The sequence below is a fragment of the Artemia franciscana genome, chromosome 2 (genome assembly GCF_032884065.1).
Source record: "Artemia franciscana chromosome 2, ASM3288406v1, whole genome shotgun sequence".
NCBI classification, from domain to species: Eukaryota; Metazoa; Arthropoda; class Branchiopoda; order Anostraca; family Artemiidae; genus Artemia; species Artemia franciscana.
In genome coordinates this window covers 2,668,681-2,812,859 of record NC_088864.1, presented here as the reverse complement: position 1 = coordinate 2,812,859, position 144,179 = coordinate 2,668,681, and the positions used below count along the sequence as shown (strand labels likewise).

Sequence of the window (144,179 nt, the reverse complement as noted above, 5' to 3'; positions counted from 1 at the left end):
GCAGTGGCGGTAGCGGTTCTGCCAAAGGATGGATGACATCTGATATCTTCCTGCTTGTCCTCGAACACGTTGTGAAACATGCCCGCTGTACAAAAGAGAGACCCATATTGCTGATAGAAGACAACCACTCTTCTCGTGTGTCGATCCAGGCCATTCAGTACTACAAAGATAACGAGATAGCGGTTCTGACTTTGCCACCCCACACCAGCGGAAAGCTACAGCCACTGGACAGAAGAGTCTACATATCATTCAAAAACTACTACAACATCGCCTGCAATGACTGGATGGTCAGCAACCCCGGACAGACGATTGGCATCTCTATCATCGCTCAACTTGTTGGAAAGGCCTCCCAACTCTCCTTCACACAGAAAAACATAGTCAGTGGCTTTGCTGCTACTGGTATTTTCCCCTTCAACTGCCTACTTTTCACAGACGACGATTTTTTCGCATCAGCTGTGACCGACAGACCAGACCCTAATCCCAGCGCAGCTCCAGAGGCCGAAGAAGTCAAGCAAGAATTGAATAGTCATAACAAAGCGGGTCCAAGCTCTGCCTCCCCAAGCGCTGCCTCCCCTACCGCCGTTACACCCGAAGCTGTATGGCCCTACCCAAGAGCGCCCCCCAGGAACCTGCCAGAGGGACCTCGGAAGAGGAAGAAAACCATCATTGCCACGGATACCCCAGTGAAAGATGCTTTAGAGAAAGAATTCATGGAAAGGGAGGCAAAGAAAAAGGCCAAGACTTCTAAGATTAACCCCAAGACAAAGAAAGCCGTTGTCCAAAAGCCAGTGCCAAAAAAAACAGGATGTCCAACCTAAGAAAAAGGGCAGTGCTGTTGGATACTTTGCTAAATTTGACCGCAATTTCAAGAGAAACAGTCATGTAAAGACCCTGTTTTCTGATTCTTTGTCTGATGATGACTTTGGTGACTCTGCCACAAAAGGCAATAATAGCTGTGATAGTGATGAAAGCCTCCACTGTGGCCTTGAAGACCAAAACGATTTTTTGTGTGACGATGAAGTCCGTTTTGGAGATTATGTTCTTGTTTGCGAGGGGGAGATCAAAAAGAACAAAATTTACTCCGTGGGCGAAGTCCTCTCTGAGTCCAGCTTTGACATTGAGCTCATGTATATTAAGAGAATGGTTCCTTTCTACAAGTTCATCAGGACCAGTGAAAATTACATTTGGCGGAGCAACTGGTCTTCCCCATTGACCTGACTGCTTAAAATATTAACTAGTGTGCCTTCTTCTTTTATTTTCAGTTCATTATTGTGTTGCGAGAGCAACACTTTGGTTTTGTCGTGTTTTTTTTTGTTTTTTTTGTTCCTAGCACCCCGATTTCAGCTTATTGCTAGAAAGTGGTAAGGGTCTAACCTCTGCGGTTTTTACGGAAAGTGTGGACCTTAGGCCGGATTGATGAATATGACTTTACATTTTGGAAAGCTTCGTAGAACTCTTGCCTGGGGCCAAAAAGGATGGTTTTTGCTTGTCCTTGAGCCAGAGCCTATAGTGTGTGAAGTGAAGAGGAGTTGTATAGCATATGTCAGAGAGGACTATCTGAAGTTATGCAGCCAAGCTTTCGTTTCATCAAACCATGCTTCTGCTTTCGAGTGGAAAGCTCCGTTCTAGCAGGCAAGCAGGCAGGCACCAGTTTCAAATTGAAGATGGACTAAAATCTATAATTGTTAAATATATGCGACAGTTACCCTGCCCCACAGCCAATATATCTTCTTTGAGTGATAAATAGAAAAATTTAGAGAAGCAAAAAAGCGACATTTTCCCACGGGTCCGAAAGTGCTGCCGTGATTTTGGCTGAGTTTATCATTCGGTTTTTCGCACTTGGGATTGCGGTAGAGAAATGGTATCAGATGTGCCTCTTAAACTTTAAAAGTTCTCTCATTGCTAAAGAAATTAGAGTTTATCCTTTGCTCCTTTTTAAGTGATGACGTTAGAAAGTTGGCCTACGGCAAAAAAGTCAACTTTTGAACTAAGACAGATGGATTTTTTTCTGACGGCAGTCGATAGCTTTTGATGAGCTGATCAAAGTATATGTCATCCATTTTTTTGTACAAAAATTCCTTCATGAAATATACCAGTTTGAAAGTTTAAAGGGGTTGACAACTTCAGTAGTAAGGTACACACTGAAACCAAAAATAGGCCGATACCAATTGTGAGACATATAGGGGAGTTGTAAGCAACAGTCGGCTGTTAGCTCATAATCATCCTCGGCAATGAGGGGTTCGCAACTCTTACTAGTTGGTGTACCTATTTTTTGTTTCCGTTGTATTTGATGGTAAGACCAATTTGGTTCCAGTGGTAAGACATGTAGGGGACTTGTAAGTAATAATCGGCTGTAAGGCTACAATCATCTTTAGCAATGAGGAGTTTGCAACTTTTGCGAGTTGGTGTACCTAGTATGTATTTTAGCATCCTTACAGATTAACAACTTCAGCGTTTAGTCGCAGCGAGGAAACAAAACCAAAGTGTTGCTCTCGCAACACTTTACTCGGCGAAGCCGAGCAAAGGTTGCCACAACACCTCACGTTGCCCATGAAACGTAGATCTAGTTTTTTATTTCCTTACTAATTATACGAAGTATTCATCTTTTAGGTATTTTCAGTTCATTATTTTGTACTTCCTTACTCATTCAACGAAGTATTCATCTTAGCAGTTTGATTGCGCCACTGTTCCAGATGGGGTGCGCCATAGTTCCCGCCTAGTCGGCAACAATGGCGCAAAAAGTGGCTGTCAGAAAACATGACTCCATCAAAAAACCGGTTCAAAGAAGAAATGTGAAATAAATCACCAGTGTAGAATAATAAACTGCCTGCACAACAGTTTAAAAATCGTCCAAAAATGTTAATATTTGCCAAAGTTACGATGCTTTGACCTGAAAGTGCGCCACTGTTCCCACCTCTCCCCTAACAGTGCAAAATAGGGATAAAACCTTTGAATCGACAGTGAACAAATATAAAATTTTTAACTGGGTATTTCGAACACATATAGAGTGTTCATCATCATAAGCTTTCTGCCGGCAGGACACTTAACACTAAAACTGCAGCAAAATGGTCTGTTTGCTTTAGAGAGCACACTTCAGTGCAGCTATGCAGGATTCATCTTTATTGTTCGCATGATTGCTCCTGCAACGGGAACAGCGATTAGTGCTTCTACAGTCTTTAGCAACGTGACCGTACTCTTGGCACTGAAAACACCCCATCGGCAAATACTGACACATGTCTATTCGGAAGCGCTTATAGCCCAAAGTTATAGTGTTGTTCATTACTACTTGTAAGTTGTCCTGACTTTCAAAGACAAGCTTGTATGAGCCAAATTAATCGAATTCTCTCACCTTTCATGTAATTCCTAATCATTGAACATAGATCGTTCGGCAAGATCTCATTGGGAATGTCTTGTAATACCACAATGAGTGAGAGTCTTCAGCCGAGTATCAGTGACTGTAGCACTGTTTAGCGCTCCAGTAAGAGACTTTGCTGCGTCTTTGTCATCAAGTATCACGCACCATTCTTTACTAAGAGGCCTCAGGTTCACTATATGGGTGCAGCAATTACTAGCATGGCCCTCAAGATACTCTTTGTGACTGTCAGGCCCTTTGAGTCCTTTTGGAGGTTATTTGAGAATCACAGAGCAAGAAGGTTTTGCTGTATCCGGAGGGTTTGTTGCTTTTGCACCGAAAGTCACACTAGCCCTATTTTGTGCTGATCTAAAGAAGCTTAGGTATCCAATAAGATCGTCCATAGTAGAATGAAGCTCATTGACCTGACGAGTCAGTGTGGCTGTAGCCTCCTACAGCCACAGAGTATGGTAACTCGTCAGGCTCTTGGATTACAAACTTGGGGAGGACTCTTCTCGTCATAAATCCGGATTGCTCTTATTAGATCAGCAACTATGTCCTGGGGCTTAACGCGACATGTAGAATTAGTAGACATAGCGGTTACCTGCCATAATTCATCCTTTGCCTTCGTCAGCATATCAGTTTTAAAATACTTCAATACCTTCGCCACTATTTCATCATACTTGTTACCCACTTGGATTGCTCAGAAGACAAAGTTCAAAACGAGGCTATAAGCCAAGTCTGGCTTCACGCTGCTCATTTCCCTTTCGGAATGAAATTGCCTCTAACGCAGTAAGCAAAATGAGTAGGCGGTCCGATTCAGATGGAAAGTCACAGAGTGTAGTCCAATGAGTGTGGCGGGGGATGGAGCAAATAGTCATCAGAGAATACTGAAATCACCCAGGAGCCAGGGAAGTGTAAGGACCCCCTGACCTATTCCCTGCAATTTGCGGGTAACTGAATGTCGTCGGGTACAGTATGGCGCTTCTGGGGGGGGGGTCCATTCCCCTCTTTTGCTTATTCCGAGTAAAAGTTTAGTAATATAGATGGCGTGCTATACTTGAAAAAAAAGATTGTGCTAGTGAAAATACCGGAATGCGAAGCTGCCGGGAACCTGGCAACTTCGCCTCTGGCCACGGTCCTCGGCAGCCTTCTATATAGATATATATATATATATATATATATATATATATATATATATATATATATATATATATATATATATATATATATATATATATATATATATATATATATATATATATATATATATATATATATATATATATATATATATTCATTGTCACTTTTCTTCTAATCACAGACCCTAGCCTTTTCTTGACGTCTTGACGTCACCACAGGTTCGTTACAACCACCCTGGGAAAAATACAAATTCTTCCTTAAGGTCCTGACCTATATAGATTGTTTTCGTTGCCAGTCATTTATCATATTTTTCCGAAATACATTTCCTTATTGGGGTGATGTAAGTATTCTGACTGTATATTTCATTTTCCGAATTTTTTTTATCATTACCTTAGACTTTTTCTCAATACCCTTTGCCTTAGCTAACCGGATTGGTCAGAACGGATTCGTATTTTCACGTTTGATGGTCTATTTTCTGGATTTGTCCTCTAGGTATTATGATTACTCTCTTTATTTGTTCTACTTATTCGTTGATGGTCTAGGTTATTGATTTATCCTCTAAGTATTATAATTACTCTCTTTATTTGGTCTACTTATTCTTTGCATCATGAAGTTACTTAAAACACCTTTTATAAACAGACTAATTACACTTAGCTATGTTCCTTTTTTAATGTCGTATGTGTCATAAATATGACGTCATTTACGTAAATTTTTCCAAAATTAAGGCTCTTAACAAGTTTTCTCAAACTTTAGAGCTGCCTAAACCGTTTCTATAGGCCAGAAAATCTCGAGATACAAATTTTCCAGAAAAAATATTGAGCCGTTTTCGAGAAAAATAAATAAATATACAATATTCGGTTATTGCTCATTTACAAAGACAGAATAAGTACACGGCGTCATTTGCAAAAAACAAAATATATGCTCTTAACGAAATCTATTGAACTCCTGACCAATATAGATCGTTTTTTTAGGCGAGAATATCCCAGGAAACCAAATTTCCTGAAAATACATGGAGCTGTTTTCGAGAAGCCAGGTGCCAGGATTCTTTGGTAGTTGGCAGCTTCCTCATATTACTTAAATTTTATGTTCTCATATGAGGAAAAATTAATCTTTTAATTTTTTTAATAAAATAAAAGTTATTTTTTAATCTATCATTAACATATGGCCTCCGGAGTTGTAAGCTTTGTTACACAAAGCTAACAGCTTAAAAAGACGTAGAGATTGTAACAAAAACAGACGAGACAAATGATACCAAGAAATCAACCAAAACCTAACCAAAAAGGTTTGGTTTCAAACTAACCAAAAATTAACTAAAAGGTTAACTAATATTTATTAATTAACAAAAATTAACTATAAGGTAATTAACTAAAAGGTTGGGCTGAAATTAACCAAAACAAAAAAGGATTAAGAATAAAAACTGAAAATTACAAGAGCCAGACTTATGATTTACATGAAAGACATTGATGTATTCAGATCAAGACCATATCCAGAATTATTGACGACAGGGCGAACCACCTCATATACGAAATAAAAATATACAAATATGAAAGTTCGTTACGTAAATTAATTCGTAAGTTGCATATATTTATTACTAATAAAAACATTCGTAAAAAAATTAAAAGTTCTAGCTACATTTTTAAGTAACCAAAAATTGGACGGAAACTATGCCTTCTCCCCCACTTCTTTCTTATCAAAATCGTCTGATAAAACTCCTAGAAACCCACTTTGCCGAAAAAAAGTTAATATGCAAATTTTGTTTTATTTATCCATGTGCGGTAGCCAAAATGAAACATACATTAACTCAAAAACTTTCAGAAATGAAATAAAAAAACCAGTTTTTGTAACTGCAAGTAAGGAGCAACATTAAAATTTAAAACGAACAGAAGTTATTCCACATATGAGAGGGGTTATCCCTTCCTCAACGCCTCGCTCTTCACGCTAAAGTTTTATTGTTTTAAAAAGTGGAATTGTGACAACGAGTTAAACTTTAGTGTAAAAAGTGGGGTGTCGAGGAGGGGACAACCGCTTCCATATACGGAAAAGTTTCTGTTCGTCTTAAGTTTTAATGTCACTCCTCACTTGCAGTTAAAGAACTAGCTTTTTTTTATTTAATCACTCTACTGGCCACAGTCTCTTTGTTGTCTTTTCATTGAGTATTATTTCTTTTTATTGCTGTTTGTCTTAAAAAATTTTATCCGCTGGGTTTGGGGGAAAAGGGATTGTGGGGAGGGGAACTGGTACCGATTTCTTTTGACTCTCAAAAGGAGAACTGCAACTTTTAATTTCCAACCAACTAGGCCCTCTCTGAAGTTTAAATGAGCGTTCCTTCTATAAGCACCTTATTTGCCCCCAGGGCAAAAATTACCACACCTGTCCCCAACCATTGGGGTAGGTGTCGATCCCAGAGTTTTGTTATATGATCTTTGAACTATTTTTAAGTCGAATACATTTGAGGAAAAAAAGGTCGTAGGGGCTATTCTCCCTCTGATCAGCTTTGTCTCTTTAAAAGGACACTAGAACTCCAGATTTCAAATCGAATGGGTTCCCTTTGAAGTTTATACGACGACCCATTCCATATGAAATGCCTCTGGGAAAAAGATAAATAATGAAACATTGGAGCCGTATGACCTTTACTATGGGCAATGCCATAGAGTTGCCCTTGATACGATTTACAGTAAAAGATCCATCTTAGACGATGTGCAGAAATTTAATATCAGTAATTTGTAAAAAAAACAATAATAATAAAAAAATAAACACGACAGTTTGAAAATAAAGCTACATGAAAGACAATATTTTTCGGGATAAGAGAATTATTAAAAAAAATTAAAAAAATCCAAGTTGGAAAATTATTGCGGTGTCCCAAAAGAAACACGTGGTCCCCTCGTATAAAATTTATTTACTATTTATATATTTAAATAGTATACTATTTATATATATTTACATATCCTAAGGGAAATACATACCCATTTTGCATGCTACTTTCATTATCATTTCTTATTTCTTTTGCAAGTATGAATAGTTTACTATGCATGAGAATAAATATTCTGATACACAGCTGTTTTGTAAAAGCTTTGTTTTCATATATCCCTAGAAGCCCTGATTTCCCTTCCATGGAATAATTCTTCCTTCTATTGTATGAGAAAGCAACCTTCTGGTTCCTTTTGAAGAAAATTTAGAAATGTCAACTTTCATCTTGGAGACGGGAATTTTCCTTTTTACTAGGAAAAACATCATAAGTGAATTTCGTATTTCCTGCGTTGAAAATTTTATTATGCTAACAAAAATTTTCATCTTCTTATGTATACACTAATATTTCTCTTTATGGAAGGATTTACGGAAAATTGAGAAACCTTTGAAGGAATTCTTGGTGAAATTTTAGTCTGTTGCGTAAAATGGGATAATCCAAAAGGGTTATTTAGTATTTTGTTTGTCATTTGCGTCTGTATTATTTCTTTTTCTCTGGTCTGTTATACTAGCTGATTTTTTATTGAAAACAAAATCTCATCTTTATTATTAGACACAGGGAAGATGAAGCTGTTGGGCGGTACTTCCTTCTTTTTGAATACTGAGTAGGCTATAAGTTTTAGCAAACTTTCTATCATTGTAAATTTTATTGTTACCAGTTTTTAGGTTAAAAACCAAAAAAAATTGTATTTATTATCAGATATAGAGAATATTATACTTAGGCTGTTGGGCTCATACCTTGAATTCTATTTTTAGCACATATTAAAACTTCAATTTTTAGCTCATTCCATTTTTTGATAACAAGTTTCTTTTCAGTTTCTCTTTTTGGTTTTTACCTTTTTTCAGCTTTATTAGTTTTTTTCTTTTTTCTTTTTAGTTTTTTTTGTAGTATTTACCTTTTTTTAGTTTTTTTTAGTTTTATTTATATTTTTTTAGTTTTCTTTTTCTCCTTTATTTTTCTCCTTTATTTTTCAGTTTTTTCCTTTTTTTAGTTTTTTTTCTTTTTAGTTTTTAGTTTTTTTTAGTTTTTTACCTTTTTATATTTTTTTTCAGTTTTTTAGTTTTTTAAGTTTTTTTATTAGTTTTTAGTTTTTTTGTAGTTTTTACATTCTTTAAGCCAAGGTTTGAACCTGGAACCTGGAACCAAGGTTCGAACCTGGTAATAACCATTACTATATGTAAGCACTGGTCAAAGTTTGTAACTTGTAGCTGCTCCCACGGAGACTGTGGGGGAGTAAGTCGTCCCCAAAGACATAGTTATAAGGTTTTTCGACTACGGTGGATAAAAAGGCTCTCTCATAATTTTTATCCGTTGACTTTGGGAAAATAATTAGCGTGGGAGGGGGCCTAGGTGCCCCCCAATTTTTTCGGTCACTGAAAAAGGGCACTAGAACTTTTAATTTCCGTTAGAATGGCGCTCCAGGTTCGCTCTTGCGATTTAATTCTGGGTCGCCCTTGCGACATTTTAGGACTACTGAATCGACACGATCACCCCTGGGAAAAAAAAAAAAAAAAAAAACAAATAAACACGCATCTGTGATTTGTCTTCTGGCAAAAAATGCTAAATTCCACATTTTTGTATATAGGAGCTTGAAACTTCTACAAGGTTCTCTGATCCGCTGAATCTGATGGTGTGATTCTTGTTAAGATTGTACGACTTTTAGGGGATGTTTCCCCCTATTTTCTAAAATGAGGCCAATTTTCTCAGGCTCATAACTTTTGATGGGTAAAACTAATCTTGATGAAACTTATATATTGAAAATCAGCATTAAAACTAGATTCTTTTGATGTACCTATTGGTATCACAATTCCATCTTTTAGTGTTTTGGTTACTATTGAGCCGGGTCGCTCCTTACTACAGTTCGTTACAACTAACTGTTTCATTAACTTAAAAAAAAAACTTTTTCCACAAAACAAGTTTTTCAACGAAAAGCAAAGAGCTCTACTAAGCCAAAAATTATCAGAAATAAAGTCAAATAACCATCCAAGCGTAAAATTACCGCGAATCAATACCAATGAATAAATGAAACTCAAACCGAACAAAAATTACTATAAATAACCAAGTCAAACTCAAAACGAGAGAAAGTTAACATGACTAGGACTAAAAACCTCCGTGCCTTCTCAAGACCAAAACATAATTTGCGCTTTGAACGAGTGTGTTTAGGTTAATGATGGACTTGGGAGGGGGCTGGCTGCCCTCCAATCACTTTCGGCTATTAAAAAGGACACTAGCCCTTTCAATTTCCAGTCGAATGAGCCCCTTTCCAAGTTTTTCCTTCTATACAACTCCTTTTATGCAAAGTGCCAAGGTCTAAAAAAAAGATTGTGCTCATATCGCTCTTTACTTAGACAGCGCAATTGTGCTGCTTATGATTTAGCCAGCCCATTCAGCAAAATGTTATAAAAGAGAAGAAAACAGACAGGAAGAAAGCTCATTCAAACGAATATTTCTATTTTCAATGGTGTTATTCAAGAAACAAATTTATTATATTTCAATTTCAATTCAATTTATTCAAAAAGAAACAAAAAAACATAACACCAATAATAATAAAGATCCTGGAAGCGAACTTGTTGAGGACCATAACAAAAAAAAATTGAAAATGAAGAAGAGAAAAAAAAGAAAAGAGAAATCATTTAAAAGAGAAAAACATATTTGTTACAATACATTATATTTTTTACAAATATATTATATAATATATTTATTATATTAATTTATATATTATAGAAACAAAATTATATTTTATTAAAATCTTGTTTCCTCCCATTTGGTAGAGTTGTGTGCTGGTAAAGGCTCAAACTTGGTGAAAGTTTCATAAGTGCAAATATGTTTATGTTGGAATCAAGTCCACGGTATCAAAACCCTTTATGATAATCAGAATGCTTTCTAAGGGCATACTCCCACGCGGTGGTGTGTTTTGTTCTAAAGCACACTATTGTACAGGCTATAATTCACTTACTATCCCTAGCTTTCACCTTGAATTCCCATCTACCTCCAGAGGTAGGCTACCCATGACATAATGAAGAGACGCCAGTTGTCCATAAAGTGAACTGATTGCCATAATATCTTCCAAGCGGTGTCGTATGGTTTATGGTGTCTGTAGTTTAGTAGAGTTCGCTGGTATGTCCGCGAAATGAATTCTGTTAATTCCCCTTTGTCTTGTTGACTGTTTGTGGAGGATGGTAACTAAAATTTAGCAAAAATTGTCTTAGACAAAGAGGAAAACAATTTAATTTAGCAAATTCAATTTAGCAAATTCAGCAAATTGATTTTAGCAAAAATGATTTTGCTATTGATTTTGCTAATGATTTAGCAATTGATTTTGCTTGAATTTAGCAAATTCAAGCTTTATTACTCTCATTTATCACATTTGCCTGTTTTTGGCAAATAGTCTATACTTCAGAGAAAGATCAGTTAATTAGAAACTCGAATTTCTAATTGTTTACTCAATTAGTAAAAAGGGGAACCTAAAGCAGAAATAGTCCCCAAGACGTATCTCGCATTATTGCCGTTGTCCCGCCTAAAGGTCATTGGCGGTTCTTGCCTCTCTTGCGTCCAGGACATAATCTTGATTAGTGCCCCCTCCTGTCCCCCCAAAATTTTCAGGTCCGATATTTCAAATATTTTCATATATTAACAAAATCATTTTCAATTTATTAATTGACTAATAATTTATTTTGTAAATGTTCAATTATTATTACTATTTAATGATATTTCATTTTTAAATTATATCATTTATTAATTAATTATTAATTTACTTTTTAATTATTACTATCTTAATCTGATTATTATTATTTAATTTTTTTTTAACAACCGTCTAGGGCTAAACAAAAAGCAGGTCATCCTCGCTTGGAGAGGGAGGATATCGTAAACAAAGATTTAAGGGATATGGTAACTTTCTGTGAGGGTGTAAAGAGGGAGGTTTTGAATAGATTGGGATGGAGGAGAAGCGTGTGTAGCTGTCTTGGCATCCGGTGGCTTGGTGCTGCGGTGGGTTGTAAGTAGTAGTCTATATATATAAAAATAAGTTGTCTGTCTGTCTGTCTGTCTGTCTATCTGTCGAGTGACGTCATGTTATCATGTCGTCATGACGTCATGAAGTTAGTTGTCGTCATGTTTGTTATGACCATGACGTCGTTAAAAGTATTTAAGAAAATCGTTCAAAGACAAATTTTTAATTGTAAGAAGATCGTGGACGGAAAAATGTTTAATTGTAAAATGACTGAAGAAACTACAATGACAACAGCCGAGGAAGCTGCTCAAAGAGTCTATGCCAAAAAACTTGCGGCTGATAGAGAAAGTAAGAAAAGAAATCGTGTCGAGGAATCACAAGAACAGCAAGAAAACAGGCTTGCGGCTGATAGAGAAAGTAAGAAAAGAAAGCGTGCCGAGGAATCACAAGAACAGCAAGAAAACAGGCTTGCGGCTAAAGAACGCAAAACCGCGCAGTTAGATGAAAATCCACCTGGACAGCGAGAGTCAAAACTTATCAAAACTGAAAATGATAGCGATGACGATTGGGTTTGGGATTTTGACTTGGATAAGGTCATCAATTCCTACCAGATTTTAGTTAAAAAAACAAAGGTTCGGCGATATGTATTTCATAGTGACACTGAAAAATTAAGAAGAAAAAGAAAACTGGAAAAAGAAAAAAGGTAAAAAACTAAAAAAAAAATAAAAAGAAAAAACACTCAAAGAGAAATTACAGACCTGGACACAAATGATACCGGGACAGAGGGAATATAAATGAAAACCTGACAGTCTGTTTATATGGACAGACAATGTGACAGCAAAGAATGTTGTATATTCGCAAGTTTTACGTGGTTAAAAATCTATATCTATCTATCTATCTATATATATAAAAATAAGTTGTCTGTCTGTCTGTCGAGTCGACATTTCATGGAAATAACAGAAACTTGTTTATTAGTGATGATGTGCCAGCCGAAATTCGTAAAATACGTAAGCTGATTTTAAAAAAAAACGGGATAAATTGTGGAAGATTCCTAGATATGGGACATGGATATCAAAGGGGATTCAGACAAACTTGTTTGTGAATAGACCTGACGGCTCAATTACAAAATATTCATTTAGTGATAGCATACCAGAGGCTGGTGACTTTCCGAACGCCCGAGGACATGTACATTATAATTTTCCAAGTGATGTTTCAGTGAAATAAAATCATAACGTCTAATAGTAAAGCGCCCTGTTAATATGTTTTAAAATATACAAGTAGGAAGTGTTTAATCATGTTTTGTCTCGTATTTTTTTGTTTTTTATTTATCTTCTCACTAGTTTTTGTTGCTCCATATATTTATAAATAAAAAAGCAAGTTTTTTTTAACAGGAAGTAAGGAGCGACATTAAAACTTAAAACTAACAGAAATTACTTCGTATATGAAAGAGCTGCTTCCTCATCAACACCCAGCTCTTTACGCTAAAGTTTGACTCTTTCTCTTAATTCTACTTTTTAAAACAGTAAAAAACTTTAGCGTAAAGAGCGGGGCGTTGATGAGGAGGCAGCCCTTTTATATATGAAGTAATTTCTGTTCGTTTTAAGTTTTAATGTCGCTCCTTACTTCCTGTTAAAAAAAACTTGTCTTTTTTTTTAATTTCTGAACGTTTTTGAATCAATGCATGTTTTGACTTTGGCTCTCCGCAGAGGAATAATTAAAACGAAATTTGTATATATATATTTTTTTTTTCGCTGAATGGCTTTCTCATAACTTTCATCGAATGATTTTGAGAAAAAAAAGAGCGGTGGAGGAAGCCTAGTTGCCCTCCGATTTTTGGGTTACTTAAAAAGGCAACTAGAACTTTTAATTTTTTACGAATGTTTTTATTAGTAAAAGATAGACGTAACTTATAAATTAGCTTACGTAACGAACTTTTGTAATCTCATGTTTTTATTACATATATGAGGTTTTCACCCCCTCGTCAGTACCTCGCTCTTTATAATAAAAATTAAATTTTGACCCAATTCATCATTTTGTTAAATGATGATTTTTTAAACAAAATTAACAATTTTGTTAAACAAATTTTGTTAAAACTAAACGGCCCTTGCGTTTCAGAAGTCGTTCTTAAAAAATTAAGACAAGCAGTCAACATTAGCTTAAAGAGCAATGTATTGAAGAGGGGGAGGGCATCCCCTTCATATACGGAATAAGTTCTGTTCGTTTTGTGTTTTAGTGTTACTCCTTACTTTCACTTAAAAAAACTCGTTTTTTTATTTGATTTCTGATCGTTTTTCAAATAATGCTGTGTAATGTGACTCACCCTCCATGAAAAGTTCTCTCCCTTCTCGGAAAACTGCTCTGTGGAAAGCTCCTCCCACGTAAAAGATACTCTTCCTTTGTAAAATTTTTTTCGGTCAATTCTATCCATTGGAATTCGAGCCAAATTTGAGGCAAAATGTCCTATGAAAGTAGTTTTTACTCAAACAGTAAAAGTGTATAATTTAACAGAAAGGCCCAAAATTTGCGATCTTTGTTCAGCGATTAAATAAATAAAAAACAAGTTTTTTCAACTTATAACAAGAAGCAACATCAAAACTCAAAACGAACTGAAATTATTCCGTATATGAAGGGGTTTCTCCCCTCCTCATTACCTTAATCTTTACGCTAAAGTCTTTAGAACTTTTTTAAGGCATCCTATTGTAATTAAACGGCCCTTGTGTTTCAGGAGTCAGTCTTAAGAAATTGGGACAAGCAGTCAACATTAGCTTAAAGAGGCAGGTATTGAGAAGGAGGAGGGTAACCCCTTCATATACGGAATAATGTCTGTCAGTTCTGCGTTTTACTGTCTTCTTACTTTCACTTAGAAAAGCTTGTTTTTTATTCAATTTAATTTATTTTAATTAAATTAATAATTACTAATTATTAATAATTATTAATAATAATTATTAATAATTTATTTAATTTTATATTAAAATGTTTTTCAAATAAATGCCGGTAAATCTAGCTTACCCTCCATGAAAAATTCCCTCCCTTCTTGGAAAACTGCTGCGTGAAAAGCTTCTCCCACGTAAAAGAAACTCCGCCTCCTTAAAATTCCTTTCAGACAATGCAATCCTCGTTGAAAATCTCCCCTCCGAAACGTTTCTTGCAAAAGATTCAGCCTGAAAAATTTCCTTAGCAAACTTTCATTTGAAAAAGACCAAGCCAAATTACTTTTCTGATTACTCCGGAAATACTCCTTCCTTGAAAATTATTTCTCAGACATTCAAACACGCTGAAAACTTTCTCTGGACGATTCCCCTGGAGCATCTTCGCATGCAAAAAGAATTCCGAATAGGAGTTCTTTCAAATCCCCCCCCCTCCTGTGTAAAATTTCCCCTATAAAGTCTGCCCACGGAAATTTCCCTCATACGTGAGATTATTCCCAAGGAAACTCATCCAAAGCAAAGAATCATCCCCCCTCCGGGAATTGCTTGTATGCTTCCCAATATCAAATACTATACGGAAACAACTGGCAAACTTTATAACTTAAATATCTATCCTGTTGTACTGGGGGAGGGGGTTATGTTATCTCACAAGACATAATTTTGTGATTTTTCAACTATGATGAAGAAAATGGCAATCTCAAAATTCTGATTAGAAGATTTCGGAGGAAAAGGGGGGCGTGGGAGGAGGCTAGTTGCCCTCCAATATTTTTGGTTCCTTAAAAGGGGTACTAGAACTTTTAAATTCCGTTAAAATGAGCTCTTTTTCGATATTCTAGGAGTATTGGTTCGATGCGATCATCCCTGGGGAAAACAAACAAAAAAAAAACAAAATTTAACATGCATCCGTGATCTTTCTTCTGGCAGAAAAAAATATAAAGTTCCACATTTTTACATATGAGAGCATGAAACTTCTACTATAAAGTTTTTCGATACACTAAATCTGAAGGTGTAATTTTCATTATGATTTCTTGAAGTTTAGGGGGTGTTTCCTCCCTTTCTTGAAAATCACGCAAATTTTTTCAGGTTCGTAGCTTTTGATGGGTAACAATAAATTTAATAAATTTCATATATTTGGAATCAGCATAACAAGTCAATTCTTTTGATATGTCTATTACAAACAAATACAAAGTAGAAACAATAGGGAAAATCTTTTCAAGACAGTGGAAATCAGTTCTGTGAATATTTCGGCCCTATGTCCAAGGGCCGTCTTCAGCATAATACGAGAAAAAGAGAGAAAATATGTATATATAAATAAACTTACATTAAGTTGTGAGAGTTAAAACTAAATAATGCTTTTTTAAACTTTTTTAAAAACAGTCCTAGCATCCTTACTTCAATGAAGTTAAACCAGGACTGACAAAAAGAATGAAGTGAGAATATAAGCTCATTCAACCTAAAGAGAACAAAGTGATTAAATGCAATTTCTCAGAGCCAACCTTGCTTTTTTAGCAGCCTGTCTCAAAGGCCTTTTCGTAGCTGGTTTAATACTATTATAAATCGGTTTAGTAAAATATTCTGTTAGATCATTTTTAATTAAATTTGAGTATCTATATGTCTATATTATATATGTCTATATATGTCTATTGGAATCAAAACTCCGTTTTTCGAATTTCGGTTACTATTGAGCCGCGTCGCTCCTTACCTACTATTAAACTAAATAAAAAAGGTAACAATACTATTAAAAAAAAATCCAACCATCAAAAGCTACGAGTCTGAAAAAATTTGCCTGATTTTCAAAAAAGCATAATTTAATAATATAAAATAAAATTTATTTTATATTAAAATAAATTTTATTAAAATAAAGTTTTAAAATAAAATAAATTTAATAGTAATGTTAATAAAGGTAACAATAAATTTAATAAATTTCATACATTTGGAATCAGCATAATAAGTCAATTCTTTTGATATGTCTACTGGAATCAAAATTCCGTTTTTGGAGTTTCGGTTACTATTGAGCCGCGTCGCTCCTTACTTACATCGTCACTAAGAACTGTTTGATAAAATCACTGAAGCTTAATTTTGTTTGAATCGGAGAGTTTTCATTATTTATTTTTAGTATTACGATTTAACATGTCCACTATACAGTTCATTGGTTTTCTAAAATCTCTGACACACACCACCCCTACTATAACACCCTCTTTGGCCACCTTCACTCTGAAGCCCATGAAATTGAAGCCCCAATGTGAAATTGTTAGACTACGCTCAGCAAAGAAATACGAGAATTAGAAACTGCCAAAAAAGTGTTTATTTTACCCTCTTTACCATTTTTGGAGTTAGCACTTTTTAATTAATTCACAAAACTAAAAAAAAAATTTGAAAATTTTCAAGCAACAAAAAAGGACAGCCATATACAGCTAGACGTTATACGGTTTTTAATCGACATTAAACAAAAAAAAACAAGTTTTTTTTTTAAATGAAAGTAAGGAGCGACATTAAAACTTAAAACGAACAGAAATTACTCCGTATATGAAAGGGGCTTTTCCTCCTCAACGCCCAGCTCTTTACGCTAAAGTTTGACTCTTTCTCTTAACTCCACATTTTAAAACAGTAAAATATTTTAGCGTAAAGAGCGGGGTGTTGAGGAGGAAAAGCCCCTTTTCATATACGGAGTAATTTCTGTTCGTTTTGAGGTTTAATGTCGCTCCTTACTTTCATTTAAAAAAAAACTTTTTTTTTTGTTTAATTTCTGGGCATTTTTGAATTAATGCATGTTTTGATCTTGGCTCTCCGCATATAAATAATTAAAACGAAATTTGCATATTAATTTTTTTGGGGGCTTATTCATAGTTTTAATCGGAAGATTTTGAGAAAAAAGGAGCGAGGGAGTAGGCCTAGTTGCCCTCCAATTTTTTGATTACTTAAAAAGGCAACTATAACTTATAATTTTTTACGAACATTTTCATAAGTAAAAAATATACGTAACTTATGAATTAAATTACGTGGCGAACTTCTATATTCGCATGTTTTTATTGCGTATATGAGGGGGCTCACCCCTCGTCGATACCTCGCTCTTTACATTAAAGCTTAAATTTTGTCCTAATTCCTTAAGAATGACCCCTGAATCACAAAGGCCGTAGAATAAATAGTTGAAATTACTAAAAATACTTTAGCGTAAAGAGCGAGGTGAACCCCTCATATGCGTAATAATTTCTGTTCGTTTTAAGATTTAATGTTCCTTCTCACTTTCAGTAAAAAAAACTTTTCATATTTATTTTTTCATTGTTTTTTTAAATAATGCTAGAAAATCCTGCGCCCCTCCATTGAAAATCTCTTCCCCCATTAGAAGTTCCTCCATGGAAAGATCCTACCACGTAACTCCCCCTCAACTGCCCCCCCAAACCAAAAAAGTCCCCCTGAAAACGTCTGTACACTTCCCAGTAACCATTATTATATGTAAACACAGGTCAAAGTTTGTAACTTGCATCCCCTCCCACAGGACTGCAGGGGAGTAAGACGTCCCCAAAGACATCGTTATTAGGTTTTTCTACTGTGGTGAATAAAATGGCTATCTCAGAATTTTGATCCGATGACTTTGGGGAAAAAATGAGCGTGGGAGGGGGCCTAGATGCCCTCCAATTTTTTTTGGTCACTTAAATAGGGAACTAGAACTTTTAATTTCCGTTAGAATGAGCCCTTTTGCGACATTCTAGGACCACTGAGTCGATACAATCACCCCTGGGAAAAAAAAACAAAAAAACAAATAAACACGCATTCCGTGGTCTTCTGGCAAAAAATGTGAAATTCCACATTTTTGTAGATAGGGACTTGAAACTTCTACAACAAGGTTCTCTGATACGCTGAATCTGAAGATGTGATTTTTGTTAAGATCGTAAGACTTTTAGGGGCTGTTTCTCCTATTTTCTAAAATGAGGTAAATTGTCTCAGGCTCGTAACTTCTGATGGGTAAAACCAATTTTGATGAAACTTATATATTTAAAATCAGTATTAAAATGCGATTCTTTTGATGTAACTATTGGTATCAAAATTCTATTTTTCAGAGTTTCGGTTACTATTGAGCCGGGTCGCTTCTTACTACAGTTCGTTACCACGAACTGTTTGATGATGGACTACTATTTATCAAAATATATACATAATACTTTTACACTTTTTTTATTTGCTTTAAAGGTTGGGAATAAATTACTTTCCTATCTTTGACGTATCTGCAACATACTTATTTTATTACATCTAGCAACTCATTATATTCTAGCGCCTAATTAAGCTTGCGTTTAATTAGCTTTCAATAGAAATATGATGAACAGTTGAAATCGTTTGGTTTAAATTGTCAATTAGTTTAAGCTGCCCTATTTCAATGAGACTTCCAGCTTTGAAAGCTCACATTTAGGAATTATTGATTTATATGGTTTTATCTTTCGAATTCTTTTCATTGGAGTGCCTATTATCCAACAAATACGGAAAAATTTTTGTTTTGGATTGTCACCTTTTTTACGCTCAGTTTCATATTGATTTTAATCAAGCAGTTGTTAAAATTTTTTTTTTAGCTTGATATTGTAAATTTAAACACACTATACTCTCATCACGTTTATTTGTAGGCCGAAATCTTTCATTTTTTTTTTCTTTTTTTTAACCTGCTCATTTAAACACAGAAGATCTAATGGGATAGAACATTTCACTTGATAACATTTTACATTTTTATGACTGGGACAATTCTCTTGACTGTTTATATTTTTATTTTAAATATATTTTTGTGATTTAAATTTGATGGTATATAAACGTGATTTATTATCTATTTGATACAAACAATAGAATTTAAATTTCAATATTTTTCAATCAAGCAAAAATTTCAGCACAAAAGCATTAATAATAACCTGGTATCAACAAATGAACCAAAATTACCTTAATAAGACTACCTTTGATTGAGCAGGTATTGATGCTAAAGAGCAATATATAAACGAAGTAAATGCCTGAAAACCCCAAAAGGAAGTAATTCCTGCGAATATCCCTTTGATTCTATTTCTTCGAATTAGGAATTTTAACTTTAACGATTGAGGCCATCATGTACGACACAAAGAAAATGAATTACAGCCCTAGGTCTAACACCTAGCATCTAATGTAAAATAAAAAAACTTCCTAACACCTCCAATATATTTGCTATGTTAGTATGGATAAAGAAAGACTCATTTACTAGAAAATCCTTTTATCTCCCTTCGTCCAGTATCCATCCACACAGCTGACCCTTTCCCACAAAAAAAAGCAATCTCGCTCAATCATCTGATTGCCCCGGGCAAAAATGGCTTGTTCTGGCCCTATTATTACATTTTCCTATCTCTAAGTCCTAAGGCTGTTACCTCTCTACTGGCGAATGATTTGATCCCTGCTCTTAGAATAATTTCATTCCTTCTGCAAGAATGAGATCAATCAAATAGACATGTGATTCCGGATGTGAAAAGCCTTGGGGGAGGAAATAAATACTTGGTTGGTTGAGATAGAAACAAAGATCGATGTCATCTTTGACTCTTTACATTCATAGAGCCCCCAGAAAACATTCTTATTCTCTTAGAAACAAATTATTCCTTAAAAGGCTACGGAACAGGAGAAAGATTGTTGTTAAAAACTGACACTTTTGAGTTATCAACCTGTCCGTGGTGACAAACTGTAAGAGAAGAATAATTTGTGCCAAATATTAATCAAAACTCTAAAAAAGTAATTTTTAAAATGATATTCATATTAAAAGCAATAGACAAAGTTTAGCATGAAAAGCAAGAAATTGAACTGGATATGGTCCCCTCAAAGATACTTTTTTTTACAGTCACCTTATTTTCATTTAAAATTTAAATATTTCAATTTATTTAGGGACAGCTGTATCATCATGTGGCAGAATGGCATCTGAAGCTGAGCGACAATGTATATAACTTTTGCGTAGTTTCAAGTGTATTGACTAATTCAAAATTTTATATCCATAGCATTTTGGCTCCATCCAAGCCCAAAATCTTTATCTTTTGACGTAGAAAGCTAAAAATTTGAACTTTTCTATAGGCTAACTAAATTTCCTTTCTTGCTTAAAAATGACCCTAGAATTTCAATACGTCTTCGAATAATCAATATTTTTCACGTAGGAGCTTATAACCACTTGCGTGTTTACCGTTTGAAATTATGTAAATTTTCTTGCTCGTATAATAAATTTATGCAAATGTTGTACAATTTCTTGCACGTTAATGTCTTTTGACGGGTAACTTTACCGAATTTTGAAAGTTTAAATTACTACAAAATCACGTTCTGTTGAAGTTTACATTTTTAACAGAATATCGCTCTTAGAATTGATGTTGCAATTCTCTGCAAATGTGCAAAGGTGCAATTTTCTGAGGGGTCGTCAACTTTCTTACACCTGCAGTGATCCACCACGTGTATTACAGTCCCTTCACCACTTGGCACAGTTCTGCAACGCTTAACACTGTACGCTCGACTTGGGTTTTACTTACACTTTCTCACCACTGACATTTTAGTAGTGAAACATTCCATCAGTAATCTTCCATATGTACCAAGAGATTATTTTTGTTCTCTTTTAGAACAACCATCTTATCTACCTTCCTATTGTAAATTTTGTGCGCAATTTTTGTCCTCTCTGGGATAGATCTCTTCAAACTTTACCTCCAACTTTAGGACCGCGTTTGCCTCCAGTGTCACCCAGGGTGTAGCCCCACAATCTCACTTCAGGTTTCCTGCTGCCATGATATTTTCCAGTCTGGTCGAAGGGATTTTGCGCAGGAAGCATAAATCTCTCTGGAGAAGGTCAGTGCGTCATATTTCTTGGTCTTCTTCGGCTGCGAGTTCCTAATGGCTGCAATGGTTAAATTATTTTTGGAAGTCTATGATCGTTCAAAGTAATCTTAAGAATTCCAAGATATTTCAACTCAAACTAATTCATATGGTCGTTAGATAATTTTAGATTCATCATTAAAGACTAGTTTTAAAACAATAGCGCCAAAAACGTAAGGCAAAACGTCATCTTGGAAACCTTTCGATTGGTATTAAACAGAGGCTTGAAAAAAAATATTCGGAAAATGTTTCAGAGAAGAAACTCTGTCAATATTCAAACAAGAAGCTAGAAAAACTAGGGTTCTTTTTATTGGTAAAATAGTTAAGTGCTCTGTTCCTGTAAAGTAAATGAACTTTCATTTGTCAATATTTAACAATGGCTTTTCTTGCCCATGTGACCTTTCAAAATTCATCACTTGCTTTTCTTTCAAGCGAAAAGCTGTCAAAAAATGTCATTGGCAGAATAAAAAATACATTTCTTGCATAACCAAATCGCAAATTCTTATATATTGATTAAATAATAAAAAAGTTTATTCAAGTAAAACAGTTCGTAGTAACGAACTGTAGTAAGGAGCGACCCAGCTTAATAGTAACCGAAACTCTAAAAAACTGAATTTTGTTGCCAATAGTGACATCAAAGGAATCTCATTTTAATGCTGATTTCAAATATATAAGTTTCATCAAGTTTAGCTTTACCCATCAAAAGCTACGAGCCTGAGAAAATATGCCTTATTTTATAAAATAGGGGAAAACATCCCCTTAAAAGTCATAGAATTACTACAAAAATCACACCATAAGATTCAGAGTATCAGAAAACTCTACAGTAGAAGTTTCAAACTCCTATCTACAAAAATGTGGAATTTTGTATGTTTTGCCACGAGACAGATCACGGATGCGTGTTAATTTGTTTTTTGTTTTTTTCCAGGGGTGATCATATTGACCTAGTGGTCCTAGAACGTCACAAGAGGGCTCATTCTAACGGAAATTAAAAGTTCTAGTGCCCTTTTTAAGTGACCCAAAATATTGGAGGGCACCTAGACCCCCTCCCACGCTCATTTTTTTCCAAAGTCGCCGGATCAAAATTTTAAGATGTGAACATTTTATTCATCGTAGTAAAAAACCTAAAAACTATGTCTTTGGGGACGACTGACTCCCCCACAGTCCCCGTGGGAGAGGCTGCAGGTTACAAACTCTGACCAGTGTTTACACATAGTAATAGTTATTGGGAAGTGTACAGACGCTTTCAGGGGGATGTTTTTGGTTGAGGGGAGGGGGCTATATGAGGGAACTTTCCATGGAGGAATTTGTCATGGGAGAAGAGAATTTTCATGAGCTTTCAATACCACTGCTCCTTTTGCTTAATGCTATTGCTACTAGACTAATCGAACTACAACTTCAATTGCAATAACTTGTATGGCTTGTGGATGGCTCAGACGGCATTCGTAAAGTTCGTAAAGTCGCTCGCAAAGTGCGTTTCCGTAAAGTTTTCACGCTCATATGAGCCTTGTACTTTACGTGTGTTTTGAGCAGCAAACCATTCAAATTTCTGAAGCATTTCATATTTCGGAGAAAAAGTCTTGAAGAAATAAGAAGCTTAGGGTGTGAGTATAGTTTAATGAGGCATAAGGGCTTGTTACAGATTCTGTTTTCAGGATCAAGTATATCAAGATTCCCTGGTTTTTCCTATTTTCTTGTGAAGTTGACAGTGGTGCCAAAAATCCTGGCAAGAATTCAGTCCCATAGCACCCTAGATATTTAGTGCAAAATGTTGAAACTAAATTCCAAACTACTGATGTCTACTAAACTTGAAATCAGCATACCTTCAGTTTTCTGATTTCACATTTCCAAATCTGTTTAAAAGTTTTGCTCTTGAACTCTTTCCCTATTGGTCATCTTTATGAACTTTACGAAAAAAGTTAACTGAAGTTTAACTTTAATGCTTGCTCGCGTAAAGGTTTACGGAAGGTTAACGAAGCAACTTTACGAACTTTGCGAGCGACTTATGAACTTTACAAACGGCGTCTGAGCCATCTGTTGGAATATTAAGATGAAAAGGGCGTCAAAAGGGGGTCAAAAACGCACATCAGCAATACTTTTAGAACGGCTTACCCTGTCAAGGTGAAACTTTCGGGGCATCCTGAAATGGATGCTCAACTGACCAAAAGGCAAGATGTACATGCTATTAACGCTATTAATACCGCTGCTACTACTCTTACTACGACTACTAATACAATAATAGCACTGCGCCTACTTTTCCTACTACAACTTAAGCTACTGTGATACTAGTACTATTAAGACTAAGATTATGAAGATAAAATTTGAGAGAATATTGATCTGGCACGTACACAAAAGTAGGACATTTATGAAGAATCTAGATACAGGTGTGAAGCCTTTTTTTGGGATTTTACAGCACGCAATTATCCGGTCAAGTCACTCCCCAAATATTAACCCATTTTCTGTCTAACTTTTTACCCTCTTTGAAGTAATTAGAGATTGTTCTGTTATTTTTTTTTTTTATTTTTTTTTTTTTTTTTGTAAAGAGAGTTTGCTTTCCACAGTGAAATAGAATTATCCTTGATATTAGGGCGCTTATCCCCCCTTTTCAGAATAAAGTACAGCTTTTAATGGATCAATTTTGGAAACTATCATTTGTCATTAAAATTGACGTTTTTGCAATAGAAGAACTACCCCCACAGCACCCATATTGCACTATTAACCCTAAAATTTCCTTTCAGTGGGATATAATAGATTAATCACTGAATATAAATCGCTATGAACATAACCTGAGACTAAAACGTACTTTTGAGGCTTCAGTCTCCTTCCCCCCATCCGCTACAATACTACGGATTAAAGTTAATCTGTATTTTCTGAAAAGCGTGCTTTTTGCATTTATTTAGTTACTAAATAAAAAAAGTGCTACTTTATATCTGCTGTTTCAAAGGTTTTTGCCCACCCCGAAAAAAATTCCTGCGTACATGCCTGATATTGATGGTAAGTTCGAACACAAAAAAACACTATGTGCATTTTGATTGTCAAAATAGCTTATCTTAAGGTTGATTTGTGTGTTGAGTTGGAATTCTCAGAGAATCAAACAGTTCGTGGTAACGAACTGTAGTAAGGAGCGACCCGGCTCAATAGTAAACGAAACTCTAAAAAACGGAACTTCGATGCTAAAAGATATATCAAAATAATTGGATTTTTATTCTGATTTTAAATATGTAAGTTTTATCAAATTTAGTCTTTGTGTTTAAATGGGAAGAAGAATTTATCAAAAGGTAAGATGTCACACTACTAATACTATTGCTACTGCTACATTTACTAGTTTTACAACTACTATTAATATTGCTCCAACTACTGCTTCTATTGCAACTACTTGTAAAGCTAAGAGCATTACGAGGAAAATTTCAAAAAGTATATAACTATGCAGGCTATCAAAAGGACTCATCAACAATGTTATAGCAATGGCTAATTGTATTAAGTTGAGTACTAATACTACTGCTGTGACTACTATTACAGCTATACCTAAGGGTATGAAGGTGAAATTTCCAGAGAAATTTTTGAGGGAAAGGTAAACTGAATCACAACACACCGTCCATATGCAAATTGTCAAAGGGGCATATGAAAAATATATTAGGAACAGTTTTATGTATGAAATTCAAACTTAAAAGGCCTGTTGGGGGGGGGGGATGTTGAACTAACCAAAACATAATATCTAAAGCATTATACTACTTCTTCTACTCCCACAGCTTGACTTTTTCTCTCAACTCTACTTTGAAAAGTCAAAGTTTGACTTTTTCTCTCAACTCTACTTTTCAAAACAGTAAAAAAATTTAGCGTAAAGAGCGTGGCGTTGATGAGGAAGCAGCCCCTTTTATATACGAAGTAATTTCTGATCGTTTTGAGTTTTAATGTCGCTCCTTACTTTCAGTTAAAAAACTTGTTTTTTTATTTAATTTCTGAACGTTTTTTAATCAATGCATGTTTTGATTTTGGCTCTCAGCAGATGAATAATTAAAACAGAATTTGCATAATTTTTTTTTTTTTTTGGCTAAATGGCTTTCTCATAGTTTTGATCGAATGATTTTGAGAAAAAAAAGGAGCGGGGAAGGAGGCCTAGTTGCCCTCCGAATTTTTGGTTTAAAAAGGTAACTAGAACTTTTAATTTCTTACGAATGTTTTTTTTAGTAAAAGATACACGTAACTTACAAATTAGCTTACGTAAAGAAATTTTGTATTCTCATGTTTTTATTATGTATATGAGGGGGCTCACCCCCTCGTCAGTACCTCGCTTTTTACACTAAAGCTTAAATTTTGTCCCAATTACTTAAGAATGACCCTGAATCACAAACGCCGTAGAATAAATAGTTGAAATTACTAAAAATACTTTAGCGTAAAGAGCGAAGTATTAGGAGGAGGTGAGCCCCTCATATGCGTAAAATTTCTGTTCGTTTTAGGTTTTAATGCTGCTCCTTACTTGCAGTTGAGAAAACTTTTTCAAATCTATTTTTTCATTGTTTCTTTTAAATAATGCTAGAAAATCCTGCGCCCCCTTCATGGAGATTTTCTTCCCCCATTACAAATTCCTCGATGGAAGGTTCCTCCAACATATCCCCCTCTCCTCAACCCCTCCCGCCAACCAAAAAATCCCCCTGAAAACGTCTGTACACTTCCCAATAACCATTCCTGTATGTAAGAACTGGTCAAAGTTTGTAACTTTTAGCCCCTCCCACGGATATTGTGGGGGAGTAGGTCGTCCCCAAAGAGATAGTAAAAGGTTTTTGGACTACGCTGAATAAATAGTTATTATTATTATAGTATTAATAGACATAGTTATTATGTTTTTCGACTATGCCGAATAAAATGGCTATCTCAGAATTTTGATCCGGTGACTTTGAAAAAATAATTAGCGTGGGAGGGGGCCTAGGTGCCCTCCAATTTTTTCGGTCACTTAAAAAGGGCACTAGAACTTTTCATTTTCGTTAGAATGAGCCCTCTCGCAATATTCTAGGACCACTGGGTCGATACGATCACCCCTGGAAAAAAATAATAAACAAACAAACAAACAAATAAACACGCATCCGTAATCTGCCTTCTGGCAAAAAATAAAAAATGAAACTTCTACAATAGGGTTTTCTGATACGTTGAATACGATGGTGTGATTTTCGTTAAGATTCTATGACTTTTAGGGGGTGTTTTCCCCTATTTTCTAAATTAAGGCAAATTTAAATTAAGGCAAAAGACTAAACTTGATGAAACTTATATATTTAAAATCAGCCTTAAAGTACAATTCTTTGGATGTTGCTATTGGTATCAAAATTCAATTTTTTTAAGTTTTGTTTACTATTGAGCCGGGTCACTCCTTACTACAGTTCGTTACCAAGAACTGTTTGATATTCCTATCTGCATTCTAACTTTCTTCCCTAAGACACCATCAGTAAATTTACAAATTGTTATCCAAAAGTTATTTTATCCTTCTTCTATATTGTCAAATTTTAAACTCTCCAGTTTAGTATTCAACTGTTCAAGGGAATTTTCTCTCAAATTTTCTTCCTGGAGTCTACCAACATTATAATTTTCCAGGAGGTAGTTAACCTTCTTAAATTTCAGCTTTTATGACTTTTAAAGGGTGTTCATCCCTATTTTCTAAAATAAGGCAAATTTTCTCAGGCTCGTAACTTTTGATGGATAAGACTAAACTTGATGAAACTTATATATTTCAAATCAGCATTAAGATGCTATTCTTTTGATGTAACTATTAGTATCAAAATTCCATTTTTTAGAGTTTCGATTACTATTGAGCCGGGTCGCTCTTTCCTACAGTTCGTTACCACGAACTGTTTGATAGCCCGACATATCAGGATAGAACTACATTTTGGTCCAGCTTGCCGTTAAAATGCGGTCAGTCATATCGGTACCCAAAATAACCCCAGAAAACCTCAAAAACCAGAAATGTACCTTCTTTACCACTTTTCTTTGACGTTGGTTTGTTTGACATCCTAACCACATAACCAGGGAAGAACCTTTTTTATGCAAGAGATTTCTTAAAAAGCATGTGTAAATCACTTCACATTTTTTTTATCGTACTCGCTTTAAAAAAGAAATTGCATAAGTGCTTTGCAGAAACCTCTTGTTAGGTTTGCTATTTACAATAAGGAATCAGTAGCAACAGCACTCAAATGATGAAACTGTAATGCATGTTTCACAATGAGCCTGTCACATATTTACTTAAGATCCGTAGGGATGTAAATTTGATTCTAAATGGTATAAAAAAAATTTTTGTAACGGAAAGTAAGGAGCGACATTAAAACTTAAAAATGAACAGAAATTACTCCGTATATGAAAGGGGCTTTTCCTCCTCAACGCCCCGCTCTTTACGCTAAAGTTTCTTACTGTTTTAAAAAGTAGAGTTAGGAGAAAGAGTCAAACTTTAGCGTAAAGAGCGAGGCGTTGAGGAGGAAAAGCCCTTTCATATACGGAGTAATTTCTGTTCATTTATAAGTTTTAATGTCGCTCCTTACTTTCCGTTACAAAAACTTGTTTTTTTTTATTTAATTTCTGGACATTTTTGAATGTGTTGATCTTGGCTCTCCGCACATAAATAATTAAAATGAAATTTGCATATTAATTAATTGCAATTAATCGGAAGATTTTAAGAAAAAAGAAGCGATGGAGGAGGCCGAGTTGCCCTCCAAGTTTTTGATTACTTAAAAAAGCAACTAGAACTTCTAATTTTTTTTTATTGGTTTTCATTGGTAAAAAAATATACGTAACTTACGAATTAACTTACGTAACAAATGCGTATATGAGGGGGTTCAACCCTCGTCGATACCTCGCTCTTTACACTAAAGCTTAGATTGTGTCCCAATTCCTTAAGAATGACCTCTGAATCACAAAGGCCGTAGAATAAATAGTTGAAATTACTAAAAAAAAAATTAGCGTAAAGAGTGAGGTATAACGAGGAGGTAAATCCCTCATATGCGTAATAATTTTTGTTCGTTTTAAGTTTTAGTGCTGCTCCTTACTTTCAGTAAAAAAAAACTTTTCATATTTATTTTTTCATTGTTTTTTCAAATAAAGCTAAAAAATCCTGAGCCCCCTTCATTGAAATTCTCTTCCCCCATGAGAAGTCTCTCCATGGAAATATCCTCCCACGAAACCCCCCTCTCAACTCTCCCCCGAACCAAAATAAAATCCTCCTGAAAACGTCTGTATATTTCCCAGTAACCATTACTATATGTAAACACAGGTCAAAGTTATCAATTTGCAGCCCCTCCCACGGGGACTGTGGGGGAGTAAGTCGTCCCTAAAGACATAGTTATTAGGTTTTTCGACTATGTTGAATAAAATGGCTATCTCAGAATTTTGATCTGGTGACTTTGGGGGAAAATGAGCGTGGGAGGGGGCCTAGGTGCCCTCCAATTTTTTTGGTCACTTAAAAAGGGCACTAGAACTTTTAATTTCCATTAGGATGAGCCCTCTCGCAAGATTCTAGGACCACTCAGTCGATACGATCACCCCTGGGAAAAAAAATAATAAAACAAATAAATACGCATCCGCGATCTGTCTTCTGGCAAAAAATGCGAAATTCCACTTTTTTGTAGATAGGAGCTTGAAACTTCTACAATAAGGTTCTTTGATACGCTGAATCTGATGGTGTGATTGATCTTGTGATTGAATCTGATGGGTATAACTGATCTTGATGAAACTTGTATATTTAAAATCAGCATCAAATGCGATTCTTTTGATGTAACTATTGGTATCAAAATTCCATTTTTTAGAGTTCGGTTACTATTGAGCCGGGTCGCTCCTTACTACAGGTCGTTACCAGACCTGTTTGATATTATTTGTAGATGGCCAATCATAGACTGTTTTAGATTCTTGTGTTTAATAGCTTTGGAATGGCAGTGTGAAAAAGCTTTAACGTTTTGAAGGGAAAGAAATAATAATGAAGAAATAAGGACGTGTTCAGTATGAAATAATATTTAACACAAGAAAGTATGCAACGTGTTTGCTTGGCATTTCACACTATTAGGATCTAGTTAATATAAGGTGATGTGAAGATTTGAAGGTTTAAGGTGATGTTTTAAAAAGAAGGAAGATAAAATTAAATATAAAAAAAAACAAGTTTTTTTAATTGCAAGTAGGGAGTGACATTAAAACTTAAACCGAACAGAAATTATTCCATATATGAAAGGGGTTGTCCCCTCCTCAACGCCTCGCTCCGATTATGATTATTCCGATTATGAAAGGAGCTTTCCCCTCCTCAACGTCCCGCTGTTTGCGCTAAAGTTTGACTCTTTCTCACAACTCTTACTTTTTAAAACAATAAAAACTTTACCGTAAAGAGCGAGGCTTTGAGGGGGGGACAGCCCCTTTCATATACGGAATAATTTCTGTTCGGTTTAAGTTTTAATGTAGCTCCTTACTTGAAGTTAATAAAACTAGTTTTTTTATTTAATTTCTAAACGGTTTTGAATTAATGTATGTTTTGATTTTGGCTCACCACACATGAATAACTAAAACGAAATTTGCATATTTTTTTTTGCCAAATGGTTTTCTCATAGTTTTGATCGGAGAGTTTTGAAATAAACAGAAGTTGGGGAGGAGGCCTAGTTGGCCTCCCAATATTGGTTACTTAAAAAGTACAACTAGAACTTTTTGTTTTTTACGAACGTTTTTATTAGTAATAAATACACGTACCTTACGAATACGTAACGAACTTCTATATTTGTATTTGTTTATTACGTATATGAGGGGGTTCAACTTGAATTTGCCCCAATTCTTTAAGAATGACCCCTGAATCACAAAGGCCGTAGAATAAATAGTTGAAATTACTAAAAATACTTTAGAGCAAAGAGTAAAGTATCGTGGAGGAGACGAACCCCCTTATATACGTAATATTTTCTATTCGTTTTAAGTTTTAATGCTGCTCCTTAATGCCAGTTGAAAAAACTTTTTTTTCATTTATTTTCTCATTTTTTTTTAATAATGCTAGGACATCCTGCACCTCCTTCATGGAAATGATCTTTCATTGGGATAAATTCCTCCATGGAAAGATCCTCCCATGTATCCCCATCCCCCCGACCCACCCCAACACGGAAAAGCCCCTCTAAAAATGTCTGTGTACTTCCCAATAACCATTACTATATTTAAACAATGGTTAAATTTTTTGACTTGCAGCCCCTCCTCTGGGAACTGTGGGGGATTAAGTTGTCCCCAAAGACATGGTTATTAGGTTTTTCGACTATGCTGAATAAAATGGCTATTTCAAAATTTTGATCCGGAAACTTTGGAAAAAAGTTAGCGTGGGAGGGGGCCTAGGTGCCCTTCAGTTTTTGGTCACTTAAAAAGGGCACTAGAAAATTTTGTTTCCGTTAGAATGAGACATTTGACGACATTCTAGTACCACTGGGTCGATACAATCACCCCTGGGAAAAAACAACAAAAACAAACAAACAAATAAACACGCAACCGTGATCTGCCTTCTGGCAAAAATATAAAATTCCACATTCTTGTAGGTAGGAGCTTGAAACTTCTACAGTGCAGCTCTCTGATACGTTGAATCTGATGATGTGATTTATAACTATCGTTAAGATTCTATGACTTTTAGGGGTGTTTCCCCCTATTTTCTAAAATAAGGCAAATTTTCTCAGGCTCTTAACTTTTGATGGGTATAACTAAACTTGATGAAACTTATATATATAAATTCAGCGTAAAAATAAGATTCTTTTGGTGTAACTATTGGTATCAAAATTCTGTTTTTTAGAGTTTTGGTTACTATTGAGCCAGGTCGCTCATTACTACAGTTCGTTACCACGAACTGTTTGAAAACCTAAATGCGACTCATTTATTCTTAAATGACCTGAATCTCTGTTCAAAGCTAACCAAAATGTTGGTATTTATAAATGTCAACAGTTTCTCTGTAGTGCTGGATAATACCTTTGTCATGCGAAATTAGGCTTGCTTGGTTAAATAAAACAGTATGGTCTTGATTATTAAATATGTGTTCTGAGAAGGCAGAGTCAAAATTTTCTGGTTTTTTTTTCCGCTTTTTATGGGTGTTATTAATTGAAGTAGAGTGCTGAGTTAATCTATCCGTAAGTTGTAGATCCGTTCTTCCGATGTACCAAAGACCACAAGAGGAAGGAATTCTGTAGACAGCATTGTACCCTATGCGTTTCTTTTTTATGCTTGTTCTTTGACAGGTTCTTTGGTTTGATGCTTGATAAAGTACCGTTCCTTGTTTACTATTTGTGCAGCAAGAACCACTAATTTTCGCCAGTTCTTACAAAACAGTGTACCCTATGTGCTTTCTTATGTTTGTTCTGTGACAAGTTCTTTGGCTTGTTGCTTAATAAAGTACCTTTCCTTCTTTACTATTTGTGCAGCAAGAAGCACTAATTTTCGCCAGTTCTTACAAAACAGTGTACCCTATGTGCTTTCTTATGTTTGTTCTTTGACAAGTTCTTTGGCTTGTTGCTTAATAAAGTACCGTTCCTTCTTTGCTATTTGTGCAGCAAGAACCACTAATTTTCGAGAGTTCTTATAAAACAGTGTACCCATTGTGCTTTCTTATGCTTGTTCTTTGACAAGTTCTTTGGCTTGTTGCTTAATAAAGTACCTTTCCTTCTTTACTATTTGTGCAGCAAGAAGCACTAATTTTCGCCAGTTCTTACAAAACAGTGTACCCTATGTGCTTTCTTATGCTTGTTCTTTGACAAGTTCTTTGGCTTGTTGCTTAATAAAGTACCGTTCCTTCTTTACTATTTGTGCAGCAAGAAGCACTAATTTTCGCCGGTTCTTACAAAACAGTGTACCCATTGTGCTTTCTTATGCTTGTTCTTTGACAAGTTCTTTGGCTTGTTGCTTAATAAAGTACCTTTCCTTCTTTGCTATTTGTGCAGCAAGAACCACTAATTTTCGAGAGTTCTTATAAAACAGTGTACCCATTGTGCTTTCTTATGCTTGTTCTTTGACAAGTTCTTTGGCTTGTTGCTCTATCAACTATCGTTTCGTTTGAACTATTTTTACAGCAAGAAACGCCTTGCAATTAAATCTACTTATAAAAGCTTAATTTAACCGTTCGACATCTCATCACAGTAGGGAAACAAAAAACCTTTGTTGTCTACAAAATCCAATTTACAAGAAGAAGCACAAAAGGCTTTCCAATATTTCTAGGATATTAGTCTAGAAAATTGATGTTCAGATTCAAAGAGCGCTCGTCTCCATTATCAAAAAAGTAATTTAAGTTTAAATTTGATGAGAACTATGATCTCGGTCCAAAAAAGCTTTCTTTTCTTTTTGCCCTCACTAAAATAGATAATACTATTTATAAACTGCCACCAAAGAAATATTAATCATTTATATATTATTTTTGCTATTAATAAAAAACAAGTTTCTAAAAGGAGACTAATGCAGTAACGTCAATCTAAGGAAAGCGTTCAGAGGGGCAAGTACCTCACGGGTCCCCCATCCCTTCATAGATTTGGAAAAATACATTTTATGGGGTATTTTAATTTAAATATTGCCTTTTTTCATTATTTTTATTATGAAAAAAATTGACGAATTTGCCCACTTCGATTTTATAAACAAATCCCTCCCTCCAAAAAAAATTGCGAATTGACACCACCGAAATAATGAGTGATGTTACAACTTAATACGATCAAAATTATACTATGTGTTATACTATGTGCGATTGAAGAAGGCCTATGGGCAAAAGGGGCTGTCGCCTTCTTCAATCTGCTGGTCTGCATACTAAAGATTTACCGGTGTTTTGCTGACAGAGTCTTAGAATGCAACAAACAAAGCGAGATGTTAATTGTTAATCGACCACTTGCCTTTAGATAATTTGAACTAAAAGACTTATTAAATAATAAAAACGAGTTTTTAATGAAAGTAAAGAACGACGTTGAAACTCTAAAAGAATGAGAATTGTCATGGTTACTGAATGGTTACTGCAACCTAGTAAAGAACGAACCACGGTCTACAGAAACCAAGAACCCTGAATATTGGGCGGTATACCTTCTCATCAACCCTGCGCTCCTTACGCTCGGGTTATATTGTACTTTATTGAAAGCATTGATACTGCTACTGCTACTACCACTAACAACTAGCTGTGGTACCAACCTGTCTGAGGCCAACACGGCTGCGCATGTCCTTCTCCATCCTGATCTATTCATAGCTTCACTCTTTAATCCCTCCCTTGAAGTTCCAGTTTCCATTAAGTCCTTATTTATTATCTCTTCTCGCCCACCTTGGGTACAATCTGTTTTTCGTTTGGCCCTAGACAGATGGCTGGAAGGCCAAATCTTTGGGCGATCCATAATCCTTGATTCGTGACGTGTCCTACCAACCTCAACCTGTCTTTTTTTAATTAAAAAAAAAAACTTTCCGAAAAAGTAGTTTTTTTAAAGAAAAGTAAAGGCAATATTAAACTTAAGATCAGAAGAAATACAAACCCTCAATAACTTGAACTCAAAATGACCAGAAATCAAACAGTTCATGGTAACGAACTGTAAGTAAGGAGCGACCCGGCTAAATAGTTACCGAAACTCTAACAAACGGAATCTTGATATCAATGGATACATCAAAGGAATCGGATTTTTGTGCTGATTTTAAATATATAAAATAAAAAAACAAGTTTCTTTTAACCGAAAGTAAGGTGCGACATTAAAACTTAAAACGAACAGAAATTATTCCGTATAGTAAAGGGGTTGTCCCCTCCTCAACGCCCCACTCTTTACGCTAAAGTTTGACTCTTTGTCACAACTCTACTTTTTAAAACCATATAAAAAATTTAGCGTAAAGAGCGAGGTGTTGAGGAGGAGACAACCCCTTTACTATACATAATAATTTCTGTTCGTTTTAAGTTTTAATGTCGCTCCTTACTTTCTGTTAAAGAAAACTTGTTTTGTTTTATATTTAATTTCTGAACATTTTTGAATTAATGCATGTTTTGATTTTGACTTCCCGCGCATAAATGACTAAAACTAAATTTGCATATTATTACTATTTTTTTGGCTAAATGGCTTTCTCAGAGTTTTAATCGGAAGATTTTGAGAAAAAAAGTAGCGGGGGAGGAGGCCTAGCTGCCCTCCAATCTTTGATTACTTAAAAAGGCAACTAGAACTATAAATGTTTTACGAACGTTTTAATTAGTAAAAAATATACGTAACTTACGAATTGACTTACGTAGCGAACTTCTATATTCGTATATTTTTATTACGTATATGAAGGGGTTCACCCCTTCGTCAATACCTCGCTCTTTACACTAAAGCTTAAATTTTGTCCCGATTCCTTAAGAATGACCCCTGAATCACAAAGGCCGTAGAATAAATAGTTGAAATTACTAAAAATATTTTAGCGTAAAGAGCGAGGTAATACGAAGAGGTGAACCCTCATATGCGTAATAATTTCTGTTCGTTTTAATTTTTAATGCTGCTCCTTACTTTCAGTTGAAAGAACTTTTCATATTTATTTTTCATTATTTTTTTAATAGTGCTAAAAAATCCTGTCCCCCTTTCATTAAAATCCTCTTCCCCCATGACAAATTCCTCCATGGAGAGATTCTCCCACGTAACCCCCCTTTAACTTCTCCCCTCCCCCCAAACCAAAAAAATCCTGTGAAAACGTCTGTACACTTCCCAATAACCATTACCATATGTAAACACTAGTCGAAGTTTGTAACTTGCAGCCCATCCCACGGGGACTGTGGGGGAGTAAGTCGGCCCCAAAGACAAAGCTAATAGGTGTTTTGACTATGGTGAATAAAATGGCTATCTCAGAATTTTGATTCGATGACTTTTGGAAAAAAATAAGCGTGGGAGGTGGCCCAGGTTCCCTCCAATTTTTTTGATCATTTAAAAAGGGCACTACAATACTTTATTTCCGCTAGAATGATTCCTGTTGCGACATTCTAGGACCACTGAGTCGATACGATCATCCCTGGAAAAGAAACAAAAAAAAAAAACAAATAAACACGCATCCTTGATCTGTCTTCTGGCAAAAATTGCAAAATTCCACATTTTTGTAGATAAGAGCTTGAAACTTCTTCAGAAAGGTTTTCTGATACGTTTAATCTGATGGCGTGAGTTTCGTTAAGATTGCGTGACTTTTAGGGGGTTTTCCTTCCTATTTTCTAAAATAAGACAAATTTTCTCAGGATCTTAACTTTGGATGGGTAAAACTAAACATATGAAACTTATATATTGAAAATCAGCATTAAAATGCGATTCTTTTGATGTAACTATTGATATCAAAATTCCGTTTTTAGAGTTTTGGTTACTATCGAGCCGGGTCGCTCCTTACTACAGTTCGTTACCATGAACTGTTTGATAAGTTTCATCAAGTTTAGTCCTACTCATCAAAAGTTACGAGCCAGAGAAGATTTATCTTATTTTCGAAAAGGGGAAAATATCACCCTATAAGTCATAGAATCTTAATGAAAATAACTTAATAATAAATAAATCAGCCTACCAGAAAACCCTATTTTAGGTTTCAAGCTCCTATCTGCAAAAATGTGGAATTTTGTATTTTTGCCAGAGGAAAGATCACGGATGCGTGTTTATTTTATTTTATTTTTATTTTTCCCAGGGGTGATCGTATTGACCCAGTGTTCCTAAAATGTCGTGAGAGGGCTCATTCGAACGGAAATTAAAAGTTCTAGTGCTCTTTTTAAGTGACTAAAAAAACTGAAGGGCAACTAGGCCCCCTCACACGCTCACGTTTTTCACAAAGTCACCGGATCAAAATTTTGAGATTGAAATTAAATATAAGAAAATAAACACGCATCCGTGATCTGCCTTCTGGCAAAAAATACAAAATTCCACATTTTTGTAGATAGGAGCTTGAAACTTCCACAATAGGGTTCTCTGATACGCTGGATCTGATGGTGTGATTTTTGTTAAGATTCTACGACTTTTAGGGGGGTGTCGTCCTATTTTCTAAAATAAGGCAAATTTTCTCAGGCTCGTAACTTTTGATGGGTAAAACTAAATTTTATGAAACTTATATATTTAAATTCAGTATTAAAATGCGATTTATTTAATGTAGCTATTGGTATCAAAATTCCAGTTTTTAGAGTTCTGGTTACTATTAAGCCGGGTCACTCCTTACTACAGCTCGTTACCACGGACTGTTTGATTATATGTGTCTCTAATAGTTTTGGAAAGTACAAATAGAATCAATCTGAATGTTTGATGTAATCCTATTAACTGATGAAAAATCATGAGTCCAAGGTTTTATTTCCCTGAAGTTTTATCTTCATTTCTAATGTTGGATTAACAGAAAAAAAATATTTGGAATATAATTCGTTTTCAGTGAAGCATCAATGACGCAGTAGGCTTTAGCTTTTACAGTTAGGGAAGGGGGTAGTATCTAACTCTTGGTTGTAGGGAAGCTCTATTCGTCTTGAACAGTCATGGAAATAACTAATAAAATTCATCTGAATATTTGGTATATAATGATATTAATTGCTAAAAGCTCATCAGTTCAAAATTTAATTTTACTGTAATTTGTATGTTTATTTTCAATGTTGTAATAAGTACACAAGAAAATACTTGTAATATAATTCGTTTTCAGTAAAGCACCAAAGACGCAGTAAGTTTTAGACTTTTACAGTGAGAGAAGGAGACAAAAACCCAAAATTCTTGTTTTTACTGCTTTTGTCCGGTTCAAGCTTGATTTGCACATTCAATTTAAAGTTCACTCGTTTTAAGATTTATTTATTCATTTATATTAGTACCTTTGTATTTTGTTTGCTATGATTGTTTATTTAATTTCTGTCCGTTCTGGGTTTCATTTATGCTTCAATAGCAAAATATTTTTGTCCGTTTTAAGCTTGATTTGTATATTCAATTTAAACTTTCCTCTTTTTAAGATTTGTTTATTCATTTATATTAGTACCTGTTGTGTGTTTTTTTGCTATGATTGTTTATTTGATTTCTGTTCGTCTTGAATTTCACTTATTTTTTAATAGTGATTTCCGGTCATTTTAGTTTGATTAATTGTAGGTTTCTGATTCTTCTGATCTTCACTTTAATATGGCCTTTACATGTCTTTAGAAACTTCTTGTTCGGAAAGTTTTTTAATTAATTTCTGTTCATTTTTTATTGCCAAAGTTCCAAGTTTTTTAAAATTTCCTATTTCAAAATAATTTGTCATTCCAAAATAAATTAACCGTCTTGGCAAGAACTGCTAAAATTAAGCTGAATTATCATTATATATATATATATATATATATATATATATATATATATATATATATATATATATATATATATATATATTAGTAAAAGCTGCAGGGCTAGAGGGCCTATTGGAGAATCCTGGTTTGGGTTCACTGCAATATTAATTTTATTTTCAATGTTTTAATAAGTATAATTAATAAATATAATTAAAACACTTATAATATAGTTCATTTTAATAAAGTGCTAAAACGCAATAGGCCTTATACTTTCACCGTTGAGAAAAGGGGCAGTATCGAAACTCTTGTTTGCAGTGAAGAATATGGGTGTCTTGAATAGTTTTGAAAAGAGCTAATACACAGATTTTCAATAGTTTTGGGAATAGAATATCGCTAATAAGTCTTATGGGTAGGGCGGGAGGGGGGTTAAGGCCATGGAGGGAGGGCCAGGGGTTAGATCCCGCGATTTATCAGCCATCTAATTTTTTTCGGGGGAAGGAGGGGTATCAGGCCATGTAGAATCAGGAGTCAATTCCCATAAGTTTTTGAATAAAATGCTGCTAATAAATCTTTTTTAGGGGGGGAGGGGGAGTCAGGCCATGGAGGACCAGTTGTGAGTTTTCATAATTTTTGGAATAGAATATTCTTAACTATTTTTTTCGGAGGGTGGTGGGGGGATAATGCAGAAGACCAGGGGTCAGCTCCCTTATGTTTTGGAATAAAATAGAGTCCATAAGTTTTTTGAGTGGGGTAGGCATAGGATTTGTCTGATTATTGAAATATTATCAAAACACTTGCATAAGAACTTTATATGCCCCCAGTACACAATACTTGCCCCCTGTCTTTGTCGGATTGTGTTGACCCTGGAGTTTTATTATCAGATCTTTTGACTTATTTTAACAAAATGGCTACCTCAAAATTCGATCAGGTGGGTTTTGGGTAAAAAGGCTAGAAGGGCTAGTTGCCCTCCGGTCCATTTTATTTCTCAATAAGGGAACTAGAACTTTCAATTTCCAATAGAATGAGCCCCCGATTAAGTTTATCCGACCGTTTCTTCCACAAAAAATCTTATATGCCTCGGGACATAATTTACAGCACTTGCCCCCTGGCTCTGGGATTTTGTATAAGCCTCTGAGTTTTTCTTATTGGATCTTTGGTCTATTTTTGACCAAATGAAAATCTCGAAAAATCGTTTGGATGTATTTGGGGGAAAGACGGTTGGTGAGAGGGGATGGGGCTAGTTTCCATCAGATTACTTTTGATTCTTAATAAGGAAACTAATACTTTCCATTTCGAGTCGTTTGAGTCCCCTCCAAAGTTTACCTTCTCTATAAAAAGTATTAAGCTAAGTTATAACCCTTCCCCCAGGCTCCAGCGAGGTGGGGATATGTTAACCCTAAAGTGTTTTTTTATCTGATCGTTGGACTATTTCAAATGAAATAGCTATCTCAAAATTTTTACTAAATACGTTTGGCGAAAGAGGGTGTGTCTGAGGGGGGAGGATAGATACACTCTGTTCACTTTTGACTATTAAAACAGTAACTAGAAGTTTTCAGTTTTTAATCAAATGATCAACCTCTGAAGTTTACACGACCACTCCTTGCATAAAAACCTTATATGCCCTCGTTGCACATATTATAACACTTGCCCTGGGGCTCTGAGGGGTTGTGTCAACCCTGGCGTTTTTATTACTTTATCTTTAAACTCTTTTGAACAAAATGGCTATCTCAAAATATTGATCGGATTCATTTGGGGGGAAAGGGCCCTGCGGGGGGGTCTAGTTGCCCTCCGATCACCTTTGACTTGAAAACGGCATTAGAAATTACAATCGAACGAGCCCCCTCCGAGGTTTATACTATCATCTCTTCCATAAAAATCTTTGGCACAAATAACAACACCCCTGGGTTCTGGGGGGCGTATTATCCCTGGAATTTTTGTTATAGGATTTTTGGTCTATTTTGAGCAAAATGGCCATGTAAAATGTCTGATGGGACGCATTTGGGGAAAAAGGGCTGGTGGGGTGGGGGGGGTGTTCTCAATAGGTTTTCTCGGCGTTTTCGCCGACTATTTTGGTAGAAAGTCGATCAGAACATTAGAAATAACTAGTACTGAGTACTGTACGTTCAAAATTTAAAGGAAAATTTGTCATCTGCAAAATTAATAATTCTTTTTCGCTAGTTAATTAAAACAAAAGCTAAGAGCTCATATGGCACTTGTGACGAGGTCGGAAGAGCCAGGAGCCAAGAGCTCATATGGTATGAGATTTAGCAAAATTCTAAGAATCAATAGATGCTTTAAAAGGAAAATCAGAGGATTAATACCGGTCGGGATTTAACATAAGAGCTCTGAGTCACGATATCAAAATGCATTAAGATCCGATCACCCACTCGTAAGTTAAAAATACCTCAATTTTTCTCTCCCTTCAGCCCCCCAGATAGTCGAATCGGGGAAAACGACTTTATCATGTTAGTTTGTGCAGCTCCCTGACACGCCTACCAATTTTCATCGTCCTAGCAAGTCCAGAAGCACCAAACTCGCCAAATCACTGAACCCCATCCCCTAACTCTCTCAAAGAGAGCGGATCCAGTCCGATTATGTCAATCACGTATCTACGACATTTATAAGCGTTTTCCAAGATTTCCGGTTTCCCCCTCCAACTCCCCCCAATGTCAACAGATCTGGTCGGGATTTGAAAAAAGAGCTCTGAGACATGAGTTCCTTCTAAAAATCAAATTTCATTAAGATCCGGTGACTCGTTCTTAAGTTTAAAATACCTCAATTTTTCTAATTTTTCCCAATTAACAACCTCCAGCTCCCCCAAAGAGAACGGGTCCGTTCCAATTATGTCAATCTCATATCTATTATTTGTGCTTATTCGTCCCATCAAGTTTCATCCCGATCCCTCCACTCTAAGCGCTTTCCAAGATTTCTGGTTTCCAAGATTTCTGTTTCCCCCCTCCAACCCTCTATGTCGCCGGATCCGATTCGAATTAAAAATAGAGCATCTGAGACATAAGATTCTTCTATATATCAAGTTTCATTAAGATCCGATCAATTTTCGCGTTTTCCAAGAATTCCGGTTTCCCCCTCAAACTCGCCCAATGTGACCGGATCTGGTCGGAATTTTAAATGAGAGTTCGAAAGCACAAGATCCTTCTAAATATCAAATTTCATTAAGATCTGACCACCCGTTCGTAAGTTACAAATACCTCATTTTTTCTAATTTTTCCGAATTCCCCCCCCCCAACTCCACCAAAGAGAGTGGATCCGGTCCGGTTATGTCAGTCCTGTATCTTGGACTTGTGCTTATTCTTCCCACCAAGTTTCATCCTGATTTCTCCGCTTTAAGGTTTTTTCCAAGATTTCCGGTCCCCCCCCCCAATGACACTTGATCCAGTCGGGATTTAAAATAAGAGATCTGAGTTACGAGATCCTTCTAAATATGAAATTTCATTAAGATCCGATCACTCCTTCGTAAGTTAAAAATACCTCATTTTTTCTAATTTTCAGAATTAACCCTCCCCCCAACTCCCCCAAAGAGAGCCGATCCGTTCCGGTTATGTCAATCACGTATCTAGGACTTGTGCTTATTTTTTCCACCAAGTTTCATCCCGATCCCTCCACTCTAAGAGTTTTCCAAGATTTTAGCCCCCCCAACCAACTCCCCCCAATGTCACCGGATCCGGTCGGGATGAGAGCTCTTAGACACAATTTCCTTCCAAACATCAAATTTCATTAAGATCCGATCACGCGTTCCTAAGTTAAAGATACCTCATTTTTTCTAGTTTTTCTGATTGAACCATCCCTCCACTCCCCCCCCCAGATGATCGAATCGAGGAAACGACAATTTTTAAATTAATCTCGTCTGGTTTCTGATACGCCTGCCAAATTTCACCGTCCTAGCTTACCTGAAAGTGCCTAAAGTATCAAAACCAGGACAGAAAGACAGACCGACAGACCGACCGACAGAATTTGCGATCGCTATATGTCACTTGGTAGATACCAAGTGCCATAAAAAAAAACTCTCCGAACATAGCATTTAAAAACAGTAAAGAGCCATATTAAAATTTAAAACGAGCCAAAATGAAGTCCTACGGTAGTTCAAAATTAAAAGACCCAAAATTACTATCAAAGAGTAAATGAAAACTGAAACAAACAGAAATTGAAGTGAATGATCATATCGAGTGTGAAGATAACAGATACTGATATAGATGAAAAAGTGAATCCAAAAACTAGTAAAATTAGAATGAAATCTGAAATTTAACTTAAAACCTACAGAAATTAGGCTACTACAAACAGCGTTCCTCCACTTAACCATTAATCTTCTAAAATTTGTTGTGTCATTTGGTTTCTATTGAAAACTACATTTATGTTGTATAGTGTGCTTTAATTTTTTTAAACTTTAACACAAATATATTGAAGACTATTGAATAGACTATTTTTCAAAACTTCAACAAAAAATATGTTGAAGACTAATGATAGACTTTTTAATGGCCCTTGTTCTATGCCTATCAATATTAGTTTTGCCCTAGGATGGATGATACCCAATGTATTAACAAGTGAAATGAATCATATACAATTCCGAAAATTTGTGTTTGCTTTGCCTCTCACCGAGACTATCTGTCTTCGCTTTACTCTAATTTAGTCATGACTCTCAAGTTTTTCATCACTTCCACCAAGTTGATTTTAATTCAATATTAAGATGTTTATAGAAACAAAGATGTTTAAAAATTTACTCTTGTTTCTAGCAAAGCAAAAATGGTAATTTAACGTTAAGAGGGGTTGTTTGAGGTGTTAAATTAAAAAACAATAGTTCAACTGAAAGTAAGAAGCAACACTAAAGCTTAGAACGAACAGAAATTTTTCCTTATATAAGGGGGGTTGCCCTCACCTGCCTCGCTCTTTATGCTAAAGTTTTTTAGTACTCTTAAAATTGTTGGGGTTTTAGGAGCCGTTCTTAAAAAATTGGGACAAAAAGTAAATCTTTACCGTATTAAATAAAAAAACAAGTTTTTTCAACTGAAAGTAAGGAGCGACATTAAAACTTAAAACGAACAGAAATTACTTCGTATATGAAAGGGGCTGCTTCCTCATCAACGCCCCGCTCTTTAAGCTAACGTTTTTTACTGTTTTAGAAAGAAGAGTTGAGAGAAAGAGTCAAACTTTAGCATAAAGAGCGGGGCGTTGATGAGAAAGCAGCCCCTTTCATATACGAAGTAAGTTCTGTTCGTTTTAAGTTTTAATGTCTCTCCTTACTTTCAGCTGAAAAAACTGGTTTTTTTATTTAATTTCTGAACGTTTTTGAATCAATGCATGTTTTGATTTTGGCTCTCCGCAGAGGAATAATTAAAACAAAATTTGCATATTTATTTTTTTTTGGCTAAATGGCTTTCTCATAATTTTGATCGAATGATTTTGAGAAAAAAGAGGGGGGAGGAAGCCTAGTTGCCCTCCAATTTTTTGGTTAATTGAAAAGGCAACTAGAACTTTTAATTTTTTACGAATCTTTTTATTAGTAAAAGATATACGTAACTTATAAATTAGCTTATTTAAAGAACTTTTGTATTCTCATGTTTTTATTACATATGTACATCGCCAATCATAAATTTTGTCCCAATTCATTAAGAATGACCCCTGAATCACAAAAGCCGTAGAATAAATAGTTGACATTACTAAAAATACTTTAGCGTAAAGAGCGAGTTATTAGGAGGAGGTAAGCCCCTCATATGGGTAATAATTTCTGTTCTTTTTAAGTTTTAATGCTGCCTTTACTACCAGCTGAAAAAAACCTTTTTCATATTTTTTTTTCATTTTTTTAAATAATGCTAGTAAATCCTGCGCTCCCTTCATGGAAATTTTCTTCCCCCATGACAAATTCCTTGATGGAACGTTCCCCCAGCATATTCCCCTCTTCTAAACCCCTCCCCAAGCTAAAAAATCCTCCTGAAAACGCCTGTACACTTCCCAATAACCATTACTATATGTAAGCACTGGTCAAAGTTTGTAACTTGTAGCCCCTCCCACGGGGACTGTGGGGGAGTAAGTCGTTCCCAAAGACATAGTTATAAGGTTTTTTGACTACGCTGAATAAAATGGCTATCTCAGAATTTTGATCCGTTGACTTTGGGAAAATAACTAGCGTGGGAGGGGGCCTAGGTGCCCTCCAATTTTTTGGTCACTTAAAAAGGGCACTAGAACTTTTTATTTCCGTTAGAATGAGCAATCTCGAAACATTCTAGGACAACTGGGTCGATACAATCACCTCTGGAAAAAAAAAGAAAAAAAACAAATAAACACGCATCCGTGATCTGCCTTCTGGCAAAAAATACAAAATTCCACATTTTTGTAGATAGGAGCTTAAAACTTCTACAGTAAGGTTCTCTGATACGCTGAATCTGATGGTGTGATTTTCGTTAAGATTCTATGACTTTTAAGGGTTGTTTCCCCCTATTTTCTAAAATAAGGTAAATTTTCTCAGGCTCGTAACTTTTGATGGGTAAGATTAAAATTGATGAAACTTATATATTTAAAATCAGCATAATAATGCGATTCTTTTGATGTAGCTATTGGTATCAAAATTCCAGAAAAAACGGAAAAATTCCATTTTTTAGAGTTTTGGTTACTATCGAGCCGGGTCGCTCCTTACTACAGTTCGTTACCACGAACTGTTTGAAAGAGCGAGTGACAGTCCCCCTCATGCATGCAATAATTTTTGTTTCTTTTAAATTTTGATATTCCTCCTTCATTTAGCTGTAAAAAATTAGTTTATAATTATTTTCTGATTCCTTTTCAAATAATGTCGGGAGTTTCACCTCCCCCTCCATTAAAGTCTTCTCAATGGAAAATTAATCCATGGAAAATTCCGGCCACGTAAAATACACCCTCAAAAAATTTCCTACGAGAAATTCCGTCCTCTCTGAATATACTCCCCATAGAGTTTTCTGTGGACAGTATACCCTGGAAGACTATCTTTATTTTCATTTGTGAAAAAACATCTTTTTTTAAATTTATTTCTGATCGTTTTTCAAATCATGCAAAAATCCCACTTCCCTCCTCTGTATTTTTTTCTTGGAAAAATTTTCGCTAGGTACTTCCTCTTTTTCAAAAATTATGTTTGTAATCTTCAGTAACTTATTTCTAACCTCAGAGCCATCAAAGTCAAGAAACTCATTTACCACAGTATCAGCACCTGGAGCCTTATTATTTTTAGTCCTTTTAGGACTGTTACTAATTCTTCCTCACAAAACAAATCTTCCTTCACGTCCAAGGTATCGTAAACTTTTTCATTTTCTTCTATATCTCTTCCCGCAATTTTATCTCAGCTTAGCATATTCTCAAAATGTTCTCTCCATCTCTCTTTAATTCTTTCCTTATCACTAATTATGGCATGTTCCTATCTTTAACTGGGACAAGCCTAGACTGACTACTCCCTCTCAATTTATCAACATGCCAGTACAATATTTCACTACTATGCCGTCTAGTTAAATCATCCAGATCGTCGGCAACTTTATCCATGCCCCTTACTCCACACCTTCTTAGTTCATATTTTAATGGTTTCTCCACTTTCTTTATATTCCTTTTGTTTTTATATTATCTATCATTCAGATAGTGCTTGTGCTAGCCCCTTCTCCTTTCTATTAACCATAAAGGCTTTTCACTAATATTCATAGTCATAGCTTGTCGTCATAGAAATAAGCTAATTCGTAACACCAGCAACACTTATGAATATTAGAAGAAGATATGTTAAAAAAAAAATCATATACAAAACTCAAAATACATAAACTCAAACAAAAGCTCATAACCGAAAAATCAACTTATAACTAAACATCAAAAACTCCCAAATAGAAAGGTGTCTCCACTAAAGAACGTTTAAATATCTGCACATTCCAGTTTCCATATGAAACCGGAAACTGGTTTGTCTGAAAGCCTGAAAGCTAGAAGTGTAGAGACTGGGGTTGGAAACTTCCGTCAAACGGTTATATACCCATTGTGACTGATATACCGCCTGCTCCTGAAAGCCTTCTCAAACTAAATCACTACAGCTATGAAGGTGACTGTGATAGCCTTCAATGCACTTGCAAAAAAAGTTACCTTTTATGCACTTGTGCTTCTGGCCAGTGCTATGGAACAAGCTGCCTCAAAGTTTCTTTAGACCCTTGAGATCACCATAAAAAATGTGATTAAGGCAAGCATTGTATTTAATTCAGTAGCTTCTTAATCGAAAAGAACTGTGATTTTTTCAGAGTCATAGTAATCGAAATCGAAATTACGAAGTGTTCCTGTTTGCTCTTTTGTGCTTTAGTTTTTACTTTCACGTTTTTTTTAATAATAACAGGATTTGCCAGCTCCAGGAACAAACTTAAAAATGGCAATCTTCTGGTGTTCTCTTCGAATTTTTTAATATTTTGGTTCCAAAAACACTTCTGCTGCTGAAAGTTCGGGTCAAAACTGTATTTTTACTGGCCTATTATGAATATTCCCAAAAACGAATTTTGAATCCCCATCTCTCAAGAGCTTTTGTGTGATTATTCCTATCTAGGATTTTTGTTAAATTTCAGTTCAAATTTGTCTTGAAGGATAAAATATCTTTAATTTAATTTCGTTTTTCAAAAATATTGGTTGATTTTCTATTTTTCAGGATTTGTCAAATCCAGGAACGAACTTAAAAATGGCAATATTCTGGGGTTTTCGTCGAATTTTTTTGAATATTTTGGTTCTAGAAACATTTATGTTGCTCGAAGTTCGGGTAAAAATTGTATTTTTACTGGACTATTATGAATATTCCTAGAAAAGAATTTTACTTCCCCACCTTTACTCAAGAGCTTTTGTGCGATTATCCCTATCTAAGATTTTTGTTAAATTTCATATCAAATTTGTCTTGAAGGATAAAATATCCTGAATTTTATTTCAGTCTTTATTCAAGATAATTGGTTGATTCTCTATCGTCTGAATCTCGAATGAGAAGAAGTATCTTAAATAACATAATTCCGTTTCCAAAAGAATATCCAATTTTATTATGTATCTATTCGAGCACTCCAAACCAATTACTATTCGCTTTTGAAAATTGTAAAGCAGGAAGTTTTTCTAGCCTGCGGCGAATACGCTCTCATAAAAGGGAAGTTTATTTGGAAATGTTTCTTTTCCTGTTATTACCTAGCAATTTGGAAACCTGATAAAAGTCGGGAGATCCAATTTAAGTGTTTTCCAAAAGCTAATTTTCTTTCAGCAATTGGTTGCTTAGGAGCTAAGGAAAGTATGTAAGTTAGTACTTATATTCGTCTTCAAGGAAATTTTTCCTTACTTTATATAATCCCTTTTTTAATCTGTGTTTAAAGTCCCTTTTTAGGAAAACATCAGTAAAACAAACGAGTAGCATCAGGAATTTGACCCAAAAATGAGGTCAGTTTAGCCAGTTTGTCTTGAAACTGGTTTAAGAAAAATAATTCCATACAGCAAACTTTCATGTGCTATTTTTGGGGGATGACAAAGGACTTATAAAAGACCTTTTTCCGCAAGGAAGTATAATATTTATTCAATTATTATAAGATTTATCTCTTTATATATGCACCAGATTTTTCAAAGGGGTGTGTCCTCTGGAGGAAGCAACATGGTACAAGATCAGTTTTGGGAAAACAAATTAACAAGGTTATCAGGCCTACTTGTTTGGGGAACAGACAATAGGCTTTGATAGAATATTTAGAAATAAAATTAAAAACAGACGTCCTTTTGTACGAATCCAAGAATTTTGTATTTTCAATAAACAGCAAATCAGGGTTGCGGCAAACAACGTAGTAAACTACAGTACGTTTACGTACTTTTACGTACGTTTACGTAGTTTACTACAACGCAGTAAAGAGTAAACTACGCCCATAGTATCTAAAAATTCAAAACTTGTTTTGAAAAGAACTGTCTATTGAGAAAGAATTCTCATTTTTATAAAATTCAGGAATAGCAACTATTATTTTGATTAATCGAACCAGTAAAAGCTTTTTTTGCGAAAACAAATTTATGAAAATTTTGAAAGTGAGCCTGAAACCTCTGGGACGTGGAATCGGATCAAAATAAAACAATGCACCATTGGAATCGCTGTGGCCAAAAACCTATAATGGAGAAATTAGCCCCCACCTTGAACAACAAGGAAAATAGCTTTCTAGCATGGGAAGCACATATTTCCCTTCTTTTTTCTCCTTTTTCCCAGGGGTGACTGTTTCGAAAAAGTCGCCGTCGAATGTTGAGAGAGGGCTCATTGTAAAAGAAAATCACCATATTTAAGGTTCTTTTTAAGCAACAAAAGAGATCGTCCCAGAGCAATGTTGTGTTTTCTGCCAAGTGCTGCTAGGATATTTGTTTTCACCGAGATTTAAATAGTAATACATCCAATTTTCCTATTTATGTAAAATATTTAATGTCTTCTTTTTTTTCGGGGGGTGTTGCCCCCCTATGAATCACATTGGGAAAACACCTACTAAAAATAAGATTTATTCAAAGAATTTGCCTTGAAAACCGTAGAAATCATGAGCCTATATTTCATTTTTGATGTTTCAGTCCCCTCAATAAATTTTGTAAGAGGAGTATATATTTTTTTTCAGGGGTGATTACCATTCTCGAACAGCTTGTAGTAAAGAACTGTATGCAAAGAGTGAACCTTGTCAATAGAAAACAACACGCAACAAAACATAGTTCTGATTGCAAAAGATGCATCAGTAAGACTTATTATTATAAGACTATTATCAATAATAATAATATAATGTATGACTACATACTATATACTATATTACTATATACTATTACTATAAGACTATTATTATTAATGTGAAAAATTTACTAATTTTTAAGTTGCTCATTGAAAACAATTGAAGCACATGAAAATTTGCATAATTTTAGAAATAGGAATGAAATTCCCCAAAAAAGGGCGTGCTCTTGATAGAAGTTGTGCAATTGTATGTGAGTCCTAAAGGCATTATCTACAAAATATGAACTCCCTCCCTTTACTTATGACGTCAATGAATATTCAAATGATTAGGGCTACATGTAGGGCATATAGTATGAAGCGTTCTGAATAAAGTGTGAGGAGGGGAAGCTCCCTTCATATTGCCAAGATGATGTTTTACTTTGGATAATCATACTTTAATTCTAAAAAGCAAATACGCTCAAAGCAATGCTATGCAAAAGCATGATTTGGATTTTAAGAGTTGAGTTTGAAATGCGATAGCTATTAGCCACAGGAAATGTTATTAAAATTGAGCAGAAATTAAGTAATAAAGCAAATTTTTTTAATGAAAGTAAAGAGTGGCATTGAAACTTGAAAAAGATAGAGACTATTCCACATAAAAAGGGAGGCTGCCTTCCCCTCCCCTTCTCTCAATTTTTCGTTATTTTCGCTAAAGTTTAACTTTTTGTCCTTAGTGTTTAAGAACTACTGCTCAAATACAAAGGTAGTTGAAGTAAAATTAGAGTAATTTCCAAAGCCCCATAAAGTTCTAGTGTAAAGAATGCGTACTGAAGAGGGGACAGCCCCCTCAGATGAATAACCCTTAACTCATGAATTGTCGCTTTAAAGCTGAACATTTATTCTCAGGTTTAATTCCGTCAATTTTCTTTCATATTACTACTCGCATTTTATACGAATTTTATTTTGAAAGGGAGAAATAAAAGTACTATGTTCAGTAATTCCCTATCAGCAAATTATCCACATAAACTATAATTACCAATATTAGATTTTACCAATAAGGGCCAAAGTATCTAGAAGCTTGACAATCATCCTCAAAATTATTTGTGACTGCAAATAAACCCCCTCGAGACAATTGGAGGCAAGTGCCAGGGATCTTCGTAAATCAAGAATTATTTGACACTCCCGAGATAATGGAATTTCTATCTGGAGTGAAAGTTCTTTACTGCAAATCGACAGACCAATTCTCCCATTAAGATCCCTGGTGAATTTTCAGACAACTAATCCCAGAGCATCTGCAGGGAAAAGATAAGGATGTGAAATAGGATTTGAAATCGACGCAAATCCTTTCCTTTCCCTGCTGACGGTTAGTATCCTTTTATAGGGGCTAATAGGGAAAATCTCCTTGCCCAAAAGAAGGGGAAAAACTTTTTTCTTATGAAGGCTCTTCACGTTGGTTAGTAGGTTTACAAAAACAGGCTGGATTCCATGTTTGGGGCATATTCAAAATGACTGTGAAAGCAAGTATTTTAAGTAAAAGAAAAAAAAAAGAAAAACTGCAGCTTATAATTTTTGATGGAAACGTATGTTGGACCAATCGTAAAGATTCCAAGATTTTTTCGGAAAAACAGCCATGAATACTTGGAAACAAATTATAGTTAATGTACATGGGTTTTTCAAATCAGTGCTCAGGGCAAGGAAACAGCCAAGTGCTCGGGAAAACAGCCATGACTACTCGGAACGCAACTATGGTGATAACAGGGGAATCGCATTGGACCAATGGTCCTAGAAGATCGAAAGAGGGCTCATTCAAAAGGAAATTAAAAGTTTTAGTTCTCTTTTTAAGTACCCAAAAATAATGGGGGGTAGCTAGCCCCCCTCCCTCCCTTCAGAAATCCCCTCCCCTAAAGTAGTCTGACCAGAATTTTTAGGTAGCTCTTTTTTTAATATTGTTCAAAAATCCAATAACTATGCTTTTAGTGGTGATCAATAGTTGGTGTTGTGATATAACCCTCAATAGCTAGGGAAAGGACTGTAAGTTGCGACACATTATGGTGACACAAGGGAAATCGTACAGAGCCAATGGTCCTAGAAAATCGACGAAGGGCTCATTCGAACTGAAATTAAAACTTTTAGTGTTTTTTAAGTCAACGAAAAGGTTGGAGGACAGTTAGCCCCCTCCTTCCTTCGCCGTTCCCCCAAAGTCGTCCAATCAAAATTTTGAGATAGCCATTTTGTTCAAAATAACTGTTTGGCCCAAAAAACATGCCTTTGGGGATAACTGGCCCCCCAAAGCCCCTATGAAAGGGTTGTAAGGTTGTGAAATTTGCCGATATTATATTCATAATTGCATTTTACATTTCATAGCCTTGAGGTAGACCGTTCGCCCGGAAATTCAGAGGTTATCTGTTCAAAAAATTATCTAATTTCTTCGGAAAAATTGAAGAATTATGACTTGAATTTTGACATATAAAAATACATCGGGTTGGAAGCATTTCTGGCGAAATTTTCCAAGGAGGGGGGATCCAAATGTGATTTGAAAATATCCGTGAGAAATTTTCATATACTCGACGTAGATAATTTCGAAGACCACACTGCCTTTCCAAGACGAAAGTAAAACAGTTCAAAATAGGGATGAAACCTTTTTTAAATATCCAGTTAAATAATTATATATCTATTCACTGTCAATAAAAAGGTTTCATCTCTATTTTGAACTATTTTACTTTCGTGAGAAATTTCCTATAAGATATTCAGCGAAGATTAAATTGTCCTAGGGGGGTTGGGTGGCTGGTATTTTACGCGAGAAGAGCTTTACTTTTGAGGAATGTTCTGTGGGGAAAGGAATTTTCCAGGGAAGGAACCTTGAATACAGGAGTTATTTGAAAAATGATGAGAAATTAAATTAAAAAAACAGCTTTTTCAACTCAAAGTAAAGAGTAATGTTAGAACCTAAAACGAACAGAAACAATTTGTATATGAGGAAGGCTTCCCCCTCCTCGATACCTTACTCTCTACCCTAAAGTTTGACTTTTTGTCCAGATTCTTTAATAATTACTCCTGAAACACAAGGGCCGTTTAAATAGAATAAGACACTCTTTAAAAGTACTAAAGAACTTTAGCGTAAAGAGCGAGGCATTGGGGAAGGGACAACCCACCTAAAATAAGTAAGGATAAGTATACATTAGTCAGACTAGTAGCAGCAGTGGTTAGGCCTATTATGTTTGATAAAAAAAAATTAAGTTGGGAATCATGTGGTATATTTCTTTATTTTGTATCTAATTTACGTCCAAAAAATTACAAAACCGTGGCTATTGTTCAAAAATAGCAGCTATACCTTAGACAACATGGTGATACTGAACCGAGATTCCAAATATGAAATAAGCAGTGTGGTAACAAAAGCAGAGGCGCCATTTGAACCAAATCTTGGGGTGGGCATAAACTCCATCTTGCCCCCCCCCCCCGACTCACTTCGTGTCGCGTAATCATCTAGGAAATGGGCATTTGACAGAACTCAAGAATTTTATTATGTATCTTGCCTACTTTCAAAGTTTACAATAATTAATAGCAAATAGCGTAATTACCCCAAGGGTCGTCAAGTGATTACGCTCTTTGGTTAATTGGCGTGCAGTAATTTCAAATCAATTGGACAGAATGGATTATGTTGGACATAATGGATTATTGTGGCCGGCAAAGGGCCCTTTCAGGTGGAAGCTTGGGCCCCCTGGAAAATCACCCCTGACCCCCCCCCCCCCCCCAAATGGCGCCTCTGAACAAAAGAGTAGTTTTGTTTGATTCCTGATTCAGCATTGTTTCAAAATATAATTTTCACTTCCTTGGGAATTCATTAACAGACCAAGTAATGCCTAAAGCTATATTTATATTTTCTTTTTTTCTGAATAGGCATTATTTTGTAATAAGAACCAACGGTGTTATTTTAGAATTGGGGCTACGAAGGAGGCATGTTAAGAAAATAATTCTTACTTTATAATATGTAATAAAAATTGTTTTTGACACATTTTGAAGGCACTTCTTCTATATTTACCCCCCCCCCGTGTGAAATATATAGCCTAAGTTATTCAGTATATGAAAGGGGCTCCCCCTCTTCAATACCTCACTGTTTACTCTAAAGTTTTTTATTACGTTGAGAAGTGGAGTTGGGACACAGAGTCAAAAAAAAATTTCACAGAGTCAAAAATTTCTCTTTTGTTTGGCAATGCGATTTGACATCAACATATGTCCAGCTCAGAGCTGAGTTTGTAAATGTTGAATGTAGCGGACATAACGAAGAACTCGTCAACGTGAAATAAGGGTATATAAAAAAAATAACTTATGCTCCATCCTTGAAACTCAACAAATAATTTGCATATTTTTTCTTTAAATTATAGTGATCATGTCTAAATGGCTTATATCAAATTTTTTCTTTCAATCTATACTTATTTTACGTGTACTACTGCTACTACTACTAATAGCTCACTACAGCACCAAGCCGCCTGAGGCCAACAAAGCTACGCACGCTCCTCCTCCAACCTAATCTATTCAAGGCCTCCCTCTTTACACCATCCCAGGAAGTTCCCATTTCCTTTAAATCTTTATTTATGACATCCTCCCAACCCAGACGAGGACGACTTGCTTTCCGTGTAGCCCCAGACGGTTGGCCAAAAGGGACAATTTTGGGCAATCTGTCATCTTTCATCCGCAGAACGTGGTCTAGCCATCTCAACCTTTCTTTCATTATAGCCCTAGAAAGCGGGATTGAACCACATTTTTCGTAAAACCTACTGTTTGAAATACAGTCATTAATCTATATTTATTTATTTATGAATAAATATATATTTTATTGGGTTTTGTTTGATTTGTAATTGATAACCTAGACCCTCCAGAATTAGGAGAAGGAAGTTGTTACGCTTTAAAATTACTAAGAGCCAAAGAAGGAGCCAAAAACAACAGAGACCTCTCTCAGAGATATTCACTTATGTTTTACATTTTCAGTGCCATCTTGAAATATTTACATGTCTTATATGTTTCAGTTCTACAAAAAAAAAAAAAAAAAAATTCTATCCCTGAAATATTTTGGATTCCGAAGTTCGATATAAAGAATTTTCAGTTATTTTCACTGTATGATTTAGAAGATTTAGAAATATGTCTAGTGCTTTTATATGGTTCCATATATATATATATATATATATATATATATATATATATATATATATATATATATATATATATATATATATATATATATATATATATATATATATATATATATATATATATATATATATATATATATGTATATATATATATATATATACATTTATATATATATAGCTCTATATATATATGTTTATATATAATTGCACAGTAATTTAAACAAATTACTGCCAAAACCTTACAAATTATTTTTAAAGGCCGCAAATGGGAAAAATATAATAGAAGATGCATATATCCTATTTTTCTGCAAGGTTTGCATGCAAATGGTCAATTTGAATTCAAAATGATAGAAGTGGGCCAAAAGAAATCCCCAAGCGGCGGTATTATTCGACCGTACAGATCTCATCCTTACTTGCTTCCTCAATTTGCTTGAGCAAAACCATTTTTTAACTAAACTAATATTAAAGATCAAGTCTTGAATCAAACCAGACCGCGTCCTTCAGTTTTAAAGATGCAACTGTGCCATATGCGAATAGAATTATTCCCCTGCAAGCATTGAGGAATTTCATTAATATACAGTAAGAATAAAAGTCAATTCAATCCAGGGCCTTGTGTACACTTCACAAATTGTTCCTTGTCTGAAAATTCTCCCGTAAAATCGCAACTGTATAAATCTAAGAATAGGGACATCAAGTACAGATTGAGGGATGGATTGCTGGGGATTTATGGGACTCGATTTGATCTTTTTTGACATAAAAAGATTTCAACAATCAATCCTATTCTAGTTTCGAATTGTCAAGATTACGAAATCCAGTGTCAAATCCTGCTAAAAATCTCAAACTGTGCTAAAACAGGGTTAATATAGCCACGATTTTCCGTTAGTGCATTAGTGCGAAACAGGATTGCCATTTTCAGTGTTAATAAATAAGTCAAATTGCGCTAAAACATAATCAAAATAACCACTACTTTCCCTTTAGTGGGTAGAAACAGGCATACAAGGTTCTAAGAAGTAGTACATGTGAGCTAAAATGCTGTTGGTCGAGATTTTATTTCTTATGCTCCTGATTATAAAACGCGAGTTATTAGCAAACAAAATCGGCAAAAAACTCTGCTGGTGCGCAAAATTTTCTTAGTTATTATTTTTAGCATTTTCTTTTCTTTTCTTTTATTTTTTTCTTGCTCTGGAGACAAGCCTTATTTTCGTATAAATAAAGTTATTCTTTTTTCTCAGATTAAGGATAAAAAATTTTTTAGCATTATAAATTTTCTGACGGATTAAGGGACTCTAGTATTTACAGTTGATCACTGACTAATCAAAAACAGATTGGATAGTTAGGTTTTTGTCTAGAGCTTATAAAAGATGTGCAAACTTTTGAATTTTATGGTTAGCTTAAACCTGTGGAGAAAAACTGGGAGAAAATCTGCAAGACGCACAAACTTTGTAATAATCAAAATCTAAATGTGGTCCCAATATATGGAAATCGATCATTATTAGAGGCAATGATTAAACAAGAGACGTAGGACCGGCCTAATTTAAAATTAATTGATGAATGGTAGGATGTTAAGTTAAAATAATTGCTTAAAATTTCACGTTGTTTATTTTATATTATTGAGTTCAAATTAAGTTTTGTTGTATATTTTATTCATTTATGGCTTTACTTCTTCAAGAAGAAAGCTTCTATCCAAATCAATTCAGATTCTCTTGGAAGCTTACAAGAACGAATCATTTAGGAAGAATTACCATTAGTTATCTCGGCTTGATCAATAACTTAGAAAGCTTGTCCTAATTTATCATATTCTGGGACTGAGAGGCTGGAAATGTCGGAAATGAGATCGAGCTAGCTCCACGGAAACAAGTGAGTGTATGCCTTTGATTGATTAAGACCAATTTGGTATTTTGAGACCGACCGTCCAGGTCCTAATATAAATAGATGAAAGAAAGGGATTCGGACAGAGTTGTCATATGCAGTTTTTCTTCCTAAATGAGTAGATTTCCAAAAATTTCAGCAATATTTCTCAAAAACACAAAAAAAAACAAGAAGAACAATAGAGAATTTCTCAAGAGAGTGGGAAACAAATTAGAATGAATATTTCGGCCTTATGTCCAAGGGCCGTCCTCAGCAATACAAATACGGAAAAACAACTTACTAGAGGATAAAATCCTCTAGTGTGGTCTTCATCGCTATTTAATAGTTCTCATAGAGTTTTAATTTGTTAAGAACCTTTACGGGAACTTTAAAAAAATATAAGATAAAGTTTAAAAAGATATTAATTTTAATCTGCAAAAAGAAAGTTTTCCGGGACTAAAACAAGAAATTATTTAGTGTCACTGAGTGATTCTCGGATTTAATTTTTTTTTTTTTTTTTTTTTTTTTTTTTTTTTACAGAATACCACGGTAGCTTCTTTTTGAAGTTTCTTTTATAAACATCGGCCAACTATCAGCCGTCGGCCAACCATCGTCCAGTTTTCGGCCAACCATCTAGGGCCAAATAAGAAGCAAGAACAAGTGGTCCCCAAATGGAGCGAGAGGAGGTCATAATGAAGGATTTAAGGGAAGTCAAAGTTTATTGCGTGGGTGTAAAGAGGGATGCTTTGAATAAAGGAGGAGTGTATATAGCTATGTTTTTCCTCAGGTGGCTTGGTGCTGATGGAAATACGCCAATACTCCTGCGTAAAGTTTTTGAGCTCTTGGAAATTATTTGTATGATAAAACAGGCATGTTTATCTTTGCCTTAGCCTTAAACTGGCTTGCCTTAATAATCTGGCATTAACATGAAACTTTTCTTTAACCTACTTCACTTCCGTTTCAGGATTTCCGAAAAGATTTCCGTTTCAGGCGTTCTATTCCATATTAGTTTTTATTGTGTTTTATAAGTTGATACAGGTTAATAAGTTGATACAAAGATATTGGAAATTTCCTTTTGTTTCTAGGAAAGCAAATATGGCAATTTAACACTAAGCAAGGTTGTTTTAAATATTACTTTGAAAAAAAGGTAATTTCAACTGAAAGTAAGGAGCAGCATCAAAACTAAACAAAAACAGAAATTACTCCGTATGTAATTGGGTTTACCTTTTACTCAATGCCTCTCTCTTCATGAACATTTTTTGTACTTTTAAAAGAGTTTTGGTATTTCTGGAACCGTTCTTAAAGAATTGGGACAAAAAGTCAAGCTTTAGCGTAAAGAGTGAGTTATTGAGCAGAGGGCAACCTTGTTAGTTTTAAATTTAATGTTCTCCTTAATTTCAGTTGAAAAGAACTTTTTTTTAATTTAATTTTTGACCGTCTTTCCAATAAGGCTGGCCTTCTCTCCGTAGAAAATTCAAACGTCTGCATGGGAAAATCTTCCATGGAAAGTTCGTCCAACTTAAAATTCCCCCAGACGGTTCCCCCGGCTGATTTCATTCTTTCCCAGAAATCCTCTCTCCTCCCACCAATGGAGAGTTACACTCGAAAGAGATCCCCCTATGAAAAATTTCTCTCGCAGAAAATTTTACCAATGAAGAATTTCTCCTGTGAAAAATCATCCCAAGGAAAAATCTTCTAGACAGTTCCAACCCTGCTCACCCCGAGAAACTCCGGTAAAAATTTTTTTTTAAATATATATAAAAAAAAATTCTCCAGGATGTTCCCACTTGAAATTTCATGCTGCAGTTTGACCAACAGGTTCGACAAACAATAATTTCACATGTGGGCTGTATTCATCCACAATATTGATCGAACTGACTTTTGTTGGTCACTAGACCACAAAAGTTGATCCACAATGTCTATAAACTGTTGATTATCAACATTTAATAAGTTGTTGATTAGACATGTCGCCAGAAAAAGCCTTACACTTAGTTCCGACTGCTGCGTCAAACACGATTTTTTTCTTGCGGAACAGACGCACGACAAAATCGGATGGAGGTTCACAAAGAAAAGCAGAGTTTTGTGTTGCTACGACAAAATCTAGAAGAATTCAAATCAGGTTCTCAAATTCAAGCAATGAGAGTATTAAGCAAAATGCAGAAAAAGGCTATTGCCAAAATTAGCTTTTCAATCAGCTTCATGCCTTTGGCTATGATTTTGTTTTAAATCAGATCAACGCATACGATTTGTCGTACGAGTTGAAATTGTTTAACGCATCTGACATTGCAATGGTTTTGTATCGTTTGTCACACGATTTGTGTCATTTGTCGCATGTCGTAGGACTTTGCGCGAAATCGCAGAAGTGGGAACCAGGGACTATTGGCGGTCTTTTATAATGCCATCTATTTATAATAATTGCAATACCGGTACTTGTTCTACACAGAAAAAAAGAATAACCTGACTGGAAGATATTAAACAAATCAGGGCTAAGCACAAAGAAAGGTCCTTACGTGTGTTCTATTGGTTATACTTATGAGCTAAAGCGACGTCAAAAATTTTATAAGGCTGTTACGTTTAGCTTTCCCACAGAGTAGGGTATGGGTAGCCTATAAAAATGGTAGCAGAACAAAACCTCAGTGATCAAGTAGACTAGGCTATATTCAGCATCATTCATTGGTGTAACCTATGTCTTGGAGCAGTCCATTACATAACGAAACATGCTGAAAAAAAAATGATCACTTCATAATATACAGAATAATCCTAGTTGATATATTTTACAGGGGGAGAACCCTTATCTTCACTTGTTTTGGTAAAATTCTAGTTTAGCTACTTTTTGTTATCCTGGATAGGGGTTATATTAGGAAAATTAAAACTATCTTGGACTAAAACTCTGATTTACAAACTAAAGGATGTCCTGGGAAGGCATTTGAAGCTCCAACCTCCATTCTTTTTCCCTCTGAAGGGCACTGACCTTTGATGACCTTAAAAAAAGGTTTTTGTTATAAAAGGGAGACTTTGCTAAATAGATCTTCTTCTTTAATGAAGAACAGCAACTTTGTCCTCAGACTTTCACTGACTATGAGGCAATACAGCAGGAACTTTCTGCAAACTGGTCAATGCTTATCACCAGTGACATCAATGAGTTGTGGTTAAATTTAAAAAAAAAACTCTCCTTGCTCTTGAAAAGAAACATTCCAGGGTTTGTGGAGTTTTCTCTTATGCATCAAGCAGGTATATGGCAAGCAGGCAAATATCAATCACTTAAGTAAGTAAGCTTATATGGTGACCCAAGCACCTACAAAATAAATATAAAAATCAGTAAGAAAATCAATGTCTGATCACTTTAAATGGAGAACTCTACATCTTCCTTCTTTAGGATTTGTTCTTCTTCAAGTGATCCAACAGGGGTTTCATGGCTAAAGGTTGAATCTGGCCAGCTCCTTTATAACCCTTACCAACCTTGTTGTCTTCAGATTTGGTTGTACCAGGTGTGCTGTAGCTGGGGCTTTGGAACCAGGAGGTGTGCTTTGTGGTTCCTTAGGGCTTGGTTGTCAGTTTGCTCTTGGTGTCTGAAAGGATTCTTCAGGTGGGCTAAACCTCTGACTGATATCACTTGATGGGCTTGTGATTTGGGGGGATTGTGATTTGGGGGGATTTGCATGATGGTTCAGGTTCCATGGGCACCTCCATGTTCATTAACGGCATCACATTGTTTTGCAGGTAGGTGCACTTGTTTGTAGTGGGTCTGGTGTGTATAAACTTCCTGTTGCATCCATATACAGCCCCATCTTCTGTCTTTACAGTCACTGAGCAGTTGCTTGATTTGTTGTATATACTGGTTACTGTGGCCTTAATCCATCTTTCAGTTGTCTGCCCAGTTTTATTGAGCCATACTTGCGGGCCTGGTGCAAAAGGTTTGATCATGCATGTACCTCTGTCATAAGCCTCCTTCTTGGCTTCTTGCTGCCTTGTATTCCTCTTTGGGCACGATTTTTGACACAAAGTTATGCTCTACTGATGGCATAACTGATCTTAACTGGCGACTCATCAACAGTTGCGCTGGTGATGCTAAATTGTCTATGGGAGTGTTCTGATACTCGAGTAAAGCTAGGTATTCTTGGATACTTTCTTGGATGGATTTCTGCATGAAATGCATCCATGATTTCTTGGAGCATACACCCTGGTATTATGATTTGATCACCCTTTAAGAGGATTCCAGTTCGTTTCTTGCCAGTTTGTTTCTGTAATTCCAGTACTCCTGAATTTCAGCTGGGCACTGTTTTTTGTGCTCTGGCCATCCTTTTTTGATGGTGTTGGCTAGAACTTGCATTTTTGGGTCATGTTTGGTACTGTCTGCAATGCTTTGCACCATTTGGTCTTTGATTGGGATGTGTTTCATAATGTTATGCATGTGCAGTTCAGCCTGTAGATCTTCTTCTGGGTCTGTGTTTTCCATGTGTAAACGTGATAGGGTATCAGCCACGGGAATTTCTTGTCCAGGTCTATATGTGAACCTGAGGTCGTATGGCTGGATGGCTAGCATCATCCACTGTAATCTGGGTGGAGCCTTGCTGATCGGTTTTCTCAAAATGTTCTTCAACAGTTTGTGATCTGTAATGACCAAGACCTTTCTTCCAAATATATATTGGTGAAAATGTTTGCATGCAAACACGATGCCAAGTAGTTCTTTCTCAATTTGAGAGTATATTTGTTCTGTGTCACTCAATGATCTTGAACCACATGCTACTGTTTTGTCTTCCACTAGTAGCTGGGCTCCCAACCCATGTTGTGATGTGTTGACGATTACCTCGACTTCCTGGCAGTGAGTATTGAAATATGAGAGGTGTTTGCACAATGATTTGTGAATAGTTTGACATGCATTGCTGTGTTTCTTTGTCCAGACAAAGTCCTTAGCTTTTCCAAGCTCTCATAGAGGTTGGTTCAGACTGGATAAGTTTGGTATATATCTGGAGAGATAGTTGAACATCCCTAATAACATCTGCAGTTCCTCTTTGTTTCTTGGTTCCAGCATTTCAGAAATTGCTTTTGTTTTGTTGGGGTCTGGCTTGACACCCTCCATGGTTAGAAGATGGCCAAAATATGGAATGGCTGTTGCATTGAATACGCATTTGTCTTGAATAAACTTGACTCCTTTTTCCCTTGCTCTTTGGAGGATGGCTTTCAATTGCATGTCATGATCTTCTTTACTTGTTTCTATGCCTGCTATGTCATCCACTATTAGACCCAGACCCAATCCTTCAAAAGCCTCCTCCATCCAGCACTGGTACTCATCCTGAGCTGAGATTATTCCAAATGGATATCTTCTCCACTTGAATCTCCCAAACATAGTGTTGAACATTGTCAGATCTGATGATCATCAAGTACCATCAACCAGTATCCATTTCTGGCATCTAGTTTGAACAGATTTTGAGCTCCATGACATTTGTTTGCAATGTCGTCAAACGTTGGTATCAGATAATGTGGTCTCTGTATCCATTTGTTCAATTCTACAGGATCTAGGCATATCCGGATATTGCTGTTGGGCTTCTGCACTACGACCATAGAGTTTACCCACTCTGTTGGCTCAGTAACTTTTTCGATTATCCCAAGGGATACCAGTCATTCCAGTTCGTTTTTCAGTTTGTCCTGGATTGCCAAGGGTACTTTTCTTGGTGGTTGTACTGATGGTATTGCTCCGGGCTTCAGATGTATCTTGCATTTTCCAGACATTTCACCAATGCCTTCAAACACATCTTTGTATTCTACTAGAATCTCATCTGTAGTACTAGTTACTGGTGTCTGTTCTATGTTGTATATGAACTTGATTAAGTTCAGCGATACACTGGTCTGCCTACTAAGTATAGGTCTCTTGTCCGTATCCACCTCATAGAACTTGTGTGTTTGCGGCTCTCTGTTCTTGTACTGAACTTCTAGCTGGCAGGTACCAGCTACTTTCAAGGATTCACCAGTATAGCTTGTAAGTATGTTGGGTGTTGGCCTGAGTTTTGGTTGTGGATGCATCTTGTTAAGGGTCTTTATTGGTATGACATTTGCTTCTGCACCTGTATCAATTTTGAATTCCAAGTTGATTCCTTCTTTTATTAGATACAGTTTGGCCACTGGTTCATTGTTCTTTTCCTCCTTGGTTTGGATGCTTTCAATAAAATACTATGAAGATGTATCTGTACTACTTTCTTCTGTTTCAATGCTATGAATGTTCCTTTGATGCTTCTGCACATTTTTGCAAAGTGATTCATCTTCTTGCATTTTATGCAGCTTTTTCCTTTGGCAGGGCACTGATGGCTTTTGCTGAACACTCCACCACAATTGTAACACTTTGGCCCTTCACCTGAGTCCTTTGGGGAACATACATGACCAGGTGTGAAGCTGCCACCACATTTGTAGCATTTTCGTCCCTGCCTTGTTACCACATCTATCTCTTGTTTTACATGCACTTTTGAATGTTCTTGGTTGGACATTATCATCAACTGTGCTTGGGTCGCCTCTGCAGCTCTGCATGTAGCTATTGCATGAGCTAGAGTTAGTCCTGCTCCTTCACTAAGTAGTCGTTCCTGAATCTTGTCTTGCTTCACTCCAAAAGCTAGTTTATCTCTGATCATTTCATCACTGGTCATTCCAAATGCACATTCTTTTGCTGTGATGCGCAACTCAGTGAGGTACTGTTCTATGGATTCACCGTCTCTCTGGTTACATTTGTGGAACTGATATCTTGCAAATATAGGGTTCGCAAGTGGTTCAACATGTTCACTAAACTTCCTTAGATATGTTTTGACATTGTTTGTTTCATTGGCAGTTAATGTCCATGTATTAAAAATGTCTCTGCCCTTTTCACCAGCCCATATCAGCAAGTATGAGCATTTCACTGCACTTGTTTTTTCACTTAGAGGTCCTGTAAACATAAGTTTGGCATGCTGTTTGAAGTGTGACCAGGCAACTTTCAAGTTTGTTGCATCCCAATTTATTGATGGGCAAGCTCCGAATTCCATGTTGTATTCCTCAGACTTCTGATACCATGTGGAGTTTTCTCTTATGCATCAAGCAGGTATGCGGCAAGCAGGCAAATATCAATCACGTAAGTAAGTAAGCTTATATTGTGAACCAAGCACCTACAAAATAAATATAAAAATCAGTAAGAAAATCACTGTCTGATCACTTTAAATGGAGAACTCTACAGGTTATTTTCAGGAAACAGACCAAAACACTTCCCTTCCTCACTAAGGAAGTTAAGAAGCTGATTAACCAGAAATCTAGAGCTTGGAAACAGTATATGAAGAAGAGGAACCAGGAGACCCTGTCAATTTATAAGGCAGTATGAAATCATGTAACAGATTCTGTAAAAAAAACAGAAATCTGCTTACAAGGAAAAATTAGCTTCTGAGATCAAGTTAAACCCAAAATCTTTCTGGAGACATGTCTCTTCTAAAAACCCAAATCATCATACTATTCCTGACCTTGTTGACCACAGTGTACTACACTCATCTCCAATAGATAAGGCTGACATTCTAAATGCACAATTTGCTTCTGCCTTTATCCAAAACTCAGGTACCTCCTCACCAGATCCTCCATTGTATGAAGTGCTTTTGAAATAGCCTTGAGAAGCTTGATGTAAATAAGTCAAAGGGGCCAGATGGTGTTCATCCATGTCTTCTTAAGGAGTGTTGAAAAGCTCTCAGCTACCCCCTGGGCATGCTGTTCCAGTTATTTCTTCAAAATGGGGAACTACCGCATGATTGGAAAACATCTTATATAACCCTGATCCATAAAAAGGGACGAAGAGACTCAGCAGAAAATTACTGTCCTATAAGCATCACCTCTGCAGTTGTTAAGGTGCTTGAGAGATTTGTTAATAAAGCTCTTAATTGAACATCTTGAGGTCAATAATATCCTTTCCACATCACAACATGGATTCAGATCTGTGCACACTAACCTCATCCAAACATATGAATTAGTCACTACACTGCTTGATAAGGGTTTTCCTGTCAACATGATTCTTCTTGATGTGTCCAAAGCATTCGACAAAGTTTGTCATGAATTCCTTATAATCAAATTGAAGGCTGTAGGTGTCAATGAAGGTGTTGTACACTGGATTATGGGCTTCCTTTCTGAAAGATCACAGAGTGTCAGAGTTTTTGATTCACAAGGAACTCCTCATTTCTCTTCTCCCACAACTGTATTAAGTGGTGTGCCCCAGGGCACTATTCTTGGACCAACACTTTTCAACTTCTATGTTAACAATCTACCCACCCTTCTTTCAAATCTTATTACCCTTTATGCTGATGACTCAAAAGTAGCTACTCCCTCTGACCAGCAATCAGTTCAAACAGATCTTGACAGTCTAGGAAGATGGGCTAACATGTGGCTTCTGACTTTCAATGTTGACAAATGCCATGTAATCCGTTTGGCAAACACAACAAGCATCATAAGTATTTCCTTCAAGACAACTTCCTTTCTGCTGTTTCTGATGAAAGAGATCTTGGTCTTATTGTAGATCACCAATTAAAGTTTAGCAGCCATGCTAAGTCTGTTTCATCTTCTGCAAATAAAACCCTTGGTATTATAAAAAGAACCATATCCAGCCGACACCCTAGAGTTCTTATGAAGTTATTTAAGGCACTTGTACGTCCACACCTGGAGGTTGGAATGTCATTGGCAGCCCCTTTCTTCGAAAAAGATAAGAAGTTGCTTGAGGACGTCCAGCGTCATGCCACTAAGATGGTTAGCAGCATGAATAAATTTCCATATGAAGAAAGACTATGTTGTTTGAAGCTGCCAATGCTGACAAACTGAAGGAAAAGGGGTGACATTATTTTAACCAAAAAAATCCTCTCTAAAAACACCCTTCCCAGTCTCTTTGCACAGCCCTTGCATTCTGGTACTAGAGGACATTCATTGAAGCTCTCCATGCAGCATTCCACAAGTAGACATAGAAGCCACTTCTTCAGCCAAAGAATCATCAATATGTGGAACCAGCTCTCTGAAGAAACAGTTTCTGATACTTCAAATGACATGTTCAAGTCCCACCTTGATAGGGCTCTGCCAGGAGTTCCTTTACAATTGGGAAGCTGCAGAGTCCTCCACAAGAATCTAGTCTAACAGCCACAATCTACACCAAACGAATTCTTTTTTTCATGGAGCATCACAAGGATGGATAATCCTTATATTGCTCCAAGCTGTGATTTAAGGTAACAAATCAATTTTCAGCCTCACAACTTTTGCTCAATCCCAATCTATGTGGTTTCAAAGATCTGCAAATAGGCTACATTTTCTAAATTTAAAAAAAAAAATTTTGATATGGCTTAAATTCTACTCAATAACAGGGATCATATTTTTCATATTCAAAACCAGAAAAAAAAAGAAACTGATAACTGAAAATTAAGATAAGCTTAAATGTTGTTCTGTGAAATTTTCAATAGGTAAATTTCTAAGACTTAGAAATAAGGAGGGGATTAACATGGAAGCTAGGCAATACCTTCCCAGAGTATGTTTTTGGCCCTTGGTTCATTAATGAAAGTTTTGTTCTTCTAACCTAACCCCTTTCAAAGATAGGAAAAGTAGCTAAACAAGAATTTTACCCTGTTTTCCTTATATTTCCAGTTTTCTGTCACATTTTTAAATATTTGTGTATATTCTCAAGTTTTGAAAACCCTTTCAAACACTTTGTGGTAATGAACAGTAAGGAACAACTCAGCTCAATAGTTACTAGAACTCTAAAAAATAAAATTTTAATATGAACAAAATCAGATACAATGCATCAACAAAATCAGCTTATTATGTTGATTCCAAATATATAGGATTCATCAAGTTTGGTGCTACCCATAAGAAGTTACAAGCCTGAGAAAAATTATCTGATTTTTAAAATAGGGTAAAAACACACCTAAAATTTAAGAAATCTTATTGAAAATCACACCATCAGATTCAACATTCTAGAAAACCCTACTATAGATGTTTCAAACTTCTATCTGTTAATATGTAGAATTTTTCTATTTTCCCAGAAAACAGATCATGGAAGCATGTTTATTTGCTCCCCCCCCCCCCTTGGGGGTGATTGTATCAAAATAATGGTCCTAAAAGATCAGCAGAGAGTGTATTCAAATAGAAATTAAAAGCTCTAATGCCTTTTTAAGTGACCAAAAAGAATAGAGAGCAACTGGGACCCTTCCTATGCTCCTTTTCCCCAAAGTTTTTTGATCAAAATTTTGAGATAGCCATTTTGTTCAGTATAGTTGAAAGATCAAATTATTATGTCTTTAGGTGGAGAATAACCCCCCACAATCCATGGGGAGAGGCCAGTAAGTTATGAAATTCACACATTTTTTAAACTTTTTTGGGGGGAGGGGGTGTGCTTAGGGGAGATTTTTATAGGAAGAATCTTTCTTGGGGAAGAAGATTTCTGGAGGGTGGGTGAATATTCCAAGAGAAATGATAAACTAGAGGGATTTTATTGAATTACTATACAAAATAATTTTTTATTGTCTTACAATCTCTTTGCCAATTTTTTTCATGTGGAGATGTTCCAGGGGAATTATCTAATGGCCTTTTCCTATGTGTTTTGGTTTCTGGGAAATAATCTCTGTGGAAGGGAGCACTTCTGGAGTGACTAAGAAACTTGCTCTTCATGCTAAAGTTTTTATCAAACAGTTCGTGGTAATGAACGGTAGTAAGGAGCGACCTGGCTCAATAGTAAACGAAACTCTAAAAAACGAAATTTCGATGCTAAAAGATACATCAAAAGAATTGAATTTTCATGCTGATTCTAAATATATAAGTTTCATTATATTTAGTCTTTGTCATCAAAAGTTACGAGCCTGAGAAAATTTGCCTTATTTTGGAAAATAGGGGAAACATCCCCTAAAAGTCATAGAATCTTAACGAAAATCACACCATCGCATTCGGCGTATCAGAGAACCCTATACCAAAAATTTCAAGCTCCTATCTACAAAAATGTGGAATTTCGTATTTTTTTGCTGGAAGACAAATCACGGGTGCATGTTTATTTGTTTTTTTTTTTTTTGTTTTTTTTTCCCAGGGGTCATCGTATCAACCAAGTGGTCCTAGAGTGTTGCAAGAGGGCTCATTCTAACGGAAATGAAAAGCTCTAGTGCCCTTTTTAAGTGATCCAAAAAATTGGAGGGGGCTATGTGGGAGGATCTTTCCTTTGAGGAATATGTCTTGGGGGAAGAAAAATTTAATGAAAAGGGTGCAGGATTTTCTAGCATTACTATAAAAAAACAATGCAAAAATAAACATGAAAACGTTTTTTCAATTAAAAGTAAGGAGTAGTATTGAAACTTAAAACGAACAGAGATTATTACGCATATGAGGGGTTCTAAAAATACTTTAGCATAAAGAGTGAGGTATTTAGGAGGAGATAAATGCCTTGCTCTTTATGCTAAAGTATTTTAGTAATTTCAACTATTTATTCTGTAGCCTTTTTGATTCAGCAGTCATTCTTAAAGAATTGGGCAAAACTTGCGATTTAGTCTGATCGTCTGATCAAAACTAAGAGAAAGCCATTTAGCCAAAAAAAAAAGAATTAATATACAAATTTCATTTTAATAATTTATGTGCGGAGAGCCAAAATCAAACATGCATTAATTCAAAAACGTTCAGAAATTTAATAAAAAAAAACTAGTTCTTTTTAACTGAAAGTAAGGAGCAACATTAAAACTTAAAACAAACAGAAATTACTCCATATATGAAATGGGTTGTCCCCTCTGCAATCCCTCGCTCTTTACGCTAAAGTTTGACTCTTTGCCACAATTCTACTTTTTAAAACAATTAAAAGCTTTAACGTAAAGAGCGAGGCGTTGAGGAGGGGACAACCCATTTCATATACGGAGTAATTTCTGTTCGTTTTAAGTTTTAATGTCGCTCCTTACTTTCAGTTAAAACAAACTAGTTTTTTTTATTTAATATTTTTTTAAAGTAGAAATGTGAAGAGTCAAACTTTAGCTTAAAGAGTGAAGCATTAAGGAGGGGACAGTCCCTTCAATATATAGAATAATTTTTTCCATTTAAAGTTTTAATGTTGCTCCTTACTTTCAGTTAAAAAAAACTTGTTTTTATTTATTTATCATAAACAAAACACCCAAGTGCCATCTAACTAACCTAACCTTCCTTATCCTAAATTTATTACTATTTGTCTATTGATATGTTTTTGGTTGGTGGCATTAGTGGTGTCTTAACTATGAATTTAGATAATTTTAAAACAGAAAATGCAGTCAAATTCATGTTTATTTTTTCTGAATTCTGAAAAAAAAAACTGTACATCAGTAAAAGAAGTGAAGATAAAAGTTCTCCCCCTGCAAAATATGTTAGCTAGGTTTATTCTGCATATTATGAAGTAAGAATTGTTTTCTTAACATGTTTCCTGATGTACTAAACGGCTCCTAGACTTACCCATTCATTTAATGAATTATTTGTAGCACCAGAGAACAACAGGTTTTCTGAAGGGAATATCAGCAAATACATAGATTAGTGGCTCTTCCATTGAAGATATGCTGGTGAGGCATTTTTAAATTATTAATTTTAGCCTATGGTCTTTTTCGTGGTCAAGTACACTTTTTGACAATTTATCTACCACCCTGTCTCCATGATGGTTCCATATATAACACTGGGCTGCATTCAAAATTAATATAAAAGAAAAATTCTAATTCACTTCAATTTATTTCTGACCTGTCAACAAAACAAAAGAGGGTTTGTAGCCCTAGTGACAGAGTAAGATAAAAATACAAAAATTAAAAAGAAAAAATAAACAATCATCAAAAAGAGAGATTACAATCAACAAGCACAAACACAACTACACACTATATGAAGAAGGAAGACCAGTGGTGTTTGTGATGAAACACAACCACTGGATGAAACACGGAATGGAAGTGAATACATTGTTTGATGCTCTTTGCTCTTTCATGATTCAATAATTGCTTCTGGGGGAAATTACATTTTTACCCCTTAGTAGAACCCCAGAAGGTAAAACAGTCAATAGACTAGCAACCAAAAGTTCAAAAACTTGTAAGAAAAAATTGCTTTTTAAGGTGCTAAAACTCCTCAAAATGAAGTCAGTTTTAGAATTTTACTATGACATTTTCTTTACTTGCTTGTTTTTTATAAGCATATTTTTAACCCTTCTGCCACAATGAATTGTTTTAAGCCCTTTAAGGGCTCAATGTTATTTCCCTGATATAATTATTGAATTATGAAAGAGCACAAAAGAGGCATCAAGTGACATTCCTGGGACATAATTCAGACTCTGGAAACATTCCTAAAAGTTTGATTTACTTATTTCAACTATTCTTTAGATACCAAGACACTCCTCATCTAAAATTTTACCGATTTGACAAAATTTAGCAAAAGTTAATAGCCTAGAATTTAGCTAATTTTGAAATAGAAGAAACTTACATATAGAAAATGAGCTCATTTCCATCAAGTACAGCAATTGCAGAACATGTTCTAAACACTACTCCTTTTGTCTTGTCCCTGAGTTATTTTTGTTTGCATTCAGTGGCATCAATTTTCTGCATTAAAAGTCTTTGATTTGCTGAGAGCATTCTTCCATAGAGTCCAAGTTGAGACTTTTTGCAGGCTTTAAAAAATTTATGGGATGTTGATTGCTGGCATGCAATCATGGCTTCAGATTTATGGGATGCTGATGAACTGGCTTGAGATCATAGAGGCTGCCATTCTTGAGCACAAATATTGAATGGAAGGCATGGTTGTGGAAACTGATTGTAGAAGTTTAATTGTTTATTATGACCCAAGCACCTATAAAAGAAAAAGCAATATGTACAAGCACGCAAGCAATCACTCACACAAGGAAGAATCAATAAATGCACACTATAAATAAGACACTAATGCAAGCAAAGCAAGGTGAGTATTCTACATCTCCTCTTCTTTATAAGCTACTACTTCAAAGATCCAAGGGAATGACAGGTTTGACTAAATGACCAGAACAAGTGGCATATCTGGTGTCTCTTGACATCTGGGTAGAGACATCCTATTTGGTCTGTGGAGGTACAGCTATGGGCCCTGGAGTTCTAAGGTCAAGAGGAGACATGAATGCTTGCTCTGGAGATGATGGTTCTGAGAGTGCTTGTGGTGAAGGTGGGGTTCCAAGTGGCAAGATATTTCCAACTCCAAATTATGGACCATTGAAGGTGGGTCTTGGTGAGGGATGAAGAGTATTATCTTTTTTGGTCCCTAAAGGATTATTATTTGGACTTATTCAAGGCCTGATGTGTTGTCAGTTCCTCCAGTAAGTTGAGCCATTTTGAGTCTTCACCAGATATGAGCATGGAGTATCTCCAAAAACTTTGATTAGCAATGCTCTTTCCCACCTCTTTTTGTCACTAAGTTTGACCCAAACTGGTAGCCCTTCCTTCAATGCAGTCAATGATTTTGCTATTTGGTTATAGTAAGATATCTGAAATCCTTGTTTCTTTTGTTTGTTGAATTCAAACAATGAGTAAGGCACTATTTTTGGTTCAAGTTGTGATGAAGTCACCAGTAGTATGGAACAAAGTCTGATACTCACCAGCAATTCTGCAGGTGAGTGGTGACCATCATCAATTGGTGTGTTTTGATATTCAAGGATTGCTAAATGTGGATCCAATTTGTCCTCTAGTGCATTTGACATGAGCTTTTTGGCAGTTTGGACTGTCTTTTCAACAAGTCCATTAGCTTGTGTATATTTTGGACTGCTCGTTTTGTGGCTAAAGTCCCATAATTTGGCAAATTGATCAAATTCTGATGACAGAAAATTTGGAGTGTTATCAGATGTGAGTAGTTTTGGTATTCCATGGTGACTAAATTGGCTCTTTAATTTTACAATGATAGCTGATGATGTCAATGAGTCAAGCTTATTGAGCTCAAAGAATTGACTAGAGTAGTTGACAATGATAAGATACTGGTGATTTTGCCAGTTGAAGATATCAATGGCAATGTGTTCCCATGGCAGCTTCAGGATCTCTGAGCATATAAGCGGCTCTTGTTGCTGCTTGTCATGAAAGGCATTGCAAGCATTACATTGTGATATATAGATAGTGATATCTTTTGTGATACCAGGCCAGAATACAACAGTCCTAGGGCGCTGCTTGGTTTTGGCAATGCCAAGATGTGATACATGCAGTTGTTGTAGGATCTCATGCTGCATGGATATGGGCAATACAACCCCTTCAAGATTATGCATTGGTTGACTACAAGTTCGTCTCTGTGGTTCCAGAAAGTCAAACAGCTGGAATCACACTGTCATTGAGATAGGGGCCATCCATCAAGTATAGTCTGGCTTAATTTGCTTATTTCAGCACAGGTTGCATTCCTGATTTTTACCATTTTCCTGTCAGATATTGGTAAGTTTTTGAAGGGTGTATGGACAAAGACTTTTGCTTGTTTCTCGTTTTCATTGTTGAGTGTCAGCCACAGGTATTTCAGAACCTGGTCTGTATACAAATTTCAAACTATATGGCTGTATTGATAGCATCACGCACTGTAGCCATGGCAGTGCTTTGGATATCAGTTTTACAAGGTTGCTTTCTAGAGGTTTGTGGTCTGTTGTTATTGTTATGGTTCTGCAATATATATACTGGTAGAAATGCTTGCATCCAAACACAACTGCAAGCAGTTCCTTCTCTATCTGTGAATACTGCTGCTTGGTTTCACTCATTGAACATAAGCCAAAAGCGACAACATTATTGTCAACTGCTAGTACTGCACCTAGACCATGCTTTGATGCATCTGCTTTTATCTCTATGTTTTTGCACTTTGGGTCAAAGTATGCTAAGTTGCTGCAAAGGGCTGATTTTATCTTTGCAAGTGCCTTTTCATGATCTGGTTTCAGTGCGTGCTAGCTCTCTTAGGCTTTTGTTTAATGAGGACAAGTTTGGTATGTACCTCAACAAGTAGTTCAGCATGCCTAGAAGTTTTTGAAGCTGCTTGCTGTTTTCAGGTGGTGGCATTTCCGTAATAGCTTGAGTTTTTTTGGAGTTGGGCTTTATTCCTTCTGAGATCATGGTTGAACTTCACATTTTTCTCTCGCGCATGTTCCAGCGCTGCTTTGAGTCTTTCATCATGTTTGCAACAACACCACAAATGACTATGTCATTGACTATTAGGCCCAGATTGAGGTTTTCGAAAGCCTCTTCCATTTTTCTCTGGAAATCGTCTTGTGCTTAGTTGAGGCCAAAGGGGTACGGCCAAAGGGGTACATTTTGAATTTGTAACAACCATAGATGGTGATAAAAGTTGTCAAGTCAGATGATTTGTCATCAAGCATCATTGACCAGAATCCAATAGTGGCATCAAGTTTGGAGAAAATCTTAGCTGCAGCACACCTCTGGGTAATGTTCTTGAACATTGGGATCAGATAATGTGGTCTTTTTAGGTTCTTGTTCAGGTCCACGGGGTCCAGACATATCCTTAGGTTTCCATTTGCTTTCTCCACTGTTACAACAGAATTAACCCAGTCAGTAGGCTCTGTAACTTTCTCAATTATTTTCATCTGTTTCAGGCAATTGAGCTCAGCCTTTAATCTCTTCTCCAATGCAAATGGTACACGTTTTGGGGGTTGAACTGTAGGAACTGCTCCTTCCTTCAGCGTCAGCTTACACATGCCAGGAACTTGGCCAATACCCTCAAAGACATCAGCATATTGGTCTATCATGATCTTGATTTGATCAGGGGTAGGTTGCATTGTTAGCACATCAAATATGAATTTGACAAGATCAAGATCAACACTGGTTTGCCTACTAGTTATTAGCACTTTCTGAGTGTTGACCACAAAGAATTTGTGTTTCTGTCCAGGCCTATCTTCATATTGTATTTCAGCTTCACACACTCCATATAAAGCCAACTTCCCATTGGTATGGCTTGTCAGGATACTGTTGGGTTTTGTTTAGTGTGGAACAGGGACATAATCTCTCATATTCCTTTAATGAAAGTATATTGGCATCTGCTCCTGTATCAAGCTTGAAGCTGATGTGCTTCTTTTATGTACTGAAGTACAGATCAATGTGATGGTCTTTGGTTTGATTCATTGAATGAATTGAATCAATCTACAACTCACTTCCAGAGCTAGGGGTGAAATCTAATGCATGTATAGCCTGAGAACCAGAGCTTGTTCCTGCAATTTTTAGCTGGTGAACTGTTTTACTCTTGCAAACTCTAGCATAGTGGTTGATCTTACCACACTTGGAGCATGCTTTTCCCTTTGCAGGGCACTTGTGTCCATGGGAATATTGTCCACCACACATATAACAATCAGGATATTTGCTCACCACATCAACTTCTTGTTTGATAGCTGTCTTATGGCCAGCTTCATTCATAGTTAGTAGTTGTGCTTGGGTTTCTTCCATTGTCGGCTTGTGTTAATGGCAGTTATGAGAGTGAGTGTTGATCCCTGTGTAAGCAACTTTTCTCTGATTCTGTCATTTCTGATACCAAAAACTTGCCTGTCCTTGACCATTTCATCTTTGGAATTCCCAAATGAGCAGTCTTTTGCTAAGATCTTGAGACTTGTTACATATTGTTCAACTGCCTCTACAGCACCCTGGTTCCTTTTGTGAAATTTGTATCTGACAAAAATGGGGTTGCCCCCCCCCCAAAAAAAAAAAAACAGGACCCAATAAAGGGCACAAAATTTTATTTTTATGATTGGCTTGGAGCTCACCCTGTATGCTGTGGTGTCTTGGCTACCTAATATGCAAAACTTCTAACTAGCTCAAAACCTGTCCTTAAGTTTTTGGGACAAGAGGACCATAATGCACTATAAATTGAGAAGAGAAGACAATGTTTATTTCGTTCTTTCCTCAAAATGGCCTAAAACTTGTCCCTTAAGTTTCTAAGCCAAGGAAATACTTGTGGAATATTTTCTATTTAAAATCTTATCCTATTGACTACCCATTGCAGCACTAAAACAGCTGCACCACACTTCTCCACCCTAACACATATAACCAGTTTCCTTTAAATCCCCTTTTTAATTACCTCTTCCTGCCTCTTTTGAGGATGTCTTACTTTTTGCTCAGCCCTAGATAGATGGAGTGAAGCAGGGTTGTGTTCTATCCCTATTTGTATGGATTGTTTTGATGGACTTTGTCTTGCGGGGCACAGAAAAGGCAATGAGAGAACCTGGAATAAAATGGGGAAACAAAACTTTCCTGGACTTAGATTATGCTGATGATTTAAGCATCCTAGATGAAAGAGGGAGCAAAGTGAACAAGATTTTAGAGGTATTGTGAGTTCATGGTGCTAGAAAGGTTTAAAAATTGAGTTTTCGGAGACTAAGTAGCTAATGCTAGGAATAAGTGAAGATGAAAAGGTGACGTTTGGTTGCAAAAAATCAATCAAGTGGATAGCTTCATTTACCTTGGTAGTACTATTAGTAAAGATGGTGTGTGCTGTGAAGATGTTAAAAGTAGAGTAGCCAAGGCCCAAAGTGTTTTTTCACAGTTGAAAAAAGTTTGGAAGAATAGGCAGATGAGTTTGCTAACCAAGATTAGAATATTTGAAGCCACAGTGACTATAGTGGTCAAATAAGGTTCTGAACCATGGGTGCTCTTAAAAATGGAGGAAGATTTGCTATATATTTTCCAGAGAAATTGCCTATGGACTATTTTGGGTATCTGATTGGCTGACCATATTTAAAACAGTAAGCTGTACAATCCCACTATCTAGGGCTGTAATGAGAGAAAAGTTGAGATGGCCTGGGCATGTTCTGGAGATAAAGGATGACAGGTTGCCAAAGAGTGTCCTTTTCTGGCAACCGCCTTGGGCGGTTGCCAGGTTTAAAAAGAAAGCAGCTTGTCCTCAGTCGGGGTATGTCGCATGTCAGGATATTACAAGGAAAGATTTAAGGGAAGTGGAATCTCGCTGGGAGGACCCATTTTCAATCCCACTATCTAGGGCTATAATGAAAGAAAGGTTGAGATGGCTAGGGTATGTTCTGCAGATAAAGGATGACAGATTGCCAAAGGGTGTCCTTTTCTGGCAACCACCTTGGGCGGTTGCCAGGTTTAAAAAGAAAGCATGTTGTCCTCAGTTGGGGTATGTCGCATGTCAGGATGTTACAAGGAAAGATTTAAGGGAAGTGGAATCTTGCTGGGAGGACCCATTTTCAATCCCACTATCTAGGGCTATAATGAGAGAAAGGTTGAGATGGCCTGGGCATGTTCTGCAGATAAAGGATGACAGATTGCCAAAGGGTGTCCTTTTCTGGCATTGGCCTTGGGTGGCTGGCAGGTTTGAACAGAAAGCAGGTTGTCCTTGGTTGGGCTGGGAGAGTGTTGTAAACAAAGATTAAGGAAAGTGGATTCTTCTTGGGAGGATGTAAGGAGAGAGGCTTTAAATTGATGGGATGGAGGAGACGCATGCGTAGCTGTGTTGACCTTAGGCGGCTTGTTGCTGTAGTGAGTTGTTAGTAGAAGTAGTTAAATGGCCAAAAAGTATGATTTGTGTCAATCTACCATCCTTCAACTGTAAAACACGACAATAGATTAATGATTAATAAAAATGTAAAAGCAAAATTGAAAATGGTCAGATAGGCTTATCTACAAAAAATGGTCAGTTGTAGGCCAATCAATTGTTTTCCCATGGTGAGTGATTGTTTTCCAATTTATCTTCATCTTTGTTCCCAATCTGAGAAAGAAACATAACTTATTAACAAAAGTGCATGCATCAAATTTAATAGCCTACCCAAGAAGCAGAGCCTCTCCAAAGGGTAGATTAAGTAGTAGACAAAAATCTTTTTTTTTTTTTATTTTGTTTCTGATTCTTGTTTAAATTTATTTGAAACTTTTTAGGACAGAGAATTTTAAAAACAAGATGGCTGACTCAGAGGAAGCTATGAAACAAAAAGATGAACACAAAAGTTCAAAAGAAGAAGCAGCTGAAGACGAAAGACCTGCAAAGAAAGCGAAGACTGAAGAAGAACCACAACCAGCTGATCAGAAAGCAACACCTGCTGAAAATGGTTCCGCTCATGCTGAAGAAACAGACAAAATGCCTAAAGATGAAATTATGCCTGAGAAACAGGCCACTAAAGGCAGCATATCGTCTGAATCTAGTTCCAAGCAAAATAGGGGTAGCTTTTATTGTTTTTACTGTGTTTTTGTTTCAAATAAGAAATGTTTTGACATATATCAGCTTTTTATGTAAAGTCATGCTAAAATAAATAGACATATACAAAATACATCATGATAAACATATAGCTAAATAAATCTGTAAACATAGATGAACATACCCAGGTACAATTTTTGTTTGTGTACATAGTAAAAATACAAATATGCTTGGTAGATTTTCCTTCTTAGTGATGAATTATTATCAAATAACCAAATGAGCATAGGGGGTAACAAAGATGATCATTGCACCTTAGAAAAATTATCAAAAGTGGCTATAAGGCTAAATTTCAAGGAAGATGGTGGATATGCTCCCCATTATATGCTTGCTAGAAGAACAGCATTTTCATTCAATTACTGCGTGTTCCTTGTCTATGGCAGGGGGGGAGGGGTTAAGAGGACTCTTCCTCCTAAGGCAGTATATCATTTGAATTTTTAGTCATATGTCAGATTTTTGTTTTAACATATCAAGTTTTGATTTAATTTAATGTTGTATTTAGAATATCAGATTTTATTCACGATTTATATTTCATCAATGTTTTATGTCAAAACAAATGGATATATACAAAATCTCAAGGGTGATAAGTTAGGATCACAATAAAAAAGAATTGACAACAGAAAATTTCCGAAAATATTGTAGCATTTAAAATGTTGCCAAAAAAGAATATGGCATAAAATTTGCATTAAATACAAAAATAACATACAACTGACATTGTAATATTGACAAAGAAACTCTTTGTTGACCAAGCCTTGTATTTTATTTAAAATATTAATACTGTATACAAATTATCATTTGAGATCATCTCTTGAATGTTCATGAGTTAAAAGAGATTGAGCGTTTTCCTGCAGGTTTGGCAGGGGTAGGGGTACAGGCTTAATGGCCCTGCTTTGAGACTCTTCAGCAAATCAGATTGAAAACACTGTGATGACTCTGATTTTAATAAGATATAGCACCAGTCCCAGATTTGTAATTAACATACTTTGTAACCTTTAATTACACGCTTTAATGAAAAAAAAACTTTTTGCTGAATATGAAATTAATGTGATTTGATTTTAGATTTAAAAATTTTTAAATTGCTCTAGATGTGTTTGTAGGTAAGAAGTTCAGGGAGTTTCAAAGCTCCCCAAAGGGCAATTCAAGTCCCAAATACTAATTTAGGTATAAATCAAACATCATTTGTAAATTATTTACTAAGTAGGTTTTGAATTAGAACAAGTCATGTTACTACGATGATCTTTTTAATGATTAGACGGTACTTATGTATTATATGCCACTCACTCAAGTTTACGCTGTGTAAAATTCGAGAACAAACTGGTTTCTTTCAGCTTAGCTGTGAGACAAGACAAAGACAAGTGATAAAATTGATGGGAAAAATATAATTTGGACTAGTAATTGCGGATTAGGTGGGTGGGGGTAAAATTTTTGTAGAGTTTGAAGCTAGAAAACAATTCTTACTTCATAATATGGAAAATAAGTTTACCTACCACCCCCCCCCCAACGTGCAATATATAGCCACATTTTTTTCTAAAGTAATATATTTTCACCATGTATTGTGATATTTCGTTATGGTTGAGCGTCAAAGCAACAGGTTGTAGTTAAATGAAGCACTTGCATGGGATATATTACACAAGTACCGATTAGGCTAAACGTCTAATCATTTAGGCCTTTTTGCAATTATTCCCGGGATGATCATGAGCTGATAGAGGCCCAAAATACAATCATTCTTTAATTTAATTATTAAGGAACACTCCCTAAATAATCTGTGATTAGCAATCAGTCAAAATAGGTGTATCCTATTTATATGTTTAAAGTTGGGGATAGTGGGAGTAAGAATCCAAAAACCCTATTTAGGGCACTCCATTTTTATTTATTAAATTTTTTTTTTTATTAGTATTCCCCAAATTTTACATGATAATTTATGAATATTAAACCGTAAATCTGTTCCTGTTAGAATTTCATTTTTTTTTTGTGTGGATTGGTTGCTTCCAGTGAAACTGAAATTCCCTCTAGTTTCCCATCACATCTTCCCAACATCAACTTCTGCAAGTTATAATGTTGTATTCACAAATTACATATTCAAAATTGTATTTAAGTCTGTGCAGTTCTATTCAAATTGTGCCCGTAAATTTCATGTTATGTCTAAGAATGGTTTTCATCAAGTATAGAAATGGTGTTGGCCATAATTTCTATTTTTATTCCAGAGCCACTTTTGTTATTCCAAGATAGGTACTTAAAAGATTTTAAATTTATATGTTTTTCCTTTGACTACTGGGCCACAGTGTAGCTAATAAGCCTCATTTAAGGTCCTTTCATCTTTTTTTTAATTAGTTTTCGATAATATTTAAAGCTGAAAACGTAATTTGAATACAATTGGATAAAAATTGAGTTTAATTGGATAGAAATTGAATATAAAACCTTGTGAACATGAAAATGTAAGTTGTGAAATTCGGTCAGTTACACTTTAAAATTGGAAGAAATTCCAGCATACAACACTCAAAAAATGGTTTCCTTTAAAGACAAACAATCCACAAAAAAGGAGATTCCAAACTAGAACATGTTTGTGTTTACAAACTCTTATCTGAAATTTAACGAATTTTCATAATAGGGAAAATAATTTAACAGCAAAACTATGTTGATAAAGAAACGAATATAACTCCAAGTAGACAAGCATAGATTTTAGATGAAAAGATAAAGAGTGGTATTAAAACTTGAAATGAACTGAAAAACTTTTAAATTAAGAAATTGGATATAACAACAATCCACTCCTTTGACGTTTTGAGGGGTCACTGATGAAGACTCCTTATTTCTCCTTTTTGTCCCATGCATGCTTTAAGTGTCAATAATGTATCCAGTGTGTAATTTAATGAGAAACAACATGTGTTCTATTCATATGGGTTCCAGCACACTGTGGTATAACAGGAAACGAACTAGCAGATCAGGCTGCAAAACAAGCCTCCCAACTAGGTCTGATCACCCAAACCCCTATCACTGGTCCTGAACTTCTTTCTTCAATTAGCTCAAAAATTTTGGAAGAAGAAGAGGCCTGGCTCCATTCTTCTCATACTCAGCTCCTCGATCTCTATGATTATAAGCAGCCTTCAAAAGAAATGTACCTCACTTCTCGCATCCTTTCTACCTGCCTATTTCGATTTAGATGTGGCCATGCAAAGACAAAATCAACACTATTCCAGTGGAAAATGGCTCCATCCCCAAACTGTGACACTTGTGGAGTGTATGAAGGTATACGCCACATCATCTTTAACTGTAGAAAATACGAAAAAGAGAGAGAAGTACTAAGAAATTGCTGTGAGAAGGCATTTAGTGCATTCACAATGCGTTCTGTTCTGGGACATCACACGTCTCCTCCTTGGGCTAAAAAACTAAGCACAAACCTATTAGGCAGATTTGTTAAGACTACTGGTTTGGTTCATTCCCTATAATTTTTTTTTTTTTTTTTTTTTTTTTTTTTATTATTATTATTACCTGTTCAATAGGATTTTTAGAATTGCCCCATTTATCATTTTAGGTATATTTTATCGACATTTGGTTGTATTGTTATTGGTTATAATGTGTATTATTGTGTTGTACATGTATTTTAATTGATGTTTGACAATGTATAGTTGCAGTATTTTGACTCCCGGTTTTCAACGCAGGCAGTTGCTGCAGGCAAATAACCCCCCTCCATTAGCAAGTCAAGCGATACTGTTCTGGCTCAGTGAATAATGACTAAGTGACACCCAAGCAAGCTAGTGATCATAGAAGGCACAGAACAACTGAGTGATACGAACGCATATGACCTATTGGTCGAACGCGTCAAACCCCAAACAACAACAACAACAACAGTAATTGGTATATTTGGAGCAATAAATATGGTACCGTTTTGATGGACAGCCCATTACTTTAGGATTGGTAACACCAATCCTAACCTTTAGCCCTAACGAGGGGCAGCCTCACTGTTTTTTCTGATGATTTCTGTTTGTTTTAAGTTGGGCTTCATTGTTTATTGGATTTTTTTTCTTTTTTTTTTGCTTGGTATCTTCGTTAGTAATAGTTTCTGTTAATTTTTTGGTGTGACTTCTTATATGAATTAATTTCGGCTTGTTTTAATTTTGAATATTATTGTAAATTTTTTTTTATGAAGAACTTATTTTTAAACTTGGTATCAGTATAGAATCCACTATCTAAGTTTACAGCGAATACTGTTTAGACATGGACGAACAAATAAAAGATTTTTTTTTTTCATTTATAAAATTATTTGCTTTTGTGAACTTGTCTTACCTTCAAACAGTGTCAACATTGGCACTTTCTGAAAGGCACTCTTCAGTTGGCGTACACTCAATAAACATTATAATAAACTTACACTATCTATCTTAATTACTTTATTGTTTGTTTTTTTTTACTTTACTGCTGCTTCACATTACTTTTACTTTACTTTTCTGTCGTACTGTTTAAGCAATTGTAAGATGATTATTGGTTCACAATACAGCAAACTAATACTATCTATATCAATTATTTTACTGGTTTAGTGTACTAGTAAGCTACTTACTTTACTGCTACTTTAATTTTCTGCTTTAACATGTTAAGCAATCAGTAAATAGTTATTGCTTCGTATTGTACAGTTCAGTATGATTAGTATAATGCCCGCAGCCGGATTGAGTGATTTTTATATACTGGTTTTTATGTATAAGTACTATTATGGGTGCGTTCCAGAATCAATTCAAAACCGAGCTGCGTGTGGGGTTGTTTGGTAGGTACACCTTTGAAATAGATTGAGATTGATGGATTTAATATTGGCAATAATTTTTTTTTTCGCTTCGGAATCATGACATTATATTGTTTTATTGTGTATGAATTATTTATGTAAGTTTTTTTTCCTCGGTACACGTTTCATCCTTCTGCTTATTATAGATTAACTTTTTTTGTTTTTTTCTCTCTTCTATTTTTTCTTCTTTTTTGTTAGTAGCGCACCCTCGCAAGCGACGCTTTTGGTGTACTACCGATTGATTTTGTCTCTGTTATTTCTTTTTGATAATAAATTAATACTACTACTATTATAACAAACTAATACTATCTATTTTAGTTACTTTGCTGATTTACTACTATCTACTTTTACTTTACTACTACTTTACTACTACTTTACTTTTTTCACTTTACTGCTTTTAGATGCTAGGCAGTCAGAAAATAAGTATTGGTATGCACTCCAACAAGTTGCACTACTTCTCTTAATTACTTTTCTGTTTTTTTTTATAGACAAAAAGAGAACGCGAAGATTACAACGACCTTTTAATCATCAATCAAACGAACAAGACAGGGATTCAAACAATCGCTCAGGCGGGTCAGGGGAACAAGGACCTGCCCGAGGTGAATTTGGACCACGGTATGAAAAAGATGTCGGAATCAAATCATATGTTAATTTACATTGTGGATTTACTGGCGTTATCAAACAAAGGTGAATGATTATTATTCTAAAGATAATATTTTTCTTTCCGACGCTTGGTTTTGGAAAGAGTTGAACTAGTTTTTTCCAGCTTGTTTTCAGGTTGTCTTGTTAATCAACTGTTTTGATGAGGAACAAAATTGGTTTATTCTGTTTTTGAATCTGATGTGAATACAGTTTTTTGCTAAATGGTATTTAGCAAAAAATAAATAAATATATATCTAATAATAAATAATTAAATATCTCCGTGCATGAACCGGTAAAAACATCATTCGTTATAAATATTCAAAAAAATTTTAGAAGAAATATTCTTAGAAGATTTGAGAAAATATATCTTTAATCTAAACAAGGCTTTTTTAATTTAAAAAATCAGATTTTTTTTTTTTAATACTCTTAGAAGATTTAAGAGAATTTCGCTTTAAATTAGACATGCATTAAAATAGTGCTATCGCTTAATTACTTTTCCATTTGAAAGATCTATTTACTTTGATCAAAATCTATTCAAAGCTTAAACATTTCTAGTTCTTCGTGGTTCTTTTCTCTTTTGAATTCGAAAGGATTTGCCTAGAGACTGTGGCCCTTATTAATGAACTCTTTGTCACTGTATCCGTGAAAATCGTTAAATTCGTGCAAGGCACGTACATGGAAGAGTAAGAAGTTGTCCTCCTAAGCAAAATTAAGAAATGAATATGAAGTGAAGTGCAACAAATTTACAATTTTTGAAAATTTAATTAAATGGTTAATACGCGTGAAAATTATGAGAAACTGGGTGAATTCAATAGTTTAATTTTCATCTATATATTTAATATTTAAGTTTTTAATGTAAACTTAATTTAAATATTTCATTTGCCCGGTTTAACGTCATAGGTAACATCGACCTAAACCCCCCCACCCCTAAAAAAATTTGAAATGTCTATCTACATCTCTGATTAGGGATAATTAATCAAAAAAAGAAGCATATTTGCTTATTTAGGTTACGTATCTGGTAGGATTCGATGATAAGAGTTCTTTCTAATATTCCTAGGTGTTTACCCCCCAACCCTCGCAGAAAATATCCCCCCGGAAAATCCCCCCATTGGAAAATAAGGCTTTCCAAATTTGAGAATTACATTTGAATTTTTTTTCGTAGGGGGAAGAAATTTGGTAGTAGTCTATGATACGTCACTCACTCAGGTTTACGCTGTGTAAAACTTGAAAACATATATGATGGATAAGAATAATCCAAATAATTTAAAACACGTTTTGTCAAATAATAAAAGATATTTAGATGATATTTTGGTCTTAAATTGTAAGGATTTTATTGATATTTCTAAAAATATATATCCATCAGAGCTTACTCTTGAACCTAGTCATGGCGCTGGTCATGAAGATCATTTCTTAGATTTAAATATTAATATTTGTGATAATAATAAATTAGGTTTTAAAATGTATAATAAAACGGATGATTTTGATTTTGAAGTGATTAGTTTCCCATTCCCTGAAAGTAATATACACTCAAATATCACGTATTCGGCGTTTTTCTCACAGTTACTTCGTTATGCAAGGATTTGTAGTAATTATATTGATTTTAAAAATAGATGTAAAATCTTAAGCCAAAAATTGATATCAAGAGGTTTTTCTGCAAATAAATTAACTTGGCAATTTAAAAAATTTAGTTTTCATTATAACGAACTTTTAAATAAATATCAAAAGAATTATTTGGAAATACTTAAAGAAATTTTCAACTAATTTCGGAGGTTTGACAAATGATGATGTAGCGCCATTTATTTTGAATTGTGTTTCTAATAGAGCGGATTTTTTTTTTTAAATAGCCACATGGTAACGATGAATTCTATAATTGTTTAGTTCATTCAATTTTTTTTGCATTGTGTTAATATTTGTGATTTGGTAAAATAATCATATTTAGTTTACCTATTGTTGCTAAAAAGAGGGATATATTAACAGGATAAGCTTGTTTTGGTGTTACTTGGTTGTTTTACATTTGAATTTTTTTTTCATAGGCATGTATTTTGGGGGTGATACCTGACACGGGGATGCCATGGATATTATGTGGTAGCCACAACACTTTGCTGGGTAGAGAATTTAAAGTGTCGAAACCCTATAGGCAAGTGTATTCTCCTGATGAGCCCTTGTGTTGGGTTGTTGCCTCTGAATTATTTGTCTTTGTTATTTTTTCTATTGTTTGGTAAATGACGACTTATACTTATTGACGACATGACTGCCTGTCCATGGATTATTCTTTATGGTTGATTGTGTATTGCTATACTGTTTGACCTATGTGATTGTATGGATGAGTAGGGTTAAGGCCTCATTCAAGTGCTGGTCTATATTAATCACTAATTTAGGAAAACAGTCTTCCTTTTCTCCTTCTGTCTTTTTCTCTTTTTTTTGCTGGTCTATATTAATCACTAATTTAGGAAAACAGTCTTCCTTTTCTCCTTCTGTCTTTTTTTTTATGTGTTTGTGCTGTTGCATTGGTGATTTCTCTTTTCATGATAATAACTATCTATCACATTTTGCCTGCAGACCCGCTATACTTAACCCCCCTCCCCTAATGTGCAAATAAATAGCCCAATTTTTTTTTTAAGTAACGAAGAAGCTAACGAACAAACCGGTTTGTTCTCGAGTTTTACACAGCGTAAACTTGAGTGTATGTTGTATGATACACAAGTACAAAAATTCCTTCCCCCTATGGAAAAAAACTCAAATAGAATTCTCATTTTGGAATGCCTTATTTTCCACGGGGAGGGGGGGGGGGTATTTTCTGTGCACATATATATACTGGGGGGGGGGTATTTTCCACGGGGGGTGGTAAACGCCGGCCACTCTTTCTAATAAAGTAGGCAGGCTAAAATAGCAAAGTTATAAGACATATCTTCACTAGTCAAATAGTGGACAATATCTTGTTGGTGCTTGGATAACCCATTGACATCGTCTATCCGTTTCCATGTTTTAAATTCCACGTTTAAGTAATTGCTACAAGTTTAAGCGTTTTTGTTTAGTTTTTTTCAACGGAGAAAGTAATTTATTTAAAAAAGAAAAACAACAAAAGGCCGGAAATCCAGTAATTTTCCCTTGTATTACTACTCCAAAGCAAGAGACTTATTTACACTATTATATTCAGGCATCCATAGCACTACAAACTAACTAAAAATAACTAAATAACTACTCGGGGAAAAAAACTAAAATTTCTTCACTGAGTCGCGTGCTATTTGCGCATGGTGGCATGTTGGATGATGATCTAGGTCAACTTCCTTCCTGGAATAGCCTCTTTTCAAAGCTTCTTAACCCTGAGGCAGTCGCATATTCTGACCTGATCCGAGCATCCATGGCCACACCCGAGGTGACTTCTGACCCACATCGCAACCGTTTGACGCCTTTGAGATCCAAAATGCTGCAAAAACATCTAAGAAATAATTGAGCCCCTGGCGTCTGTGTTAGAGGTGCAGCAGTGATATTGTGGCTCCAGCTAAACAGGCAACCAATGGTTACTAAAAAAAAATTCATGCAGTAGATGGCATTATTTTGAACGCATAGTCCTAATGGGCAATGGTAAGCTTCCCTATGATTTTTAGTCCTGGATCTCCCCTAGTATTAGAAAGACGTGGACGACAGAAAGCACCACTTGGCCGATGCCTTGAGAAGGCTGCTGCACTGGCGGCAAAATTTTTGGAAGATCTGTGGCCAAAGGCTCTTTAGAGTTTGTCATGGAGAGGCACAGTTGTCGCCTTATGTGCCAGTCGGCGTAGAAGGAACTAAGTCTTAAGTCTGTTGACTGATTTCGACTAACGATAATTGCTATCAGGACTGAAATAATCCAAGAAGGTTTGCCAACTACATTGGAGATGTATATTTCCTCTTTAACCTCGTGCTGTTGTCTTTATTTCCTCTTTTAAACACCTTCTTTACTATGAAAAATAGGTGATTAGTAGTTTTATCTATTCCACAAATGGGATTAAAAATCATGTTCACTAAATAACATACAACTAGCCTAATAGATTACGTCGAATATGTTTTTTTTTCTCTATTTGTTCTATCAAAATACCTTCTGAGTCACTTATATATTAACGCCCATCTTCCAGGTTTTCGGATTTCATTGTTCGCGAAATTGACATGGATGGACGAGTCGTAGTACTAAATGATTTTTCACTTCCCGAACTCCCTGAAATTGAGGAAATTTCCCTGACTGATGTTCCTATACCTGAAGAAGTTCTAGAAAAACTGAAAAAACTTGACGAGTCAACTGATGAAAAATCGTCCCAGCAAAAAATCGAAATTGATGTAAGATACGTAATATTAGATTTATGACTATCTAAAAGAATTTATGTGGAAATATTAGCTAAAAATAGTAGTAGAAAAAAACTGTCATGTAACGATTAATTCTAGAAGCAATAGCTAATGTTCATAAAATGGCCGACAGTGGACTATTTTTTTGTATTTATTTTGATTTCTCTAAAGTGTTTGGTAAAATATGTATAGAACCGTTAATTTGTAAGTACGAGAATTATGAAATGGGTCTTCTATCTGTTTATTAGACCGGTGAGTATCTTTTTTGAAGAATGCAAAAAGTCATAATAGGTAGTAATGCATCATCAAGTTTGGAAAGTGGAGTTCCTCAGGGGGATCATTTAGGTCCCATACTGTTTTGTACATTTATAAATGACCTTCCAGTTGTTATCAAATATGCAACTATTAAGTGTTTTTTGTAGATGATGTTATATTGTATAGACAAATAGAAATTCCCAAAGATGATGCACTTTTAGAGGCAGACGTTCATGTGCTGCACTGAGACGTCCTGATTCAGTCTTCGTGAAAAGTGAAAAAGAAAAACCTGTGTTGTTTAATATATGACACAAAGTAAGTCAGACTACCGTGTACAGGACTCGGAATTTGTCCCTGAAAGTCCCTTTTTTGAGCTGAAGTCCCTGACTCCCTAAATTCCCTGAAATTCCCGGTTTGGGAACATGGTATGTTTGAAAACTGAAGCATTGTATTTTCTAGAGACCCACATTAGATCGTATAGCTTCTCCACAAATTTGATTCTACTGATCTCTTGATTACATTGTTATAGTTTAGAAAGAAGAAACAAAACAATGGGAATTTTGTGGCCAAAGTTTCTACTAAGTGTTGTAAACATTGGCGGCTAATAACAACACATAATTGGCCTATATGGTGGGTTAGATAAGGGGGTCACATGGTCATACCATTCGAGGGTAGAGAGTAACATTGGCACATAGGGTGGGTTTAATGGATTGGTCATATAATGGTAACGTTTAAGGGTAGGTAATATCCTGTAGCTTCATAAAATGAACCATACCATTGTGAATTTGTTTGAATTGACCTGTGTTCCAATGACACAAATTATATATGCTTACCCTCTAAATGTTACTTAATAAACTAGTAGTAGGTTGAATGAGAAGAGGCAAGTACCATTAGAACGAAAATCTTGTACTCAGTGTTTTTCCTCCTGTGTTCAAACCTACTTGTCTTCCATATCTCCCAAGTTTATTTAGGAAAAACACTGGGCAACTGTAAATTTTATCACTTTTGGTTAACTAAAAGAGACATGAGTGGTAGAAAGATAAACAAATGGTATAGGATTGATGATGATTTTGTACATTGAATCAGCTTGCTTTGTTGGACGATTAAAAGAAACAGGTTGTAATCCATTTCACTCCTCTACAGTTACTATTTTGTGGATCTGCTAGGCAATAGTCCCAATCAGAAAATCCCTCGACTAGCAATGCAGGTAAATTTTTTGAGATGTTCTGTGACAAAGATGCTGCACACAAGGTAGAAATAATCTGGGCGTTATAAAAGGGGGTTTAGTGAGGTCTATTTTGAGTATTGCTCTAGCGCATGATGTCTATTAAACCGACCTGTTAGGCTGCAAGTGGAAACCATGCAGAGGCGTGCGACAAGGTTAGTTCCGCATCTGAAGCAATTATCATACAGTCGGCGAATGCGTAATTTCTGAATGTATAGTGTAAGGACCGAAGGATAAGGGCCTATTTGATGAATACAGTTAGAATCGTCCATTAAACTGATAATGCTCACCGAGAGTATGTTTTCAATATTTTCACACCATAGAGCCACTAGGCAGAACCCAAACAAGCTCTATCCCTCGGAAGTGAACAGAAGAGTCGGCTCACACTGTTTTGTTTTTTGGGTCTGTGACTGGTGGAACCATATTTCAGAAGATGTTATATGTTTTGGATGTTTTGAACAACTTAAGAACTCAAAAGCCAATACTGATTGTTACCACTGGGTATCCTAGATATGAGGATCCTAGATTTAGTTTTGAAATAGGAAGTTTTTTTTTGCTTTAGTATTTAGTTATAATAGATGCTGAAAGTGCTTTATGTATATATATATATATATATATATATATATATATATATATATATATATATATATATATATATATGTATATATACTGCTAACAACTTACCGCAGCACCAAGCCGTCTGAAGCCAACGGAGCTACGCACGCTCTTCCTCCATTCTAATCTATTCAAAGTCTCCCTCTTTCCACCCTCCCATGAAGTTCCCATTTCCTTTAAATCTTTCTTTATGACATCATCCCTCCCGAGACGAGGACGACCTGCTTTCCGTTTAACTCTAGACGACTGGCCGAAAAGAACAGTCTTCGGCAATCTGTCATCCTTCATCCGCAGAACGTGACCTAGCGATCTCAACCTTTCTTGCATTATAGCTCTAGAAAGCAGGATTGAGCCACGTTTTCGTACAGCCTACTGTTTGAAATACGGTCAGTCAACCGGGTACCCAGAACAATCCATAGGCAATTTTTCTGGAAAACATCTGGCAAATCTTTATCCGCTTTTCGGAGCGACCATGCTTCAGAGCCATATTTGACCACTGTCATCTCTGTAGCTTTCAATATTCACTTGGTTTGCAAACTTGTCTTCCTTTTAACATATTCTCTGCTCTCATCGTCTTTAACAATAATACTACTCAGGTAAGTGAAGTTGCTCAGTGATCAATCTTTGCGTTACCCAACGTCACCTTTTCATCTTCCTCCAGTCATATTGTGACTTAGTCCTCTTAACACTAATTTTCAAGCCTATTCTAGCACCTTGAACTCCCAAAACCTCTAAAAGTTCCTTTATTTTATTCACACTTTCATATAGGATGCTTAAATCATCAGCATAATCAAAGTCCAGAAGAGTTTTTCCTCGCCATTTAATTCCATGATCTCCTATTGCCTTCCTGTGCTTCTTAAAACAAATTCAATCAAAATGATCCATATAAAGGGGGATAGAACACAACCCTGCTTAACTCCTGATTTAATACAAAACCAGGTGTTAACCTCATTTCCTACCTTAATCGCAGCAGTGTTATTCTCATACATGGCACTAATTTCTTTAATGTATTTGTCTGGTATACCCTACTTGGACAAGACTTTTTCTAAAGCTCTTCTATCAACAGATTCGAACATTACTCATAATTTATAAAACTGAGGACCAAAGGTTTTTCACAACTCAAGCACTTCTCAATTATTAACCTAAGAGTGAAAATTTGGTTGACACGTACTCTACCTTTCCTTAAAACGCACTTTTCTTCTCTTAAAACTTTGTCTACAGTATCTCTCAGTCTAAAAAGTATCATATTACTAAGTAATTTGCTACCTACAGAGACAAGACTAATGCCTCGATAATTACCACACACTCTTTTATCACCTTTCTTGTACAGTGGTTTAATTCAGGTTTCCCTAAAATCGTTAGGTACTTCCCCTTTTTCTAAAATCATATTCATAATCTTCGGTAACTTATTTCTAATGTTTATTTCATTTCAAATGTTTAGTTCTTTCTGTCCAAATGTTATTTCAATTTTTGGAATTACCAAGTCTTGTTTCAATTTTTTTTGGAATTACCCTTTTTTTGCTCTTTGCGCAATTTAATGTTTATTCATACTGAGGTCCAGTCAAAGATATTTGATTATTGCATCAAGCCCGTTTCCTAACAACGAATTATAATAATCTTCAAACTTTCGATTTTCTTTTTCAAAGTTTTTGCTCTTTAAGCAATTTAATATAAACTTCTCCACACATGAAAATCTTCAATTTTTACAGATAAGTTTGACAAGTGTGACATCATTGTTATACTGAGGTATATAAAAATGACGTCACTCATATAAATGCTTTTGCAAAATTTTAGGCTCTTAACGAATACTCCCAAACTTCTGACCTATCTAGATCGTTTTATTTGGCCAGAATATCCTAGGCTGCCAATTTTATCGAAAAAATAGCCATTTTCCAAAAAAAAAAAAAATACATATTCACACCATAGATATATAGATATATATTCAAACCATATAGATATATATATTTATATAAGAATTGCCTATACATCTCGTAGGTGACCGGGAACACCAAAGAAGAAAGAAAGTCAATTCATTATAAAATCAGTAGGAACTACAGTAGTCTAACCAGTACAACCAACAAGCAGTCTGTGATCGTCATTTCCAAGAAAACTGGTAATTTTTCACCTCTCAATCTCCCTTTCTCTCTCTCTCTTTCTCTCTCTCTCTCTCTCTCTTTCTCTCTCTCTCTATGTCTTGTTCTCTCTCTCTCTCTGTCTCTCTCTCTCTCTGCCCTGAAAAAAGTTTGAATATTGCAGATATCCTAAAATTTATCTATCCTGTCATTTCCCAGAAATTTATTCAATAGGAATAGTTGCGGGAGGGATTATCTAAGTCAAATGATAAAATATAATGCTAAAACGTTTACCTTCTTAGGGGGACTAAATGTAGTATGGAGAAGTAACAGAAAAGTAAACATTCCTAAAATATTTTTAGAAAGCGGCTGTTTATAAGCCTTTCCGCCTTTCCTCTCCGAAAAGAGGCTCTGTCTAGTATATATACATATAAACATCTTACTTTATATAATTTGTTACTATGTAAGTCTAGAGAAAATTCGTTTATTTTTATATTTAATGCACCAGAGGCGTTAATTCTACTTGTTAAAATTTTGACTTGGAATTTTTTGCTTGGGGATTGAGAGGGGGGGGGATCAAAACTCCGGTCCTATAAATGGATACAGGTACGTTTTTTTTAATCAGTCGTTTGAGGCCTACTGGTAGTAGGTATATAATATCCTATTACATATGAGCTGGATGACGTGTCCTGACCGTTGCTGGCCTGTTGTAAACAACGCAGTGGAAAATTTTTACATAAGATTTTATCTGATCTCTAAAACATGCATTCCTATTGAAAAAAAGGGCTCCACTTGATCATTGTTGTTACCATAAGATCATTGTTATAATTGTCTAGCTTGGTTTAAATCAAATCTAAACAATGATTAAAATGTTAAATTTACTTTGCTTTGGTTCAATGATAAACGAGTCAGTCTATATTCAATGGAAACACGAATTGATTATATAAACTTGGAATTGAGCTAAATTTCAATTTTACCCCTAAAGCTTTTCCCAGGGTATAGCAGATACGCCTTATTTATCAAAGACGTAATGTCTTTGAGTGCACCTCGCACCTCCCCACTTTATCGTTAATAGATTATAAAAGTGCGAAAACGTTGTAGTGTTGACAGAGAATAACCATTTAGCCCCATGCTCCTCGACAAGGCGACAAGCTTGCTACTTGTCCCTGTAAAAAACACCCAGCAACTGAAACGTCGGTTCGACGCCCTATGGGCCAGCAATGGCTCTGGAGGATCTTTTTCCTTTTTTTTTCCACCCTCCTCAAAATTTAAAGTCTTATTAGCTCTCCTATACTTTCCAAAAATTTTCACTTAATACCCAAACCCTTCCCGAGATAATGCAGTTACACCATTTCCATAATCAGCTACCACATGGCTTTAATTTACCTTGCTACTTAACTATGAATGTATTGTAAAAATGCAAATTATTTAGGTGGATTGAAAAAAAAGAAAGAATATTGCAGATATTCTGAAATTCTTCTATAAAGTTCTTTCCCCAAAATCTATTAAATAAATATATATGGGTGGACGGGGACTAGCTAGGTCACACAGTAACATATTACGCAAAAAATGTTTACCTTCTTGGGAGAGGACTGAATATAGTATGGAGAAATAACAGAAAAGGAAACTGTTCCTAAGATATTTTTGGAAAGCAGCTGTTTCAATACCTTTCTACCCTTTCCACCCGAAAAATATACACTGTCTGAAATATATGCTTATAATTTTCTTACTTTATATAATTTTTGATTGTGTTACTCTAGAGAAAAGTCGTTTATTTTTACATATAATACATCAGAAGCATTAATTCTACTGATTAATTTGGCTTGAAATTTTATATTCTATGTAATATTCTAGCACATGTTAGCTTATTTTCAGCAAACATGGCGAAGTGTTCTGACGGTCGCTGGTTTGTCGTAATCCACGGAGTGGAAGATTTTTAAACAACATTTTTTGGTCTTTTGAGGCCTTACTGTTAGTAGGTATATAATATAGTAGTACATGTTATCTTATTTTTAGAAAACATGGTGAAGCGTTCTGACGTTCGCTGGCCTGTTGTAATCGACGGAGTGGAAAATTTTTACACAACGTTTTCTCTGTACAAAGTAAATCGCGAAACGGTTGAATGTATAAGCGAGCTGGCACGTCATCTGAATATTGCTTCCTCTAAATTCAGTTTTGCCGGCACTAAAGACAAACGTGGGAAAACGATTCAAAGAATGTCGGTGTTCCGTATTGCACCGGATTCAGTTCATGAAGTTGCCAAACAGATTCCAAGAATTAATGTTGGAAATTTTGGATTTTCACCTAGCCGTATTGAACTTGGCAGCTTGAAAGGGAACAAATTCTCTGTCGTTATAAGGTGGCTTATTTTCTTTTTTTTTATTCTTATTTTTTTTCTTACTTATTTTCCGATATTGAAATTTTGTCCTATTTTCCTAGTCAAAGACCTTTCCCTGTTTATTTTCTTCCTGTCTTCCTGTCTACAGGCTTTATATGTTTGGATGTATCTCGGGAGGTTGACAAAGAATTTTTTTTTACCTATATTCATTTCGCTTTTCCTCCTTGTTTCCCAATCCTCTGTTTTTATAACTTTTATATAATCTTATGTTTCAGCGTGGTTTTGAGTTCCCCTGACAAGCTCAAGCTTTATTTTTGTTATTGTATCTCTTTGTGAAAACAATTTATTCGAAAACAATACAGACCAAAATTGTTCTTTTATATCTTTACATCACATCAATATTTTTGCCTTCTATGGCCTTCTTCTTGTGTTGTGGAGCGACAACATGGGGTCCCATCAGGGGATTAAAACAAATAGTTATTTTTGTTTTTACGCTGTGTATTGCGGTTCCCTTGAATTTAAGGAAAAACTATCAAGCACTTTGAAGTAAAAAGATTTTAGCCCTTTTTTGGGCAAACCAAATTTTTTTTTTTTTGTTTATGTGCATCAGGGTCCTGAGGGCAAAGATGGTACCAAAATCCTCCAATCACTTTCGCTCCTTAAAAGGACACAGAATAACTCTTCCCTTACGATTTGACCGGGGAGAAAATAATAATGAGCAGTTAACACAGGAGAAACACATTGTTCTTTACTATATCAACGGTAGTGTGTTGACTATAAAAGCAGCAAGTCTCTCTCCTTAAACGAAGACAAGACTACTTATTTTAATATCTGCTGAGGTACGATATTTATTTCAACAAGAGCTAAGAGCTCATATGGCACTTGTGACGTGGTCGGAAGAGCCAAGAGCTCATGTGGTATGAGCTCTAGCAAAATTCTAAGAATCAATAGATTGATTTAAAAGGCGAATCAGAGGTTTAATGCCGGTCGAAAGCTGTGAGACACGAGGTCCTTCTAAACATGAAAATTCGTTAAGATCCGATCACCCACTCGTTAGTTAAAAATACCTTATTTTTTCTAATTTTTCCTCTCCCTTCAGCCCCCCAGATGGTCGAATCGGGGAAAACAACTTTATCAAGTCAATTTGTGCAGGTCCCTGACACGCCTACCAATTTTCATCGTCCTAGCACGTCCAGAAGCACCAAACTCACCAAAGCCGGAACCCCTCTCCCGCTAATTCCCCCAAAGAAAGCGGATCCAGTCCGGTTACGTCAATCACGTATCTACGACATGCCTATTCTACCCACCAAGTTCCATCCCAATCTCTCCACTCTAAGCGTTTTCCAAGATTTTCGGTTACCCCCTCCAAATCCCCCCAATGTGACCAGATCTGGTTGGGATTTAAAATAAGAGCTCTGAGACATGAGCTCCTTCTAAATATCAAATTTCAATAAGATCCGGTCACCCGTTCTTAAGTCAAGAATACCTAATTTTTTCTAATTTTTCCGAATTACCCCCCACAACTCCCCCAAAGAGAGTGGATCCGCTCTAATTATGTCAATCACGTATCTTAAACTTTTGCTTATCCTTCCCATCAAGTGCCATCCTGATCTCTCCACTCTAAGCATTTCCCAAGATTTCCGGTTTCCAATACTTCTGTTTCCTTCCTCCAACTCTCTGTGTCCCCGGATCCGATTCGAATTTAAAATGGAACATCTGAGACATAAGATCTTTCCATATATCAAGTTTCATTAAAATCCGATCACCCATTCATAAGATGAACATACCTCAATTTTCACGTTTTCCAAGATTTCCGGTTTCCCCCTCCACACCCCCCCCCCCCCAATGTCACCGGATCTAGTCGGGATTTAAAATAAGAGTTTTGAAGCACAAGATCCTTCTAAATATCAAATTTCATTAAGATCTGATTACCCGTTCGTAAGTTACAAATACCTCATTTTTTACCCCCCCCCCCCCTTAACACCCACACAGAGCAAAGATCCGGTCCGGTTATGTCAATCACGTATCTAGGACTTGTGCTTATTTTTCCCACCAAGTTTCTTTTCCCTCTTTAAAAGTTGCCACCCTCGTCTTGTGTGCGTGAGTCACTGAAGTAAACTGAGGCAGGATATCTCGGTGCGTTGTGGACTTCAGGATGTCAGCTCCAAACTTCATCAGTGTTTCGTGCCTCCTTTCATCCAGGGTTGGGAGCCTGAGTTCGCTCAAGCTTTCTTCGTAGTTTTTGTAATTTGATCCAAGAATTATTTTGCAGGCTCTTGTCTGAATTGTTTCAAGCTGACTTCTGTCTTTCTCTGTGAGCGATGGGTGCCAGACAGGACAGCCATACATGACAATGGACATTACATAAGTTTTGTAGCACGAAAGAAGGAGTCGTTCTGTCATTCCAAACCTTTTGAGATTTGCAAAGGATTTTAGAAGACCAGCTGCTTTTGCTGTGATCTGGTTGATGTGATCTCCGAACCTAAGATCGTCACTTAGTGTGATGCCGAGTATTTTAACTGATTTCTTTGTTTGGAGAGGTGCAGGTTCGTCAATGCTCTTCTTCTTCAAGAAGTTGACACGCAACACACAGCTTTTCTCAAGACTTAGCTGGAGCTTCACTTGATCAGCTTGATCCCGAAGCTCTGCAACCAGGGGCTCGAGTTGGTCGTGTGTTTGTGGAAGGAATCGTAGTAGACTTATTGAACAGTCGTCTGCGAACTTGTACCTTTGTTTATGTTGTCTCATCAGTCGGTTGATTACAATGACAAATAAGATGGGACCTCGCTTGCTTCCTTGGGCTGCTCCACATGTGATGTCTTGGAAGTTGGATGCTTCTCCGTTTTCAAGTTGTACGCACTGTTGACGACCAGAAAGGAAACTTGCGATAATGCACAGAAGAAACTGCGAGACATCCAGGGCACGGGCTTCATTGTTAACAGTCTCGTGGTCAAGGAGATCGAAAGCTTTCACGAAATCAGAAATTATTATATCAGCAAGGGCCTCCGAAATTTCTAGATGCTCTAGTAGATCATGAAGTAATCTGACCATATAATGTGTTGTGCTGTGCCCTCGACGAAAACCGAACTGCATAGGGTCGATTTTATGTTCTACTTCTGCTAGTAGCCACCGTAGAATAAAGTCTTCAAAGACTTTCGAGATGATGGGCGTCTTCGAAATCGGCCTAAGGTCTGACGGTGAGGTCGGTGATGTTTTCTTTGGAATAGGTGTGATATATGCCTTTTTAAACTTATCTGGAAAAACGCCTTCCAGCAGACACTGGTTATACATCATAGCCAATGGCGTGGCCAGGAAGGAGGGGCATGCGTGTATCAGCCTTATAGGAATTTCACCGGGGTAAGAGGCTTTCCTAATATCTAGGTGTTCGAGCTTTTCTTGGACCTGGGAAACTGTGATTACAGGGATGGTTTCAATCGGACCATTCTGTGGTAAAGTATTGAGGGGAGGCTGTTGGCGGCAAATATTTGAGAAGTGGGCATTAATTATTTCTGCGGTTAAATTCTTTCCTTGCTCGTCCTTCAGAATGGATTTTGACTTCTGCTGTCCCATTAACTTCCGTACAGTTGTGTGGAACTTCCTTGGATCACTGGCTGACAACCTAGCGAATATTTGGTGTCCATACAGACGCCTAGCTTGCTTTAGTAGTCTCACTACTATATTTCTCTTCCGTTTATATTCATCACAATTGGGCTTTGTCTTGTAAAGCATGTCTCGCTCTCTCATTGCAGCTTTTATGTTCGAGTTAACCCATGGTTTGCTCTGTGGCTTAATTGTAACTCGCTTACAATTACTTAGGGAAGAACCGTTCGTACTCTCGAGACGTTTTCTCATAGAATAGTTCGGTCATGCTGTTAACCGTCCCCCACTCCCACCCCCAAATGGTCGAATCGGGGAAACGATTTCTAATTTAATCTAGTCTGGTCCCTGATACGCGTGCCAAATTTCATCGTCCTAGCTTATCTGGAAGTGCCTAAACTAGAAAAACTGGGACCGACAGTCCGACAGACGGACAGAATTTGCGATCGCTCTATGTCACTTGGTAAATGCCAAGTGCCATAAAAATCACTATTACTAGTCTCAAAGGGCTAAATTGGTATTTTGTGGTTAAAAAACAAAACTACTACTACTAATAACTCGCCGCAGCACCAAGCCGTGTGAGGCCAGCACAGCTATGCACGCTCCTCCTCCGTCCCAATCTATTCAAAGCCTCCCTCTTTACGCCTTCCCAAGAAGTTCCCATTTCCTTTAAATTTGTCTTTATGACATCCTCCAACCCCAACCGAAGACGACCTGCCACACGACAAAAACATAAAAAAGTTTAAAAACAATAATAAGGCTTGCTAAAGAATACAAAACTAAATTGACAGAATTACTAATTTATTCAGTGACCATTTGGGTTGTCATAGTTTCCTGTTCGTATTACCAGCCTAGGTGAAGAAAGTAAGTAGTGCGGAAACTTTGAACAATGCAAATTTAGCTATATTCCTCTTCCAAACAAAAAATTATGCCTACCACTGGAAGTAAATTATCGTGAGATCAAAATTTAAAAACAAAAATCCCAACGTTCATGAGGATGGGCGTTATAACGTTGCGGTATCTGTTACAACTAGTAACTGACATCTAAGCGGCACTCTGTAAAGATGTTCTATTGTAAAAATCTAAGCATCTATAAGTATACCTTTAGGAACCAGTACCTGACAGATTGCTTGGGTTCAAAATTCAGCCCCATTAATCTAAGGCACTCTTCAGTAAAACTTATGTCCGCTTCACTTTCTAATTAATAGATAGATAGATAAATGTATTTCAAAGCCAAATATACAGCCATGAACACAGTACAATAATATAAACTAAAGACGCAAATAACATAAACTTTGATCAGCAGTCATCATAAAACGCTTAAATGAAACACTGCGTTAACCTAATATTAGTACTTAATGCTTGAAAAAAAGGTCATTGAAAAGAACGCTTAACACTCGGAAAAGACATAAATAAAACATTACATTTACTTTATACTGAGATTTTTTTTTTTTAAGTCATATTTCTATGATCTTTACTCATAAGCCAACCTAGGGATGTGTTATTGAAAAAGAAACGTTTATAATGGTACCTCTTATCGAAATTGGTAACTTCCAAAATTTAGTTTGCCTCTTCCAGGAGCATAATATAAAGGTTTTTTATTTTCACGATATACGACATCTATAAATTCACCAAACTATTTTTTTTGTGAATAAAATTCACCAGCTTAATGTAAAGCATTTTTTTCAAAATGTGTCTTCAACTTTTTGTCTACTTCCATTTTAAAAGATGTTCGATTGCGTATAGTTCAGTTTCAACCACAGGCCTGTTTAAGGGTGTGTTATTTTCAGAATCTAAAGCATCTATAGTGACACCTCCTGAAGCTAGTAACTTACAAATCTCAGTTTGCCTCGTGAGGCAGTATAAGATGATGGCGTTTTATTCTCATGATCTATTATCTATAATGATACCCTCAATTTTTATGGCACTTGGTATTAACCAAGTGACATATAGCAATCGCAAATTCTGTCGGTCCCGGTTTTGCTACGTTAGGCACTTCCAGGTAAGCAAGGACGATGAAATTTGGCAGGCGTATCAGGGACCGGACCAGATTAATTTAGAAATAGTCGTTTTCCCGATTTGACCATCTGGGGGGGAGTGGGGGCCGGTTAATTCGGAAAAAAATAGAAAAAATGAAGTATTTTTGACTTACGAACTGTTGATCAGGTCTTAATAAAATTTGATGTTCTTAGGATATTGTGTCTCAGAGTTCTTATTTTCCCGACCGGATCTGGTGACATTGGGGGGGGGAGTTGGGAGGGAGAAACCTAAAATGTTGGAAAACACTTAGAGTGGAGGGATCGGAATGAAACTTGGTGGGAAAAATAATCACAAGTCATAGATAAATGATTGAAATAACCGGGACGATCCGCTCTCTCTTGGGGTAGCTGGGGGGGGGGGGGGGGTAATTCTGAAAAATTAGAAAAAATGAGGTATTTTTAACTTATGAACGGGTGATCGGATCTCAATGAAATTTAATATTTAGAAAGATATCGTGTCTCAAAGCTCTAATTTTAAATACCGACCGGATCTGGTGACATTGGGGAGAGTTTGGGGGGAACCTAAAATCATGGAAAACGCTTAGAGTGGAGGGATCGGGATGAAACTTGGTGGAAAAAATAAGCAGAAGTGTTAGATACGTGATTGACATAATTGGAACGGATCCCCTCTATCGGGGGGGGGGGGTTAATTCTGAAAGATTAGAAGAAAAAAATGACGTATTTATAACTTACGAAGCAGTGATCGGATCTTCATGAAACTTCATATTTAGAAGGACCTCTTAACTCGGATCTCTTATTTTAAATCTCAACCGGATCAAGCGTCCTTGGGGGGGGGAATCTTGGGAAATGGAGCCCTTAGCTCCATTATCAAACTTCTTTCTTAGAACATGACTTTGGAAAACTCATAGTTCCAACAAAGGGACATCTTCTCAAAGGTCTGAAAATGCTGTCAAATACTTGCAAAAGGTATTTCTGTTTATGATTTTGTAAACTTGGTGAATAGGCAACCAGGCCTGGGTATACGTGGATCTAAGGTCAAGGTAGCAACTTGCTAGTTTTAGTACCCAAGAAATTCAGTGTGTTCTAAAATTAGGTTTGCCGGTTGATGATTTTGGTACACAGAAACATTAATGAAGTAATGCAGATTAAATGATAGCACTGTTCTTAAAACCATTTTGTTAGCAGCTTGGGACACAACGTGAGATTCTTCTGACTCGCATACCGTATTGAAAAGGAAACTCAAGCAATCTATAAAAGAAGATAGTTTCAATAGCTATATTACAAATAATGTCATTGATGTGGAAATATTAATAAAGGGCATATTTGGAATAGAAGTAAATTGCTGGTTAAACATGGACCAGAAATTAGACGGAATAGGCTTAAATTATATCATATTGTCATTTGGTTCAAATTTAAATATTACAGAAGGCATTTCCCAAGATTTCCGGTTTCCAATATTTCTGTTTCCCTCCTCCAACTCTCTATTTTCCCGAATCCGATCCGAATTTAAAATGGAACATCTGAGACATAAGATCTTTCCATATATCAAGTTTCATTAAAATCTGATCACCCATTCATAATATGAACATACCTCAATTTTCACGTTTTCCAAGATTTCCGGTTTCCCCCTCCAACCCCCCCCCCCCAATGTCACCGGATCTAGTTGGGATTTAAAATAAGAGCTCTGAAGCACAAGATCCTTCTAAATATCAAATTTCATTAAGATCTGATCACCCGTTCGTAAGTTACAAGTACCTCATTTTTTCTAATTTTTTCGAATTACCCCTCCCCCCTTAACTCCCACACAGAGAAAAGATCCGGTCCGGTTATGTCAGTCACGTATCTTGGACTTATTCTTATTCTGGACTTATATCTTGGATGCTTATTCTTCCCGCCAGGTTTCTAAGCTTTTCCCAAGATTTCCGGATCATGTCGGGATTTAAAATAAGAGCTCTGAAGCACAAGATCCTTCTAAATATCAAATTTCATTAAGATCTGATCACCCGTTCGTAAGTTACAAATACCTCATTTTTTCTATTTTTTTCGAATTACCCCTCCCTCCTTAACTCCCCCATAGAGAAAAGATCCGTTCCGGTTATGTCAATCACGTATCTAGGACTTGTGCTTATTTTTCCCACCAAGTTTCTTCCCGATCCCTCCACTCTAAGCGTTTTCCAAGATTTTAGGTTTACCCCTCCAACTCCCCTCAATGTCACCGGATCCGATCAGGATCTAAAATAAGAGCTCTGAGACACGATATCCTTCTAAATATTCAAATTTCAAGATCCGATCACCCTTTCGTAAGTTAAAAATACCTCATTTTTTCTAATTTTTCCGAATTAACCGTCCCCCCACTCCCCCCCCCAAATGGTGGAATCGGGGAAACGATTTCTAATTTAATCCTGTCTGGTCCCTGATACGCGTGCCAAATTTCATCTTCCTAGCTTAAATGGAAGTGCCTAAACTAGAAAAACTGGGACCGACAGTCTGACAGACGGACAGAATTTGCGATCGCTCTATGTCACTTGGTAAATACCAAGTGCCATAAAAATCACTATTACTAGTCTCAAAGGGCTAAATTGGTATTTTGGGGTTAAAAAACAAAACTACTACTACTAACAACTCGCCGCAGAACCAAGCTGTGTGAGGCCAGCACAGCTATGCACGCTCCTCCTCCGTCCCAATCTATTCAAAGCCTCCCTCTTTACACCTTCCCAGGAAGTTCCCATTTCTTTAATTTGTCTTTATGACATCCTCCAACCCCAACCGAAGACGATCTGCCACACGACAAAAACATAAAAAAGTTTAAAAACAATAATAAGGCTTGCTAAAGAATACAAAACTAAATTGACAGAATTAATAATTTATTCAGTGACCATTTGGGTTGTCACAGTTTCCTGTTCGTATTACCAGCCTAGGTGAAGAAAGTAAGTAGTGCGGAAACTTTGAACAATGCAAATTTAGCTATATTCCTCTTCCAAACAAAAAATTATGCCTACCACTGGAAGTAAATTATCGTGAGATCAAAATTTAAAAACAAAATGCCAACGTTCATGAGGATCGGCCTTATAACGTTGCGGTATCTGCTAAAACTAGTAACTGACATCTAAGCGGCACTTTGTAAAGATGTCCTATTGTAAGAATCTAAGCTTCTATAAGTGTACCTTTAGGAACCAATACTGGACAAATTGTTTGGGTTCAAAATTCAGTTCCATTAATCTAAGGCACTCTTCAGTAAAACTTATGTCCGCTTCACTTTCTAATTAATAGATGGATAGATAGATAGATAGATGTATTTTAAAGCTAAATATACAGCCATGAACACAGTACAATAATATAAACGAAAGACACAAATAACATAAACTCTAATCAGCAATCATCATAAAACGCTTAAATGAAACACTGCATTAACCTAATATTAGTACTTAATGCTTGAAAAAAGGTTATTGAAAAGAACGCTTAACACTCGGAAAAAGACATAAATAAAACATTACATTTACTTTATAGTCAGATTTTTTTTTTTTTTTAAATAATATTCAGTCATATTTCTATGATCTTTACTCACAAGCCAACGTAGGGATGTGTTAGTGAAAAGGAAACATTTATAATGGTACCTCTTATCGAAATTAGTAACTTCCAAAATTTAGTTTGCCTTTTCCAGCAGCATAATATAAAGGTGTTTTATTTTCACGATATACGACATCTATAAATTCACCTTTAGAAACTATTTTTTTGTGAATAAAATTCGCCAGCATAATATAAAGCAATTTTTTCAAAATATGTCTTCAACTTGTTGTCTACTTCCATTTTAAAAGATGTTCGATTGCGTATAATTCAGTTTCAACCACAGCCCTGTTTAAGGGTGTGTTATTTTCAGAATCAAAAGCATCTATAGTGACACCTCCTTAAGCTAGTAACTTACAAATCTTAGTTTGCCTCGTGAGGCAGTATAAGATGACGGCGTTTTATTCTCACGATCTATTATCTATAATGATACCCTCAATTTTTATGGCACTTGGTATTAATTAAGTGACATATAGCAATCGCAAATTCTGTCGGTCCCGGTTTTGCTACGTTAGGCACTTCCTGGTAAGCTAGGACGATGAAATTTGGCTGGCGTATCAGGGACCGGACCAGATTAATTTAGAAATAGTCGTTTTCCCGATTTGACCCTCTGGGGGGGGGGGTGGGGGCCGGTTAATTCGGAAAAAAGTGGGGGCCGGTTAATTCGGAAATTCTGAAAAATTAGAAAAATGAGGTATTTTTAACTTATGAACGGGTGATCGGATCTCAATGAAATTTAATATTTAGAAGGATACCGTGTCTCAAAGCAGTGATCGGATCTTCATGAAACTTCATATTTAGAAGGACCTCGTAACTCAGATCTCTTATTTTAAATCTCAACCGGATCCAGCGTCATTGGGGGGGGGACCGGAAATCTTAGAAAATACTTAAAGCGGAGAGATGAGGATGAAACTGGATGGGAAGAAGGACATCGGGACTCAGAGCTCTTATTTTGAATCCCGGCCGGCATTAAGCCTCTGATTTTCCTTTTAAATCAATCTATTGATTCTCAGAATTTTGTTAGAGCTCATACCATATGAGCTCTTGGCTCTTAGCTCTTCTTGCCTCGTCACAAGATGAGCTCTTGGCTCTTGTTTCTTCGAAATATCTCTTACAATTTGGGTCTGCTCCTAGTTTGAAAAATGTTTAGTCACATATATTTCATATCAAACCACAACCCGTGTATAATGGTGTGTTATTTTATGCCAAGTAGCTTCTAGCTAGCAAATGCGAAGTTTGCCTTCTGTAGGAGTATAATATGAAGGTGTGATCGTTCCAATGTAAAGCGGTACCAAACAGTAAGAATTATTTGTATTTGGTTTTGCTCTATTTTTCGAATGTCTATTGTACTATATCTATTTCATTTTCAAATACAACCACAAAAAAAAATATTCAGACTTCACTTCATCTATATTGACACGACAGTATGCGTATTTATGTAGTCGTTGTGTTCAGAAATGTAAAGGGTTCAAATAATTAGTGGCACAAGCCCATGAATCCCTTAAACACCATTTTGCTTGTTTCAAATATAGCTTTTCTTCAGTCTTCTTGTTATGCTAATGGAAACAACACTGTCTTTAAAAGAAAAATAGAAAAAAAAAACAATTCATAGTAGGAAGAAAAGAACTAATGAAGGCATTGTTTGCTACCTCTTGAGATTTTACTAATAATTTTATGACGTCTCTCGAAATATAAAGAACAACGAATTAGAGCTAATGGTAAGAGGGAATTAGAGCTAATAATTGAATAAGAAAAATAGGAAAAAAAACAATTCATTGTAGAAAAAAAAGAACTAGTGCAGGCATTGTTTGCTAACTCTTGATATTTTACTAATAATTTTACGACGTTTCTCGAAATATTAAGAACAACGAATTAGAGCTAATTTTGTTTAAGTTAATATACTTTTGAAGTAAAAGTAAAGAGTGACTTCTGCTTAACGCGAGCAGAAAAAAAAACATGGCATTCTTCTGGTGTGATATAATTACGCATATGGTACGGTATCTGGTAAATTACGGAATGAACTACCGAATGCTTCCCCCAAAAATGCTTACTTATAAAAAAGAGGCTTCCGCTCCTGGGTTTGAAAGATCAAAAGAGTCACATTCGTGGCCCACTCTAATGCTAGCGGGGATAATAAATTAAAGTTACTGATGGTAGGAAATTCTGCCAAGCCCCTTCCTTTAAAAATGTATCTATACCTAACCTACAATAATTCCTTTATGCTTTTTCTTCGTAAATTATTCTTCTAATAGTAAATTATTTCTTCGTATTTCTTTTTCTAGCGGCAGTACCCAAACTCTTGTTTGTAGTGACTTTTGTTCATTTTAAGCTTGATTTGCATTTTTAGTTTAAACTTTACTCGTTTTAAGACTTATTTATTCATTTATATTAGTACCCTTTTGTACGTGTTTTTGCTATGACCATTTATTTAATTCCTGTTCGTTTTGGGTTTTATTTATTCTTTAATAGTAATTTCTAGTCGTTTTGAGTTTGAATTATTGTAAGTTTTTATTTTTTCGGAAGTTTTTTATGTTATAAATAAGACTTGTTTTTATTTAAACCCCATTTTCAGGAATGTTGTGTGTAATGATTCTGACCTTGAAGAAATAATGAAAAATCTCGCGGAAGAAGGATTCATTAACTTTTATGGGATGCAAAGATTTGGAACTCGTAAAAAAGGTACCCATGAGATCGGCCGAGAAATGCTGAAAGGAAATTGGCAAGAGGTACCTAGTGAGCAGCTTGTCCTGCTAGTGTTTTTCATCATTACCCCTTGCTTGTTTCAGTATATGCCATTGAGGGCTAAGTCACTTTATAGCCTCTCCATTCCATTTTGCATTGTGCTTTTTCTTTTTCTGTGCTTTTTGCATTTTCCTTTTTCTGTGTTCTTTTTGCATTGTCCTTGTCCTTTCTATCATTACCACTAGCCTGCTTGAGCATATGCCATTTAGGGTTAAGTCACTGACAATTATCGTCATAACCATTTCGTATTATGCTTTTTTCTTTGGATTTGAAAAGCAAATAGTTTAGTTTTTTTTTTTTTTTTAGTCTCTTACGAGCCTGACCAGGAACCAAAAATATGTTGTAGAGATTTTGTTAGCAGGTGCCCCGCTAGTTTATTTTTTTTTTGTGTGTGTGTGTGTGATTCCTAAGTGAACAAATTACAACGTTTAGCAGTTTCAGTGAATTGCAAATAGTTCAGTTCAGTTTCGTTTTTTTTTTTTTTTTTTTTTTTTTTTTTTTTTTTTTTTTTTTTTTTTTTTTTTTTTTTAGTATTATTATTATTATCTAATCTTAGTCTTACCATGGGACCGCCCAGCTAGCCCTTTTTGTGGTATATTTTTTTTATTTTATGTTATTTTTATTTTATATATTTTTATTTCGATCCAGTTTGGCTTCAGAATAACTAATTTTGGGTTACTGTTGGCTGAGGTTCGTCCTTTACTAGGTTGTAGCTACCACTGAGTGCTGTTGCTACAAATTTGTTGCAAAATAAAGGCATTTCAGTCTAACTCACTGACAATTGCTCTATGTTTTTTTATTTAGAGGTGAATCGCAAATGGTTTAGCTTAGAATTTGGTTGTTTCCTACTAATTTAAATTAGCTAGTCCAGCCAGGGAGTAAATATATATTTTGATATCGGTGTTTTAATGTAGTTTATCTGGCTTCCTACTATTCCTACTGCAGCTGCTAGTACGTCATTTGGAAGCAGTCTGATTCTAGATTCTTAGTGTCCTAAATATCACTTAAATGTTAAATTTTACTTAAATGATGAATTTAAAAGTAAGTAATAACAGTACTAATAAATAACAATTGCAAGTTAGTAGATGGAAAGGCTGTAGAAATTGGACAATATAAAAATCCTGTATGAACACAACAGGAACTAGTTTAATGCAGTTGGTGAACATTGCCTATTGCTGAAAAATCCTGTTAAAACTCAGGACTACCTAAATGCTACTTATATGTTAAATTTTACTTAAATGATGAATTTGATAGTAAGTTAAAACACTTGCAAGTTAATAGATGGAAAGGCTGTAGAAAATGGACAACATAAAGATCCTGTGTGAGTTCAGGGTTGATACAATATAATAGATCTTCAAACCAACAAATCTTGAAAAAAAAAGCTAAATCTGAACCATGACGGACAAATTATGATTACCTTTATGAATTTAGCGTTAACAAATTTTATTTAGTGTAGTAATTAGGGTTGCCACCCCTAGTGGATTTATCACTATTTGTAGTGATTTTTCTTATTGCCTAAAAAACAAACTCTAAATCAGCACATAAATCACTGGGTTATTCAAGAAAATCACCAAATCAACCAAAAAATCACTAAAATCTAGCATTTTTTTTCACGGAAGGCAAACCTGGTAGTAATAAACTCTTTTAAATTAATAACGGTGTTTCAGAATGCATTCTCCCAATCATCTGGTGATATTGTCTGTTCGTGTCTTAGCTTGCTTATGCACTTGGGTACGTTAGAGCAAAGTTTTGCGTCTCACTGTTGTGGAAAAACATCGATATTATTAAAACATTTAATAATTATTTAAAATATTGTATTGTATCAAGTCAAGCATGTGTACACGAATTTTACATTAAGATAAGTGGTAAATAAGTTAATAAGAGCATGCAGAGTATGATAAAATACAAATTATTTAGATGTTTTTCGAATTATTAAGGAAAGCTCAGAACTCCTCTTTTATGCACAAGTGCCAATTGCTTTTAGTATCTTAGGCTGAAGGACCATTCGCCATAAAATTTTCTAAGGTCTGGAATTATCTAACTATTTCTAGTCAATGAAAATTTTTCTTAAAATTTTAGCCAATCAGAAAAATGTAAATCTGAAATCTGATTGGCTCAAATTTAAACTAGCTCTTCTCTTCTACGCCAAATCTATGCAACTGGCGATAGTAACCGTTTTCTCTTGCACCATGATTTTTGTTAAAAAAAAGAAGAAAAAAATCCTAGTATGATTCGTTTTATAATACAAAAGAAAGTGTTCTTGTCTGTAATCTGAATCGTGTCTTCTAAAGGCAGAACCCTTTTAAGCAAGATCTATATTAGTCTAATTGTTGAATTATAAAATGTTGTATAACACATCTCGCCATGAAAATCTGCATAGATCCATTCCTAAAAGTAATTTTGGCTCAAAAAAGTGAAAATCTGTAGGGGGACAAATGCCCCCCCTAGATTTCGCTCCTCCCTTATATTTCAAAAATCTCTTTTTGGGAGTATTTTTATTATTAAAATGTCCTTTTGTATTCTCATTTTTGAAAAAGATAAATTTGTATCCCCCCCCCTTCCCCCGCCTTCTTAAATTCCGTATCTCTAAATTTCAAATTTGTCTTGAATGAATTCGCGAATGGACCTTAAAGGAGACTCTTTCCAGGCTTGTAATTTCATTTTGTCATCTGATGAAAAGGAGTCGAATCGAAATCTGGAGGAAGCCTTGCGCGTATGGAGAACGAGAAAGGATGCTTATGAGGCTCTTAGACGTCTTCCGTCCCAGTTGAAAATGAGAATTGAAGGCAAACTTTTGCATGGACTAACAAAGAATAGAAAAGATTATGAAAAAGCGATGAATTCGGTGAGCTTGCTTTTGAATTATTGAATCATTTAGGGGAAATTAGAAACTTTTTTGTCTATACCAATACTCATTGTAGAATTCAAAAAAAGGGGGGATGAGTAAAGAAAAATGACAGTTTGTCATTTTAGTAAGTTTTTTGTTTTGTTTTAACTTTTAAAAAAGAAGTTTGCTTTGTGAAATCTCATTGTAATAGCTCACTTGGATCCTTCAAAATTAATTTTAAAAAATATTTAGTGAAAGGTCAAATAATAAGAAGTTAAATTGGATTAAAATGAGTTTAGTATTTAAGATTATATTTATTGTTTATAGGTGAGGTGATTGTGCTTCCGGGGAGGGAGGGAGGAACCTGATAGCTAAGGTAATAATATGTAATTGTGGAGAAGACGTGCGGTTGTCCTTAGTAGTGAAGTTAGACCTGTTCTGCATGATAGGAAGAATCTTTATGTCTATGGGTCTCAACGTCGGCTGTGTCATGGATCAGTGTCTTTTAAGTTAATTTGTTTTGTTTTCTTTTTAATATAAACCCAATAGAACTTGGAAAAGTCTTTATGAATCTATAGTGACAAAGGGACGGTATTTGTATTCAAATTTTTTGAAGTCCATCTTTCTCTGGCGTTTAGGTGTGTTACATACATTTCCGCTATATTAAAATTGTTAAGGGATATATTTTCTATTTGAAAGGTTTGTTTGCTTTTCGACTAAATATACTCAACATTTCTTAATTTGCTTAACGATAGATTTATATATATATATATATATATATATATATATATATATATATATATATATATATATATATATATATATATATATATATATATATATAATATCATTTAGGAAAGAGGAAAATGTTGAAAAAAAGTATGAATAGAAAGTTTGGTTTTGAAAGGGTCTGTAACAATCTACGTTACGAATTAAGAAATTTGTATCTTTTAAAGTTTTCGAAACTATCTTATATTTGCAATCTTCTGTTAACCTGAAAAATAATAAAAATAAATTTTCTATTCTACCCGTGCTAAACTGCCAACTCGGTAGTTTTGATACCGAGTAGATTTGTAGACTCGGTAGATTTGTAGAAAAAAAGTGAAAGATGTTGCATTTTTTAGTATTAGTATTTTTAGTATTTTTCAGTATTAGTAGAGATTGATGAGTCCTGGGATGTTTCAGTTTGCAAATTTGAAGACGAGGATTGGCTATTAGTACATTGTCTGGTTTTCTTTGTTGGTGATTGCAGTCTAAGATCTTACGTTGAAGTTAATAATTTCTAAGACTACTCTGCTTTTCCATTTACGAAAAATTAAGCAAGAGAAAACGGGTTTTAATTTTGACAAAGTAGTAGGTAAAAAAAAACTACACTTTAACTAAAAAAAAAAATTATTTTTAACTTTAAACATTTTCGGAATATTTTTATTTTTTCTTGTTAAAGTGTAGCTTTGTTTTTATTTTTTGTTCACTGCTTTGTCGAATTTAAAACCAGTTTTCTCTTGCTTAATTTTCCGTTGAAGTCAATTATACCTTTTTTGGTGTAAGCCTAGATAAGCCCCTCCAAATGAGGAAACATATCTAAGACAGCGATTCTTACTTCATAATATGCAGAATAATCATAGTAAACATTATCCTCAATTCTTTCATTGTTGTACAATTAAAAAAAAACGAAAAATAAGCATAGATTCGATGAGACTTTTCTCCGTTTTCAATTAAAGACCATCAGTGCCATCTAATTATTTCTCATATAACATACGAATAGAAACGTGAGAAATTCGGTTAGGCTAGGCTATGTTAGATGGCGGTTGGGCGTTTGTTTGAGCACATCTTTCAAGACTTACAGAATCGACACAAAAAATTTAGAAATGTAGTTCTGAAAGAAGCTGACAATTGCTCAGTGCAGTAGCCCGAAAATTGTTATTGCTCCGAGCTTTTAGAGTTGGCAAGTGATGTTGCAATGTTTTAGTCAGTGTTACTTCGCTTATGGTTATATACTTTAGGAATGTTTATTTTTCATCTCCGTCACCTCGTTTAGTTGCTATTGCTCTCTCTAACTTTTTTGTTTGTTTTCTTTAGCTTCCAAGAAATATCCGTTTATTGTACCTGCACGCCTACCAAAGCTATATTTGGAACCAAGTAGCTTCAAAAAGGTCTCTTGAATTTAGGAATAAGGTTTTACCTGGTAAGAACTTCTTCTCTTTTTTGAACTTCCCTCTCTCTCCGTCCTTTTCTTCCCAACGCCCCCCTCCCCCACTGTTTAATAAATTGTGATAGTGCTTGAAATGACTAGTGTAGGATGCAACCAGCCGGTTTCGCGTTAAATCATAAAAAAAATCAATATAGCGAATATCAAGTCATATAGCCAAGAAGACTGGTTTAAATGTATTTCTAAAAGATAAGAATTATTGCAAAATACCTGCGGGCAGTAGCAGCCCAAATTACAGCATACAAACAAAGCTCAGGAACAAAATGCTACATTAAATAGCATAAATAAACAAAACAACAAAAATACAAAAAAATAAACACGCCAAGGCTCAACATTTTAACCGACAAACACCAACCATAATAGAATTCAATTCCTAAAAACCATAGCAAACTATCCCCTCAAACATGATTCCCTATGTCTAATCCCTAAACGAAGAAACTTACGCAACTGTTTAATAGCACATGCGTTCCTCTCAGCCATCTACTCAATTAACCAGCATTAACTCCCAAACACTCGTCAAAAACATTCATTCCGCAATTGAGACAGTTCTTCCCACTCGGATACAAAATGAAATAAATTCTCATTCACACATCTGCGCATAGGGCAAAAGTAGGGGCTAGCCTAACCTTTCCCAAAAATTTCCCTCTCTCACATGAATCCAAACTATCCCCTCTTACCAACAATAAATCCTTCAAATCCTTTTTATTCAACCCATATTTAAAATAAACCTCCTCCCCCCAACAATTTTTAGCTTGGGAGTAAAATCTCAAATACATAGAAAGTCCTTATGAGCTTGTCATTATTGAATTTCTTGGTCATTTAGGGGTCATTGGACTTCCTTCCATACTGACACACTTTCATCCATTGGGCCTTTTCCTTCATTCCACATATCCGAAAGGCCACAAAGGTCCAGTATTGTCTTCACTTGATTTGGCCACGAATCACGTCTACTGTCCTTCAAGATCTTCAAATAAGCTGACTTAAGAAGCCGAACTCTATGTAGCCTAATTATTTTCTCCCAAAATTTTACCATTATAACCAATCTAACGTTCCTTAAAGTGAAAAGCCCCTAATCTCCTTTCAATACCACTGAACTAAATGAATCCTTCAAGCCTAAAATTCTCTTAAAATATCTTAGCTGAACTACTTCTAGCTTAGCTGCTTTACCAATACCCCAAACCTCAGTAGCCCAATGTAGACTAGAAGCTACTTTTGTCTCGAACACTTTTTTTGGATCCTCATGTCAGCTAGCTTACCTAAATTGCTCCTCGAAGGCTCGTTTATTAACCTGTTACCCCTTAAATTGCAATCTTCTACATGCCTAGACATGCTCTTTAACGCACTAAACTTAACACCCAAATAAACAAATTCATCTTTAACCTTACTTAACATCGTTCCTCCAAAATTAAAATCAACCCCAGAATCAACATCCCCTTTGCTCCTAAATACTAATAAAACTGACTTCTTAGCATTTAACACTAAACCCTTCTTTTCTAAATAATTTTTCATTGCATCTAATTGTTTCTGTAGATTATTTCTTCTATCCGCCTCTAGAGCTATTTCATCCGTAGATAACATATATAATAGCCTAAACCGATCCAAAGATATATAAGGGGCTCCATTTCTTTTCATAAAACTATCTAAATCATTAACAAACGAGGAGAAAAGCTTAGGAGATAAAGTACATACTTGTTTCACTCCCATATGGGACGTAGCTAGCCTAGAAAATTTTTTCCATAACCTTCACAACAAACATAATACATATCTGCTATAATCGCTATAAAACATGACGGCAAGCCTATCTCTAACAGACTTTCAATTAATAACCTTCTATTTACCGAGTCAAAAGCACTTTTCAGGTCTAAAAATGCTATGAATAACCGACCATTTTTCCCTCTCGCATATTTCCTTCTCGGTATATCCAAGTAAAAATGTAGTCAATAGTGCTGAACGTCGATCTCAATACCACTTGCTTCGGGCTAAGTATTTCCTCCTTATCTAAGCAATCTCTTGGCCTAAATTCCAGAACCTTTCAAAATAATTTAATTACCACATTCCCCATAAAGATAGGCCTGAAGTTTTCATATAACTTCTTATTACCTTTCTTAAAAAGAGGCATTGCTACCGAAATGTTCCATGAGCTAGGCCGACAAGCTTTCTCCACTACAGACGGAAAAATTGCGGCAGACATGGAATTAAGGTTGTCCTTCCTAACCTCAGGGCGTGTGTAGATATACCGTCTCTTCCTGGACACGAATTACCTTTCATCTCTTTCAACTGATCCCAAATTTCTTTTTTGAGAAACATGTCTTATTAAATCATAATCATTCTGTCTTAAAGGGTATTTCACCGTCCCTAGACCTAACTCTATCCTCTGAATCATTCAACTCATTCGCCCTGACATATTCTGAGTCCCTATTTTCAAAATAATCTGGCTGCGTCTCAACAGGCGGGAGATCTCCTCTTATTCTCGGTCCCTGAATTGAACATTTAACTGCCGACCAAAATTCTGTAGGCTTATTCACAGTATAAGCTCTCTTAATTTCTTCATTAATGTCTATCTGCCTCTCTCTCTTTTTAGCTCTTTTAACCCTGTTATAATCTGATTTTATTTTCCAGCCTGCGCCAATTCAGTTCTTGATCTAATGGGTCTATTGTGTTATGTAGCCCAAAAACCCTAATTACCTCTTCTGTTTTTTGCCTACATTTCCCATCGAATAAATCGAATCATCTTTTCTGGCCGGATGCTTCCTATCCTGAGATAAAGGCCTGATGTTCTCATAAAATCTATCTGTAATTACCGAAACAGGTTGATCATTTCAGCTGGTTCTGAAAATATCAAAATTGAATGGCAATCATTCTGAAATTCCTCACTGTCTAGCTCCTTTTTAACCAGTTCTTCTTCCTCCTCGGCTACCCAAACTGGCTTATGGATCTTTTCCTCACACGTAGACATTTCATTTACCCTTTCAGTCCGTCGGATACATGCTCTCAGCTTAAGACTCACTAACAAATGGTCAGATCCGACCAATTCTAGGACCTTGAGGTTCACCGCCCGGGGCCAGAGAGATAAACTACATATAATATAATCAATTAAACTCAGATTAAACCCACTATAACATGTAAAATCACCCATACCAAAATCTCCTCCTAACCTCCCGTCCATAAATAGTAACCCTTCCTATTTGCAAAAATTTATTAAATTCCTTCCCCATCTATTTATTTTCCGAGACCTATCCCAACTTTGCCTCATGGAGAAGACTGGCTCACATTCATTCCCCAAACAAACATCCTGACAGGGTTCATTTACAAGGGGTTCCCCAGCCTGCAACTCCTCTTCGCTAGTATATGCATTGAAGTCCCCTAGAAAAATAAAACTACGGCAAGGGAACATTCTTTTATACATCTGTGTTAATAAAAACCATATTGAATTTTTCATACTCACTTTCTAGCCTACGAAATAAATTAAATACACCCTTCCTTACAAGCGCCGAAACCCCTCCATAATATCTACCGTTTGTCGAAACTTTTCTCCTGCAATAAAAACCTTAAAATATTTACATGAAGAAAAATGATGTAGAGAATTCCAAGTCTCAACAAGGCGAGAACATCCTAATTTTCACAACCTGCGGATTTACTCGGCTCTGATTAGATTTTCTAACTTTTTGTTTGTATTCGTATTCGTTTAATTCGTTTAATTATTCTTTACTGGTTTAGCAAAGGTCCTACTCAAACTGATTTTCACAACCTGCCGATTGGCTTGACTCTGAATAGATTTTCCAACTTTTTGTTCTAACTTTTCCCTACTATAACCTTGTAAATTCCAAGCTACAAAACGTAAGCGCGAGTAAAGGTAAACGTAAGCACTATGGCCTTGTATTCCCTATTTTGGCAGTTTTGACTGGTTCCCTCGCGCTACTATATCCCCCCAAGTAGGAAACTTCTGAGAAAAAACCGCGGCATTCTGAATCTGGCGAGGTGCAAATGATTTATAATCCTTTTCACTTGGTAAGCATTTTCTTCACGCCTTTATCCTGTAGGCTAATGTTCTTGTTATTTCTTTTGTCCTGTCTTTTAGCCTGCTGAACTAAATCCATCGCAGGTTTTGGCTAACGGGGGTATGATACTGCCTACCTGCAAAAGCAGCTGGGCCCCCCTCTTCTGCACTAAACACAGAAACAGCGCTTCAAAACTGTGACCACTAGCAGCAGAATTTACCGGTTCGCTTCTTTCGCGAAACAATCTGATCACTCTGATTTGCACGAGTGAAATATGTCCCAGTCTCATTAAAATCATTATGGGGGCTAGCCATCTCATCATGCATACGTTTTCTTGTCTGAACTTCAATATCTGTCCCTTGCGTGTTTGAAAGACAAAACTTTGATGATCAGAGGCACTTATTGCTTTATTGCTATAACCTTTCGTTGTTCTCGATCAGTTTCTTTCAGCTTTACCCAATTCACTATCGTATGCAAAAATCGTATCCCCGTAAAAAGTCTCACATCCCTCAGCTTTGCATTTGAATGGCTTCTGTACGCATGGCTTCCAAAATTGGTATCAACTTATTGCGCGCCAACAAATCTGAAGAAGTGTAGTCTGGGACTACTGACAAATAAAACCTTTTGAAAAGTGCAACCGAAGAATAGGGATTCTTTTTAATTCCGTGGAAGCTAAGTTAATTACGACTCGTCTGACTTTCTGGTTTGAAGGTAAACGAATCTGATATCTGTCTACATAAATCTTGCGCCTCTTAAAATTTCATTTAAGCATCTAAGAATCTAAGCATCTAGAACCCCTTATCTTTGGGTCGAAATTGTAGAGAACCGCGTTGCACCTTTTTTGATCCGCCTCAATTCTATCCATTATCTTTTTATTCTTTGTAACTTCTGTTTTCAGCTCACGAACTTCTGTCTCTGTATTTTCCAAACTTTTTTCTACTTCACAAATTTTCTTATTCAGTGATTCTGATGAACTCTCGGGGAGCAGATTACCTCGCATTTGTGCCATTAGCGGCCTTGGTAAAGATTTGTCTGCCGCCTTCTTGTAACCTCTGCTACCTTTTAAAAGGTCTAAAGAGAAGAAGTGAGCAAAAAATTAAAGATACGTTTTTTTTTAAGATGGGAAGCCAATAGAAGAAGGTATAGAAAATCGTTATTTTTTTTAAGAATTAGATTTATAAAGTGTTAACTTTGTCGGATTGGATCGTAATAAATTAATGCCTTTGGAATTTATTTCCATAATGTAGCAATATTTATATTTTGAATTTTAAGTTTTGAACCAATTTTTTAACCCACTTCTAATGCCAAAAACTATCACGCATGAAAAATGCCAGGCAGAGATTCTGTCTGTCTCAGTATTATATACTGAGGGCCGTCCTCAGTATAACACAAATGAAAATATAAACGAGGTTGAACTTCGTTGAAGTAAGGTTGCCAGGGTTGTTTTAATGTTTATTTATTTTTTAGTTTTAATGGTCGTATTTTAATTTTATATCTTTTGATTCTTTGTAACTTCTATTTTCTGCTCATGAACTTCCCTCTGTATTTTCCCAACTTTTTTTCCACTTCACAAATTTTCTTATTCAAAGATTCGGAAATTAAAGAAAATTCAGTAGTTTTTACCTGTTCATAGAGGGACTCAAGTTTTTTAAGCTCTATTGACATCTCACTTAATTTCTTTAAAACCTGTAGCTGGACTTCTATTGATTCTGTCGTTTTGATGGTAATTACTAGCTGCTTAAAATAGAAAGGCGTACCTGTTTGAGGGTCAATTATTTTATCCATACAGACTCAAAGCGTATAGTTAGCTAAGCTGCCGTTGATAATGCCAGCAATTCCCAGTGAACTTCTCAGCAAAATCTAAAGATTAACTTCTCGACCAAATCCACAGGATATATATTTCACAATTTCAGTCATATATATATATGTATATATATATATATATATATATAAACACGTTATGTATTATATTATATTTACTATATCTTTTCTATAACTTTCTACTAGAATTTCTATTTAGGAGCTATAATTAAATCTTTAAAAATAAATGAAAATGGCCAGACAAGAGTAATGGTTCTAGTAGTCATCTAGTAACCGTTTTTAATTTAGCAGTCATTATTTAGTGTTGAAATAAATAAAAAAATATTTTAAATAAAGATAAATGTTCCTTGAATGAGAACTAAAACTGAATTATGTGAAAAAGAAAAGAAAGGAATAAAATTGTGTGCCAAAATTAAAAGAAATCAGAACATGCTTGTAAAAAAAAAAAAAAAAAAAAAAAACTTTATACGACGGAATCAAATGTGTCGGCTTAGTAAAGGGAATAAGGAGATTTTCCCTCTGTAGATAACCCAAAGTGTGTCAAACAGTTCGTGGTAACGAACTGTAGTAAGGAGCGACCCGGCTCAATAGTAACCAAAACTCTAAAAAATTGAATTTTGATATCAATAGCTACATCAAAAGAATCGCATTTTAATGCTGATTTTAAATATATAAGTTTCATCAAGTTTAGTCTTACCCATCAAAAGTTACGAGCCTGAGAAAATTTGCCCTATTTAGGAAAATAGGGGGAAACACCCCCTAAAAGTCGTAGGATCTTAGCGAAAATGACACCATCAGATTCAGCGTATCAGAGAACCCTACTGTAGAAGTTTCAAGCTCCTATCTACAAAAATGTGGAATTTTGTATTTTTTGCAAGAAGACAAATCACGGGTGCGTGTTTTTTTTTTTTTTTTTTTTTTTTTTTTTTTTTTTTTTTTTTTTTTTTTTTTTTCCAGGGGTCATCGTATCGACCAAGTGGTCCTAGAATGTCGCAAGAGGGCTCATTCTAACGGAAATGAAAAGTTCTAGTGCCCTTTTTAAGTGACCAAAAAAATTGGAGGGCATCTAGGCCCCCTCCCACGCTCATTTTTTTCCCAAAGTCAACGGATCAAAATTTTGAGATAGCCATTTTGTTCAGCATAGTTGAAAACCATAATAACTATGTCTTTGGGGATGACTTACTCCCCAACAATCCCTGGGGGAGGGGCTGCAAGTTACAAACTTTGACCAGTGTTTACATATAGTAATGGTTATTGGGAAGTGTACAGACGTTTTCAGGGGGATTTTATTTTGTTTGGGGGTGGGGCTGAGGAGAGGGGGCTATGTTGGAGGATCTTTCCTTGGAGGAATCTGTCATGGGGGAAGAAAAATTCAATGAAAAGGGCACAGGATTCTCTAGCATTACTATAAGAAAACAATGAAAAATAAACATGAAAACGTTTTTTCAAATGAAAGGAAGAAGCAGCATTGAAACTTAAAACGAACAGAGATTATTACGCATATGAGGGGTTCTAAAAATACTTTAGCATAAAGAGCGAGGTATTTAGGAGGAGATAAATACCTCGCTCTTTATGCTAAAGTATTTTTAGTAATTTCAACTATTTATTCTACGGCCTTTCTGATTCAGGGGTCATTCTTAAAGAATTGGGACAAAACTTACGATTTAGTGTAAAGAACGAGGTATTAACGAGGGTACAAACCCCCTCATATACATAATAATAATTAAAGAATATAAAAATTTGTTACGTAAGTTAATTCTAAAGTTACGTATATTTTTTGCTAATAAAAAAATTCGTTAAAATTAAAATTAATAGTTGCCTTTTTATGTAACGGAAAAATTGCATGGCAACTAGGCCTCCTTCCCCATCCCATATTTCTCAAAATCGTATGATCAAAACTAAGAGAAAGCCATTTAGCCAAAAAAGGAATTAATATGCAAATTTCATTTGAATAGTTTACGTGTGGAGAGTCAAAATCAAACATGCATTAATTCAAAAACGTTCAGAAATTACATAAAAAAAAAACTAGTTTTTTTAACTGAAAGTAAGGAGCGACATTAAAACTTAAAACGAACAGAAATTACTCCGTATATGAAATAGATTGTTCCCTCCGCAATCCCTCGCTCTTTACGCTAAAGTTTGACTCTTTGCCACAATTCTGCTTTTTAAAACAATTAAAAGCTTTAGCGTAAAGAGTGAGGGATTGCGCAGGGAACAATCTATTTCATATACGGAGTAATTTCTGTTCGTTTTAAGTTTTAATGTCGCTCCTTACTTTCAGTTAAAAAAACTAGTTTGTTTTTTTTATGTAATTTCTATATAGGCTATCGCTAGGGTATTTCAAGAGAAGGAAATGCCAGGCCGGACAGTCTTATCGCGATAGCGGCCAGATAAAGGACAGAGGGAAGGAACTCGATAATAAGAGGATGTGGCTTTGAACAGTTGAAGCAATAAATTCGTTTAAATTACTAGCAGTCTTGTAGAAAGAATCAGAATATGAAAATTTTTTCTTTCCGCAGATTTTTTTAATTTTCCTGTTTACTATTAGGATACTTTGCCTTTTTACTTTTCTTTACTTTTATAATAAGATTAGAATTTTACTTGTTCAATACGTAAAATAAACAGATGGAAACTGAAACTGAGAGCAAAGAAACAAAGAGTTAAAAGAGAGCGCGAAGCGAAGGTTACTTGCTATTAAGTTAATTTCCTCACGTTTTAACGGAAATAATGATAAAGAAATTTTTTGAATTTTTTCTTTGAGTATAAGCTTCAACGATTTTCAAATTCTTATCTTCTCTTGGTCAGTTTTTAAAAAGTTCGGTCCGTGTTTATTGCTAGTTTACTCTTTTTTTCTTTTGAAAATAGAGATTATGATTGCTATTCAAAGTACCAAGGATAGTAAATATTGAATTAAAAAGAAAGGTGAAAAGTTAACACAATATAAGCTATAAGGGGTGCTAGGCAATCTTTCCTGGAAAAACTTTCCCGGACAGTTCCCCTGGAACATTCTTTCCATATGCAAAATTGTGCATCCAAAGAGAAAGAAAGACAAATAAATGGAATTCCGTAAATGAAGCTTGGGAAACTGCTCAACTTATATTTGAATAATGGACAAATTGCAAAACTTACAGCGTTTTCCTTTGAAACTGTGGGAAGTTATGTCATCCCCATAGGTATATTTTTTTGACCTGACCTTTCAGTTATGCTGAAACAAATGGCTAATCTCAAAATTTCCATCGGATGTCTTGGGGGAAAAAGGGGTGGGGGAAGGGGAATAGTTACTCTCCAATCTGTTTGTTCCCTTAAAAGGGTACTACTCACTTGAGCCCTCTCTCCATCTTTTAGGATTTTTGGTTCATTACGATAATCCCTTAAAAAAAAAAAAAAAAAAACAAACAAACAAACTTAGTTCTTTTATGGCAAAAACAAAGATAAAAAATTCCCAATTTTTGTAGACGAGAGCTTGAAACCTCCACCGAATGTCTCAAAGGGTGGAATGTAATGGCAAAGAAATCCCGAAAACAATGTTACCGAATTAGTTCTAAGGAAGGGGGGTGGACGTATAAATTGATATATAATCCCTCTTGGTTTTTGGGAGTATTTCTGGCCTACACCGTTATTGTGAAACTAAAAAGAATTTGTCGAAAAAAATATTTAAAATAGATATAAATGTTTGAAATAATTTTTCATTGATATTCGTTGACCTTCTTTTCTTTTTTAGGTGATCTTGTGTTGCCTTTAGATGACTTTGAAATTCAAGAAGAAGGACTAATTGAAATGACCAACTATGAAGAAAGACTGAAGACTCCTTTTTACCTCCTTGAGGAGGAAGAAAGAAATCGCAAAGAAGAAGAAAGGAAGAGATTAGATCTTTTGGCCAGGGAAAAAAGTGATACAAAGGCATGCTACTTATATAACTTCTCTAAAGCAACCACATTTTCTTCTGTAGAAACTACGTATGAAACCAGAAAGCCCATATCCAGCGGAGGGGGTCACCAAATATTAACCCTCCCCTGATGTTTTTGTCCGACTCGTAAAAAAGTAAGAAAAATGTATATAAAGAAATTCTTATACGTTTTGTAAAGGTTTTTACCCCCCCCCCCCCTTTTAATAGTAACCCTGTATTTGGCCTAGTAAGAGGGGGATGTCAAGCTAAACAGTTTTGTTCAATAGAGGGGGTCACCGATTATTAATCCTCCCCTGAAACTTTCGTCCGACTCGTAAAAAAGTAACAAAACGCACAGAATTTTTATACGTTTTGTGAAGTTCCTCCCCCCAAATAATAATCCTGTATACGGCCTAGTAAGATGGAGGTGGCAAGCTAAACAATTTTGTTCAATTCTCATGCTCACAGTGTCTACAGAGAGATTAGAGGATGAATCTTTATCTTGAATCGGCCCACAATGAGAGGTCTTAATATGGACTCAAGAGAGTACATTTGTCCTAAGAACTATTCGAATTCCCCCCCCCCCTCTTTACCTCTTCAAGAGAGTCTAACTAACATTTTGTTGTGAAAATTTTCATGCTGAAATATATAAAAAGACGCTTTTGATGTATCAAACCCTTTAGAGAATTCTATAATCACACCTTAAATTTGTTGTTGTGTTGATCTATGACATTAGTCTTTTTAATTATTGATGTTTGAGAACAAAAATATATAAATGGGTTTGATACTTTCAATACTAATTTCCTCTGTTACAGGGAATTAGAAGAATCTGTCTCAGAGGGAAAGGGGTCCTTTGGAGAGGCCCTATAAATATTTCCTTTCAACTCCTTCCAACTTTATTTAGGCCGTGTAACAGTAAAACAGAGTCCATTTTTATTATGGGTCCTTTGTTCTCTGTGCTAACTTGAAGCACAAATGTTATTTGGTTTCAAAATCACAACAACAAAAATGTCACCTTTCCCTCAGTCCCAGTTTCCTTTGTTTGCAGGTAGTGTTGGTTAGAATTTAGGACATTCTTACATACCCACTTGTATGCTTTACTACTCATACCCGCGCAGAATTTTGTTACAGTCTCCAGACCTTTACTACTGCTGCTACTGCTCACCGCAGTACCAGGCCGCCTGAGGCCAACAAAGCTATGCACGCTCCTCTTTAAACCATTGAACTCTTCAAATTATAGTCTATGAAAATCATTTGTTCTATTTGAAAGAATACTTCAAATAAAACTAACTTTACGATAAAATACAACTACGTACTACTACTAGTAACGACTCACTGCAGAGCCAAGCCGCCCGAGGCCAACAAAACTGTACATGCTCCTAAACTCCGATATATTCAAAGTCTCAGTCCTTACCCCCACCCATGAAATTCCAATTTCCTTTTAATCCTTCCTTGTAAGGTCATGCTATTCAGTTCTGGGACGATATGCTATTAGTCTGTCCCAGATAGGTGCCTGAAAAGTGCCACCTTTGGCAATCTGTCATTCTTCACGCTTAAAACGTGGCTTAGCCATACCTACCTTTCTTTCATTATAGTCTTAGAAAGCGGGATGGAACCACATTTTTGTACATCTTATCTTAGACAGTTCCTGTCGAAAGCAATCAAAAAAACCTTTCTGCTTTTCAAAGCCACTATTACATACATTGGGGAGGTGGACATTTAAAGGGAATATAAGCTGAATATAAAAGACCTGGCAAAAGACCAAGACGAAAAAAGCAGGAAATGCCTGACAAACGCAGAAAGTTTACTAAAAAATGAGGATGAGATAAGAGAGAAAAAAGCAGGAACTACTATCGTCTTTTCACACCTGACCCCAATTATGGTCTAGTATTTTATATCATCTTCTTATAATAGATAGAATTTTGTAAATTAGAGTGGAACCTCAGCTTGGTCTTCAAGAAGAAAAAAATGTAATGAAAGAATGGAAAAAGGATGTACTATTAACATTTTTTTATTTCTTCGAAATTTGGGATGAATTGTGGAACGATTTTATATGTGAAACTAGCAGTAGCTTAGTAACAGCTCAGTTTCTGAAAAGGAATTTAGAGAATGCCGAGGTAATAGTTAAAATTATCCCTACAGCAAGCTTAAATAAAACTACTTTGTAGTGTTAAAAGAATAATACATTTATAAATGCTATATTTATTAAATAATAATTTAATATATTTGTTTGCAACAAACATGTGTTTTTTCTTAAAGATGGTGTTCCAAAATAAAGATTTTATTTTACATAAAATTATTTTGAGTGTTTTTTTTTTTTTTTTTTTTTTATTTGAAAACTGGTTGCCTTACTGAGAAGCTTACCGCTCCAAAGAACAGCAAAGACTAGAGCCACACATCTTAATGAATGAAGAGGCAATAGAAAAAAGTGGTAATAGTAGACATCCTGTAATTGCGCTTTACTCAAGTCAGATGTTGCCCCATAAAAAAAACATAACTAAGGCATTTACTGTTACCTTCCAACACCTCCGACTGACATATAACAACTTCTTATGTTAAATATCTAGATGACAAGAATTTTGTGGCAGCTATAATTTTTGACCCCCAAAAAGTATAGTTGGGACAGTAGCTCAAGCTCCCAGTCAAGTTTTGACAAGGTCTAACAATCCATTCTGATATATCGTCAGTTTTCTGATTTTCAAAAAAGGTGATAATTTGGAGCCACACCAGGGCTCATTGGGATCTCTAGATAGGAGAAGTATCCTGCTCAATGCAAGAACCATGCAATCTAAATAAGTGAATCTAGCTTACTCATTTGAATCCCGTAAAAAGAAGGAATAATTACTTAACTGCAGAATCACAGCTAACATATTACATTACTTAATACAGAATCATAGCTATTTAATTAGGTATAACTTTTTTTCTTCTTAAGAACGCTTGGGTAGTTGCATGAGCACCACATGGAAACTCACAGTGGCACCGGAAGTTTTGTCCTCACCAAAATTTAAACAGAGACATTTTTGTATTTGACATCATTCTTTTCTATAATAAATAGTAAAATCAAATTATGATAGTTTTTTCTTTCGTAGCGGTAAGTTGATATTTCATGCCTAGTTACTATATAGTAAAGCTGGGGCCATATCATAGTAGCAATTGTTAATAAAATCAGAATTGTGTCCGTCTGTAGTGCAAATGATGTACCCCCTAACTTGTTATTAAATTCCAGCTCGCTAGATGGCTAATAGATTTACTTATTCTAAGCTTCCTACAATTAAATTCAGCAGATAAAGACTTCCATCTTATGTGCACAGATATATTACCCTTTTTGCTTCTATATGTATAATGTGAGACGATGATTTCTTTCTCAAATATCAAGTACCAGAAGACCGAGCTTCGCTTGGTGAAAAGAAAGACATTTTTTGTTTTGTTTTGTTTTTATCCCTTGCAAAACAACTTTAATTTGGTTTTATTGTATTCAAAATTTTTTTTTTGCTTATTTATTTAAAATAATTATTCTCTCCTGTCTAAAATCAAACTAAATTGTAATGTGTTTTCTAAAATATATTGTACAGGCACTTATGTTCACCAAAATTTAGAACTATTCCACTTCACAAGTATTGTGATGTTATTCATATGAATTTGTTTTTTTCCAAAATTAAGGCCCCAAACCAATTATATCAAACTTATAGCCTATCCAGATCGTTTATTCGCATCGGAAAATAATAACATGCTAATTTTTGGGGAAAAAAAAATATTTTGCTGTATTTCGAGAACAAATTTATAGAGAAATAAAGATACATATATTATAATAAGATAAGCTAAAAAAACGTAAATTTGTACATTGTTTAAAAATAGTACCAGTTATACCAGTTATAACCAGTTATATCAAACTTATAGCCTATCCAGATCGTTTATTCGCATCCCGAAAATAATAACATGCTAATTTTTGGGGGAAAAAAATATTTTGCTGTATTTCGAGAACAAATTTATAGAGAAATAAAGATACATATATTATAACAAGATAAGCTAAAAAAAAAACGTAAATTTGTACATTGTTTAAAAATAGTAAAAGTCCAATTATACGTATTCACCTCTTCAAACTGAAGAAATTTGTTAGGGCTTGGCTGCATGACCTTAACCAAACTTAATTATTTATTTAATTACTTAATCAATTATTTCCTAATTTAGGATAAAGAAGATTTCGCTTCTCTTTCTGACATGGCTCGGTATGTCAGTTTGGTCTTAAATATTTTATTGCTTTACTTTTGTTCTTTCCGTCATTTTATGCAAGTAATGAAGTAAAAAATTCAGTTTCTATTAAAAGATATCTTTGCTAAGTTGTGTTAAGTAAAATGTATGTATGGTTCCATGAATCAATAATCTGCATAGAGGTGCTGAACTAGGAAATAGTCGGTTAAACTGATCTTAAGTCTTTTGGAATTTAGATTAAAGAATGGGAGTTGACTCCTCATTTTTGTCATGACATGACATGTCATTTCACATGGCATGACATATTTTATCTAAGTTTTGTCCCTTCCCTCATAAATTTCTGTTCTATTAAAAGATATCTGCTAAGTTGTGTTAAATAAAATGTATGTATGGTTCCATGAATCAATAATCTATATAGAGGTGCTGAACTAGGAAATAGTCGGTTAAACTGATCTTAAGTCTTTTGGAATTTAGATTAAAGAATGGGAGTTGACTCCTCTTTTTTGTCATGACATGACATGTCATTTCACATGGCATGACATATTTTATCTAAGTTTTGTCCCTTCCCTCATAAATTTCTGTTCTATTAAAAGATATCTGCTAAGTTGTGTTAAATAAAATGTATGTATGGTTCCATGAATCAGTAATCTACATAGAGGTGCTGAACTAGGAAATAGTCGGTTAAACTGATCTTAAGTCTTCTGCAATTTAGATTAAAGAATGGGAGTTGACTCCTCTTTTTTGTCATGACATGGCATGTCATTTCACATGTCGTGACATATTTTATCTAAGTTTTGTCCCTTCCCTCATAAATTTCTGTTCTATTAAAAAATATCTGTTTCATATATCAGTTTCTATTAAAAGATATCTGCTAAGTTGTGTTAAATAAAATGTATGTATGGTTCCATGAATCAGTAATCTACATAGAGGTGCTGAACTAGGAAATAGTCGGTTAAACTGATCTTAAGTCTTCTGCAATTTAGATTAAAGAATGGGAGTTGACTCCTCTTTTTTGTCATGACATGGCATGTCATTTCACATGTCGTGACATATTTTATCTAATTTTTTTCCCTTCCCTCATAAATTTCTGTTCTATTAAAAGATATCTGCTAAGTTGTGTTAAATAAAATGTATGTATGGTTCCATGAATCAGTAATCTACATAGAGGTGCTGAACTAGGAAATAGTCGGTTAAACTGATCTTAAGTCTTCTGCAATTTAGATTAAAGAATGGGAGTTGACTCCTCTTTTTTGTCATGACATGGCATGTCATTTCACATGTCGTGACATATTTTATCTAAGTTTTGTCCCTTCCCTCATAAATTTCTGTTCTATTAAAAGATATCTGCTAAGTTGTGTTAAATAAAATGTATGTATGGTTCCATGAATCAATAATCTACATAGAGGTGCTGAACTAGGAAATAGTCGGTTAAACTGATCTTAAGTCTTTTGAAATTTAGATTACAAAATGGGAGTTGACTCCACTTTTTTGTCATGACATGACATGTCGTTTCACATGTCATGACATATTTTATCTAAGTTTTGTCCCTTCCCGCATAAATTTCTGTTCTATTAAAAAATATCTGATAATTGTGTTAAAAAAATGTATGTATGGTTCCATGAATCAGTAATCTACATAGAGGTGCTGAACTAGGAAATAGTCGGTTAAACTGATCTTAAGTCTTCTGCAATTTAGATTAAAGAATGGGAGTTGACTCCTCTTTTTTGTCATGACATGGCATGTCATTTCACATGTCATGACATATTTTATCTAAGTTTTGTCTCTTCCCCCATATTGACAAAAAACAAAGATCATTTTTTGTTGACGAAATATGTTTGTTAGATATGCAAATATTCGGCTGCCTAAATCAGTAAGTCATGTAATCAATGATGATTGTGTTGAAAAGGGAAGCTAATGGAAATTGACCCGCATAGCGGTGCTGATCTCTCAGCATTAGAATCTCTCTAGTGATTCATTCCAGTATTGCCAGTTTAACTGAACTTGACTCTATTGCAATATAGGCAAAAGAGGAAGCTGCTAAAACAGAGGCAAAAAAAGATGTGAACAAGGCAGAGGAAACTGGAGAGAAAATGGAAACTTCTGAAGCAGTTGGAGAAGAAATGAAACCTGAAGAGAAAATGCAGACTGGAGAGGCGCCTAAACAAGCGGAAGACGAGAAAACGGAAGAGCCAATAAAAGAGGAAGTGAAAGAGGCAGAGAAGGCCGAAACAGAAAAAGGTAAATAACACCTAACAAAAGCAATCATACTCCTTTAAAAAATTGGATATGTACCGAAGTACTTCCTCCTTATTCTTTATGAATAGGGCAACCTCCCTTTCTCCTTATTTAAAGCAGTATTTCATCCCACCCTGAAAAAAGACAAAATCCATGTGCACCTTTCCATCATGTTACCCCCTTCCCATAGAAAATGTACGTCTGTATTCATGTCTGTTCTCTCTTTGCTTTCTCTGTATTTTTTTCCTCTTTGGCTTTCCTTGTATCTTTTATCTGTTTCTATTTAGTTTGTTTTAGCATGTATAAATTTGTATGCTTTAATGTTTGTATGATGATTCGGAATAATCATAGGCCTATTGTAATTTGTAGTGGCTTATTTCGATTAAACTAGAATCTTGGGCTTGTCCTTTTTCAGAAATCCTACCCATTCATAAATATTGTCCATTATCAAGGTGAGAAATATTCCATTAACTCCATACCTTCGTAACTTTTCAACATGTATAGAATAATCCACTGTATCGAAAGCTTTAATGATGTCTGAAAAAACTGTTGTAACTCAGTAACCTTTATGAAGATAACCTTGATTTATACAACTAGTAGAATATGCTATTGCCTGTTCCGTATTCATTTTTTTTTTTTTAATCAAACCGATCCTACCATTGGCTTGGCTGTAGGTTTTACTCATATTCATGCGAAATGGTCAAGCAAAACTTAATACAATGAACACCCAACCGAGGAAGGGGAGAGAGTATTAATATAGTTTTTCAGTTGTAAAGTTAATCACTTAGTGGACATCCTGGAATCATTACCCTGTCCCATATTCATCATTGAAGGTATATTTATGGGAAAAGGTTAAGATAGAAAGGGGTAGAATGAGTATTTCAGAACCCACATTGTATTTATAAGAAGAGAAGTGTGACTGCTACAAAAAAGTTTTACATGGTTACACTTCATTCCTGAACTGCTGGAACTATTTGCTTTTTACTGAATAGGGTTTTGTTAGGCGTGCAGGTGGAGCAAGTGAATATTTTTTTGGAAGCTGAATAGAGTCAAAAGGTTTTGTAGTAACGTATTGGGTTTGACCTCAGCCTGGTATTGCGGGATCTAGAGTTCTATCCCAGCTGTAGCAACGCACCGAAGGACTCGGAATTCGATTCTGGTGAGGAGATTATGAGAAAGTCTCTCCATACTAATCGAAACAAGAAGAGGACGTGTCCTGTAGTGGCGCAGTCGGTTGGAGCTCGGCTTGTTAATACGGAACCCAGAATCTGAACCCAGGTGTAGCAACACATTGAAGGACTCGGAATTTGATCCTGATTATGAGATTAAGAGAAACTGTCTCCATACTAATCAAAACAAGAAAAAGAAGTGTCCTGTAGTGGCGTAGTCGGTTGGAGCTCTGCTTGTTAATACGGAACCCAGAATCTGAACCCAGGTGTAGCACACATTGAAGGACTCGGAATTTGATCCTGATTATGAGAGCATGCAAAAGTGTATCCATACTAGTTCAAACAAGAAGAAGTGTCCTGTAGTTACACAGTCGGTCTGAGCCCTGCTTGTTAGTACGGAACCCAGAATCTGCACCCAGCTGTAGCAACACATTGAAGGACTCGGAATTTGATTCTGGTGAGGAGATTATGAGAAAGTCTCTCCATACTAATCGAAACAAGAAGAGAAAGTGTCCTGTTGTTGCAGTCGGTTGGAGCTCGGCTGTTAATACAGAACCCAGAATCTGAGCCCAGCTTTAGCAACACACTGAAGGATTCGGAATTTGATCCTGATTATGAGATTAAGAGAAACTGTCTCCATACTAATCAAAACAAGAAGAAGAAGTTTCCTGTAGTGGCGAAGTCGGTTGGAGCTCTGCTTGTTAATACGGAACCCAGAATCTGAACCCAGGTGTAGCACACATTGAAGGACTCGGAATTTGATCCTGATTATGAGAGCATGCAAAAGTGTATCCATACTAGTTCAAACAAGAAGAAGTGTCCTGTAGTTACACAGTCGGTCTGAGCCCTGCTTGTTAATACGGAACCCAGAATCCGAACCCAGGTGTAGCAACACATTGAAGGACTCGGAATTTGATTCTGGTGATGAGATTAAGAGAAAGTTCAAGCGTTGGTTGAAGAGCTTTAGCGAAGGTCTTATCCTTGTATGGCATACCAGACAAATATATTAAAGTGATCAGTGCTCTGAACGAGAATAACACTGCTGCGGTTAAGGTAGGAAATGAGGTTGGCAGCTGGTTCCGTATTAAATCAGGAGTTAAGCAGTGTTGTGTTCTACTCCCCCCTCCTCCTCTTTAAATTGATTATTATGATAGACTTTGTCTTAAAAAGCACAGGAAGACCTTTAGTAAAGGTTTTATCCTCGTATGATATCCCCCTTTATATGGATCGTTTTGGAGGATTTGTCTTAAGAAGCACAGGAAAGTTAATGGGAGACCATTAAATGGGGAGAAAAAATCTACTGGATTTAGATTATGCTGATGATTTAAGTATCCTAGATCAAAATGTGAGCAAAATGAATGAAATTTTAGAGGTTTTGCGAGTTCAGGGTGCTAGAATAGATTTGAAAATAAATGTTAAGAAGACTAAGTTACTTAGGCTAGGAATAAGTGAAGATGAAAAGGTGACGTTGGATAACAAATACATTGACCAGATGGACCGGTTCACTTACCTTGGTAGCATTATTAGTAAAGATGGTGGGAGCAGTGAAGATGTTAAAAGCAGAATAGCCAAGGCTCAGGGTATTTTTTCACAGTAAAAAAAAAAATTGTAAGAATAGGAAGATAAGTCTGCAAACCAAGATTAGAATATTGGAAGCTACAGTGATAACAGTGGTCAAACATGGCTCGGAAGCATGGGCGTTCCGAAAAGCGGATGAAGATTTGCTAGATGTTTTCCAGAGAAACTACCTACGAATTGTTCTGGGTACCCGGCTGACTGACCATATTTCACACAGTTGGCTGTACAAAAAGTGTGGTTTAATCCTGCTTTCTCGGGCCTAGAAAGTTTGAGATGGCTAGGATACGTTCTGCGGATGAAGGATGACATATTGCCAAAGGTTGTCTTTTTTGGCCAACCGTCTAGGGCCAAACGGAAAGCAGGTCGTCCACGATTGGGGTGGGAGTATGTCATAAAGAAAGATTTAAAGGAATTGTGAGCGTCCTGGAGGGTGTACAGATGGAGGCTTAGAATGGTTGGGATTGAGGAGGAGCGTGTGTAGCTGTGTTGGCCTCAGGTGGTTTGGTGCTACGGTGAGTTGTTAGTAGTAGTAGTAGTAGTAGTAGTAGCAATGAATATTATAAATATTTTAATAAAAAACACTAAATTATTGAAAACATCAGTGCTGGCACTGAGATATTACGGTTTCTGCCAATTTTTCACGTGGAGATGTTCCGGTGGAATTATCCGGGGCTATTTTCCGCGTGTTTTGATTTCTGGGGTGATAGAGAAATCGATTAGAGATTAAAGCCTATTTACAATGAAAGAATGTTAAAGAGAATTTTTCAGGCTGGATCGTCCGCAAGCGATTTTACAGGGAGGGGGATTCTCAGTGAGGATGGAATTGTCTGGAGAGAATTTGATGGGGGGATTTACTATACGTTGGAAGAAATTTTACCGGAGGAGATTTCCGTGAGGGGGAGGATTGCCCCTTCCGTATAAGAAGTAGCCCTCCATTGCCCCTTCCATTAAGGCCTAGCAGTAGCCCTCCCTTAGTTCCAAGAGATGCGAGGAAACTTCGGTGTGAATCTGCAAAAAAAAAAAAAAATACTAGCCCTACTTCCAATGGTATTTAGGACGTTTCCCACCTCCCCTTTAGGTCTTCAAGAACAATGGAAAAAATGTGTTATTCTTTTTGTAGCCTCAAAGTCAATACCGTGTTTCTCTTTATTTTGTGAGTTTTCTAGCAAAAACTTTATAAATAAAGAATATATATTTATTATATAATAAAAAATATATACATATAAAATAAATTAAATGTAATGTATATAAGAAAAAGATTATATTTTTTCAATTTCTATTCGTCTTTAGGAAAAACGGAAGCTGAAGTTGAGAAAGCTGAAACAAAGGAAGAGGAAGCTTCATCAGACGACGTAGAAGCGGAGAGAAGGAGGAAAAATCGTCAAGTTCCCATTGTTGTAACAGAGGAAAATATGAATAATTACACTATTTTTGACGTTGTCCTTCCATTGCCTGGAGCTGAAGCAATGTACCCTAATAATGTGTGTGGTGAATGGTATAAGGAGCTGTTGGAAAAAGATGGTATCAAATTAGAGGATATTAAGAAAAAAGCAAAGTAAGTTCTTAATGCTTCTTCGTCTTTTTCATCATATTTTCTTAGGTCTTTTGTGGATATGCTCCTATTATGACTCCAAGTAACTCCCAAATAACTGTTCCAAACGTTTATGTCAGCATTAAAAATCCTAGTAACGAAGTATGTCACTTACGAATCTGCTCTCGCAGCTCTACGAATTCCAACTCTTAGAGAACGCAGGCATCATCTGATGTTTAAGTGTGGACACTCCATGAATTTAAATGATAAACACCGTTCCCTACTACCCCCACCCCTCGCTGCTGTAATAAATAGAAACACATGCCGCAAGAACAAGCTTGTACCCGTCTACGGGAGGACAAATCGTTTCAGCAATTCATTCGTACATTTTTTTTTTTTTTTTTTTTTTTTTTTTTTTTTTTTTTTTTTTTTTTTTTTTTTTTTTTTTTTTTTTTTTTTTTTTTTTTTAGCGGGATAAATCGTACTTGATTTTTATTCTGTTGCAAAAGTTGGCGTCAAGCAGTTATGGCACTAGTTGTAACTACGGTTGCTGTACTTAGTAAATGAATCTTGAATCATAGGCATAGCAATAGCGTTGGCAAAGTAAAGAACGATGTTGGCATAGTGTATTATATTTTTTACATTATTTTATTTTTTCTATTTGTATCATGGCTTTTCTTCAAGAAAGGCCAATTCAAGTTTTTTTTTTTTTTTTTTTTTTTTTTTTTTTTTTTTTTTTTTTTTTTTTTTTTTTTTTTTTTTTTTTTTTTTTTTTTTTTTTTGGCTTTTCTTAGACCTGGGCACTTCGTATATAAGGAGTTATAGTAGAAACTACGAAAGGGGCTCATTCGATTACAAATTGAAAAGTCTAATTCCTTTTTTTTAAAGTAGCATTTGATTGGTTGGCAACCAGCCCCCTCCCCACACACACACACACACATCCATCGTTTCCCCAAACTTATAAAATAAAAATTTTCAGATAGCCAGTTTGTCAGCGTAATCCCCCCCCCCTATATCCCTTATGGCAAGGGTTGTAAGTTATGACCTGGGGTTATATAAAGTTTTATAGAAATGGTGGTCGTATAAACTTTGGAGGGGGATGATTGGATTGGTAATTGGAAGTTCTATTGCCCTTTTCAAGAGTCAAAGTGATCGAAGGACAGCTACCGCCCCCCCCCCCTGCACACACACGTCGTATTTTCCCGCAATACATCCAAATGTAATTTTGAGATAGCCATTTTATCAAAATAGTCCAAGGATAATATAACCAGGCTTTTGGGGTGGAAACAAACCCTAATGTCTGGGGGCAAGGGTTGGAGGTTGTGCTCCGGGGGCATTAGAAGTTTATATGGAACGGATGGTTGTACAAACTTTATAGGAGGCTCATTTGGTTGAAAATTGTAAGTTGTAGTTCCCTTTTAAGAGTCAAAAGTGATAGAGGGTAACCGGCTACCCCTCTTTTCACCAAACGTATCTGATTGAGATTGTGAGATAGCCATTTTGTTCAAAATACTTAAAGAACATATAACAATGCCTCCAGGGTATACACAGCCCCCAGAGCCCTGGGGCAAGGGATGTAAGTTATGCTCTGGGAATATTTTTATAGAATGGGTAGTATAAACTTCAGATGGGACTCATTTTATTGGAAATTCGAAGTTATAGTGTTCTTTTTAAGCGTAAACTAGCCCAGTGATTTCAGAGCAACCAGACCCCACGATCATCATTGAGAAATTGAGGGTTAATCATCATTGATGGTTATAAGTTATGCCCTGGGGGCATATAAGGTTTTTGTAGGAAGGGTAGTCGTATATACTTCTGAAGGGACTCATTGGATTTGTAATCAGAAGTTCTAGTGTTTTTTTTAAGAGTCAGTGTGATCAGAGGGCAGCTACCCCCTCCCCCCTGACACGTCATGTTTTCCCGGAATTCATCCAATAGAATTTTTGATAGGCATTTTATTCAAAATATTCCAAAGATCACGATACAATACAATACAAGGCTTTTGGGATTGGTATTAACCACCAGAGCCTGCGTGCAAGGGTTGTAAGTTATGCCTTGTGTGCATTTAAGGTTTTTATGGAAGATATAAAGCAAAGAAGAAAAAATAATAAATAAAAAATAAAATCAAAAAGGCGAGAAAAATGAATAAAGGGTCAGCCAGTAGCTTACGGGGAGCATTCGACCAATATCGTTTTAGATTTTTTCATTTGTGTTTAAAAAAAAAAATCTTATTTTTCCGTTCAATTTTTTAGGAGCTTGCAAAAGAAATCGAATTCTTCCTCAAAGAAAAAAAAAATAAAATAAAAAATAACTGCTGGCTGACACTACCCTCATTTTTCTCGCCTATTTTATTTTTCATTTATTATTTTTGTTTTCTTTGCTTCATACGTCATGTATTGCCAGTGTCTTAGTTTTATTTTATGGAAGGGATGGTTGTATAAACTTTAGATTTGGTTGAAAATCGGAAGCTCTAGTTCGCTTTTCAGGATAAAAAGGGGAGGAGGTAAACTAGCTTTCCCCGCCCCAAATACCCCTCTTTTCACCAAACGTATCTGATTGAAATTGTGAGATAGGCATTTTGTTCAAAATAGTCCAAATAACATATAACAATGCCTCCAGGGTTGACGCAACCTCCCAGAGCCCTGTGGAAAGAGATATTAGTTATGCTCTGAGGACGTAAAATTTTTATGGAATGGGTGGTCGTGTAAACTTCAGATGGGGTCATTTTATTAAAAATTGGAAGTTATAGTGTTCTTTTTCAAAAGTAAAAAGGGATTCGAGAGCAACCCCCCACATCCATCATTTTCCCAGACAAATCCAATTAAAATCTTGAGATATGAATTTTGTTCAGAGTAATTGAAGGTGTCGGAAATTATATCTTTGAGAATGACAACCCCGTCACAGCCATCAGGGCAAAGGTTTTAGGTTATGCCCTGGGGCATATAAGGTTTTAATGGAAAGGGTGGTCGTATACACTTCGGAAGGAATTCATTGGATTGGTAATCAGACGTTCCAGTGCCTTTTTTAAGAATCAATGTGATCAGAGGGCGGATACACCCCCCCCCTCACACGTCGTGTTTTCTCCTAATGCATTCAATAGAATTTTTGATATAACCATCTTATTCAAAATAGTCCAAAGACTATGCAACTTGGGGTTGATACAAACCACCAGAGCCTGTGGGTAAGGGTTGTATATTATGCCTCGGGGGCATTGAAGGTTTTTATGGAAGGTATTAAGCAAAGAAAAAAAGAAAACAATCAATGAAAAATCAAATCAAATAGGCGAGAAAAACGAGGCTAATGTCAGCCAGTTGGATTTTTCAACTGGCTGACACTACCCTCATTTTTATTGCCTATTTGATCATTTTGATCAAAATAGTCCAAATAACATATAGCAATGCCTCCAGTGTTGACAAAACCACCCAGAGTCAAGGGCTGTAAGCTATACTCTGGGGGCATATAAGGTTTTTATTGAATGGGTGGTCGTATGAACTTTATATAGGCCTTTTTTTTGTTTGAAATTGAACGTTATAGTGACCTTTTAAGAGTCAAAGTGATTTAAGAGCAACCAGCCTCCCCCCGACGCCCATCATTTCCCAAAATAAACATATAAACAAAGTTTTGAAACATCTATTTTTTTCGGCATTTTTGAAAGGTTCAGCAATTATGTGTTTTATGCGTTTTATGTTTAATTATGCGGGGGGAGGGGAAAGGGGGGTAGTCATTACAGCCATTGTGTTGTAATGGGCTACAAGAGTGCAGTGAAATAAGACAATTTTACAGTTCTTCTGCGAAACATGACTAAAACTCTTTAATTGCCGTTTAATTTGATTGAAATCCATTAATACCTGGAATTTTCCAGCTCAATTTCATAGCGATTTATAATTTTTTTTTTGTGACTCTTTATTTATTTGTTTATGTTTGTTCCTGTTGTATGTATGTTTGCAATGATTGTTTATTTGATTTCTGTTCGTTTTGGGTTTCATTTTCTCTTTGACAGTAATTTCTGTTGGTTTCGAGTTTGAATTATTATATGTTTTTGTTTATGCTGATTTTAAGTTTTATTTAACATTTACTTTTCTTTGAAAAACTTCTTTTTCATGAAGTTGCTCTCGTGGCCTCAGGGCAAGGGCGGTAAGTTAGGCAATTTTTTCCTCGTTTGCACATTCTGTAATTATGTTGTTGAGAATAGATGTGCATGTTTGGTTTCTGATTTCCCAAAATATGAAGAGCGTTAATTTGAGTTTCTCAAAGAGTGTTGAGCGGTGTTTTGAACTAAATTAAAACATGTGTATATCGGTTGTCAAAAGGGCACGACGCAGAAATGACTGAGTTCATTATTTTGGAACTTTCAGCAAATGATCAGTGAGGTCAAAAATGTAATATTTGCATGCTACTACTAATACAACTTCCACTGCTTCTACTGGTGCCACAATAAATACTACTACTACCGCTACTATTTCGAAAATTACTACTTCTGTAGTTAATACTACTAAGGGTGAGGATATTGAAATAAACATCTGAGGAAACGTTGAGGGGAAAGTTGAACTAAATCAAAACATACTATGTGCAAACTGATTTCTGATTCGGGTGTATCAGCAATATTCTTCGAACGGCTTATCGTATAAAGAGGGAACTTCAGGGATCGTGATTCGGATGCTCGGTTGACCAAAAGGCAAAATTTACCTGTTAATACTGCTACTACTACTTTTCCTACTACTGCCACTGCTACTATGATACTAGTAACATTAAGGCTACACGTATGAATAACTGCCCATGGATGGGCAGTTATTGAATGGTTATACGGCCGATGTACTTGTTAATGATGGATCAGACCACCTTATGTTGATCAGTAAAATTGATAGTTTAAAGATGACCACCAAAAGATGAGATTAAACATCGAGATTTATCAGAAAATAGTTTGAAAAACCTGGCTGAAAATTTGGAACATGTTGATTTTTCGGAAGTTTTCAAAAGGAAATGTGCAGAAGAGGCTTATAATTGTTTATGAATATATTTCCAGCTGAGTTTGATAAATGTTGCCCCTTAAAGAAAGTTAAAAAGAAAAAAAGACCTTCCGAAAAAATTCGGATGACGAGTGGTATCCTTGTATCTGTAAAAATGAAGAATAGATGAGAAACACGAATGAGAAACTCCTGACTTTCAAAGAGTATAGAAATCGGCTGAACGAAATTAAACGGTACGCTGAAAGAGCTTATTACTAAAAAGAGCTTGAACAGATAAAAGAAAACATGAAGTGGACTTGGACTAAAATCAATGAGACTCTGGGGCATACAAAGGAAAAGGACTAGATTAAAATGATGAAATTCATTGAAAAAATTGTTAATGATCCAAAAGAAATAGCGGAAGATTTATGCAAGTATTGTTCAGAGGAAGGTTCTAAGCTGTGCCATGAAGCAGTTAAAAGATGAAAAAGTCCACCAGTCCCCAAACTTAAACGTCCTCATGTTATATCTGAATTGCAAAGCTTCTTGGGCCTAGTAACCGCTTTACTTTTGTAATAGTTTTTCTTTTAGTATTAATAAATTGATTGATTGATTGATTGAATTCCTTTTTACAAATTGCGATGAAAATGAAATAATTGTGAGAATGAAATCGCAATCTTGTGGAGTAGATGTAGTATCGTTAAAAGTTGTTAAAGCAACAAAAATAATTGTTATTCCTACTTTGACTCATCTGATTAATCTATCACTTGAAGAGGGAACTTTTCCAGAAAGACTTAAAATAGCCCGAGTGCTACCCCTTCACAAAGAGAAGTCAAAAAATGACCCGAGTAATTACCGACCCGTTTTTATTTTACCTCGAATATTTATGAGAAAGTATTCCGTAAAAAAATGTATGATTATCTTCAGGAGCAGAGTCTTCTTAGTGATACCCAATTTGGCTTTCGCAATGGATTTTCAACGCACCTTGTAATTCTGAAATTGGTTGTCTGGGTGAAGGATGCATTTCATAAAGGCCTAATACCCTCAGCTTTGCTTTAAGACATTAAAAAGGCATTTGACACTGTTGATCATGATAAATTACTCCAAATTCTTGATTTAATTGGTGTTCGAAATATGGCTTTAAAATGGTTTTGTTTTTATTTTATTAGTAGAGGTCAAGTTGTACAAAATGCAAATGCAATATCAGAGCGCCATCTTTTACCGTGCGGATGCCATAAGGCTCAGTAACGGGACCACTGCTTTTTCTCATTTATATGGACCATTTAAAATATTATTTATCTGAAACTAATATCATAATATTCGCAGATGACACACTTCTTTCTGTTGTGAAACACACTTCTTCATGTGAAAATCTACTTTCTTTATTTTAAAAAAATGGAAAGTGCTCTGAATGAATTTGTATCGTGGGCTGATTCACAGTATTAACACTAAATTATGGTAAAAAAATTATATTTATTTTCTAGAATTGGATCAGTCCAAACAGACCTCAATTTAAAAGTAAAAAATATATTGTAAATAGAGTAAAAACCAGTAGATATCTTGGATTTATTATTGATGAGAATATTTCGTGGGAAGAATATGCCAAATTAATTGGTAACAAACTTTCAAGGTCCCTTGGAGTTATTCGCCGTCTTAAATTCCATTTCTCTAAAAAAAAAATTCTGAAAAATTCTATCATTTTATTTTTTATCCCCATTTGTCTTATGGATGCTCTATACGGCCAAGTAACTTCATCTCATGTTATAAGAGAATCCAGATCATACAAAATAAGGCCATTGAAATTATATCACATAATGCAGTTCAGGTAACAGCATTCAGCTTTCAGATACACACTAACCTCCATTTTAAACTTACTAAAATATTTGATATATCAAAGACTAGGGATTTTCAGATCGCAACTTTTGGTTTTAAATATTTTAACAACCTCCTTCTATCACCATTTGAAAATCTATTCAATTCAAATTCAAGATTTGCATACTCATGAAACGCGAAATTCATATGACATTGTCCACGAGACACCGTCAACAAAAAGATCTTCTTTTTTAATTAGATTTTTTTGCACCAGCCATTTGGAATTTAATCCCCTTGGAAATCCGGAACTCAAATAACCTTGTTACCTTCAAGCGAGCAGTGAAGGGTCATTACCGAAATACTGTTTATATTTGAATATCGTGCGGTCCTTCTCTTTTCGGTCTTTTTCTTTTCTTTGTCTTCGCTACCCCCCCCCCTTCTTTTCATTTTGATATATCCAGTCGATTCGTTGTTTCTGTTGGTTGATTGTTTAATTATTCTTTAGTTAAGTTTCTGCCCTAGCCAAGCATTTTTTGTGCTTTCCTGGCAGATTATGTACAGTAGTTATGTGTTTTTTGTTTAAATATACACATGATTGAATAGAAGGTGAAAATTTGACGGAATATTAAGGATGAATTCTAACTAAATCAAAGTACACTATGTGCATGAAGATTGTCAAAAGGGCGTATCTAAAGAATCTATTTGGGTATTAAGTCGGAACTGTCAGAGAATACTAACGGGGTAGATCAATTGACACAAAGGTAATATATGTATTTCACTACTAACACTGCTACTGAACTACTCCAATTATTTCTTCAATTGTAACAACCTGTAAGACTTAGAGTATTAAGGTGATAAGGGCGTCAAAAGTGCACATCAGCAATAGTTTTGGAACGGCTTACCGGATTAAGGTAAAACTTATGGGGCATCATGAAAAAAAATGTTCAACTGACCAAAGGCAAGATGTACATGCTAACTATCACTGTTAATACTGCTGATGTAGATGATTTGGTTGGGGTACAGGTAGCAAAGTCTGTTCGATGCTCTAAAAGCTCAATGCAAATATGACAAAGGTTTGAAGGCAGACGTCGGAAGGTCGAATCCTCTTTTAAAATAATAAAGCAGGAGCTCATCTCAAATGTTTTAAAAAGCTGCCGAAAAAAGCAACTTAGCACTATTTTTGTGTGTATTTTAAGTGGTATTTTCCCTTTATTTGTATTGAATTCGAAATAGCTATGTTAAAGTAAATGCACAAAGTAAGTGAACATTACTACCCCCCATCTCGCCCCAACATGATATTCAAATTTTGTTGTTCAAAATTTTACATGTATTCATCTGAAGCAAGCTTAAAAGGACATTGGTATTTGGTATCCCACCTTAGGCATATAATATGCCAGTGTAAAACATTGTCTGCATAAAACATCTTTTATACAATGCATGACGTTATTGTAGAAGAAGAAGAAGAAGTTTATTATTATTCAATACAAAATTCAATTCAAAATGGAACTACAATGCACTCATTGCCCCTCGAAAGGCTCCATGGCCAGGGATACAAGGGCGGAACAAAAAAAAATACAAATTACAACTACAATGAATAAATATATATAAGTGGTATACAATATAAGTAACAACTTCAAAAAAAGAAAATGAGAGAGAGAGAGAGAGAGAACAATAGAACATACCTGAACATAGAGGACATACCTGAGGCCTGGGAGTCATAGCGCAGAGAAGAGAGCCACACACCATGAACAGAACTCAGGGGACATCAACTCCTCAGAGGGAAAAAAAGTTATTCTATTTGATTTTTATTAAATGACCCTTAAGAATCCTTTGAAAAGTCCCAAATGAGTGGCATCTCTGTACTGAAGAAGGTAGTGAATTCCAGACCTGTTGAAAAGCAATGAGGGGATTAAAATCTGATCGAATAGTAGGGGTAGGTGGAAGATAGGGGTATGGCGGAAGTAGGGGTAGATATTATTTGAAGAACGAAGGCTATATGGAGCTGAATCAGAAATAAACATAGGAGTTTTCCGAAGAAATTTTGGAAGCTGATGAAAGACAAAAGAAGCACAAGAAATAATGTAAATAGATGTAATACTATAATGTTTTGTTGTTTGTTTTTTTTTTTTTTTTTTTTTTTTTTTTTTTTTTTGTTTTTTTTTTTGCTCTTTAAATGCATATCAATATGACGTCATTCACCTGATTTTTTCCTTAAAATTTATGCTCTAAAGTATATTTGGCCAAAAAGTGCACGTCCTACCCAAGACCAGCAAAAATATTGCAATGCCTCACCGGTGGGCCCTATGCCCCATGTTGGGAATCACGAATGTGATCCGAGTTACTTTTGTCTAGTTAAGTGATTTAGATTTAGTACTAAATAGATGCAACACAAGCATTGTTAAATTATAATGTTTTGAAAAAGAAACTACATTATAAAATAATTAATTTGGCCTTAAAAAAAGTGAATCAATCAAGAATCACAGGTACGAACTGGTATTGTTAAGGTTAACTTGGTAATGTTTTTCATGTATATTTTGTATTTGTTTTTGATTAAGACTAGTGTTTTAGCTTACAATAAATATATATTGAAATACAAAAATCAGTTGATTAAATAATTGTGGTTGATTTTAGTTATAGCATAGTTATCTATAGCATAGTTTTATAGCATAGTTTTTTATAAGTAAGGTTTCTTCTTGCCAAATTGACTTTTTGGTTTTTCTTACATTCCTGTTTGAACAAGACTGTTTGAAGTAACTCAATTGTAGGAACTTTATTTAGATTTTTTTTTAGATTCTTTGTCGTTTTTTGTTTCCCTCGTCTTGTTAATTTCTTGTTTTTCTTATTTTCTATGCTCTAGAGTAAAATTTTGACAAAATTGACCAATTTTCCTCATATCGATTAGAAGTTATGGGGAATCTTTGATTGTATTTTCTAATTTAAGAATTTTATTCAAGAATTCTATTGGAATCTTTTTGAAGTAGGTTTAAGCGAGGTGGGCAAGGCTTTAAGAAAAATAATTTGCGTTTATATTATTTAGGTTTTTCCATAGTGGAAGGGGTGCGCCGTGACTGAATTGCCCTCTGCAGAACCGGGAAGGTTTCTTTGTTACTAGGTAATTTGTAGTAGTAACTTGTTTCAACCAATTATGTTTGGCTACCCAAATTTGAAAAATTTAACTGAATATTTGAATTTAGTATAGGTGACATTAAAGGTAAAGTAGCTTTAATTGAAAAGATTATTATGTCACCGATTCGAGAAGGAGTAGGATTTTTTTGTAAAAATAAAAACTAAAAAAATAAAATATGGCTTGTAGAAAAAGTTATGAGAACATTTTTGTTGCAACATAGAGAAATTACATCGAAAGAAAAATTCAAAAAAAACTTGTTTTTTAAAAGTATGGAACAGCTATATTTAGCCAAAAGTCAACTAAATATTTATGGTCGCATTTTCAAATTCAGTGTCAAATGTTCCGTCATATAATACCAGGCTATGGTATTAAATTGGTGTGGAATGAACAGTAGAGTCCTCGGTGCAACAATACCTAGAATGCACCTGCTAGGGTTTTCCCCATATTTATTAATCGCAGTGCCCCTAAAGGAGTCTAAATCAGCTTTTTTAATGTTAGAACTCAAGAAGTTTATAATCTTCTTATCTGTTGGTTTTAGCATGGTGTCTTTGTCTAGCTCATGAAGCTGGATATGCACTGGTAGTAATAATAATAATTTATTGGCACAAAAGCCAACAAGGGTTGTAGCAAAGCGAACAAAAACAAAATAACGATCAACAACATGGAGTATCAACTCATAAACACTATCAATTATCAGCTTATAGAAAAAACAGCTGTTTAGTTCGGCCTTAAAATTACCCCGGATTCAAAATTTTTCGAAGGTTTTTCTTTTTCCTTCATCTTGTACGATTTCTTTTATCAGTATAATTGTCCCCTAAAAAATTGTTTCCTTTAATTCCACCGATTCTTTGCTTCCTCTACAAAACTCAAAAGATTTTCTCCAGTGCTCTCACGTGCAACCTTTTTTACCGTTGTATTTCTCTGATACCTCAAAAATTCAAATGTTGTATTCAAGCCAAAATGAAAAACAACAAATTAGTATTATACACCCACGTATATGTTGTTTAAATGTCGTACAACCTTATATCTAGTTGTTTTTTCCCTTTGCTTATTAGTTTCGAAGTTGAAAATAGCGACGAAGACCATACTGCCTTTCCATATTAAACAAACACAAAGTAGAAACAATAGGGAATTTTTTTTATTTTCCAAGACAGTGGAATTCCACTGTCTTGGAAAATAAAGTTTTCCTATTGTATCCACTTTGTGTTTGTTTGATAGTTTCAAGGTCCACCACTGTTAGCGCTGCAATACGGTGTTGCCATCATGGTAACCACGAGGTACATTATTTTATTTGTCTTTTAAAGGTCTTACTGCTTATATGGTGGCTATCGACGTTTTATTCAGCGGCCAATTGACCTTTCCTTCAAGAAAGTCAAATATACTGACGTAACCCACCCTTTAATACTCTCTGACGTCGACGCCCTCGAAAAAGTTGAATTGGGAGTTGTTGAAGGTACCTTTTACTTTTTTTTTTTTAAGAGTGCGTAGGAATATCCCTTTGCCGACCTCACCAGTCAATTAATATTTTCTGATGTGAATGCCCTCAACAAAGTTGAACTGGGAGTGGTTAAAGGTACATTTTACTTTTTTCTTAGAAAGCTTACGAGCATCCCTTATCTGACTTATTTGCTTAATATTAGCTTTCCCGGATGTAATCCGCAATTGATAATAACGAATACTCATCCGGCAACTTGTCAACTGTAGGCAATTAGACGAATAACAACGTTAATCGCTGTAAACATAGTTTATTCAAAAACCCCCCGAAAGTATTTCACATTTCCCAATTGCTGTCCCTTTTGTTCTATAAAATAATTTCACAGATTTTTTTCCATTTATGAAAAAAAAATGAATTTTTTATTATGACGTAACTTATAGTTACGTTTTTCCGGGTTTAGCAGGTGTAAATCCAGCCCGATTCAAGAACTAATCATAGTTACCTCTGACGTCATTTACTTTTCGTAAAACGCAACGGATAAGTAACTGGCTTGTCGGATATGTGTGCTCGAACGGACTAAAATAAACAACTTGAGTGGCGGAACAGTACTACTAGCACTAAGTAAGGAAGGGATCTATAGTAAGATATAAAGATATTAGTAATGGTTGAACAGGCAAATTTGGCAAAAAGTTTGGCGGATGACCTTAGAATTTCTCTTTTGGGGGAGGGGATGTCTCAAGTTTTTATTCCTAAAATCAGGCTGGAAATTTATTTGACTGTTAGTGACTAAAAATATCTTATTAGTATGTAATTTTCAACATGTATAACACGTGGGCCATATACCCATAGATAATAAAGGACCTGAAGCAGAATTGACAGATTATCAAAAGAACTGTCATGTCAGTTATTGTAATGTCATTACAAATTCTCAAAAAAAAAGTACGAAGAAGAATGATGTGTTTAAAAAGACAATTACCCTTAATGATAATTTATTATTCTATGTTAATAGCGCAAAAAGAACAAAAATTCTAGCATTGTTTGCCTTTAATGAGTATAATAAGGGTTGAATCAGAAACTGGCGCTAGTGTTGGCAAAAAAAAACTATCAACGGTATCTATCATTTGGCGAAACTTGGCATTTTTCCAAGCTTCCTAATCGTTTTTCTTTCAAGAACCGTGATCAGACACTTATTACTACACAAATTTCAATTGAGAATGTTTATTATTAAACTGAAGAAAATGTCAAGTATTGCCTAACGTCAGATGGCGTTGAGGTTGTTTTTGTCGACACTAGGGCCAGTTCCAACCCTTCTAAGTGATCTATACTCTTTTAACTGAATTTGTATGCGTGGGCTATTTCAGGATGAAGTATATAAATTACTGATTATAATTGGTTTTTCGACCAGCCGTGTATGAGGCTTGTGAAATACATAAAGAAAGAACTTGGTATTTTGATCGGGGGGGGGGTTATCAACATATTTTGGTGTTAAATGAGCTATTTTTGGAATCACTAATAAATGTGACCAATGTAAGATTTTCTGAATACCCATTCGCAATGAGACTTTACTAATAACGACATTTGGTTAGTGTTGATTTCGACAATCGGTTGAAATCAGACCCGTTCAAATTAGAGGTTTATCTTACGTCCAGAACTGGATTGAGCAAAAACTGAAGCTCAATTGATTTGAACTTTGTTAAGATTGAGCTAATCAGAATTTTCACAGAATTTTCCGATCCTCATCCAGATACAGGAAAAACTACGAACAAAAAATTTGTGCTTAATGGAAAAGCGGAATAAATAAGTGAAATATCGGGAGGAGCGAGAGGAACTTGCTAGAACTCAAGAACTCTTGTATGACAGAAGAAGCAAGGGCTATATAAGAAATTAGATTACGATATTAGTTGATTCAACTGTTTAAATTACCCATTGTGAATAGTAAAATCTGATCACTAGCATCAGTTAATAACTTGTTTCGATCCTTGGATGGGGTTGGATTGAGGTTTTAGTTTATTTTTAGAATATATATCAATGTGATAAATTATTTGTAAGGTTCAAATTTAAAGAAGGGGAAACATAACCCGTCCGATTAACATAATCCTGTTTGTATTGTAGCAGCATGGTTCATTTACCTCCCCCTTGAACAAGCTCTTTACGTATTTGGGATGCCATGAAGCCAATCCTGGGTTTTTGTTTGGCACTGGTTGTTATAAATTCCAGCCCCCCTCTTTCTCTCTCTAATGTTTTGCCAAGCTAGTACAGCTTATGAAGTTCTTTTTTTTAGATAAGGACTAAGTCTGATAATTTGACTTTTGTAGATGGTCGTTACGAAGCCCTCATAATGGAATTCAGTCTCCCTGCATCAAGCTACGCTACAATGGCAATCCGTGAGGCTATGAAGACAGAAACCACGGCTCAGCATCAAGCCTCACTCAATACCTACTACAAGAGATTTATTGAAGATATCTAAATTCCATGTTTGGAAGGTTTTTATATTATTTTGTATTCTGGCTACTAGAGATCGGATGCCTTGTTCTCTAATGACGGCCGTTTGCAAAAATAAATTAGAGAATAGTTTATTCCTTTTGTGTCTCGCGATTCCTTATGCCTCTAACTAGGTTTTGATTTATAGCCTAATTAAATTTCATGAAACACTTTTATTTTACACAAAAACCAATTAGTTTGCATGGGTGTGGTCTTTCAGCAAGCGGAACTTCAGCAGAATTTCAAAGTTTTTCTGCTCATACACTGACCCAGATTTACCTGACAGATTTACCTAGGTGCGTGCGATGCCAAGAGGCGCAATAAATTGTCACAAAGTGATTTCTTTCTTAACGAAAACTGTACTGGCTGATGTGATTTATCGTCAAAGAGGAGGATGCCCTCCGCCGCCGCGCTGCCTATTCACTGAAAAGTGATTTTAAACAGCACAGGAGTTCTGTGGCCACTTATAAACTCTCAGAAGTGTCCCAAGAATGGGACATGGCAGCTGAAAGCTCGGTATCACATCCCCCTTTAGTCTCTTTCATTACTTTGGCTCATCATTTGTATTCTGTTCAGTGCTTCCACTATCCCGAAATTTTCGAGGATTTCCCAAAACTTTCGCAATAACGGAGCGCCAAAACGGCTTGGGCCTAGAAGCGTCAAATTTTTAGATCTGGTCCTTTTTATACATAAGTAAAAAGTACAGGGAGTGCTTTCTGTTTTCTGAAATATTGCAGTATCACCATTTCTGAGATATAAAACATACGCAGTTTTGACAACGGGAGTGCATATAGTGTCTTTTGATTTAGTTCATTATCTCTTTCAACATTTCCCGGAAATTTCAACATATTACCCTTAGCCGCTCCTGAGAAATTGCACATGCATCATTTTGAAACCTGGATAGTGGCTTTTGGTTTGTTCAATATTCCCTGAAAGTTTTGCTTCAGCTTAATACCTTTAGCTGATCCTAAGATTTTGCTGATAAGCCCTTTTGACTACCTGGATACGTAGTGTCCTCGTATTTAGTTCCACATCCCCCTCGAAATTCTCAGCATTTTTAAAAGATAAATAATCCTTTCGGACTTTTAAATTTGTAGGTTAAATGCTAATTTTGAAAATATATTAAAAGCTTCTTGGCCGTGTTTTGCCACGTAAACTCAATGCTACTACTGCTAACTACTCTCCGCAGCACCAAGCCGCCTGAAGCTCATACAGCTGCGCACGCTCCTCCCTCTGTACACCTTCTCAGGAATTTTCCATTCCCCTCAATTTTTTCTAGGATTTAATAATAAAGTAAACTAAATACTAGTAACTAATTTCAGGATTTTTTATAGCATGGGGGTATAGTAAATTTTGGTCAATATAACTAAAAGACTTTCCAATTATTTGATGCATTTATGAATTGCTTTCAGTTTTCATTAAATTCGAATTTTGAAATTACTTTAAACAAGGGCTTCCTTAAACTTTTATCATTCACGACCTCGTTTATGATTCCTAGTTCCTGGTGACCCCATATAAATGTTAAACAAAGAGATTAATAATTATTTTTTTGATATTCTATTTATTAGGTTATAATATACACGCTGATATGAAAATATATGTTACTAGAGTTTGTTTAAAAACAAAAAAAAAATCTAAA

At 35.5% G+C, this 144,179-nt stretch overlaps 2 protein-coding genes across 3 annotated transcripts in view; both read left to right on the top strand.

The window, feature by feature from the left end:
• LOC136024578 (uncharacterized) overlaps positions 1-818 on the top strand; it is a 1,560-nt gene extending 742 nt beyond the window's left edge. The window contains exon 1 of the mRNA XM_065700037.1: positions 1-818. This exon is cut by the window's left edge and continues 742 nt beyond it. Coding sequence (XP_065556109.1) covers positions 1-818 — 818 coding nt within the window.
• Positions 819-57,443: 56,625 nt separating this feature from the next.
• On the top strand, positions 57,444-142,635 carry LOC136035970 (pseudouridylate synthase 7 homolog). Of its 2 annotated transcripts, none has more exons than XM_065717870.1 (14): positions 57,444-57,522; positions 74,829-75,109; positions 80,395-80,593; positions 84,664-84,862; positions 88,959-89,076; positions 91,052-91,394; positions 103,107-103,260; positions 105,924-106,121; positions 108,183-108,288; positions 117,853-118,031; positions 124,248-124,464; positions 128,499-128,763; positions 139,929-140,077; positions 142,375-142,635. In XM_065717870.1, exons 2-14 carry the CDS (start codon positions 74,851-74,853, stop codon positions 142,524-142,526), a joined length of 2,538 nt encoding a protein of 845 aa, XP_065573942.1. In that variant the 5' UTR covers positions 57,444-57,522; positions 74,829-74,850; the 3' UTR covers positions 142,527-142,635. The 2 variants fall into 2 exon arrangements, with proteins under 2 accessions (XP_065573942.1, XP_065573950.1); XM_065717878.1 differs by having other exon boundaries at positions 57,477-57,530.
• Positions 142,636-144,179: the final 1,544 nt, after the last annotated feature.

Bases quoted from the DNA above. Each gene is read 5' to 3' on its own strand.
- LOC136035970 (XM_065717870.1), top strand. From the start codon at position 74,851: ATGGCTGACTCAGAGGAAGCTATGAAACAAAAAGATGAACACAAAAGT. The intron at 91,395-103,106 runs GTGGCTTATTTT...CCCCATTTTCAG, and splicing joins AAATTCTCTGTCGTTATAAG to GAATGTTGTGTGTAATGATT. The intron at 106,122-108,182 runs GTGAGCTTGCTT...TGTTTTCTTTAG, and splicing joins ATGAAAAAGCGATGAATTCG to CTTCCAAGAAATATCCGTTT.